Here is a 144,179-nt window from a genome sequence, read left to right on the forward strand (position 1 = left end):
TATGTAATTTTAGTTGCCACAAGTATTTTTTTTTAATTTTGAAATATTTTTTAGTAAATTTTTAATTTATAATTACTACCTACTTATTAGCTAAACAATTTATATAATATATATTTATATTGTGTGTCATATTTTTTCTTTCAAACTATTTTTATTAAATTTATTTTCTTTATTATTTTTGTTTTTTCCTCATTGTTGTTAACAAATAAATTTTAATATATGTATGAATATAATTTTTTTTTATTTATATTTCTTTATATTATAACTTTGATTTTCTTATATACTTTTGGTCGTTATATTTGATTCTATAATCAAAGTTGCGGCAAAAAAATTAACTTAAGAATAAAAAAATCCTCTTTATCAAAAAAAAAATTATGCACTGAAAATACAAAAAATAATTATACTGCGAAATTTTAATTTTAATATTTGAAATTTTTAAGCAACAATACTAAACGACGACGTTTAATATTAGTTGGATGAAAATTTACAAAATTGTAACCAATTATTGCTAGCTACATATATATAAAGTATGCACAATAAGATTAAAATTTTCCAAAATAAATTTGTCAAATTGATTATCAAAAAAAATTTATACTGGATTATACAATTCAAATCATTCAAATCATACTTTATTCCAAAATTCATATTATATATGACATTTTTATAACTGTGTATATATAATATATACATACATAATTTATATGTATTTAATTACAAAATTTCATTAAAATAAAATAAAATCAAAATATTTTACTAATAAAAAATATAAAGTCGAACACGCTCATTTGCAACATTCATATAGGAAAAAAAATTTTATTAATATAAAATTAAATAGGATATGACTAACTGCTGCACAATAGGGATATACGCACAAAAAATTCTGCTCGGAAGAGCGTCCATATAAGTGCGTTCGACTGTAGTTATTATAAATGTCATGTCAATTGTTAAATTTTTAATATAATTTGTATAAAAAAAAGTTATTATTGCATTGGTTTATTTATATTGCTTTAATTTTATCTTATTTAGCATACAATAAGAAATTTCAAAAGAAATATAATGCTATAAATTCAAATTTTATTTATTATAATTAATACCTTATAAATTCAATTGATTAATAAGAATTCTTTGTACTTCAGTTTCCTCTTGTTTTTAACTGTCAAGTCTTTAAAGTTAAATTTTATTTTTTTCTAATAAAATATAAAAAATAAAAAAAAAAATAAAATTTTTAATTTTATCTTGGTGTTTCCATAAACCACATTTCCATTTGAATTTATAAAAATGAGAATACAATATATGTATATGTATGTAAGTTTTGAAACCATGTTAAGCTAAAAAAAAAACATTAAGATTAAATTTTTCTCCCTCTTCTTTCTTCCTCTCTATCAAGAAGATACTATCAAGTGGAACTATGACTAGAAGTAATTCTCAACCGAATCAGTTGATGCATATGAATTTGTTGCGAAAATCAATTGCGGTTATACTGGCCCAAAGGAAAAACAATTCGTTCATCACTTATTTTTTTTTTGAAAAAGCAATTAATTTAAACAAGCTATTTGTATCCAATAAAAAGCGTGACATAATATTCTTTTGAAATTTTTCAAAAAAAAAAATTTTTAAAACAAATCATATAAAAAAATATGTGCGTTTCCAATCAAAACATGTTGATATAAAAGTTCTTTCTGTACGTACACTGCAGTTTACAAAAACATAAGTAATTGTTATTGGTTTTTAAAAATCATTGTTTGAATTTATATTTTTTTTTTTGACAGCCAACGTTTCGAGAACGTGGTGGTTGTAAATCGAGATTAAAGTGTTCATACTTATATCAAAAGTTTAACATGATGCAAAAACCATTTCCTATTATGACGAACATGTTAATCACGTCATTCGCTTGATTTTGCTTGATAACAATTATACAATTCGCATTTAACATTTTCAAAATTATTTCAATAAAGTGGAAAATTAAAGATTTCTTCGTCATTCGTTTTGTCACATATAAAAATTACTTATGCCATTAAAGCAATGCATCAAAAAACTAAAATAATCAACTAAAATAATCTGCGTTGGCAACGTATATTGGAATTTATGATGCATACGTCATGTCGCATAATTGAAATTCATTCTTAACATCATTTGCACGAATTTAACATAATGAGAAACGACCAAGAAGATGTTTATTTATTAAAAAAACAGAACAAAAAAACTTATGCACAATATCTCTGACTTTAGACATGTCAATATTGAATAGAAATCTGCGTACACGCAATATAAGTTTTAAAATCACTTTTATAAATTTATTCAAGCTCCAATAAAAATATTTTTTAAAAATGAATTTTTGTTTCTCAAATTATTTGGAAAATTATGTTTTCAAAATAATGATTAGAACAGTTTACACTATTAATTATACATTTTTTAAGTATGTATTGTGAAATTCTTAGCATTTTCGCAGAAATGTGTTTATTATACATTAAATGACAATCGAAACAATTTTTGAATGATGCAATATTGTTAAAGAAGTAAAAATTTGCAAAATTTTTTAACGTATAAATAATTTGTTTTTTTTTTTTTTGATTTTCCTATTATAAAGCTAAATAACATTAACTTTTTTTTAAGTAACATAAACATCAATTTATATTTATAGCAAAATATTTACTTTTTTTGTTCTAATTTATTTTAAAATCAATTACATTTCATATCTTTGTTTGAATATCAATTTAATTTTGTTTTTTTTTTTAAATAAATCTACGTAAATATCCAATTGTTTTAAATTTTTTTTATTAATTCAAATCGTAAGTGTGTATGTATGTATGTCCTTACTAATTATATTCATTATAAACGTCATCTAATTTACCCCAAAAAAAAAAATGTTTTTCCTAAAGTTTTTCCTAATAATTTTTCGCTTTTAGTTGGGACTTACATATATTTTCTTTCGCTTATTATGCTATAAATATGCAATCTTTTTAACTAATTATTTTCTTAATACTTTTGAATAAATTATATTTAAATAAATATATGTATGTATGTATGTTCTTTATAAATATTTAAACTACAAATTAAAAAAAAATTTGAATTATGAAAATAATGTTTTTAAAAATAAATTTAATTAATCGACTACCAATTTTGGACAAAATATAAAAAATCTTATTCTCAGTTGCTTCTTTTTGAATAGTTTAAAACTCAATTTGTGACGCAAATTCAAATGAAAATCTTTTCATATTAGATGTTTTCACTTATTGATGTACTAATGTAAAAAGAATAGGAACAAAAAAAATTTTTCTCCAACTAGTGAACGACTGAATCAAATTTTCAATGTAAAATTGTAAAAATTTACAGTATGATATTTATTTTGTGATTCGGAAGTCTTTAATAAAATTAATTTTTTTAATGACAAATTGAAATTAATAAACTACACAACAAACTTTAATTTTTTGAAATAAAATAACATTTTTTTATATGTGATTTTTTGAAATTAAGCTCGAAAATAACACTAATGTGTACTACAGTGAAGAAATTGTTTTTCATATAAATTCTTGTTGTAGCAGTGGAAAGTTTTGTTTCGATACATCAATGAATCGATACATGACATTTTGCACTAAACAATGAAAAATTCACATTGAATTGATTTTTATTTAAAATGAGAAAGAAAAGAAATTTTTATATCAAATAAAATAAAATAAATATCATTTTATGTTTGTATATAAGAAATATATAACTTTATGCTACTTTTATTGGCAATCAAATTATTTTTAATAATGATTCCGAATTTTTTCCATATAAAATTACAATGCACGTTATGGCAACTATTGCAACTATTTTTGACAGTTCATGTTTTAATGATTTCACGAAGATAGGTTCAATAAAATGAGAGTGATAAAAATAATGATAACAGGCATCAATTAATTTCTATAAATATTTTTGTATATTGTATGTACATATAGTTAAATTTACATCTTCCTTTACACCTCCAGTACATATTGAAAAATATTTTCATAATTCAAAAAAATAAAATTATCAAAGCTATATAAATATTATTAAATTATTGATGGCTATAATTGCATTTAAAACTTACTTATTATAAGAATAATATAATAATTTTTTTTAAATTTTTTCTGATTCTAATATTTTTAATAAAATTCAAATTAAAATTAACTTTTTATAAACCACGCACTTTTTATTTTTTTCTTAAAGTTTAAAATTAAATATTTTTATTTATTCCCAATAAATATTAATTTTTTTTTATTATTTTAATTAATTCTTTAATTTAAATTTTCTTTTATATTTTGAAACTATGAAACGTTTAATGTTAAAAATATCTGAAAAATTTTCGATCATATCTTGTTTAACTATTATATAGTAATTTCCAATTTCTCACCAATAAAATTATGATAAATTAATTAATAACCAATTTTTTTCCATTTTTTTTTTTATTTTGTTTTATTCAATTAATTTTTTTTTTAAATTTACATTATTTTATTTTTTTAATATAATTCTATTAATAATTTTAATGAGGTAATTTTTACTGAATTGTTTTTTTTTCTTTTTTTTTTTTTTTTTTGGAATATATTATCAATTTAATTTCATATTATAATATTTAAATTTTAAAACATTTTAACTTCGTCTAAATTTATTCCATACAAAGCTGCATACAATAGAATACGAGTAGTAACAATATTTACTGGCTTAATATTTAGCGCATAATTAAAATTTAAAAGCTAAAAGTTTGGCCGAACTCAGTTGTTTTTTTGTGTCTTTTCCTTCAGCAAATAAATTTTCAATAAAATCTCTAAAATTTTAAAATTCAACGAAAGAAGTAATTTGGCAGAAAATTTCGATTCAAATTAAAAGAGATGTTCATAAAGGCAATACTGCAAAACAATACTGCAAAAATATGCAATATATTTTTTAACTATTCTATAAAATCTATTAGAATGAGTTACATCATAATTGATTTAACTCATAATAATTTCGCTATATTGCGAAGAATTGATCGTGTTTATGAGCAAATTAAGTTTACAACATTATGTTTATGCGTTTATGAAAAGCCCTAGCATATTAAAAGAAAATTATAAATAATGTATTTTTACAAAAAAAAATTTAATGAGGAAATTAATATACATATTTTTAAATTTTTTGCTCAGAAAAAGATAAAATATTTTTAATTATTGCTTTAATCAATCTTTAAGATTTTAGTTTAAAAGTTGAAAATTTATTTGTGTATTCTAGTAAATAATTTTAATTATTTATATACATATGTATATATAAATATATGAAGTTGAATATTAATATAACAAATATCATTAACCTATCTAAATTTAGGTCGTATTCAAACGAAAAGAAAACTATGCTTCATAGAGTACATTGAGTACTATCAAGCACTATATAAGTATTGTTATTTAAAAAGCTACTGCGAAAATCACAGTAAGGTTTATAAATTAATGAGTCAAAATAGCAAAGTACAATATTTGTCCAATTTAGTGAACAAAAACAAACATATACATATCAATCTATTGAACGAATTAAACTAATATTAAGTTTATTACATGACGTAATGCAGGTTGCAATTCTTCTCCGAGTCAATGTACCATTAAAAAAAATATTCTATAAAATGCTTTTGCGTTTTGTTGCAGCTTTGCCGTCTAATATTTTATTTATTCTTTTTTATTTTGTTGAAAAAATCCTATTCTTTTAAACTTTTCAAAATTATACTTTAATACTATTTTGTTGTATATCGATGAAATTATTTAATTTTAAAAAATTTTCATATTTCAATTCGCTGTTTTCAAATCACATTCAAATTTATATTTAGACAATGTTTTATGTTTTATGTGTTATGTTTATATTTTTTAAGAATAAGAAGTATAATGGTGTATGATGTTAATATTTATCCATAATAAGAAATTAAAAAAAAAAAGAAAAGAACTATTTTAGAGAACAAAATGATTTAATTGGTGGGAATCCTTTTTTTTTCTGAATTATCTTTTAGAAAATAATATTTTTTTTATTACTTTAATAAATGTGGATCATGCGAGTCCATTAAATACGGATTTCATTTAGAAAATTTAGTCATCTAGTATAATTTACAGTCTATTTGAATTAGGTTTTCTTTTATTTTTTTTTTAAATATATCTTATGAAATATAATATATTAATATATTCTATTATAAATTCGCGTAACTTTTATGATACACTGAAAAAAAAACTAAAATAAAAATTATAACAGAAAAAGTAACTTTGTAAAAAATTTTATAAAAATTTAAATAGAAGACATAGCGAAAAAATTATTTTTTCTGTATAAATAAAAAAATAAACTTTCAAAGAATAAAAATTTTGCTTAAAAAACAAAAAACAACCATAAGTTTTATTTCATACACCCTTAATTTTTGAAAATATTAAAAATGTATTAAATCTTTTCCTTAGCATTTAATTCAAAGAATAAAAACACACCAACGCATAAACTAAGAAAAAGTTTCTGTTCTTATGATAATTGAATTAAATACAAATTTTAGGTAAAAGAAATTGTTGTATTTCCATTTATATTAATAATTACTTGCGTTACTTTGATTTCCGGCAGAATTTATGAAATTTTCTTTTCATATAGAAAAATAATAGGAAGTAGCAATTATTCCAATTTACTTTACTTTTAATGCAAATTTTATTTTACTTTTATTAGAAATTGTTGAGGTTTTGCTTAAATTCACGGAAGCTATAATATTAGTAATTTCTCCGGACATATATTTATTTTTTCTTCTTGACACACATATTTATAACACTGAATTATAGTCGCAACTCTTTAATTATTTAGAAGAAGCATTTGAAATATGTATAGAAAAATTCCTGTACATTAGATTGGCAAACAATTTATATAAAATTTAAAAAAAATTTCAACTCTAAACTTCGATTAGAGTTGAACACGGCTATTTGTAACTGTAATATGTATTCCCTTAAATGGATGTATAAAATAAAATCAATTCAATGTCCGAGACCAATATTGATTAAAGAAAATAAGGAGTAAACAGAAAATTGGAATAAAATAAAATAAAACAAAAATAAATATTAATTTTTTTTGTATAATTAAATCTTCACATTTATTTAGAAAAAAAAAATATTTAAAAATTAAATTAATTAAATTGATTTTTGTTTTGAATTTTATATTGTTTTGTTATTTGTTTTTCAATAAACAATTTGAATTTTTTTATAAAAACAAAAAGTTTGTTTATAATTTCTTTGTTTTAATTTTTTTTTTTTTTTTGAATATATTATGTATATAATGTAGAATTTATTAAAGCAATTAAATTTATTGTTTATTTATTTATTTACTTTTTTGCATTTATTTCATATAATATGTATGTTTGTGTACATGTTATTTATTAAGGATACATCAATTAATTTATTGTAATATCTTGAAATAATTAGTCATTTCTTGTAAGGATAATAACAAAGAACTTTAAATTTATTTTTACAGTTAAAAGAAAGGCCGTAATTATAAAAACCTCATACTATTTCCTTAAATTTAAGATTCATAAAAAATTTTTTAAAATAATAAAAATTTGCAAATTATATCGGTTTATACAATTCAATTTTGGAACAATTACTCTTATTTTTAATTAGAAAACAATGATTCAAAAGTTTTTGAAATAAATAACAAAAATTAAAAGGTAGCTCAAAGCACATAAATGAAAATATTTCGTAAATTTTGATTTTTGTGTAAAAATAAATTTATAATTCTTAATTATTTTTTACAATTGTCAATAATAAATTTTTTTTTTCTGGTATACTTCGATATTACTATGTTGTTATTACATAATATCCCATATACTTACATATAAATATTATGTATATTATATAAATATAACACTTTTATAATTACAATATACATTTATATTTTATTTTAATTATTATTAAAATTTGTTATTATTATAGGTTTCTTGTTTTAAATCATAATTTCTATTTGAGATTAATGGGATATTTTGTTTTGATGCACTTTTAACGAATTTCATATCCTTTTTCTTTATGTTTGAATAATATTGAATAAAAGATGATTTATTAATTAAAATATAATTTGTTATTCTACCTAGCCTATCCTACAATTATAATATATATGTAGATATTTTTTATTTTTTTTCTTTTTCAATAATATATCAAGAATATATATTTTGTAAATTTTTTTGTATTTTAAGAAAAATTTAATAATTTCTTACTTTTTTATTTATTTCATTACTTATATATTTATTTGTTATATAGTATAATAGTATATAATTATTTATTGAATAAAATTTTAAATTATATTTTATTGTTTCTAATTTTTCTTTTGTATATAAAACGGCCGTGTGTAATACCAAGTCCGGGGATAAAAATGAATTGGAAAAATTAAAAAAATTTTCTATTTGTTTTTGCTCGAACACTGGAAATTATAACAGATTTACTTCTAAAAAAATTTTTTTTTTGTTATTTATCGATTAATTTTTAAATTTACTTTAACATTTGAATTATGCTTCTTTTTTAGAAATATTATCATTCCCCAGATCGATTTAATTATTGCATAGAAAAAATGGAGATTAAGAAATAAATAGGAAATAGTATTGAAATATTTGTTCATGTAAAAGCAGTATAATAGCAGCATAGGTTTTTTGATATTAAAAAAAATAACAAAAGACTTATTATGTAAAAAAATCAATTTATAAAAATTGAATAAAGAAAATGTATTGTAATAAAGGAAAATTTAATTTAATATATACATAAAATATTTAAATTTAATGTATATAAAATTTTTAAATGCATTTCTTTGTAGTTTTAAAAAAACATTTTAAAGTCAATGTTCTTTTAAAACCTGTTAAATAAAATCACTTTGGTTAAACATATTAGTATAGTGAAAATAAATTATTATAAAAAATTAAGCTAATTTTTTTTAAAGAAAATGGAAAATTTTTTTAACTTCAAACTTATTACTTTACTTTAATTTTATAAAAAAAATTTCGAAAAAAAAAAATAATACAATTATTTGATTAAATCTCTTCGAATGACGGTGTAATACCTTAACTTTCAAAATTTTAACTTGCATATGAAAAAATTATACATATCCAAAAAAAAAATGATATTTGCGTGAAACAATCATAAAAAGGCAATTTCCTTAATTTAAACTTTTCTACACGTTATTTAAATTTGAGTGTTTCTTATAAATATGGAAAGATATTTGCTATTTTCCATCAAAATTTAATTCCTGAGAAAAAGTATAATTTTGTATTTATAACCATTATAATTTTTTTTTTGCTAATTAAAAACATTTAAAATTAATATGTTTGCATTTATTGTATTATTTTAAAATTTCCATATTTTTCTTTTAAGCAAAGCAAGATTGATTGTTATTGCAAAGTGAAATTTTTTTTGAAAATGAATATTTTATATATCAATTTATGTATAACTCGGAAATAGTAAAGAACTTAATTAATGTGTGAAAAAATATGTGGATATCGGTAAAAAAAATTGTAATAAATATGCAAGTATGTTTAAGAGTTTATTGAAACATAAATTTTGTTAAAATTATTTATTTTAAGAAAATTGAGATATTAAAAATGAATCAGTAAAATATTTAATACAATTTGTTTCAAATAACCATAAATTAAAAAATGCATTTAACATTAAATTTTTTTGTAGTAAAACATTGATATCTAAACCGTTCAGAAGAAACTATTTTAAAACCTTTATCGGCAAAATTATAAAAAAAAATGTGATAGTACTTAAATCACTATTAATATTTTCTTATATTTATCTACTATTACGATTCTTTGTATTTGTTTTTATTCTTCTTTCATGATGTTTATTTTTGTTTTAAATATTGCAAATATTTAATAAGATATATAATATTCAGTAGATTCAGTAGATATAAAAACAAGGAAAGTGTAATTTTTAAGATAATTTATTTTTACATAATTTGTAACTACAAATGAATCTCATTCTTATTTTTATATCAATATTTTTATTCTTGCGTACTTTATTCATGAAATTATAAAATTAAAAAAATTTGAAAATCCTAACTAAAAATTAATAAAAATTTCAAAAAAAAAAAAAAAAAAAAAAATCAAATAATTTTGTAAATAATTAGTAAAGGACTACTTAAGTTAGAAAATAAATTTTTTAATTTTTTAATTTAAATACATATAATTAATTAAGAAAAAAATTCTTAATAGCATAGAAAATTCTAATTAACTCTAATGACGTTTTAATCATTTTCTTTCGTGTCACATAAATAATTGCATGTAAATTTACAAAATATTTGATAATTTTCTTTTTTCTGTTTAAATAATTTTTTTTTGTTTTATATGAATAGTAAAATAATAATGAAAACTAGTATATATTTTTATAAAAGTAAATTAATAGGGTATTTAAAGATAGATATCCATATGTAAAATTTTTTATATTCGCTTCCGTAAAAATGAACAATATATTTAAAAAAAAAAAAAAATACTATTGCAATTTTTTTTACGTACATAATATTATTAGACAAATTCAATAATTTGTCTTGCAATTTCATAAAATATAAAATTTTCCTTTGATTCATTTTGCAATTATTATGATATTTATAATACTATACTACATAAGTTAATTTATTAACATTGCTACTTGGAAAATAGTTAATGAAAGAGAATATTATCTATTTTACATATGAATGGTTTTTGCTATGCAGAGAAAAAGTATTTAGTATAATATAAATATGTCTAAATTTTCATTATTTTATTTTAATATAAATTGTTATTTATATGAAAACAATTACTTTTGTCCTAAATGTGTTTACTTTTTGTCTGTTTTTTTTTTCTTTTTTGTTATTGTTAATATTATATTTAGTTTTGAATAATTTTATACAATTTGAAAGATTCCTAAGTTTTACATTCCTATATAAACAGCGAATTAAATACTGAAATATTTCACAAAAAAAAAAGTGTGTTTTTCAAACAAAAAAAAAATTTTCATAAGTAGATATTTATATATTAAATTTTATATAAATATTATTATAGAATTTATGTGTATAATTTTATTATATTTAAAAATAAAATAATATTTAAAATTTTTTTTAAAGTTTCTAAACATTCTGTAAAGCTAAAATCACATCCAACCATTAACATAAAATTTTTCTATTTCAAAAATATTGTTATAACATCTAGAAAACCTTACTCTATAATATAAACATTATGTAATTGATAGTAAATTAATTATAGGCAGCCTTCTTTACAACAATATATAAAAATACGTTGAATGATTATTTTATACATGAATGAAACTTAAAATGAACAAAAAAAATTAATGCAAATTATCACTATTACTATGTGATGTGGAACATATAGATATACAAAATATGTACCATCTAGAGTTAAAAAAAAAAAAAAATTAAATTAATTAACAATCAATTACATAAAGATGACGCTGTTAAAAGTTCAATCATACAAAATTTTTATCCTGAAAAATGCACAATCAAATCTATTATTTAATATATTTAATTTTATCGTACAAATATCTATTGAATAACGAATGCACGAGAACTACCTTCAGTCTGAAATAAGTTATATTAAATTAAAGATCTGATCATATTTTTTCGGTGTTAATTTTATGTAAGGCTTTCTAATTTTTATTTTTGTTTTTTAATTTGCGAATGGCTTGGTTTCAAAATGTTTTTCATTTCGCTGTTTAATTAAATATTAAACAATAAAATACTTTTTTGAGTTACTCCTTTTTTTCTCGTTTTTTTTTTAATTAATAGATTTTGTAAGAACCCTAGTTTTTAATAATGATTTCTCGGTAGTGTAATCTTAGCTTTTTAAAATATTAATTACTTTGTTTCCTTTATTAATTATTCTAAATATCATATACATATATAGAATTTGCTTTTGAAACAAACATTTATTTCTGTTTAAAAGAAACAGAATTCTGTTCTGTATGAAATCTCACTTTCATGCCCAAGTTTCTTTTCCAAACTTTTTCGATTATCATTTTAACAAACAAATTTTGATTATTATTTTGGTTTGTTTTTAATTTTGTTTTTTTTTTTTAAAGAACAGAACACAAAAAACCTAAAAGCATTCCTGATTTCATATTATCATTTTCATAAATTATTTAAAATATAAAATTTCATTTCAAAATATTCACAAAGTATTTTTATTAAAAAAATACATGTGTAATCAAACTGATATGAAAGTACAAATAAAAATTTAAATGTTAAAAAAAAATGTTTCTTTTTTTCTATTTGCTACAATTAATTGTTTTCAATTTTTTTGTTCTAAGATCAAATAGTTTAACTTTTTTTGTAATATGCATTAATAATTTAAATTAAAAAACTTTTCTTGCTTTATGAAATAATTTCGATTAAATATCTTTTGCATTTTGTTCAATATTTAAGCTGTTGTCGTAACTTGCATTTGGCAATATGGGCATTCTGTTACTGTCAGTGCACATGTTTCACATAAAACATAGTGATTACATGGGTCTAATGTTACTGAACGATTTTTTTCTTCACATTTCATACATTTTGTTGCTGTTTCTGAATATAATACTTTTTCAACTTCTTCTAAGTCTGTACGTAATTTTGTCTAAAAGAACATAGAAAGTGAATTAGTAAATAATTTTTTACAAGCATTTAAATTAAGTTTATTTTACTAAAAAAAAAATTTTTGGAAATTAAGTTATATCTAAATTATATTTATAAGAAAACTAACTGGATGTGGTTAAGTGATACCAAATGTAGATTATTATTTTTTTTTTCGAATTTATGACAATAAATTTGTACACATTAAAAAAAATTGAGGTTTTTCGCTTCGGAAAACTATGACATTTTAGTAACTTTTATAAAAGTCTAACTTCAATTAAACCCCAACGCAGTCAACTGTCGAAAACAATCACATGATTATCATTTAGGAAATAGATGAATACGAAATTCTCAAAAACTACTTCCTTAAAGTGATGGAATATTACTTTTACTATGCATACTTTTAATATGCTCAATACTTATAACATAGTTTATATAATAATATTATATTTAATATTATACTTCAATATAGTGTATATTATCAATGCAAAAATCGTTTATCTTGAAAGCTACGAATTATATGTAAATTTTTCCAACACTTTAAGTGATGAATCTTAAAGAATATTGGTGAAAGTTTCCAGTTTAACAATAAAATTGCAAAATAACAGAAATTTAATTAAAAAATGCCTCTTCAGATTCTAAATTTACACAAATTAACAATTTTTACAGAATCTTAACGAATTAAATACATAATTTTTAACATGTTATTATGTATTTTGAGAAAACACTCACCTGCAATAATTTTAATTTATGTATTGATAAATTGCGTAAATCTCTAGTCATATTTAACTGAGCTTGAGCTGAGTCATAACGCTCTTTCCATTCTTGAGCTTCTTTTGAAGCTTTATCCCTTGCCATTTCAGCTAAAGTTGCCTGAAAAGAACAATTCGATATTTGAGGTAATTTTTGAAAAGATTTGAAACTTTGTACAACATTCAATTATACATTTAATTACATTCTATATATCATTTTCTATTACCTTTCTATTACATTCGTCTACGTCTAATTTCCAAGATGATGATAGTTTTATAATTTGTGCATTTTTGTTATTCAATTCTTCTTTCAGTCGATTTATTTCCGATGATAATGGATTAGAATTGATAGATTGCAATGCAAATTGTTTACTTTGTAGACTATTTTCAAATAAATTATTACCAACAGTGCTATTTGTTAGATCGTCTCTCATATTCAAATCAGATATTCTACAATAACATAACAAGATAAAAATTTAAAATTCAATATTACTTAAATTAATATTTTTAGATCTACCTTAATGATGGGCTAATTGATAATGGATCACCGAAGCCAGGTGATATTATATGTGATTGGAAAAATAAACTATCAGCTTGATTTGACAATGAGTTACTTAATTTTGACGCAGAATTTCCACCACTAATTGAATTTTGTATTCCACCACTAAAAACTTCAGCTACTGAAAATAAATTCGAATGATTTGTTGGACTATAATTTCCTAATGAGCCATGACCAGGAATGTTAACTGCAAAAAAAGGAAAGAAGAATTATAATTTATTTTTTTGTCGTTCAATGATTCCTAAAATATGATTTTTTTAACAAGTTTCAAAAGCAAAATATCAAATAATAACTAAAGAAAAAAGTAGTTATATTAACAAAAACATTAAAAATAAAACAGATATAGAATATTTTAGAGGTAAATTTTAAATTTACCTGATATTGAATTAGTTAATGGTGAATTAGGAATGTTAATTGGTGCTGATGAGCGTTGCAATAGTCCTGATGCCAGCCCAGCAGAGAGTGGATTATCCCTTTGATTTGGTACGATTTCGTCTATAGAACATGATGCTTTTTTACGCAATTTTATTTTTAAAATTAAAATTTTTTAATAAATAACTGTGTATTTTTGTTTTGCAAAGTTAAATTTAAAAAAAAGAGCTTAGTCAAATAGAAACCCAAGCTAACCCTTATTGAATGCGTTAACAGAAATGAAAACAAAATTTACGCCAACAAAAAAAAAGAAAACAAATTCTATCATTTATAAACCTACACAAAACTTATGGTAATTTAAATATTTATCCGTTAGTAACTGAAACTAAATTTAATATTTTGTGTAAAACAGAAATACCACATTAATATATGTGTTTGTAAGAATGTCCAAACAAATATTAAATCAGAATTTACGAATAACCAATGTTAGTTTTATGAGATAAAAATTAATATACTTGAACGTTAATTTTACGTATTTCTTGTGGACTATATTCCCTCCGAAAATCAACACAGCATCCGAAAATTAAAAACAATAATGCTTTGAAAGACTTAAATAATGCTATGTTAATCAATTTTCAAAACAGCCCAATTTAATCATATTCAGCAATCGTAAAAAAGGTATACAGAAAACGATTAATATTCCACTATGACTGGTTTTATTTTAAATTATAAAATGCATCAAGACTTGTGCAACAAACTTAATACAAAAGTTTTTTTACATAAAAAATTTTAAAACATCATTTTAAAATTTAGTTATTTGGTTAGTGTATTGAATTGTAGCAAAAAAAATTTATGAATAAAATATTAACGAATGTACATACATATATTTATATTTAACAAAAAACACATTATTTAATTCAATAGAGAATAAAACAATTAAAAAAAACAGAAAATTCACATCGTATTTTAAATCTAATCCATTATACACTTTTATATCGGGTCTTCATTGCAAAAGTTCTGAAACACTACACAAGTCTAAAATTTCTTTTTCAGTTAAAATTAGAAATTAATAAAACTTAATTCACGAAAATTATGTCAAATATAAAAATTTAAGTTTCAAAATTATGTGGCACAATCAATTAAAATTATTGAAAACGCATTTTCTGGATATATTTAGAAAAATAGTAATAAATTGAAAAAAAAATAATGAGCATATATGTATGTTTTACTTAAATTGTTACAAAAACTCAAGTTCTCTTAATAATAAAGAATCAAAATTCAATTTATTAACGAATTTTATCCATTAAAACACTTGAGCTAATTATATTAAAGTATTTTATGTAAATTAGAGATCACAAAGTTTTGAAAAATTTTTAAAAGGACATTTTATTTAAATTATTTCTGTAATACAGATTTGGTTAAAGTAAAAAGTGTGCTTACTATTTCTCGTGTTTTCAACATACATATATCAAAAAGAATATTTAGTTCAAGTGTATAATAGACCCTAAACAACAGATAAATAGATAGAATCGAACAATTTAATCTTGATAGATACGTTTTAACTTAATTGACTTACATATTCTTTCTAATGGTAGTCCAAAGTTTAAAAATTTTGTTTGATTTTTTTCTATCGAATTCATAATGTTGTCATTTTCCATGGCCATAAGCTTAAATATAAAAAAAAAAAAACAATTAATATGATAAAAAGAAGTGAACCTAATCAATTTGTATTTAAGCACCTGTTTCGCCATGTCAAAATCTGGAAATTGTGGTATTGAGTTACAATTATTAATTTGTGATGGATTCGTATTATTGCAAGTACCATTTGTATTACTATTGCTTGAAAATATTGAATTTTGTTGTTGTTGCTGCTGTTGTTGCTGTTGTTGTTGTTGTTTTTGATGTTGTAATTGTGCACCTGGTGCTTTACTATGTGAATGATTAGAGCCTATAGATGATGTACTAGCGGATTCACAACTTTCACCATTACCATTTTGTAATGCATGAGCCTAGTTAAAAAATTTTAAATCAAAGATAATAATATGCCAAGGATTAATTTTTTTATTAATAAATGATGATATGAAATTTGAATTTGAGATTAATTTTTATAAAAACTTACATTTTCACTATTTACTTTTGTCGTCTCTTTTTTATTAATTTCTGGTAATGCACTAGAAATAATATCGCTCAATGCTAAATTTGTTGAAGGTCCATCCAACTCGCGTGGCTTTTCTTCTGTTAAAATATATGCTTTGGTTTTTCGAATTTCGTTTCATAAATTTTTTATTCATTGTTATTTTTTTTTAATGATATTTTTTTTTTGTTTTTCGTATTGTTGTTTTATATTTGTTTTATATATAAAATAATTTTTTTCGTTCGTTTTGTTGTTTGTTTTCGTTTATATTCATGTATATATATATATATATTTTAAAAATTTTGCAAAATTCAAATTGTCCACCAAAATACCAGGGAAGAATTAGTATATTTTGTGTATTGTTTGTGTTATTTGGTTGGTTTTAATTTTCAAAATTTTCATTTTTTGTGGTTAAAATATCAAAAAATTTTGATTCGATTAAGAAAGTAGAACATGTTAAACCGAGAGCAAAATAGAAGAAAAAAAATACAATTTTTTGGTTAATACAATTGTCTTATATATTTATTATATAGCATGTGTTTTTTGGTGAGAATTTTTTTTTTCATATAAATCAAATTTATGAATGTTAAAGAAAAACAAAAACTATTGCAAATGTTATTAAAAATTATTTTTAAAAAACGAAGAAAACAATCTACTATAGAAACTAAGAGTTGAAATTCAATTTATAGCATCACATATTGGTTAAGTAATTTAAATTAGTTAAGTACAAAAAATACATTTATACATACATATGTATTAATTAATTATTAATTAATTATACATTATATATAAATGTACATATATATATATATATATTAAAGCACAAAAAATTAGCAATATAGGTTGAATAAACAAAAATAATTAGAATATAATAAAAAGAATGCAACAAAATATTAATAAAATATTAAGAAGCTTTAAAATTCCGAAAATGATCAACAAAATGATAGTGGGATAATGCAATAGAACAATGCAATCGTACATTATTATTAATAATATATGTGAATATTTATTAATAAAAAAAATGCATAACTTTCAGTCCTAATTCAAGACCAATCTATTGATGATTATTTTTAAGTTTTAATATTGATATGACACTGAACCTTGAATTTCAACTGAACTAAGAAAAGTGCAAAAAAAACTTGATTTCTTTATTTTTTTAATCATTTCATACATATATATTCATATGTATATGTATATGAAAAATTAAATTAAAATTCATAAACAATTTGAATTTTTCAAAATAAATAATTTTTATATATGATTTTAATAAAATTATAGAAAAACAAAGTCACAAAAATTCAAATAAGAAAAAGCTTAGTATAGCAAAATAAAAATTACAGAACAATTGATTTTAAAAATTTGAATGAAAAATGTTAGCTTATTGAAAATTTACTAAAAAAATTAGTTTTCGAAAAACTGACTTTTTTACAAAAATGATTTCGTTAAACAAAAAATTTTGTTTTGAATTTCATTACTAGTAAATTTGTAATTTCTTTGAAATGTTTCAATTACTAGTAAAATTCATTCAAATTTGGATATTTAATGGATAATTAATTTCAAAATTTCGATTGATCTTTTTTTGCCAATTAATATGTTATAAGTTGACAGAATAGAAAAAAGAGTAATTTCAAATTTTAAAGATGTTTTGGTGTAATATGATATGTAGGAAGTTTATACTCAACCGAATTTCTCAATCATGCATTTTTCAAAAGGAAAACATCTTAAGTTAATGAAAAATTTTGTAAACAAACTATGAAAAAAGAAAATATGAAGCAATTGTACAACACGTCTTTTTTTCCAATTAGCTAACAAAAATTGAAATGAATTAAAATGAAAAATGTATTCATAATAAAATACTGCTAATTAAATAACATATCGCAAAGTTTCAACAAAAATTTATGATTGTTTTTGATTTTTCTTGCTAATTGTATTATTACTCTTTCTTTTATTAAATCAAATACTTACGTTCAACATGCGCAAATGCACAAAACACACTACGTGGACAATATCCAGCTTGTTGAACATCATTACATTTAGTAGATTTATAAATTTCTGGATGAAATTGTTGTTCTGTTCTAGTATGACAATATTGACAATTATCCCCAGCTTCACAATTAGCTGGTTCACCCCATTCCTCACCATGTTTAACATTTGGACATGGCGTTGATCTAAAATGCAGAGAAAATGATTTATAATTAACTATTAAAAAGAATATTTTAAATATAAAATTTTTTACCTATATTTTAGTTTACGTGGACTACGTCGCTTATCTTTACTATTATGATATTGAGGACATGCATAACCTTGCCGGCATAATCTTGGTGGTCTTTTACACGGTTCAGTTTTATAATTTGCTAATACATAGGTTGTATCCTGCCATTTTGGATCTTCATTCATTAAATTACGCTCTTTATCTAAAGCATTTTGTGCAGTAACAACACCACCAACACCTCCAGTTCCAGCAGTGCCTGTGCCGTCACCAGCATTTTCACTATTTTGTAATGCTTCTAATTCTTTGATATCATATACAGGTGGTCTTTGATCGTGTACACCATGTGCAAATGCACAATGGTGACCATTTTTAACACAATAACCTCTAGCGTCAGTATCATGTACGCACATACATGTCTTATAATATCTTAAGTGATAACGGCGTTCTGTATCACCAGCTGTTCGATGTAAGAATGGACAACTAAAAATAAAAGAGAATAATATACAAATAAAACAATAATATTAATGAACATAGATAAAAATATTCAGGACATTATGAAATCTAACGTCATTTCATAGTCAAATTAAAATATCGTCCAATTTATCAATTCATAAAATATTTAACCATACAAGTCAAAAATGCACATGTATGACTTCTTGGGTTTTGCTTAAAGAAACTAAAACTGACAGAATAAGAAAAATGGCATAAGTAAATATTATTCAAAAAGAATTATTATTATTTATTTACAGTTTATACTGCAATATTGAACGTGTATTTAACAAGTATCATTGAAAAGACATTTAAATAAACTTAAGAAAAAGCATGTTGTTAATAAAAATAATTCTGTTTTTATTCAACATAGGTACTTAAATACTAAGTAGGTACCTGTTGAATAAAAACAGGACAATTAATTAACTCGGTGAACATATGTACATATGTACATATGTATGTACGTTTTTAAGGGTTAAGATAAGCTATTTTTCACATTCAAATAAAATACACATAGTATGTACATATACACAAATTTAAATTTTTTAATTTTGTGGCATAATTCGTTATTTTTAATGAAACAATTGTGAAAGTATGTATATACTTACATATGTACAATATACACACTAAAAAAAAAAAGTGATAAAAAAAAATAACAAAAGCAATGAACCCACAAAATTTTTCCTTCAGTTGACATTGAAAATTTATTGAAATTTAAATAATTCGTGAGTATGCACATACATACATATATATGTTGTATATATGCATGAAATTTATGTAAAAGTTTTTATAAATTAATAATGTACCTACGTATGTATACATTTATCTATTTATGTACTCTCCTAATATTATGTTAAATAATATGGAGACGCAATCGTATGTAAAAGAAAACATAAATCGCAAAAATAGAAGAAACGCACCAGAATAAATATACATGCATATATATATACATATGTACATATTTATGTACATATGCCAAAAGCTACCAGAGTCTACAAATAATTGAACCTATTAAAAATGACCTACGAGTAAAGTGATTTAAATGATTTTTATTTTCAATATAGTATGTATGTATGTATGTATAAATGTAAACACAAATAAGGCCATTATTACTCTTACAAATTCTTACAAAATAAAAAACAGTGTACATACAACATACAGTAGAGTCGCGATATAGTGACCAATTAAATGTTCAGGGTGGTCATTGTTACGAGGAGTCTACTATTCCGAGACTAGTGTTTTTTTTTCTTCAATCAATATTATAATTTATTCTTCATCAGTAAAGGTTACATTTGTTTCAGAAAAATAATTTTAAAACTCTTATTTTTAATAAAGTACGCATATTTAATTTTATTTAAAAATAAAAATTATAAAATAAAAGTAATAACATCCATTCAGTTCAAAACAAATACATAAAACAAAACTAAAAATTAACAAAGAATCTGAAAATATAAGTTAGGAATTTAAATAACTTTTTACATTTATTTGAAAGAGTTCTGGTTTTGACGCATTCATTTGAAAAAATCTGTAATCTTGCATTCTTTAAATGTTTGCTTACTTTGCTCCAAAACAGCTCTTTCTCGAATATTTTTCAAAACGGAAATTTCTTCGTTTGTTGCACGATTTTCTAATGCGTATTTCAAACAGTCGTTGATGGCTTTGATTCCATCAGAATGACTCATTTTAGTTTGAACTTCTACTACCTCTTCAGATACGTCAGTATCATCAGATTCAATTTCAACAGCAGGAGTTTCATCATCTAAGTTTACATCTTCATTCCACGTATAAATATCTTTTGATGATAAGTTGGCATTTGGACAAATCTTCTGAAATAATGATTTTGTAATGTTCATTTCCTGATCTGAAAACATTTGGGATTTTAAATTTATTAATGGGATTTCATCTTCAGAATCATATTCATTATCGAAAGAAGTAGAAAGAATTTTTTTCCAACACTTAGCTATCATTACAGGTTCTAAACTTTCCCAAACTTTCGATAAGTTTGTAACAGCATTACGAAGGTTAAATTTTTTCAATATAAATTCTAAATCTTCAGCCTTATTTGCGATTATGTGGGACAGAAGTAGATTTCTGTATTTCAATTTTGTGATTCTAATACAGTTTTGGTCCATAGGTTGGATTAGGGCAGTAACATTAGGCGGCATAAACATTGTAATGATTTGACCATCATCACTTATGAGTTCATTTTCAGGTGGATGACTTGGAGCATTGTCAAGCAAAAGAAGAGCTGTTTTACGAAGACCTTTTTGTTCAAGGTAGCATCTCACTTGAGGAATAAATTTTGTGTCGAACCATGTTTTGAAAATTGAGCAAGTCATCCAAGCTGATTTTGAAGAATCATAATCTACAGGAATGTGTTTATTTTTCAGGCAACGTGGATTTTTTGACTTTCCAATAACAAGAGGTCTTATTTTATGATCACCAGACGCATTCGTGCACGCTAAAAATGTCAAACGTTGTTTACAAACTTTTCGGCCAGGCGCATTTTTTTCTTTGTTTGAAACGTAAGTTTTATCCGGAATCAGTTTCCAATATAAGCCTGTTTCATCCGCGTTGTAGATTTGATCCGGCGCTGGATTAAGCTGCTTTATTTTTTCTGCTAATTTGATTAAAAAAGGATCTACAAGTTCTTTTTGAGAAGACAACTTTTCACCACAAATTTTTATAAATCGAATTCCGTGTCTTTTTTTGAATTTTTGGAGCCAACCAGAACTAGCAGAAAAGTCATCTTTTTTATATATTTTTTTGTAAAAGTATTTAGCTTTGTTCTTTAAAATGGTACCATCAATCGGTATATTTTTTTTTCTGCCTTCTAAAAACCATTCATACAACATTTTTTCTAGCTTAAAGAATTCACCAGTGCGCATTGTTTTTCGTTTACCTATACAGGTAAAAAAGTCATTTTTACACAGAAATATACACTAATTATAAATTAATGTATGTTTTTCTACTTACCTAGGCCACCAAATGAATTAGCATTAGTAGAACTAAGTTTTTGACTCTGTTTTTTTATAGAGAAAATTGTAGACTTTGCAATACCATACTTCTTTGCTAAAACTGAACTGCAGACTCCTTTTTTTAATTCATCTAGAATTTCTAATTTTTCTTTTAGAGTTAAAAATTTTCTAATATTTCCAGTCATTTTTACTTATTAGGAAATTGAAAGACTACGATATTATTGTTTTAACACTTCCAAATTACTGACAAAAAATGTAAAGCAATGTACAGAAATGCAAATATAGAAAGCAAAACAAAAAAAAAACAACTCCAATTGTAACGGTTTTACAATAAGGAAAAAAACATGTGGTTGATTTACAAAAAATATTTTTTAGGGTCACTATTTAGAGTTACAAAATTGTTTTGGGTCACTATTTAGAATACGCAAAATTCAAATGGTTGGGTCACTATATTGGGAGGTCACTTTACTGGATGGTCACTATATCGCGACTCCCCTGTATATACATAATGTACATAAATACGTACATATCTACATGACTTAAAGTAAACTGCCACAAAAAATATTTTGTCAATGGAATTTTAAGGAATTTCCTACTAGACACCAGAAATAAGTTTCGAATTTAAATAACAAGATATATACAAGATACATAGGTTTTGCTCAAAAATAATTAAAATTATTTGAAATATCCTCAACTTTAATAATTAATTGGGCTAGAAATACATACATATGTATATATGCGCGTACATATGAATGGGGGTACAAATAAATCTATGTATGTATGTATAAATGTTGGAAAAACTTTTAATTTTAAAATACATAAACAAATAAATTAAATGATTAATTAAGACACTTAAGAGCAGGGGGGCTGGAGATAGTCAAAGAAAATTAAGAAAAAGTATTTTAATAGTGGGCTTTGTTTTTCTTAATGTAACTTAATTACTTTATCTTTTGAAAATGTGAAATTAATATTTATTAGTCATTACTCATTACATTGAACTCCTCCAATTTAAACATAACAAATTCGTATTTATATTTACTAGTTACTACATAATACATGTAGCTTTCATCTATAAAATTATTTTTAATTTAAATATGTATGCATATAATGTACATATGTACTTAATATATTAAACACACACATACAAAACACTTTCCAATTGTCAACAACACCATGCTAGCCTTCCACATTTTACGCACTTGTAAATATTAAATAATTTATAAATTCTTCTTTGCATTTACATGTGTTTGAACATCATCGCTATCGCTTTTATTATTATTATTTTATTATATATGTACATAAGTATGCCTATATAATTAAATTATATAAATAAATTTTAATAAAAATAAAGTTTTTCAATTGTATCTTTCGTTATTTTACGTACATATGTTGTTTACACACAACCACATGCCCAATTAAATAAATTTTTATTATTGTAAAATTAAAATAGACAGGTTTCTTTTTTTTTGTTGTGAACTTGAGAAGTTACTTGGGAGAAAAAAAAATGGCGTTCTAAAGTTGAGAGAACAAACAATAAAACAAAAATTGCGCGAAAATGTAATTTAATTTTGTAAAAATATTAAATGAAAACTGTATAGGTAGATTTAATATTTATAATTATTATATATTTGTGTACATACATATATAAAATAAATTGCTTAAATATACATATGTATATACATATGTAAATGTTTTGGTAATTGCAGAAATAAATATGTAAATGAAATATGAAAACAAAATCAGTCAACAAATTTTACAATTCAGTGAACTCGAAAAACAAAAGAAAAATCTATAAAATATAAAAAGAAAAAAAAAAAGCAAACTTCACAGATCCTAAATATTTTCTTCATCTTTCTATGCATGTATGTATGTATGTATGTATACGAATGTAAAATTTTGCAAATGACGACAATCGGACATTAATTTTTCATTTTCTCTTCTAATTTTTTACTTTTGCAGTTGCAGGTAATATTATGCTCTACAATATTGTTAGCGAAAAATATTTTCCTTAAACTTCATGTGTTCATATGTATGTATGTAGATCTCATCTAAAATTTTTTAATTATTTTTGTTAAAGATTTTTATAATACGGATAGGACTTTAATTTGAAGTACAATAGTTTTCGCACTCAATTTGAAAGTTTGCAAATTTTTGGAATGGCATGATGTTATTTTGCTAATAAGTTATATATACATAGATATAACTTTAGCAAAATAACATCTAGATTACATATTATGTACAACCTGTAGGTAAGAACATGTTTAATACTGCTTGCAATTTACCGTAGTCCAAAACATTTACGGTTTAAAATCTCTTAACTTTAGGTGATTTTTACTTTATATTTGACACCCTCCGCATTTCCCAAGCAAAGTAATTTTTCTAAAGAAAATTTAGCTAATAAATTACCCTAAACAAATTCGTATTAAATTAATATTTTGTGTATCGTGACATTTACCTCTTTAACAAGTGCAAAATGTGTTTTTTACAAAAATATTTCAAATTATTGCATACACTTAGGATGAGATTTATAGATGAATTCGGGGATTAAATATGGAAGTTAAGGTAAAAAAAATATAGTTTTTATGACATCATAACATTTAGTCTATAGAAGAAACACAAAATCAAAAATTTAATGTTAGCCGCATAAAAAGCCGACAGAAAACGGTAACAGATGACCATCCATAACAAAATCACTTATTATTTTTGAAAAAGTTTTGGCAAAAAAGCGACATTGAACTTACATACATACATATGTATGTTTTTTTTTTTTAATTTTATAATGAATGAATTTATTAATTTCGTTCACTGTTATGTTTTGAAAATAAAATATTTTTTTCATTCAATACCGTTGAACAAAATGCTCCTTAAAACCAAATGTTTTGTTGCATTTGGTATCAAATTTGTTTTCAATTTTCTTACCCTCTAACGTTTTAAAAAAATTTTGAAAAAAGAACAGTCACAATTTCAGGATTAAAGAAAAGATTGAAATGAACTAAAAATGGCTAAATTTTTATCTCGAAATTTCTCGGAACAATTATACCGAAACGAAAAATAAAGATTCTTTTTTCTTTCAATATTTTTAAAGGATACGTTAAGTCAAATACATTGATTTTCTTTCAAAATATTCACTGATTCATTAAAGAAGAAAAAATCGGAAGTCACAAAAAGGATATAGCAGTGCAAAAAATTTCCTTAGTCTAAAGTCACATTTTGTGTAAGTTAAGTTATTTTTATTCACTTTCAAATCAAAATTTTAAATTTTTTCACTAAATATGTTATTCTCATTTTTGCAACATTAATTAACTCAATTTTTCAATTGAATTTTCGCGCTATTTCTAAAAATACCAACGGAACCTATCATTTTCGAAAGCAAAGTGAACGAATAATGACTAACTCTTATTCATATATTACTCGTAGAAAAATTGAGATATGCAATACAAAATTCTTCTCACTCGAAAATTACATAATACAAATATGATAGTCATTGACTTTCTTCTCACCTGACGAGTAAAATAATGTAATGTAAGATCGTGCCCCTTACTATTTGAAAAAAAAATTAATGCTTTTTACACTTCTATCGACTTTAGGACATTAATTGATGAATGTGCATGTGCGTATTAACCAAATTTTGGTAGAATATAAAAATTGGAATTTATTATTATGTACATATGTATGTAGGTACATGCATGCATAGTGATGTGATAAGAAAATCACTCAATTTATTTTTATTATTTCATAACATCATTGTAAGTAGATACTAAGTTTAAAATCTGAATTATAGCACAAATTAAGAATAAAAAAATCCATGATTACAAATTTCGTTAAGTTTATCTAAAGTGAAGAGCTTTTTTTATGTCTTTTTCTAGTTTATGGAGGAAAATTGTATGTATAGGTTTTGTTTGACATCATTCTTTTTTTTTTGACTTTACTAAAATGGTTGAAATTAGTGCTAATTAATATTCAAAAAATTTTTTCGTCTGATTTTACGCAATATTTTTTCATTATTGTATAACTAACTTATTTAGTTAAATTTATAACATGAACATAATATACATACATACATACTTATGTATACCGGCATATTGTAAACAAAATATGAATCGTGAAATTAATAATACTAATAATTACTGAATTATTTTAGAACTATGTTAATATCGAAATCCTAAAATAAATCCTTTCTTCAAAAGTAAAAAGCATTTCCGTCGACCTTATCCAAATGTAGTAAGGCGCAACAACTATGGCATTCTGTTTATAAAGAATTTATAATTTATTAAGACTAAATTTCTACTTAATTAGGGACAATTCTATATTATTAATACACGTAGAACATTTTCATCTACGGTGAGTGTATTTTCAGAAATACTCCAACCTCCTGAGTACATATTTCTCTACCTTCCCCTTTACTTATGTTGTTTTAAAATAAGTAGGAAATTTTGTGATACAAAATTGAACATCAATTCGGTACTTATCTAGTGTACATTAGTCTACTTTCACTAAATATTTTCTTTGAAGAGATTAGTTATTAATAAATTTTAAACCTCATAATCTTTAATATTAACAATAAAACTATATACATAAGTACCTATTAACCATCTGTTACTGATTTAGATGTACCTGCACAATAAATATTTTAAAAATTTAGCTCTAAATATTTATTAATTGTTTAGTTGTTTTAAGTGAGTTTAAGTGTTAATTGCATCTTCTTCTTCATACAAATTTTTCTAGTTTTGGGCAGTCATAACTGGAGAGGGGATGAAGGTAAAAAAAAAATTTCTTCCAATTCAATAAACTTTATATTCATAAGTATCTTAAAGAAACTAAAAATACAGGCCTCTACAACTTATTGGCTAGAGGCTAGAATAAGAGCGACATCAAAAATTAAAAAAAAAAAAAAAGGTCACGATAACAGTTAATTTCAACTGCCATTTGGTCTTTTTCATTCTTAACTACGCTATAACGCGATGGAAAAAGCCAGCCGCTTTTCTGCGTTTGCAGAGTTAAAGAAATTTTCTTAGTTTCGTTACAATAAAAAAACAAAAAATGCCATTTTTAGGATTTTGTGGGTTTAGAACTTTTACATGAGTTAATATGTAAAAATTTTCTTCTTCGAAGTAATTTTCAAGTAAGGATCTATTTATGTATGTGTAATATTTCCGCTGTTTAAAAAGGTATAGAAGTTTTGTAAACCGGTCTACGAATGGACATCAGTTAGAGTAAAACCAATAAGCCAATTTTTTTTTTGGGAAAAGGGTTTTCGGTACTTTTTGTAAGCAACGAAATACGAAACGAAACCTAATCTAACATTTCTTCAACTGAAAAACTTTATTTTCTGCAAGTTGCAATTATGAGTTTTTTTGCAGTAGATATTTTTGCATCTCTCAAATTTATTAAGTTCTAAGTTTGAGATGCAAACGCCACTGCATATCAAAAAGACTCAACATTAGATACCATTGTGCATATCACATACTTATTTATATGAATTTATTTTTCGTAAGAGATTATAAAATTCATATTATACATATAAATGTTAAATTTGTTTTAATATACACACAAACAGAAGATTAACAGGTTATGTTTATTACAAAAACAAATATGTAGAAAAGTGGATGCCTATTTCAAATTATGTATGTATATATGTATGGACATATTTCAAAAATTGAATAAATATATATGCACATATGTATGTAGTAACATTTGTAAATAATAATATTAAGAGCTTTGACTTATCCACCTACAGATCATTATAAATATTTGACGACACACAATATATGCTTAATAAATTAAAATTTCAAAAAAAAGAATTTGATTATAAAAGCATATCCGGTTTATGCATCAATTCTTTTAAGGGTTATTAATTTGCCACCTAAATTTGAAAATGTTTGAAGACATAGTGTGTACATAGATAATTAAGTATCCATAATCAAAGCAAAAAATTGCCAATCAAAATATCGGCAATTAAAATTGTATTAAAAACAAAAAACATAAATAAAGCATATCAATTTAATAAAAATAAAAAATATTACGCTTCCTTCTAATTATCAAATAATGAAAATATCAAGAATTTCGGTAACAGTCCAGAACACTAAAAACTCACACTATTACATCTTCTGACACAATACAACAGCAATTTCTCAATCAACACTTAACCATTTGCAAATGCCGCGATAAACAAAACATATACATATACTACTTTATACACTAGTGCGTATATATTTAGTCACACAAACACATTCTTTTCTATTAAAATCTATTATTTCAATGTTTTTATTTTCTATTTACGTGCACTTGTATGCGCAACAGCAAAACGAAAAATAAGAAAATAATGAAAGAAAAAAAAAGAACGTAGATTTAGAACGAGAAGGAGATATTGTATAAGTAAAAAAAAATGCTTTACAAATTGGAATCCCTTAAACAATTTTTTCTTTTTTTTTTTTGCTTTTTTTTATCTTCTATTTAACTTTGTAGCCTTTGTGACTATTTTGAAATAATTTCTTATAAAAATTATATGAACTTACTCATCTCCATCTGGGCATATTCCCGTAGTTTCATCATATTTCGTACAATAATTATCAGCACTATAATTAAATGTTCCATCGCGTTTTCGCACAGGACGACGACGTCTCTGATTCATAAAATGCCAATTAAAACAAATGAACGGACGATGCTGATTGCATTTGTGCTGCAAAAATGATTGACACTGTTCCACTCGAAATTCTTTTAAATAACTACATTAAATCCATATAATTTATATATGAAACGAAAGGAAATTTTTTAAATTACTTAATTTTTATCGATTTTATTAGAAATAATTTGATACTTACGTATAATGATTCGGTTTTTCTGGTTGTGTCGCCAACAAAATTTTTTGCTCATTCGCCATTTTGCGTCTATCAATACTAGCGCCAAAAAATTATACGGTGGCGTCAATGAAAATAAAATTTTGTATACAAATCAAATTTGACGTTATGCATGTGGTATGTATCATTTTAGATAAGAAAATTTATATGGAAGAACCATATGATATGACTATTAGTATAAAACATAATTTCAAATCTTCATTACATTTAATAGGAAAATTTCATATTTCATTAATCATTTTAGCACGCTAGTTAATCAATATTATGATCATATAAATATCGAGAATAAGAATAGTATAATTACAAAAATTTATTTGAAAGATTTATAAAAATAAAATATATTGTAAATTATTATAATACCGTGATTATGAAATAATTTAATTTAACATACTTAATTTCGTTCGATTCTAATATGCAGCATTTTCTTTACAGCAAAATGTTAAAAACACCATTAAATGTACAAAACACAATATTAAGTTATGTTGATATTATTCTTTACATTACTAGTTTAGCAGTAAGAAATTAAACTTTCTACGGGTCTCCTTAATCTTGTTTGATTTTGCTTACTAGTAGAAGTGATGAAATTCCACTTATTATTCCACACACTTAAAACGTTAAAAACAAATTTAGAAATTTATGTTTTAAAAAAATGGTAAAAGACTTTAATCAAATTTTCATTTGCTACAAACAAAATAGGAGTACGCACTAAATTTTTTTTTTGGAATGCACCTTCATGGCCGTATATTTAGTGTTAACATCTGGCACAATAATATTTGTTAGCACCTAAGTCAACGGTCAGGCTGACAACCATTATAATTTTAATAATGTCATTTGCTGTCATCTCACATTGACATACCATACATTAGCCAGAAGTATAATTATTTCCCGATCTTGCTGACATTTTTCGTAAGTTAGAAAAAAAGTTACATAATTGTGAATATTAAAATAAAATTTCATTTAATAGAAAAGCAGTAACAAATTACATATAAAAATGTCTGACGCTCCTGTTGGTCGCCCTATGAAATTCCCTTACACTTTTTCTGCCAAGATAGCGCAATTTCCAATTAAACATTACATTAATAATCAATGGATCTGGAAATATTATTTCATCTCAGTTGTGGCTTGTCTACCAATTTTCTATAAAATTCACAAGCTAGGTAAAAAATCTTAAAGTCTTAAAACATTTTAAAATAACATTTTTTTTGTTTACAGCAAATTCACCAGCAAATGTTAGAAACTGGGCTGAGTCAAAACGTAAGGAAGAGGCCGAACATCATCATTAAAATATATAGTTTGATATATGTATTTATGGCTACAAAATTAGATCATTAAATTGTTCCCACTTAAATAAATGTAATTTTAGTGGTATAAACTGAAAATCTTTTAATTAAAAAAAAGTAAATTTCATCTTATATCTTTTTTGAAAAAGAATGTGCTAGCGTATATGCAAGTACATCCAAGTTTTTAAGCATGTAATGCGAATCTCTAAAACTATGATATAACGCGACTTATAAAATTATATCTTACTATGTTCAGTTTATTTCTTCAAGAAAGTTTCTAAAGAATTATATAGAAAGCAACTTTTACTTTCTAGTTTGAAATGTATATGTATGTACATGTAACTAGGTATTCCAAGTTTAAATGTAAATTTGGTGTACTATCAATCGTATCATCGTACATCACCATTTTAATGCACACTTCAAACCACATGATCGGCAGGTAAAAAAACAAATGCGATTGAAAATTTAAAACAATTATATTCAAATTATTTTTAAGAATAAACAGATTTTAAAACAAATAGTAATAATTAAACTGCTTGAAAATGATCGGCATCAATTGTAGTGTATATGTGACCTTCGTTGATCATAAAATCCAGCATCGATCTGAAATCAATATATTTTATATAAAAAGTCGAAAAATTTGTAATGTTCTGTATTATCAGAAATTTTTAAAATTCTTACGTTATTTCATTCTTATTGACATGCCTAAATCTCTTTTCAAGCTCATTTCTACTAATACCATCTGCATCTGTGTAGTTTCTAATTACATCAAGTACTGCTGAATGTTTGCTATCTAATCCGTTATTTGCTTCACTACCAAATGCATTTGCATTGTTTAGCGCTCCTCCATTGAATTCATTAGTGTTATCATTGTACCCTTTCTAAATAAAAGGACAAAAAATTTCGTATTGATTATTTGATCTTATTGAAAAAAGAATAACAAAACCTTTGAAAATTCTTCTGTTTTATATCGAGCATTTAGAACTTCAAGCATGTGGTTTGTTAATTCGTTTATGTCGTTTACGGTTACTAATTTGAAAACCATGAGAGTTTTTGTTCCGCTATGCTGTCTAATTGATGCAAAGACTCTGGCGTAATTATTCACCATGACATCTGGTGATTTGATGGTGTCACCGTCTTCTAGCCAGTAGTGGGCATCAATCCTACCACTGTGATCCTCTAAGGTATAAGTAATTTTTGTAGAAGAGGTTTCAATGTTTCTAACGATTGCTACTGTTGTTACCATTGCAAAAGCCATTCCGAACATTTCAAAATTACCTTCCCCGGCTTGAAGAATTTGTTTTATAAAAACAGGGCATACCCCCTTAAAAGAGTATTCAAAATTTTATCCACGCTTAACAAGTAAAAATCATACCTTACCTCAGCTTTCTTTTCAGATGTTGCTTCGGCGCTGGGACCAGCGGTGGAATTAAAATTATCCCCTCCGACTTGGTTGTGAAATTAGGTATATAATAAATATAAATTTAAGTCAGCATAAAAAAAAATTATACTTACAAGTATCATCCATTTTTAAAGGTGTTAAAATCAATTAGAATAAATTGATAACTATATCACAAATTAAAGAAAAACAATTTAACAAATAACGCCGCCAAAATTTTGCAAGTTTTTGTTTTGAATTCCTCCTGATGGAGATTAAAATATTGAAATATCGAAATATCGATATATATTATGAGCTTTTGACGATATTTAAAATTCTGATGTGCAAGTCGATTTTTATCGATTTATTTTCATAAATTTTTCACTGCAGTTATTACAGCATTCTAAATGGCAAGTTCCACACTTAAGTTAAAAACAAAAGTGATTTTCAGCGTCAAAATTTACACAGAATGAACATACTATAATGGGATTACCCAAAATCAAGCGAAATTATCTTAGCGAATTCAACTGCCAGCGGTAAAATACTCGAAATTCCTATTTCATTGGTGATTTTTAACGGTGGATGATTTCCATTATCAAGCTAGAACAAGCTTAATGGAAACCGCAACAGTACAGTATTTTGCATATAATGTCACACATTCATTGAAAGAAATAATGTCAAAAAACCTGGCAGCGGTAAATTAGGATTTTGGGTTTTTTTTATCGCCGTCGGTTAAAAGCGCAGCGATAATTTCGGTAATATTACAGTATGTTATTAAAAAAAAATTACTGTAATAACGCAGTAACTAATAATGACGATTAGAGTTCTAAGTTACTGTTCACATATACGATAAAATTCAAGATTTAAACTGAGTCAGATGAAAGTCGTATATATACAACCTTACAGTGCGTTCCAAAATAATTTTTACAGTAAAATCAATGCTTCAACTACATACCAAAAAAACAATCGATTTACTCTTATGTACCGAAGGACTGACATTTGATATCTAAATCAAATAAATGAAAGTTTTAAATCAATTCATAAATAAATAAAAAATAACTTAACGAAGTATGTAGTAAGTACCTAACATATGTGAGTTTCGGGTTCAGCCTTCATCCACATTTTTAGGTTAAAATTTTTTTTCATCCAGTCTTTAAAGTTAATTTTTGTTTAATTTAGAAAAGTGGATGAACTTACTGTAAAGTCGTTTCAGTTTTGCAATTTGATAATAAAATGAAGCATCTTGATTGCTTAGAAATATTATCCAAACGTCCGGACACTGAGCACCTTTATTTGAAAAATAACAGAACTTACTCTATTCTCATCAGATTTTCTATCACATTTAAAAAAGAAAAATGACGATAATTAATTTTTTGTGGTAATTTGGATTTGCTCATTTTTATTTTGACTATTTTTTTCGTAGTCACAAAAATACCATTCAGCCCATTAAAATTAAATGGCTGAGTGCTATTTTTGTGGAAAGCTATCGTCAATCGGGTTGATGGGCACTTCCCACAAAAATACCATTCAGCGCCTAATATAATTAATGGCTCAGTGCTATTTTTGTGAGAAGTCACCGTCAATCGAAATTTCGAAAAATATGAGAGAAATTCGAAAAGGAAAGACAAAACTATCATTAAATAATGTTTTCTTATTTTACCTATGCAAATATGTTATAGTTTTTTAATTTATATTTTAATTTGTAATTATAACAACCAATAAGTGTTCTTATTCTTATAGCTCGGTTCCTTTACGGAAGTTGTGATAATTAGATCGACGGTCAATTCCCACAAAAATACCATTCAGTCCATTAAAATTAAATGGCTGAGTGCTATTCTTGTGGGAAGTCACCGTCAATGTTAAAAACAAAAGAATAGTCCAACATACGCAATTACTAAAATTTCCATAACGGAACGGAGCTATAAGAATTAAAGTACTTATTTTATTGGTTACTGTAATTTCATATTAAAAAATAAATTAAAAAACTATGTTATATTTGCATATGTAAATAAAATGAAAAAAAAATATTTAAGGATAGCTTCGCCTTTGCTTATCGAAATTTCAAACTCTTTTCATATTTCTTCTTTTAAAAATAAAATTCAATTTTGGGAGTTGTTGAATGATGACGGATCTAATACCATATTGCTGTATAACTGCATGACATTAAGATCATACAATTTCGAAATAATGCAAATTAGATTAACGATAGCAACTCAAATTTTGTATTCCAATTTGTCAAAGCCAAACGACAGCTAATAAAGTCAAAAAAAAAAAAAGACTCAAAAGACGAGTGGCGGTCTATTTTTCAAGTTTTAGTTTTTCTTTTTAATAAAATAATGAAAAACAATTTAATCAAAACAAATAAAAATATTTTTAAATAGTAAATACTTCTACAGAAAATATAAAAAAAACATTTTTCCTCAGTTGGAAACTCTGTGAAAAGAATAAAAATCATATTTTAAAGCTTTGGCCTGGTTTTTTTTTAAGTGTTTGTTCCCTCCAAAAAATTATTGAACTTGTATTATAAATTCAGCTTTGTAAAGTTAAATAATCAAATTTATAAGCATCAGTAACGCTTTATATGATAAATATAAAATTTAGAAAATTTATTTGTAAATTAAATTAAAAAAAAAATAATTTAAAAACCAAAAAATGCCAATTTGTACGCGAGAAGGTTTTGAAACCTCACCAAAAAATCCAAATGAAATATTTAATGACAATGAATTGGTATTCTATTGCGAAACCACCAAACAAATTTTTAGAGAATATGAGTAAGTTTTTTTTTTTTTTTTATAAAACACAAAACTAATATTAATAATATAAATACAAAATGTGTTCAAGATTTAAAAAAAAAAAAAAAAATTGTGGAAGAATGTTAAAGTCGATGAATTTTCCATGGGGATAGAGAAAAAAAAATGTATGAGGCATATTACAAGAAAAGTATTTAAACGCGCAACATTTAATAGCACCCCATGTAACAGTTAGGACAAGGCACAATACGGCTGTTTTATATTTTTCAATGAGAATTATGTTTCTTCTACCTTGATTTTTTGTTATTTTTATTTTTTCTCTTATTGAACAAAATGTGTTTTTGGAGTATTGCGAACTGTACAGTCAAATAAAAGGAAAATAAAGCTAGTTATTAAGGAATCATTAAATGTCTAATTAAGAATTTTGATTTTTGTAAATTTTGCTCAACATAATTAATTTTCTTTACCTTTTCTACTTTGATGGTATAAATATATTTAAAATTACTATTACATATCATTGTTACACAAAAGTTATTTCAAGAAATTTTAATTTATATCAATTAAAACAAAAAATAATTACAAAAATCACAAATTTTACTACACAAAATTCTTGCTTGAATTATAATTTAAAAACATTAAGCTTTCATATTTTTACTTTATTATAGGTTAGCTTTAGTAACCTTTCCTAGCATTTTGTAAAAAATATAATTAGGCAGCAAGGTTTTCAAATATCGTGAAATTAATACTGACTAAAAAAAACATATACGATAATTAAGTACCTTCTTATTCTTAAGAAATATTTGTTACTTATTCAGTTTTTTTGCAAGAATTTATCGTTAATTATAATATATTTAAAGATTTTGAACTTTATTCTAAATTATTTTTCTTCTCAAATTTTAAATAGAATTTTAAAGTTTTTAAAAAAATTTCAAGTATGTAAAGTTTCAAAAACTTATTCTTTCAATAATTTTAGGGATTACTTTCGTCATGTAATGCTTATAAACTCTACAATATGGCAATGTGAAGAAACCGGTAAGGAAAATTTAACATACGCTGAAGCCCTTTATAGCGAAAAAAAAGCACGTAAAAAAATTGAGACTTTTAAAGATATACTACGTGCCCCAACATTAATTGCAATTGCACGAGCTTCACAATCTAGTTTTAAGGAAATCAACAATATTGTTTATAACCTTTTACGAGATCGATTTTTCCGTGGGGAACTTATTCAAGCAAGTATATCGACTTCAGCGAACACGTATCATGAATGTCGAGTTATTGATATAATTAAACCAAATGATGCTCAGGATAATCAAGTAATAGACCCTAACAAAGTTACATATAAGTTACAAAAAACAACTGGTACACAATTGGATGCTATATTTGCAGTACCACCACAGAATATTCGCCGTAATCGTAGTGATTTTTCTCAAGGAAATTTACAATTGTTCATTAAAGATAGTGTACATCGTGTTCAAGGAATTATTAAACCAAAACCTGAGCATTTTAAAAAATATGTTACAGATAAAAATGTTAACTGGTCCAAATTATTTGTTGGTAGCTTACCAGAATGGATACCAGCAAAACCCAAAAAAGAACCGTCGATAAAAAAAAGTGAAAAGTTAAAGAAAGATGATGAAAATGGGTTAAAAGATAAAAAGCAATCCTCAATTTCAAAATATGTTGTTAAATCAGATGAAATTGATCCAGAAGAAAAGCTTAAAAAAGAGCAATCTTTAAAGGAACAAATGGAAAGACTTCGTAAGGAGAAGGAAGAAAAAGCAGCTGAAATCGAACGTAAACGAATGGAATTGTTAGCTAAAGTTGAATCGGAGGTCAACAGGTTTGTAAAGTAAAATTACTTTTAATTTTATATATTGAATTAATTCCATTATTGAAGGATTATGGTACGCGGAGACGACTTGGAGCGCGAAGATCAAAAATTGATGCCAAAATATCGTCCAATACACTCCCTAGTACCTATAAAGTATTTTGGTGATTTATTATATTGTAAGGAATTTTTGCATTCTTACGTAGGAATACTAACATTAACAGAGGCTTTTAAACCGCATATAACATTTCATGAAATTACAAGAGCATTTACATGCAGGGAAGTGGCTGGACCACTTTCTGATATACTTATTTGTTTACTTGGTTCAATTTTTTCACTTCAAGGTGAAGAAGAAGAAGAACAAAGTGTAGAATATCAAAAACCGAAAAATAATTTAGAGAATGAGCCATTTATTTCTATACGAAATGCTACAGAAACCCATTTTTATGTGAAAAAAGCATTTCAGCAAAAACTAAATGATTTACCTGTAGATTCGCAAACTTTGAGTGAAGTTCTTCGTTTACATTTACTAGCAAGTGGAGCTGGTATTGACGAAAAAGCAGAACGGTGGCGTTTTATGTATAGGAATGGCTACAGCATTATGGAAGATCCTGGTTTAGACCTACGAATGTCTCAACCACATATATTGAGAGCTTTGAGATATTATACAGTTTATCAATTGCCAATATCTGATATATTGAAAATTGTCAATTGTTTAATCTCTCAAATTATGACGTATTCAAGCACATTAAATGTTATTGATGAGAGAATGGAAAATATTGTTAAAGCACGTTCTAAAATTCGTTTGTTATTGGCAAACGAAAACAAGCGGTTAAGCAATATAACATCTGAAAAAAAGAAACTACAGCAGCAATTTCAATTAGAATGCTTTGAACAAAAGGATAATCTTGAATTTCAAGCTCAAAAGCAGACCAAACAAGAAGAGCTACACAAACAAATTGAATCAATTGACGCTAAAGCCTTAAAGGAAAAGCAAAAATTTGACATTGAGCTATCCAATGAATACAGTAGTATTTTTAATTTTATGGTATATTTAGGTAAAAATATTATTTCCAATAAGTTATAGGCTTTTACTTAACATTATGCAACTCATTTTAGGTTCAGATAGAGCATACCGCAAATATTATGTTCTGGAATCAATAGCCGGAATATTTATTGAGCATCCTACAGAATGTAACGACCACTGTTTAAAGAATCCGCCGAAAAATTCACATTTACTTCTTAATGCACCGAAAAATAAAAAAGATTTACGTACTTTCCTTACTCAGCATTACAATAAAATTGAAAAAGAACAGAATTTAAAGACATGTATCGCGAAAAGTGTAAAAAAGGAAGTAAACGATCTAGAGGCAGATAAAGAGAACTTGGAAAATCTACCAAACGGTAAAATAAATGGCTTGCCTAATGGCGAAGTAAAATTAGGGTTAACAAGTGAACCAACTACCGGATCCACTACGCAGTTAACTAATGGGGATATAAAGCTCGAAAATGAGGAACAAAAGGAACCTACACAGTATGAATTATATATGTGCACTGGAAATTCAAAACATTGTATTGTTCATGACGAAAAAAATCCAGACCGAGTACGGTGGTCATACTTGTATACTGAAGAAGAATTTGATGCTCTTGTAGATTGTTTAAATTCTTTAGCAGATAGAGAGTCATATTTAAAAGATCAATTGATAACCTATAAACCATTTTTAATAAAACACATTAAAAAATGTCCTATAGATTATTTGAATTTAGAAGAAGACTCTACACGCTTAGCACGTTTTAAAACACAAATGATTAATGAAACAAATAGAAAGTACGCAAACTCCAATTTTGGAATGCCAGTCAACAGCGACCTCAATGAAGTAATGTACAATGCATTAGTAGAAAAAATTATGCAATTGGAAGTGGACATAACAACTGGGTGTTTGGGTAAAATGAAAGTGAATAATATATCGAAATGGCGTGAAGACTTAGCAGATAAAAAATATGAACCTCAAGTAGAATTAATTTGGGGTCCAGATGACTCTCTCTGTAAAAAGGCTGGAGATCCAGGTGATAGTTTAGGTGATACTATGGAAATTGAGTCTGAAGATAGTAGTGATGAAAGTATTTGCAATTACGAATCTCCAGAGCTTAAAAATTTAGTTACAAATTTAGCGTCCGCTTTACTGCAAATCGGTCAAAGTATAGAACAAAAGTTCTTTAAAGCTCCATTTGGTCTTCAAAAAGAAATAAGAGATAAAGAAGAACGAAAAATTCAGTTAGATAAAGCCACCCTAAAGCTTAAACATTGGGAGAGATCTTTAATGAATGCAGCGAGTTACTCCTCAGTATTCTTACATTTAAACGTATTGCATGACTCAATAAGATGGAATAGATCTACAAATCGTTCAAATTGTATAATTTGCCGTAGGCGTGGTGACGCTGAAAAATTGCTTCTGTGCGATGAATGTAATGCCGGAACACATATGTTCTGCTTGAAACCCAAATTAAAAGTATGTTGTTGTAAATCTTTCAAATGTTTATATTATTTTAAATTTGAAATATTTCCAATTTTAGAAAATTCCTGAAGGTAACTGGTATTGCAAAAGATGTGTTACAACATATGGATTTAAAAATGTGTTTGATGAAGAAACAAAAAAACGGGGCAGAAAGCGAAAGCAGTTTATGCCCCAAGTTAATGATTATGAAGATGATGACAGTAAAAGTAATTCATCACGGGGCTCCAAAAAGATTAGCAAAAGCAAACGTAACTACGATAGTGAAGATGATGAAGATTTCATACCAGAGAAGGACAGAAAACAAAAAAAAATTGATGATTTATTTAAAAAGAATAAGAGAGGAGTCCAATATGTTTCAGAAAATGAAGAGAACGAAGAAGAAGTTGATAATTCTACAGATGAAGTTGAAAACGAAAATGAAACTGATGATGAAAATAGGGATATTGAGGAAAATACTAAAGATCTCGAAGAAGACTCAGAAGAATCAGATGACGATGTAGAAAGTGAAGAAAATGAAGAAAACCAAGAAGAGTATGAAATCATTGTTTATATGAAAAATGTGTTAAAATTTTGTTTAATTTAAAACAGAGATGAAGAAGAGGCTTGTCATATTTGTTCGTATGATGGAATAGAGATCACTTGTGGTGGATGTTCCAAACAATTTCATTTGGACTGTATTGGATTGAAAAGGAATCCGCGAGGACAATGGAAGTGCACGAAATGCAAAGAAAAAGATGATAAAAAGAAAAAAATACAAGAGGAAGTTTATGGTAAGTAGGCCCAATTGAAAAATGCGAATTACAATTTTAAATTTATTTCAGAATCTGATTCGGTGGAGAGTTCAAGTGACGATGAACCTTTAGTTAAACGTCAAAAAAGAAATACAACAGAAAAAAATAAGAAAAGCCAAAATAACACTAACAACATTTTGAGAAGTTCCACTAGAAATTCAGGGAAAGTGAATAAAGACGAGGATACAAAGCAAACGAGGAGAGGGAGAAGAACTGGTGAAAATTTACCATTAAACAGTGTTGTGTTATACGATCTCTTAGATGACATATCCAAAAATGAAAATTCATGGCCTTTCCTACGACCCGTATTACAATCAGAAGTACCTGATTATTATGAAATAATAAAAAGACCAATGGATTTTGCTAAAATAAAATCAAAATTAAATATGGGACACTATCGCATCAACGAAGAAGTTTTAAATGATATTCAACTAGTTTTCAAAAATTGTGATGCCTATAACACGGAAGGAAATGAAATCTATGTGTAAATATAACAATATTTTTATTATTTTCAATTTAGTTAATATAAGTAACTCTGTAGTACGATTTGTTTTTTGAATACTAATAATTTTCTTGTCGAATTTCTCAAACTAATTGAAAAAAAAGTAAAACGCTTAATTTTTATGAAAAACATTTTTAAATTTGGAATTTGCAAAAAAACAATTTTAAAAGACCTCTCTAACTAACATACATAGATAAATAATATGTACATACGATTATATTTGCAAAATTTTTATATATTAAATCACAAAAAAAAATTAAATAATTTATTTTTAGCGCTGGAGCAACATTAGAACGTTTTATAATGGCAAGATGTAAAGACTTAAACCTACCATTTAAACCGAGCGATATGAATACATTATGAATTCAACAACTATAATTTGAAAATTTCTTCTACAATAATAAATTATGAAACCTAAGTATATGATAAACATAAAATAAGTTAAAATCTTGAATAAACTTAAGTAGATCTAATAACTAATTCCTCCATAAATACATAGATTTTGATATAACGCCATCAATGCGAAACACAGTTACAAAGAATTAAAGGAGGATATTAATTTTTGCAGGAAAAAACATAACATAAATATTTTAAAAAAATCAAACTAAATAAAAAAATCAAACTGTAATATTAAAATTATGGAAATAATTAAAAAAAAATAAGTATATAATTTTAGTTGCTATAAAATACATTATTTTTTAAGATAATAGTACATAAATGTTTTGATTCGTAAGGTTAATATAATTTTCTTTTATTTATTATGTCAGCCACAACAGATTTGGTTTACATTTACATTGATTGAATCTTGAATGCAAATGTACTATTAAAATATGTATAAAAAAAATTAACCAGTTAAGTTATTTTACAAAAACTTTCTTTTCATTTATACGAATTTGTGAAAGGATTTTCCAATATATCTCTACAATAATTTATTTTTAAAGTAAGAGTGGTCATTTACATTCAGTTAATAAAATATAAATGTTTACATTTTTTTATATTATTTATGAAATTATATGAGATATTAAATTATTAAAAGTAAACGTAGGTTTGAATGTATAATATTAAATGTAGATATAATAAACCTGGACTACCTTCATATAAATGTAATACATCCAATTTGAACGGGCGAACGAAAAAAAGCAATATTTGTTTTTTTTTATATATATATTGTGGTACTGAATAATTGTTATATATACATGAATAAAAACAAAAAAATCTAAATATAACAAGATTGTAGAAACTTCAAGATTCAATACTCAATTAAAAATTCAGAAATCATAATATGTTCGAAATGGTTTAATATGCTTTAGAATATTGCTGTAATGTGAATTTGAAATCTTTCGTCAAATAATGAAAATTAGTTAAAAAATTTTTCATTTATTTTTTTTTTACACAAATAATTTTTAAGTAATCCGTAATATTAAATGATGATAAGTCAGTAAAAGGAATAATAAATACGTTGTACACTATTTTTTTTTTTAATTTAATGAAAAAAAATATTCAAAGATGAAACATCGAAGAATTCACAAAAGTTTTGAAAAGCTTTGCAACATTTGAAATCGTTATCACAAAAACTTAAAGAAAAAATAGTTGGTAAGACATACATATCGTTGAAAACGCCTCGAAAAGTTTACATGTTTTATTCATAAATTAATGTTTATGCAGGATTTTCTTATTCGCCCAATTTGAGTGAAGGCAATTTGTTTTTGTTCTAACGTCAATATCACGATTTCATTTATGTTTTAAGTGACTATGATCGTGCATACAGATAAATTCAATACTTAAATAGAAAAGACGTATATAAAAGTATGCACCTATATATTACATAATTTTCTTTTAATTGATAGTTCTGTATGTAACACCTGCATACATAAAAACTCGTCATGCACATAACATAACACAGCAAATAAATTTGCTTTCAAATTGGATTTCCTTTAGCAAAATTCTAGTTATATAACGGGTCTTTATAGTTTATAAAGCTTGAAAAATCTTTGAAAAGAGAAACAATGACGTAATCCGCAAAGGGGAAAAATTTCTCATTTAGAAAAAAAATAAAGTAGGCGGAAAAGTTGAAAAAAACTTTATGTTTGTTTGGGATAAAACTTGAAAGAACTTGAAGCATTGAGAAAATGAGAACGTCATCATTTTCTCTCACTTTTCTCCAGAAAGTATTATCCCCCGATGCTTTGCATGCAGAAACTCTTTAAAGTTTTTTCAAGTTTTATAAACTTTCTCATACCAGACAGACCTAATGTGTATGTACATATGTGTTTTTACACTTGCAAATATGCAACTAACATAAAGGATAGAAAAAAACATATTTTGCGTTCACAGCATTATACAATTAATGTTCCATTTAGCTGTCATCTTCAACTATCATTTTGATCATTTATTTTTGCATCTAAAAAAAAAATTTATACAAACGTATTTTGAGCACAAATTTTGAATAAGTTTTTTAAATATCCACAATCTATGTAAAATTTTTAAATAGATCTCGAACGAGTCTATCGACTTCATCTCAACTGGCCATCTTAGAAATGTAGCAAAAAAGCAAAATTAAAAATTGCTACATGCGTTTTGTTTCCAAGTTTGCCTATAGGGATAGTCAACAGAAAATGTACATTGGCAACATTTTCTACATCAGATTAATACTAACTTCATATAGTACTTTAAATAAACAACAGATGGTGCGGCAGAATGTAAACAAATCGCTTCAGCTGATTTTATTTATAAGTTGGTAGGATTAAAAGCATTGTATATACATACAAACATATGATATATAAATGTATATGCACAAGAAAACTTTTTTATTTTACACTATTGCTGACATGAATGTGTTTGTAATTTTTTCTAGATATGCCAGAGATATACCACAAACATCTTCATATACATTATAGGAGTTTATGGATATACCCACATAATATGTACACAAATTTAAGTAAGCCGTATTCATGTATTAAAAAGAGAAACAGAAAAATATTAAATAATACGAAAAAATAATGAGTATATACAATATGTGTATTTCAATTTGATTTATTAATGATAAAAGTTTCGTATGCACATATGTATGTATGTAGTTTAAAATCTCATGAAAAATGTTGATTCCAAAATATTTATTTTAAAAAGAAATCTAATCTTATGATTCAGTCTTATAAATACTTAAATAGCCTATGTATTTAACACTTTTATATATTTGTTTTGTACATACAACATAAGACCGTTTTATCTGTATATGGAATAACGAGGTACAGGGTGAGGTATATAAGTAATGGAAAGATCATTTTATCGATTTATTTTTTCTACGTTTTGTTAGATTTATGTACATATATTACAAAAGTAAATGTATAAATATGGGTAAATGGTAAATTCAAATATATATATGTATGTATATATGCATGAACATATTTATGACTTTTTCATCAATTCTGGATAAATTGCATATAAATGTGAATATATATACATATGTACACGGTATGCAAAAATATTTAAATTACGAATCGTAAAACATAATTATGTATATAATATTTATATACATATGCATAAAAAATATACTTTACATATTATATAAATAAAAGTAAATAAAACGTACAAAAGTATATTAAAATGATATATGCATTTACATAATGCAATTAAACTAATTCAGTTTTTAAAATAAATTTCGTTGCTTACACGTTGTAGCTTTGCATTTATTTTACACTTTACCCGTAAATTTGTGTGCGGATTGAATATGTAAATACATATATACTTTTACATAAATTAATGTGTAAAAATATAGTATTCAAATATTTATTATTCCTTCATAGTTCAATTTGAAGTATAAAGAAATGCTTTATTTTTACGAAACTGCAATTTTCACTAAACAAAAAATGAAAAAATTGGACTTAAACAAATGACAATGTTAAAAAATGCATATGTATTAATTTAAATTAACTGTAAGCAAAGTAAAGTGAATAAAATAAAATTAGTACTTATTGGAAAAAATAAGTACTAATTTGAAACATCACAATACATACTCTTGGGTGTAAATTCAATATTTTAAAATTATTTTCTCCTATTTCTGTCGTATTTATTGAATACTATTTAAATTTTAATCAACCAAACAAATAATATCGGCTTTCAATATAACTCACTCTGACAGTCAGTTATACTGACAATAACTTAAATTTTCAAATTTTTATCGAGGTTTGTGTCAGAGTATCTTGTCAAATTTAGAGCTAATTAATGTTATTTCATGATTTTTCTAATCTGTAATTTTTTTTTTTGGTCACGTAGGTGCTATAAAAAAAGAACAATATAAATACTTTGTTTTGACTATTCTGTGGTAAAAAAATGAGCGTGGATTTATTTTTGACAAATATAATTATGTTCCGTGGTTAAAAAAACAAAACAAAAACGTTCTATATTATACGAAAACTGCCATGTAGTAATTATTCTTATAATTATATTCATAATTCATTTAAAATATTGTTCGAAATATTATTTTTGACAATTCATGAAAACATATCATTGAAAAGTTTCACATTAGGTCCGTCCAAGAAAAGTAATTTATTATAATGCAATACACATAATGTATTATAATAAAAAGCGTTCAAGATGGAAATTTGACAGCACGAAATACGTAATGTGCCCGAAATCTTTTGAATTTATTTTATAATTTTTACAAATAAATATGTATCAAGTAAAAATTTATTGGTACAAGTTCAAAAGTCACTTAAAGAAATGCTTACGATTATGTGAAACAGTTGATAACGTTAAAAAAACAAATAAATTTTTTATATTTACTTTGTTATTTATTGAAGTTTTTTTTTGATTCATATTTTAAAAAAAAAAAATTGGATTTTTTGTGAACTTATTGACAAAATTACCCTAATTGATTATTACAAATTTTTACACACCCTATAGTTTAACAGTAAAAGTATCTAATAGAGTAGAAAGAATGCACAAACACATTTGCACTTATGTTGGTTGGTCGAAGAAAGAAGAAAAGGAAAATATAATACAAAATACAAAAAAGAAAAATAAAAAAATCGTGAATTTTGCAGTCATTTGTGTGAATCGGTAATTTGTCAGAAGAAATATTTTAAAATATAAAATTTTTTTTATTTCAAATTTCAAAAATTTACAAAAAATATAAAAAAAAACAAAACATTTAATAATTAATTATTTTGGATTTGTGATCTACCAATTCATATTATAAAAAACTATTTTAAAAAAAATTGTTTTAATGGAATTTTTGACAAATGAACAAGATGTCGTCGTCAAAACTGCGACTAAGAGGTGTAAAATAATAATGAAAATTTTTACCGTGAAGTAAATGTTGATTTACATCCATTTAAATAATAGAATATTTATAAGAAAATAAGTTTCTTAAAGAAAAAATATTTTTAGTGTATATAAGTTGTTAAAAATATGGTTTGAAATTCAATTCCTTTGGGGAAAACAATATGAATATACTACCTAGATAATTTGATTAGTGAGAGCTTTCATATGACTTGGAAAATCATCGAAATTCATCATTGTTATTAAATTTTTTTTTTTGTGGAACTTGCCAAATTATATTTTTACATACTTAGCTAATTTCGAAATTTAAAAATAATATTGTATAACTTATATTCGTTATATAAAAAAAAAAAACAAAATCATAAAAAATTTCGCAATAACTTTAAAAAATAAAAAATAAAAGTGATTTCTTAGGACATTATCATATTAAAAACTTTTCTCTTCTCTTTATATTCAAAATAAAGCCGACTCTATTTTAGTACGGGTACTAAGTGTTTCCTTTGTAGTAAAAAAAAAAAAATATAAAAATGTCTACATCACCAGGTCCAAATTTATTTAATCAATTAACTAGCCGTCAAATGAATTCCAGATTTGGTGGTATATTTCCATCAATGATATTTAGAGAACGTTTAAAAATTGGTAAGTAAATTTATTTTAAACATAATTGTATAAGTAGCTACTTACATACATACATACATACGTTTTTTATAATCTTTTGAAATTAATATCTTTCATGAGAATATTGAATCATAAAATGTAAGTATGTATATATGTTCATATATATTATGTACTTGACTTTTTTCCACTATGCATGCACTTACATACAATATACATAACTATAATGTACATATTATATACACTTAGAATATATATTTAGAATATATATTATATATACTTATATACATTATTACATATAAATAATATGTATATGTAAAATAAATTTAAGTCAAGGTGGCCAGATCAACATAATTAAAGAAAACGGTGTCTATATATTATGTACTGGTCAAAATCTCTTTCATGTACATACATACATATATTCGTGCACATATTATATATATATTTTTGGGATACCTGACTGACAGGGTATTAATCAAAATAAACTAACAAAATTTCCAATATGTTTATATACAAGGGTGTTGTTATACATTTAATTGGTAAATTATATATTGCAAAATGAAAATCATAAGATCTACAATTCATAAAAATGGGGCTACCTAGATTTAAGTTATAAACCCATATTTCATTTAACTAACCAATTATAATACATATTATGTACATTTTTGAATATATTACGTATGCAAGAGCTTCGAAATATAGACAATTCGAAACGTTTGCGTAATATGTTTATATATTCGTGTTCTACGTAGTTTATACGTATCTCAGGTCAGATAAAAAATAAATTTTTATTAGAATTCCCGAAAGAAATTTGAAAGCAACAAGTTTTTCTCTCATTCTTTCTCAAATTTTTACTCAGTTATGTTGCTAAAATATAATCAATTTTGTCTCACATGCTTTTTTTACCAACAGTTATTACTCGTATTTAATTTTTTGACATGTGGTAAGTATTAATTTTAACATATACTTGCCTACTTTGACGTTGTCAAAAAAAAAAAAAAAATTATATTTTAATCGAGTCATTTTAAAACTAGCCTCGAGTCGGCTAATTTTTTTTTGTTTCGTGAAGGGGCAACAAGTTTTACTTAAAAATTTAAAAATAAAACAAATTTTCCAAACACAAAAAAATAAGTGTAAGATTGTGTTTTTATGTTTCTTTTTAAATTGTAACTTTTTGAAATGTATACGTACATGTTTGTAAAATATTTTAAGAGTTAGTAAATGAAATTGTCACTACACTTTACATTTTAGGCATAATCATACAGCAACACGAATGAATTTTATATTTGCACGGTATTCGAGGTTTTAAAAAATTAAAGTTTGAAACAATAAGCTGTTCTATAAAATTTAATTTTAGTTTATTTTGTAACTTATCCATTTAAAGGTGAACTATGTAACTACTTAGATTCTGTAGATGTGTCTACTTATGTATATTATGTATAATAATGTTTAAACATACATAAGTATTACGGTCATTTTCTCATATTTTTTGCTTTATTTTAGTTGCAACAATTCATTTTTAAGGCAAAAATTCGATCAGTCCTAGCACCCTAATTTAGTCATGAAGTTTATGCATTGTGCACATAACTACATAATATGTATATATGTATATATAATATATATGTAAGGTATTTAATCACTTATGTATATATAGGAATGTAGCTTATAATATATATAAAACATAATATTATAATGATTGAGTGTGATTCAAATATATATATATATATATATATATATATACATGTATGGATGTATGTAATATGTAAGTTTTTACATATTTAGGTAAAATTTTTTCAGAAAAATACAAAATGGTTTTAAACGGGGTATAATTTTACGTATGCACATATTATAACGTACGATGGTTTGATTTATATACAGATGTAAATTTTTATATATATTTATACATATGTACGATTGCATAAATAATATATTTTTATGTGCAGATAATATCTTAGATACATATAAATATACAATATGTACATATGTACTTAGAGATATGTATGTACATATGTATATACTTCTAAGTGCATATTATAATATGTATATAAATGTAGTATATAATTGTACAATAGATAAATATATATTATATAAGTTACATACTATATATATAGATTGTATGTACACGGTCATACTTAATTATTATTTTTGCATTGTTGGATTCATAGAGCTAAATAGGTACCTATTGCTTACATTTTATACTAATAATAAGTTTATTGCATACATATATATAATATTCACGTACATATGTATGCATATATATATATTTATTAAATACATCTTAAATAATTTTTTTTTAATAAAAATAATACCCGTCTAATGCAATTAGTTATTTTAAATACCCATTAGATATGTATATATACATATGTATAATATATATATACATATAAGTATATAGTGTAAAATTGAAATTTTGCATACTTATCAAAAAAATGTAGGTACATTATGTGTATGTACTATGTACCTAATGTACATATTTTTTCTCTTCGATTACTTACTTTATATTATTTATGTTTGTTATGTTTGTGTTCAAACATAAAAGTATTTTAATATAAAATATGTACATATAAGTATATGTAGTTGTTGTTCTGGGAGAATTTTTAACCAGCGTTTTAATATTTGATCGAAAAATTTTTTCTAAATTAAGCGAAATACGTTGTTGCTTTATTCTAAATTTTAAGAATTGTCGGATCTGCCGTAATTTTTTTGTGAATCATCATTCATTTTTGATGTCATCATTAAAAAATGAACTGTCAACAATACTTGCAATTTTGTATTGTAATTTACTTTCATCATTTTTCTTTGGTATGGTAGTTTTTGTCTTTCACTTATTTTTCTTTTTTTGTGACAATGATAACAGGGGACAATGATGTACATAATTCAAAGGTGAATACAATAAAAAAGGCCTTTCTCACTTTATTTTATGAATAAATTAATATTCACATACAATATATATACATATCTATTTTGTTAAACTAAAAATAAGTTAAAAACAAATTAAAATACAATTATGGTTTAATCTTAAAATTAATAAGTAAGTGATATAAATTAACAAAACATTCGAATAAGTATTAATACTTTATTTTCTAATTTTAAAGCTGCTTTCTGTTTATAATTAAGTTTTATTTTTAAATATAAACCGTCAAAGTGAGTATAGCTGGGTGTAGTAAAAACTAACCTACATGTAAGTCATTTGGCTTTCATCTGTTCCTTTGTATATACATAGGTTGGTGTAGTTGGGAGTGATATCTGAAATTATTACACATTTAGATTATTGTATTACTGCCTGAAGTTTTAATATTAAACACGTTTGCATCACAACGCAATTCATTTAATGCCTTAATCATCATAAATTTTTTTCTATTTTAATATAAAAGTTTTTTTTTTGCCAAAATTTTTGAATGATTTTTAAATGGTGTTATGCCAAAAATGCAATTTCATTATTTATAAAAAACTCAACACAAAACTAAGATCCATTATTCTAAATTTGGTTTTAAAAATGCTAATATCCCAACACTTTGTTTAACCTCAGTGGGCTTTGAATAGCTTTTTAAACGATACGAGTACAACTGATTTCTTCACAATTCTTATTTTTAGCACTTTTCCAAAAAAATTTTGAAAAAAAGTGCTTATTAGTTTCACTCTGTCCGTCCGTCTGTCCGTGTGTCTGTTTACAAAACTTCTACACCCTTGAAGATAGAGAGCTGAAATTTTGTATGTACATAGATCTTTACTAGAAACTTATTTCCGTAGAACAAAATTTTTACCTATCTCCCCCCTTCTAGGAGTTGCACCCCCCCAAAACCCTAAAACTTGCCTTTTTTTAATATTTGTCGCAATGAAACCATAAGCAGCTTGCTCCCCTAGCGCGGTATACTATAGTTAAACTTTAGAAAAACAAAATGGCTGTTCAAATTTACCGTTATCTAAAGTCCCTTTTTTCCAAATTTTTGATGTTGTTTTTCTTCTAGACCCCAGCCTGTAGTAGCTTGAAATTTTAGGGGCTTTTAGACATTAACAAATAGTTCATTTCCTTGGAAGAAAATTTTTTTCTATCTCCTCCCCCACTCAAGTTATCGTCTCCTGAAATTTGTAAAATTTGAATTTTTGACACCTTATATTTCCGAAACCGCAAGCTTTTCCAAATTTCTTTAAACGCAAAAAGCTAACGGTAAATTCCATGACATTAAAAAATATAATTATTTTTCTTAACTCACCCAATTAAACCTTAAACTCGAGCATTATGTTAACCCCTCTTTATATTAATTTTTGCTTTATTTGAAAGACTGCATGTACGCATCATCATAAATATATGCAATCCTAGAAATCGCTTTGTATATGAATGAAAATAATTTTAATAGTGTGATAGGTATACATGGACTGTATTTAAAAGCAGAATTTTCACTTGCTGAAAGGAAAAGTGCTACTATACAAACCATTGGTTTGACCCAACTTTATTTTATTTTATTAACACATAAGTATACATACGTATATCTGATATTACATATTGAGATTTTAAAATTTGATTAGTTCCATGATGTACTTACTGTTTTCAACGCTTCCAATTTTACGTAAACGTTTTTCTGCATTTTTTTTATGTCAAATACTTAATCACATAATGTAATTCGATTTTTCAATAAGTAATCTAATGCTGTAATTGTCAATATACAAAATTAAATTATATCTATGCATATAAAATTTGATAAATTTTATCAAAATATTGGGTAATTGGGGACGGACAAGGTGGATATATTTGTAAAATCTCTGCATTGGGGTCTGCCCTTCCTCTCTGTTGCGCGAGTGTGAGGCTATAACCCTTTTAAGAATAGGTTGCTTCGGGAGGGTTCGTGACTTTTTCTTATGTATTATGACTTTCTAAGCGGGCGTAATACTGCGATTCATAAGACGTCTAAAAATAGTGTTCGTGCAAATGGACCGGGAATAGCAAAATCGACAAATATCCTATTTGTCGAGATGGGTTCATCAAGAAAAATAAAATTTAAACGTTTTGCCATGAATTTTCTTACTATTTGTTTTATACTATGAGAATAATTAATGATGGCCTAATGTATTTATTTCAATTAGGATATACAAAATTTCTGGTAAAATCTCGGTATTTATTTTGCTGTTGAAAAATGTTTTTCACTCTTATTGTTTTTTTGTGGTACTGTATTATTTTGTAGTAATTTGTTGGACTTCTTTTGCGACTAAGACTGTATGGTAGCCATAAAGTTATGGGAAGGTCTTTTCGAATGTTCAACTGTGAAGGTACAGCACTTTTTCTGAAGTTTGATTTTTACCTCCTTTGACTGTTTTGAGTTCATCTGAGTTCATTTAATCATTTTTCGTATCCTTTAAGGTGTCATCTTCTTTAATATCGGTAAAGGTTTGTGGGTTCAGGTAAAATAAAAAATTTTGTTTCATTATTTTTATAAATGGCTTTAGAGAGTTTGCTCATTTTTGTCAATTTGTCAACAAAAAAAAATTCGAATTTTGTCATTAATAATACTTTAATAGGTAGTAAAACAGTATTATTTTAAAATTAACTGACCTTGTACGTATACGACAATATTATTAAATATTATTTTCGAAATTAAGCCATTTAGAATTGCTAGGTTTTGAAATTTTCTATCAAAAAGCTCCTTAATTATCTCGGAAGTAATGAATAAAAATTAAATGACAAAGTCTTTTTTTTTCGGAAATTATTTCTCAACTTAAAATTTGATTTACTAAGTAAGTTTACTTTGTTCGTTTTAAGAAAATGAGTTCTATTGTAATATTTAAAATTTTGAGAATATTGTAATATTTAAAATATTTTATCCATGTATTTCCGAATAAATTTTGACCATTTAACCTTACTTGGCGAAGTTTCTTTTAAGAAATTTATTTCAAAATTTTTTCCTTTGAAGCATATGTAAATAAATAAATAAAACCTTCAAGAATTATTCTTATCTAATATAAGTATAAACTTTTATATATAATACTTTCTTAATAGATAAAATGATAAAATTTATTTATTTTCAGCAAAAAATCTTTACAAAACTGATTTAGTTGGGCATTATGGTTGTGTCAATGCAATTGAATTTAGTAACGGAGGTAAATATTTAGTTTCTGGTGGCGATGATAAACGGGTTTTGTTGTGGGATGTTGAAAAATCGCTAGCTGGATATGCTCCGCCAATATCAATGGACAAAGAACATCAAAGTAATATATTCTGCTTAGGATTTGATAAAACAAATTCAAAAATATTTTCTGGTGGTAATGATGAGCTTGTAATAGTACATGATTTTGAAACGTAATATTTCCAAATAAAATTCAAAGTTCTGTTATAAAGATTTTTAATTTTTTGTAGGAAAAAAGTAGTTGATGTTTTCATACATCAAAAACCGGTGTATGGATTGTCAGTTGATCCAACTTGTGATAGTATTTTAGCAACTGCAAGTGAAGACGGAAAGATTACAATATATGATCAACGTAAAAGTGCAGCAGTACAAATATTTGGGAAGTTCGGTGGAAGTCGTCAAGCATCATTCCATGCAGTACAATTTCATCCATATGATGGACATTTTTTAGTAACTGCAAATACAAGAAAGGGTGCTGCATTTTGGGACATAAGATCCACATCGAAGTATATTATCAAACTGATATTTTCACTAATTTTTGAAGACTATTTATTTAATTTTTTACGTAGGCCATTAATCCAATATGGAGGAGAAGAAAATCAAAAAAGTTGTATGAGTGTTCGTTTTAATTCAACTGGAACTTTAGTTTTAGCACTTAGACGTCGCTTGCCCCCTATATTGTATAATACAAGTTCTGATTCGCCAATATGCCAGTTCTATCATCCAGATTATTATAATTCATGCACAATGAAGAGTTGTTGTTTTGCTGGGGAAGATGATGAGTTTGTTCTTTCGGGTTCGGATGATTTTAATTTATATGTCTGGAGGGTTGGCGATGTTGACTGTAAGTGATCAAGTTTTTGTTTAAAGTTTTTTAATAATATTTTGTATTAATTAAAAAGTTTTTGTACCAATATGCTGTATTTTTTTAGTGGAACAAAGTCACCAGTGGATCGAAAAAACTCAAATGGTGTTATATGGGCACAGATCAATTGTAAATCAAGTCAGATATAATCCAGAAAAATGTATTTTAGCATCATCAGGTGTAGAGAAAATTGTAAAGGTATTTTCTAAAACAATAAATATGTATTTAAACGCTATAATTATTATAATGTATATTACAATATATTAATACACTATATATTTTTTAGATGTGGAGCCCCTTTGAGCAAAAGTCTTGGACAGGTAGTCTTGTAGACGAAGCTACCGGTTCAGATAATCCACGAGAAGTATTTACACACGATGCCTATCTTTCTCTAGCAAGTGCAAATATGTCACATGATTATAGCACTCAAAATACCCAAGAGGATTCGAGAATGATGGCTTTTTTTGATTCATTGATACAACAAGAAATAGAACAATGGAATACAACAAATTATTCCTCAGATTCATGCCAATTTAGTAATGATAGCTCTGAGGAAAGAAGTACACGGCATAGTTCTACTGATGATTCAGATGAAGACGAAAACATTAACAGTTTTTTTATGAGTTCAAGAAGTTACAAAGAATTTTTATAATTTTGACAATTTCATAACTTATTTTCTTGCAGGTCGGAATCGTCGGGGAAGTGGCACATCAGTTAAGCCTCAACGCAATAAATATACAAATCGAATAGCTTATTTAATAGCAACAAAACGTAATACTCTTAGGCGTTTGGCATTAAAAGGTGCGTCTAATTCTAGGCGTCGTCAAAATATAGTTAAAACCAAAAAAAAAATACATCATCGAAATCACGCCGGTCAGAATGTGAGAACAAGTAGAAGTGGAAATTCCCAAAAACGCACCGGTCGCTATATGCCCTCTATGTCATTTAGAAATCGTACTAATTCAAATAACAGTCACAACCCTGATAGCACAGATTTGAAAACAATGCGTCAGAAACGTTATGATGCGATTTTCAGAGCATTAAGAAGAAAACATCGAAGTAGAAGGCATATTGGTAATTACGCATGCTAGTGATAGAAATTTTTTATTATTATTGTACTTCGTGTCACATTAATTTTAGATCCATCAGACAGTTCATCAGATGACGACGATGACATAGATGTAAGTTTCAATTACGAGCCATCAAGAACCACAAATATTGCTATACCAAGTACCAGTACTGGAATCACTTCCAGTGGTCGAGGTAAAAGTAAACATTATTTAAAAAATTTTGTTCATATACATATTAAATTGATTTTAGATATAATAATTCGTTTGAGGCAACAGGAACAGCTTCTTGATTCAGAATACTACGACGATGATGATGATGAAGATGAAAATGTCAGTCACAGCTCTACAATTCAAACTGCCCAGAACAATGTTAACAATAATAATATCCATAATAATCATAATGTCATCCGGGACGTAGTCTTGAATGGACGCACAAATTATAATATTAACAACAATCACAGTAACAACAATAACTATAACAATAACCGCAGGAATACTAATAATTCTTACAGAATGTTGCCATCTGAAAGTGATAATAGTTCTTCTAATGTAGAAACTGAAGCAGAAAATCTTCCTACTAACAATTATAACACTGAACCTAGTGGAGCAAATAATACAATTGCACTTACAGGGAATTTGCATAACAATATTCTAGTTGCTGAAAATGTAGAAAACAATGCAACAAATTCAATTGCTAACAATAATATTAATAACGAAAACAGTATCACGAGTAGTAATAATAATAATCGATATATTGATTATAGTAACAATCACAATATTGATAATAATAATAACAACAACATTAACTATAATTACAGTAACAATAACAATAATAATAATAGCAATGGTGATATTGTTAACATTAATAGCCATGCCACAAATATAAACAACAGTTGCATTTCAAACAGCGTTAATATAAATGACGATATAGGAGGCTTAAGTAATGTTAGCGAAAATAATCAGGGTGATTGTCACAATATTGGATCTGCAAGAAGTGATACTGATGTTACTCTTTACAATATTATCCACAGCGAGTCGCCTAACTGTAGCAGTTATAAATGTGATAATAAAAATAATGATAACAACAATGCAAATAATAGCACTAATAGTAATAATAACAATAATATTAATAACAATAATAATAACAATAATAATAGTAATAACAAAAATAATGGCAGTAATAATAATGATAATAAAAGCAACAATAGTAATAATAATAATAGTAATTGTAATAATAGTAATAATAATAACGATAATAATAATAATATTAATAATAATAATAATAATAATAATAATAATAATAATAATAATAATAATCATAACAATAATAATAAAAATAATAATAACAATAATAATAATAATAATAATAATAATAATAATAATAATAATAATAATAATAATAATAATAATAATAATAATAATAATAATAATAATAATAATAATAATAACAATAATAATAATAATAACAGTAATAATAATAGTAACAATATTAAAAACGTTAGTATTGACACTGTTGGTGAAGATATTTCACTCACCCGTAACAGGAACAAAGCTTATATGAACTGTTCCAACAACGAAATAAATAATGGTAATGATAGAGTTGAAAATTGTAATGGTAATAGCAATAATAGCAATAATACAAGTAACAATAAAACTATTAACGATAATGACAACAATAATGGTAATAATAGTAATAATAATAACTCTGATAATAATGGTAATGATAATAATAATAATAAAAATATTAGGGGTGATAGCTATAGATGTAATATTGATAACAAAAATATTACTATTAGTGATAATGCAATGGAAGATGATACCCCTATGCACAATGTATATGGTAAAAACTATAACCAGAGTATTGTATGTGCAAATAGACTTTCTAGGAAACGTATAGCACCAGACATATCCGTTGTAGGTGAATCATCTAATAGCTCTAATTTTTCTGCAAATAATGCTTCAGAAAATTTCAATGGCAAAAAAATCAAAAATTCAATTAATCCAAGTTTGGATGTATATTCAAGTCATTCAAACTCAAGATTATCAAGCAGTGATTATTTAGACGATGTTTCGAATTCATTTAGTAATGAGAGTTCAGACTGTTTCATTGGTAGTAGCAATAGTAATAATAACCATACAACAACAATCGGATTCAAGAAACGTCGAATTTCGACATCCGAATCTAAAGATACTAGTCATTTACGGTTAAGAATTGGAAATAGTAATATTGGTAGCAAAAGCTCAGGTGAGGAGACTATTAATGAAAATAATAGAAATTCGGGAATTGAAGAAATTTTTTGCAATAAACCAAACGAGAATAGCTTTGAGGAATATAATGATGTTGCCAATAGTAAAAATTTTTGCAATATTTATAAAACTGATAACAAAAGTCAAACCAATAACGATCTTGAACAAAATGGTGGAACCAAAAATTATAACAAATTTAATGGTTTCTCAAGAACTTTTATACCAATCAAATCTAATAGTGGTATGAATATTCCTGGGTTTACATCATCTTTAGCTAGAAATACAGGACATAGTAGCGAAAATGGTAACAATATTAATAATAACAATAATAATATTAATAATAATAATAATAATAATAATAATAATAATAATGACTTAAATAACAATATAAATGAAAATAACGAGAATAATAATACTGTCAATGACATTAATGAAGGCAATAACAACCTTGACATTATTAATGGGAATAACAATGATAATAATAATAATAATAACAATAATGATAATAATAATAACAATAAAAACAATGATTATAATAATAGTAATAGTGATAAATTTTCTATAAAATTATTTCACCATAATACAGCAAGAATTCGTAGGAATTATAGAAAAAGATATGCTGATGATTCTGAAAGTGATTAAATAAAAAATTCTTAAAATGAAAAATATTTTCTTTACCCATTATTGTGAAATCCACTTCGTTTCAACTATTTTTGTTCTGTATTTTAAAAAATATTTAATATTATATTGAATTATATTTGTACTTTTTCTAAAAATATTCACATTTGTTTGAATTATTAAAAATAAACGGGTGCTATTACAGCATTCTGAAATTCATATTTATAAAAATAAAAAGAACAATTATGGTTGATAATCTAATATTATACACGTGCGACATACAATATTAGATTATTATTTGATGTTACGAGAACATTTCTAAATGCTACCTGTCGCACAGTATAAGGAAAATCTTAAATTTGAAACAAAAATTATTAAGAACAAAAATAAAAAGAAATTGAAGTTCCAGAATTGAAGAATTGAGCTTCTTTGTAGTTTGTATACAGAAATTTACGGCAATTTAATTATATTGAAAATATAAATATAAAAGAAGTATGTAATGGAAACTTCCTGTATATTTATATTAATAATCTAAAAATTGGTTGGAAGCAGTTGCAGTCTTGTTTTAGTTTGATTTTAATTTAAATAGTCTTAAATCATACTGCGTGTCAACTTATTTCCATTATTTTTATATTTTATTTTATAATTAACTTAATTTTGATATTTGCTTCAGAGCTTTATCAAATTTTCTTCTAGCAATAAAGAAGTTATATTGCCTTAAAAACGGCGCAATCAAGTTTGAGTAAAAAGAAAAAAAATACTTTACGCCTAAGTTTCAATAAAAAAAAATTAATGGTAATACCTCAGTTTAATACAGTTCAGTTAATTTGATCACTGGTCTACTTATTAAAGTAGCCAACGGTGTGATTACTAAATATTACCGTTTGAACGGGGTTTGCCAAACATAAAAGATATCGTATCAATTCTTATTTATTAGCATTGCATGAATTATTCAAAAAAAATTCGGCTATATTGAAAGGTACACATATTAATTAATTTGCTTCATTAGAACTTGCTGTGTATTTTAAATATGAATTCGCAAACATACACAATGTATAATAATAAACAATTGCTAATGTATTATCCAAAATATTTTTGAGGTATTTTTATATTATTTTATCTGTGGCTTTTTTTTAAAATAACTTCGAATTCCAACTAAAATAAAAAAATAAATATGTATGTGATTTAGAAAATAATTTAAAAAATAGTGTAAAAAACAAGAAAGCAAATCTTATCTCTTAAAAATTTAAAACCCAAATAATCTAAATTTAATATATAATTATAAAAATGAAAAAAATATGTAAATAATATTATTATTATCATTATTATTGTAATTCTGTACAGCATATTTATTTATATTACAGTCACTCAAATAACGATATTTACAACATATTTAAATGGTTTTCCTTTTTTCATAATTTATACCGATATCTAATTTGTAATTTCAATATTACCGTAAATTAAAGAAAAACTAATTCAACTGTACGATAAACAACTTATAATATTATAATGGTTAATCAGTTTTTGTATGCGCAAATTTTGATTCTTTAATTTGTGAATTCATAGAATGGTTGTCTAATTATTTATTTGAGATTAGCTGTTCAAGCAAAGTTAGAGCGATGTATATAATAAGGGCTTATTTCTCAATATCACATTAAATCGAGATGAGATATGCATATATACATATATATATTCTCGTATATTTATAAAAAAATTTATGAAGGACTAATTTTACTTATAATATGTATTACAATAATAATTTGAATATTATTTTGAAGTATTTAAGATTTTAAATTGAAAAAATTAGATAGTCCATAATAGGTGACTAAAAACATTTCAAGTTTCTAAAAAAAAACCATATTTTCTTAATAAAATTTTCAGAATAATTTGCATATTGTTCAACATAAAAATAACAAAATTTAAATAATTTTGTATATAAAAAAATATATATATTATAAAACTATAAACTTTGTTAAACTGTTCTTAAAATTAAAGTATAGTTCCGAAACAAAGTGCATATTCATAATTTTAAACTTAACAAATAATAAGTAAATAGATAATATATTTCATAAAAAATTAATTATGTATATGTATATATTTTTGTAAAAATTAATTTAATCTTTTTTGAAATTGAAAATAATTATTTTTTCTGTATTTGAATTCAATTAAAAAAATTTACTTTTGTTTTGATATCATATCGATTCAAATATAGAATACTGAGATTCTGTGATTAAAAAGTTTTTCTTTACTAAAAATTTTCATATTGTGAAAATTCATTAATAAAAGAAAATGGAAATCAAACATTTGTACGTTGTTAATGTCAATACTTTTGCTTAAACTTTGCTACAAAAATAGAAATTGAAAAAAAAAATTGATTTATGTTTAAGCCAATATTTAGAATAGATATGAAATTTAAATAATTACATATATAAAACATTGATTCAATAATTCTTTTTTATATTACTATATTATATGAATAAATTAAAATAAAAAACCTTTGAAGACAAAGTCATGCATTTTTATTTATGCATTATTATTTTATTCATGCATTGTTTAAAAACTAAATAGTGTTCACTTTGCGAGACGAGCTGATAAGAAGCTTTAATTAAACTGTCAAATATTATATTTTTCAAAAGGTAATGAACATCATTATTATTATTTTTCTTCCCATATGAAATATAGTTGAATCATATTTATTTTATGAATTTGACATTGAAGACATCGCATGAATAGATATTTTTTTGTTTTGTTAATCGTATGTTGATATTGATAGTTTACTGATTTATATTATGGAAAAGTGAAGGCACATGACTAGATAGACATTTCAATCACCTCATTGACGCGATCGACAAAATGTGGATGATAAACCATTATTAAATATTTGATTTATATTCAGATACTCATTGAATTATTTATTTATTTCCTAAACAATGCTGAAAGTATTTCCATAAAATAAATTTGGTATAAATAAACAGTTTAATTTGTAAAATAAATGGGTTTGACAATTACATGTAATACAATGTTAGTATAATACCACTTATTTTAAAAAATTTAATTAAATAAATACTCAAATTCAACATGGTTCAGATGAGATAAATATTTTTGTATAATTAATTAAACAAAATCCAATAATTGAACCAACAGCAGATCCGGCTTGTGATATTGCACCTATACAAACAATATATGTAGATAAAATAAATTATTTTCACTAATATAAGTTTTCAATTTTTTAAGTGTTAAAACTTATTTCTTAAAATATTTCATAAAATTTTACCTGTCCAGACTAACGATTTCCCAGCTTGTAATCTCATTATAGCTGTTATTGAAAGCTTAATATAACTAACTACACCCACGAATGAAGTCCATGCAACTATCTATAACAAAATTTAAACTAATCACATGCCTCAAAAGAAATTATTTGAATTCATTCGCTTACAATGATTATTCCTCCTCCTAATGTTTCAAATAGTGGTGGCTTTGGACTTAATATAGCTGTAATTAAGCAATAACTTGCAACAATAGTAACAATTCCAGACAATGTTAATATTAATTTGACAGAAGTATGTTTTAAAAAAATAGCCAAAAAACAAGACAGTGGGCTTGCAATATAAGTAAAAACTACTGTTAAATGGTAAATAATATTTCCATAGGGTAGACAAGAATATGATTGAACGCTTGGTATTATACCGTTACCAAACATACAAACAATAGCTAATATTAATAATAATAATTTGTGCTGCTTTGATGTAATATTTATTTTGGTATTCGTGGAAGTAACAATATTTTCATTGGATTTAGATTTTTTGACATTTTCTTCTAAAATATCTGAGGTATCATATTCATAGTGATTTCCGTGATTGATTTTAACAGCTGCATATTCTTTTTTACAAATACTTAAGTTATCAAGTAAAGTGAAACCAATACTGCAGCATAACATTAATGAAAACACAAAAATAAAAAAATCCGAAGTAGCTAAATTGTAAGAAAAAAAAATATATGTATTTAAATATATTATGTAGATAAATTGTATGATAAAGTTCTAAGTCGTACTTATACATTACATACATGAAGTACACAATATGTATATAAGTCGTTAAATAAGAACCAAATCAAATCTGAGTACTTACCAAATAATGGTGGTGGGGTATATTTTTCATATATTGTTGCACCATTTGTCGTATTCACTTCTATACACTTTGAATTACCACCAATTCCTTGAATTAATGCAACGATACTTAATAAAAAACCGCTTAAACCTTCTCCTATTAAATACATTATTAAGTAAACCGCACGAAATCTTCCCATATATGGCATAAATAGTACAGAACTTGTACAAGCGTTAAGTGCCAAGAAGAATACCAATATAAGTAGTGCTAAACTGTATTCCACTTCATTGATATTCACCGTTTTATTATACAGAAAAGCCGTAAGTAATATTGAAATAGATCCAATTATTAAAACAACGTAAATCATATATGCATCCTTTATTTTGTGGGGGTATATTTTATTTAGTAATGTATAAATTATTGGTCCAATATTACCAAGTTGAACTATAACCACAATATATGACGGCAAATTCCAGCCTTCAGGAGCTGTTTCAACAATAAGCGGTAATTGGACAAATATTGAATTAACCCCAAGCCATGCAGCTATTCCAAAAAATATTGATAATATATTTACAATAAAATTTTGATTTTCAAGTGATTTCTTAAAATTCACAAATTTTTCTCTCATATTTTGCTTAAGTAATGTTGAGTCCTCGTTGTCTTCTGAAGGAATTTTTATATTTTTGTAATTGCTCCTATAAATTAATATACATAGAATATATTAATATGTATATAAAGTAAAAAGATTTTAATTTATTAGTTTTCTCCAGTAAAATTTTTTGAAAATTGAAAAATGATTTTAGTACTTAAAGACTTACAATCGAACCGTAAAAATATGTAGATATATTGTGTGTATATACATACATATGTATTTCATAATTCACGAAATCATTTAAAAAAGGAAAAACTTATTGCTTAACTCAGTTTTTTATAAGATGATTTTAGGTTGTGTACAAGCACATGCAAAATATATTTTTGTAATTCTGAACTTAAAAATATTTTTAAATTCTTTAGGTTTTTAATCTTTCATACATACATTAAGAAAAATCTACCGTTCGGAACTTCAATTTAATAATAAAATTTTTAAAACTTAACTTTATATGGAATAAAAGCATTTTTTTAATCAACTCATTTCAAAAACATGTAATTATAATAGTAGTTTCATATTTAGTATTTTGTGGTATTGATAAATAAATAAGTAAATCAATTGATTAAATTAAATTTAAATAATAATTCAAATGAAAACTACAAAATAATAATGCTACATTTCAGCATATATAACATACATACTCGTATGTATATAAATACAAATATGAAATTAATAAAGTTAGACCAAAACCAATGGTTTGTAAAGTAGCAATTTTCCCTTCAAAAAGTGAAAATACTGCTGTTAAAAACAATTAATTAGATTGAGTAAATTACTTTTTTGCGTAACTAAAATGCTTCAAAGATTGCATACAATCAGGAGGGAATAAAAATTTGAAAAAAAAACGGGTTTTAGATTATTAATTATTAATAGATAGGTGAAAAATTTCTTCTATGGAAATATGTTTCTAGTAAACATCTATTTATGAAATTTCTGCTTTTTATCCTCAAGTGTGAAGAAGTTTTGTAAACATATTCAAAGACGGATGGACTGACGAATTCATACCTTTAGTACGCACGTCACATAAAATTATTGTTGCAAAAAGGGAGTAATTTTTTTGGTTAATTCTGATTCTTAGAATGAAAGGTCTGTTCGAAATAAAATTCTCCCGTATTTTTTTCTCCTGTAAAAAAAATATTAATAACATATGTATGTATGTATATTATTTCAATTTTATGTTGGCACATTATTATCTTGAACAGGTTCAATCCTCATTCTAATGAAGTATCGAATGATAGATTATAATGAATAATACATACATATGTATGTACATATCTATCTTGGACAGAACTAAAATCATTTTTTATTTTATATTAAAGCAGCTTTGAAATTTATAAAAAAAGAAATTTTAATATTTTTTTAATGTTTACAAATTTTAATCAAGATTATAAATACACACATACATACCCACAGTTTGTACATAAATAATTGTTATAAATGTACATATATACATATGTATTATAATTAAACACATATGTATTTACATATATGTATACACTTACTCCACGTGAAGTACGTTAGAGAGAACAGGAGACGACGATTCATCCATTGTGAAAAAAATAATTAAACGATAACTACAAACATATGCCGTGAGTGTTCAGCTAAAACTATTTTTTTCTTTAATAATATGCAAATATGCAATACAAATTTCAATGTTTTTATATTTTTGCCGTAAAGAAGATATAGTAAAAAAGTTTTTTATCATTTATTATACTAGGTATATCAGTATCAAGCGTGCCAGTATCAAACATATCAGTATCAAACCCATTACATGTACATTAAATAAAAGGTCATATACATGTGGAAAAGTTCATATACATGGACTGTGGTTCCACAATTTTAGGTAATTCTAAAAATTAGAAAAATTAAAAATTTACGTAAATTAACAGAATATTCAAAATTTAAAACTTTGGTTATTATTGATCGAAGTAAATTTTTACTAAGCTATTGCGAATTTCAAAATAAATAATGCACTTTTTGATGTTCTTATAATAATATGCCGCCAAATAATGACATCCTAATTTGGGTGAGAGACACAGTACCAACATAATTTTGAAATGAATATTTTAGAAAAGGCACACATATCTTTTATTTACATAATTAGGTATCTATGAACGGTATGATATTTGAGCTGTGATCATTTATAAATAAATAAATAAAAAAAAATTTTAAATAAATAGTAGATAAAATGTGAAATTGAAATGAACTATTTCTTATAACCATAACTACAATTTTACATTTTATCAAAATATACATAAATGAAATAAAATTTAACTTAATTGTTATGAGCAAATAACAATGAATGCTAAATTCTAAAATCAATAAACTTAATGCTATAATTTATAAACGAGTTTTTCAATTTTAAAAAAGATCAACAGATAATCTACTGGCTATAGATTAATTTTGCAAGTTTGAAAAATTAAAGATAAGAAAATTCTGCGTACATAAATATGTAAGTTATTTGTTAAATATAAATTTTTTCAATTTTGTTTATAGTTGGAAAACATTCATATTAAATTTGTATTGGAAAATCTTTTAGAGTTTTGATTTTAAATTATAAATTATTTTAATCTGGAAAAAGATATGTACATATGTATATTTTGACTTATGCCTTTTATAAAAATTATTTTCTTATATTGAATATTAATTATTATTAAATATATAAAATTAAGTAATAAACTAATTAAAATTGACTAATAAAGTAAAATCAGTTGAGTATTTGTAAAATTTATGGTTTGACTTTAAAAGGGGCTTTAAATCCATATGTATGTATGTTTATTATTATTTTCGGAAGGAAAACTGAAATAATCTGTTTAACTTACGAATTTTCTCAAAATTTTATTAGTGTACGTTTATTAACTAAATATTAGAATTTTTTTTATAGATTTCTGAAGAAATAAGTTTTTATATTTTAAGTATAGTTTTATTATAAAAAGTACATGCCAAATATTGTTGAAGAAGTCATCAAGAAGAAATGTATTTTCTAAAGTAACAACATTTCCGAACAGAAAATACAAAATGTTTTGCACTTAAATACATATATTAATATGATATGTATATATTTTTCTTGTTTCAGTTGTTCAGTACATACATACATTTATTTTTTGTTTATAAGCTTTGAAAACCTAGTGAGTCAAATACATATGCGATTACGGCTTTTAATTTCAATTTTTAAGATAATTTATTCAAAAAATTTTCACTGTAGTTTCGTAAACATTCTATTTGTAAAATAAGAAAAGTTCGGATGTGTTAGAATTTATAATTTCTTTTCTGTTAAATCCATATTTAGATATTTTATATCTGATTTAACTAGAACAAAATCCTATTGAATTTGCAGACTTAAAAATATTATATAATCTGCTTCAAACATATTATAGCATTCAACAATAATTTAATTGCAGTCTTATTAAAACATTTACCATAATTTATAGGTACTTATACGAAATAGTATGAATGTAATTTAATTATAAATTAAAAATATGTATGTATAAATTTCTTTAACTATTAATTGACTCCAAAAATTTTTTTTATTAATAAATTAAATTTAAATAATTAATAATAATTTACTGAGATTGGTGTTTGTTTGGAAAAAAATGTGCCACAAAAAAGTATACATACATATATAAATATTGTTATCTAAGTATCTAAGTAAAAAGTACTGTTATTGAAGGAAGTCTAGATAATATTTTAATTTACTAACAATATAAATTTGTTTTCAAATTTTCTGAAATTATATTCTCTTTTTTTAAACTCTAAAATTAATTTTGTTAAACTGCTCAAAGTGTCTCTTTTGCATACACAATTAAAATATCCTTTTTTTGCAAAACATTTCAATTTTTTTAACATTTACCGATCAAAAAATATTTTTATAGTAGCGTACATATAATGAAATTCACGTCTGATTCAAATAAATTGATTTTTCCAACTACAGTGTTTCACTAGACATTGGAAACATATGAGTCGCATTGTTTGATTTTCGTTATTTATTGCTATTTATCAATTTCATTCAGTTTTAAATAATTTTAATAAAGATGTACGTACATATATGTATAAGTGTATTTTATAATCTCAATGTTTAAGAGTTTTGTATCTTATCATAAATTTTATTTTAGAGTCCTCGTTAAGTTTAAAGAAGAAATGTGTATATATGATTAGTATATTTAATACTAAGCACCAAATTAGTGATAATTGTATTATATTTCAAATAAAAATTAAATATTTTTACTATTTGAATAACTTCCAAGGGAATAAATATACCATTTTTAATAAAAAGAATAATATAAAGTAAAAATTTCAAAAATCACGATTACAATTTAAGAGCATAGAAAAACAATTTTTCAATTATAACTTAAATCACATTTTAGTTTTTAAACTTTGTAATAAATCGCAAATTTTTTAATTTAAATAAGTTAAACTTTAAATAAAAACACTGAAATATTTTTAAGAAAATATGTTTTAAAACATGGTGCAAATAAATAGACGCGATTAGTATTATAATATAAAAAAAAATATAAAATAATATAAAAATTGTTATAAAGAAACCTTAAAATTTTAACTTTCAAATTCCAAATTTAAATTAAATACCATAAATAAATTTTCTTATTAAATATGTAAATTTAAATTATTCAATCTATCTATTTCTTAATTTCTTTTTATTGATAAAAACTAAATGTGTTAAGGTTGGTAGAAGTCATTTATTACAATTATATTTGAAATCAAAACTTGAAATTGATATTTTATGTAGGTTACACTAGAATTATTTTCAAATTTTATTCCAAAAAATACATACAAATATATTACATATGAACGTACAAACTTTACTTAAATATACACTTAGTAGGTACATACATACTTATTTTTGATCCTTATGAAGATCTTAGTTTCATTGATAAATAATTTCATTAAAATAAATAAAATAAAATAATATATTGTTTCTATTAACGTGTCAACTTTTTTTTATTTCTTTATTGAGAATCGAAGAAAAAAAAATGTAATATATAATCTTACTTAATTCAAAATAAAATATTTATTATTTAATATTTTATTTTCAATTAAAACATAACTAAATCTTGTTGTATAAACTATTTAAACCAATTTCTGTTAATGAAAATCGTATTTTATACAACTCTTTTTAACAAAAATTAAAAAAAAATACTTAATTTATTTATAAAAAAAACTTAAATATTAAAATTTCACTTGACCTAATTTGAGTATATTGTAAAAATTTGAAAACTATGTAAATAACAATAATGATTTTAAATTTTTATGTAAAAATTCATCTATATTAATTTAATAATTACATTATTTTTTTTAAATTAAAACTACATAACGAATAATAATCAATAAATTTGCTATAATATTTTTGAGAAAATAGAATTTTAGATTTTTTAATGGTTCCTATTTCCGCGAATGTTTTCGGTTGCGTACTCCATCACCTAATAAAGTAATTTCAAAGAACTTTTTTCTTTTTTTGTTTCGAAATTTTTCCAATCCCTTAAAGAAGTTGTTTTTTTTATATTTACTTAAAAAAATCTAAATTCTCATTATTTTATAACTTAACTTTTAAGGTTTTTATTCTAATTTTATTTGTCGTTTTTTATTTGGAATTGATCTTATGTGAATTCTCTTTTTCTGCTTACTTTGTTCTCGAATTTTGTGTATTCTTCAACACACTTAAAGTTTACTTTTACAATGATTATAATTAAAAAAGGTCTATTGAGTCCTATAATTTGGCTAATGAAAGTTTTTGTACATTTAGTAAAAACTTTACAAATGTTTTTGCAGATAAAATAACTTAAAACTTGATAAATCAACATTTTATCTATCATTTTATAATTATTAATTACATTTAATCACCATTTATCATTCATTTGCAAAATTTTTATTTTATAAAATAAAATAATTTAAAATTTACTAACTATTTTAATTTGTAATAGTTCCAGTTTTCTTATTGAATTTAAAAATTAACAGGGCTCATATGATACAAATATTTGTGTGTAGTTGATTAAAAAGAATATACAAATTGATCCAACAGCAGAACCAGCTTGAGATATTGCGCCTAAAAAAAATAGATACATACATATGTAAGATAAACTTCATAATTAGTATAACTTTTTTTAATGTATACCTGTCAATACTAAAGATTTTCCGGCTTGCAATCTCATTACAGCAGTTATTGACAGTTTGATATAACTAACGAGTCCCACGAGTATAGCCCATGCAATTACCTTAATAAAATTACGAATAAATTAAATTTAGAATTTGGTATAAAAATTGCATAAGATTTTTGTACTTACAATAATAATTCCACCACCCAGTGTATCAAATAAAGGGGGTTCTGGACTTAAAATTGCCGTTGATAAACAATAACTGGCAATGACACTTGCAATTCCACACAGAATTAATATTAATTTAACTGATGTATGTTGTAAGAAAACTGCCAAAAAACATGCTAATGGGTTAGCAATAGAAGTAAAAACTACTGTTAAATGGTAAATAATGTTCCCGTAGGGTAGACAAGAATATGACTGAACGCTTGGTATTATACCATTACCAAACATACATACAATAGCAATTAATAATAAGAGTAATTTGTATTCTTTTGGTGTTATGTTTTTTTTGCAATTTATTGATACATTATCGTTAGCCTTAGTTTCTTCAATAACATTTCCTTCTAAAACATCGGAGCTCTCATATTCATAGTGATTTCCGTGATTGATTTTAACAGCAGCATATTCTCTTTTACAAATGTTTAAATTATCAAGCAGTGTAAAACCAATACTGCTACATAACATTAATGAAAATACAAAAATGAAGAAATCCGAGGTTCCTAAATTAAATAAATAGCTATTTTTATATTTAAAAAATTTATGCAAATGATATTAATTTTAAAATTATTCTCTGTACTAAGTTGTTTTTGTATTATAAAATTTTGGTATGAATATAAAAAAAAATATTAAGATTTTGAGGAGCGTTGAAAATTAAATCACAAAAATATTAACTTACCAAATAATGGCGGTGGGGTATACTTTTCATATATTGTTGTACCATTTGTTGTATTCACTTCTATACATTTTGTGTTACCACCAACACCTTGAATTAATGCCACAATACTTGGTAAAAAGCCACTCATTCCTTCTCCAATTAAATATGTAATTAGATATATTGCACGAAATCTTCCCATATATGGCATAAATAAAACAGAACTTGTACAACCATTTAATGCCAAAAAGAATACCAATATAAATAATGCTATACTATATTCTTTATCATTGATATACATTGTTTTATTATAGAGAAATGATGTAAGTAATGCTGATATTGTACCAATTATTAATACAATATATATCATGTAAGCATCACGTATTTTTTGAGGATATATTTTATGTAATAATGTGTAAATGATTGGTCCAATATTACCAATTTGTACAATAACAACAACATATGATGGTAAACTCCAACTTTCGGGTGCATTTTCAACTAATAATGGTAATTGTACAAATACTGAATTAATACCAATCCAAGCTGCTATCCCAAAAAATATTGATAATATATCAACAATTATATTACGATTTCTAAATGCATTTTTTAGCTTTGTAAACTTTTCTCTCATATTTCGATTTAATAGTGACGTATTCTCGGTGAGCTCTAAATTTATATTACTTTGTCTAATGTTGTTTTTGCTATTGCTGTTAATTGAAAATGAAAAGAGAAAAAATTATATATGTATGTATTTATGTACATTGTGGTTATATTAATTTCTAATAAAATATAAATATTCTATGTAATCGTAACAGTGATAACTAAAAAATATTTAATTCCAAAAAATAAGCAAAAACACAAAATTTCAAAAACCAAAAATATTGTAACTAAAGATAATCCGACAATTTTGAATACGTTTCTACTAATGTGGGAAATTTTATAAATTGAAAACTAAATGTAAATTTTGAAATATGTTAGTATATTTAATACAAATAAAATTTTTTTCTTCGTCCCAAATTTTTAAAAAAGATTTATCAAAATTCAAATTGTTAAAAAATCTTAAATTAATAAATCAATTCCTTACCCTTTTAAATTTCTGAAAGCAACAAAGGAAAATATAAGCAATAAATATTAAATTCTAGCTTAATTGTACAGGACTTCAAATCAAATAAATATTTTGAGAGAAATTTATTAGTTGTAGTCATTTGTGCATTTAAATTTTTTAGAAATCCATTTGGAAAATATTTTTTTTTTTAATTTTATAATTTGCAATAAAAGGTGCTTTGATATACAAAACTTATTTTTTCTTTAAATCTATAGTAATGACAAATTTTGTGCTGCTTAATGAACTACTTAAATTAAATTAAAAAAAATAGAATGTTTTATAATATATATGTACATATGTAATTCTAAATCTTAATAATTTAGTGGCTAACAGCACTGCCATATATCGAACTCGGCTGAAGGGAATTAACTCAAAAAATGCTATTTTCAGGTTTCAAGCCTATATTAAAAACTTCAAATATACTGTAAGTGAATAATATTAAAGTTGGATTTAATTAGCCCCTTTATTATGCAAATTGATTTAAATTTTATATTCATGTACATATACATACATATATACGAGTACATGTACTTTAATTGACAGCAATTTTTTTTTCAATATTCCCGAAATCGTTCATTTTTTAAGTTAATTCACTTTTGTTGCAGGAACCAATAAATTTCATAAAAATTTAATTACAAAATTTTATTAGTGAAAGATAACTATTATGGCCCTACTAAGTACAATGTACATCAATAAATATTAATAAAAATGATAGAAGTTAGATTCATTATGACGTTTAGAAAATAAAGGTAAGCATAATATAATAATAAAAGTATGTGAATGTGCACTAAAAATATTAATAAAAAAATACAATTTATGTTTGAAATTATTGTATATAAAATGATGATGCATTTAATGATAAGAATTTATTCATATTCTTTTTTTTTTGAAACTAATATTATAATTAAAAAAAAATATTTACATGAGATTTAGAATTATATTTCTTAATTGGTTTATTTTAATCCATATAATATTATAATTAAAATATAATACAACAAAATATTGCAAATAATTATTTTATTAAAATTTATTAAACTTAATTTAAAACAGTTAGGCAAAAAAATTCGGGCAAGTAGAAATTTTCTGGAAATCCGTTAAAATATCTGTATCTCGGTAACCATTGAGATTTATAAGAGTTGAGATGTATTAAGTTAAACCTTTGATTAGTGAATCACCCTGTACAGATGAAATACTTGAATATTGATAAATTTTGGGTATTTTCGAATGTTTTTTTGTTTGTGTTTAAAAACGTATGCCATCTATCGATTCTTATGACAATTTATGGCAGTAATTTTGAATTAAATTGGAATTTGGATTTGGCTATTCGTTCTTTTATATATAACAACAGTATATTTATTGACATCTGCATATCAAGTTACTACCATTCCGGCTTTGCTATATTTATAATTTCGATGGAATTTTCTGAATTTATATCATCGTTCTTTATGGTGAAATAACGGAAATTGAAATATGTATTGCAATTGCAAGTTTAATAAATCTTATAAATAAATGAAAATTTTCCGACAATAAATGCACCATTATTGAAAGGACAGATACAAACTAAATTTCTAAAGAGATTCTAGAACTTAAATGAAAAAATCAAATAAAATATTTTGCATAAGTGATAGAGTTATATATCATTGTGAGCGTGTTAAATTTTCAATGGTCTCAATTTGAATTTTTTATGCTAAATTACTGCATTAGCTTATCAAATAACTAAAAAAAACTTTTAAGAATTACCTTATAATAAAATCCACGTCTGATTCGTATAAACTGTTTTGTCGAACTGAGCTATTTAAGTAGATATCAGAATCATGTTGGTCGTAATTGTTGTGTTTATTATCCATCATTTATTGTATATATTTTTTTTTATAAATAATATGGTTTTAATAATAATAATGTTATTCGCAGATATTGAGAAACACCGTTTATATATATAGTTACAGTAACATTTACTTATATCTATTTTTTATTTGTAATATTATCTTCTATTATTTTATTATAGAAAACCTTATCGTTAATTTAATGGTAGAATTCTCATCTATTAGTAAAAAAGAAAATTATTTTTATATAAATTTTATTAACGTTAGTATATTTATTAACGTTCGTTACAGTATTTATGAATTTTTAATTAAAATCTCAAACATTTTATGAATTAATATTAATGATGCAGTATCTATTACTGGTATTTATCTAATACATATTATATAAAATTTTAACCATTAAGTTATGGTAATTTCATGCAGAATTTAAAACGTAAGAAAACTGAACCACTTTTTTCCACAAGATATTTTCTTGCATTTTGCATGCTAACGAACAATAAATTGTAAAAATTATTATATTATAAGAAATAATAAAACTTCGAAAGGTTTCTTTTATTTATCTTTATATTTATTGTTTTAAATTTTTATGAAGATCAATAATATTGCATTTTTTTTCCTCATTAATTAAAAAGCAAATCACAGAATTAAGAAACGAGATATTTAAGAAGTATTCACCACGTTTTAAACAGAATTTGTGGGTGATAAAACTTTATTTTATATTGGTTAACCAAAATATTTAAAACTCATGCCTTGTACGTACTAAGATACTTTATAAAAAAAAAAACCAATATCAATGATTTCATTTAATATTTTCATACTGCAATCAGTTTCGCAATCAAATAACTATGACTTTTTTCTTCCGATATCGATTAGAATTTTAGTTAAATTATAGTTGCGCTGCAAAATAAAACTAAGTTTTTTTTTGGGATGATGGAAGAAGTTTTTGTACACTGGCACAAAATATAAATAAGGTTTAATTGATTTCAATCAAGAATATTACATATATGAAATAATATAGCTTAATTCGTATATGTTTATACGTTGATATTTTCTTTGTGTTCGTTTAAATGTAAGGTACGTTTGATTTTTTATTGACCTTTGGGAAATTTATGCCAAAATATGTACTGTTCTTTGTATAACCATATGCATAATTTAATTGATGCCCATATAAACTGAAAATTTTTATGTGAGTTATAAGAAGAACGATAGATACAATAAATGTGATCAAACGTAATAAAGGTTTAGACTCAATATTAGCGAACAAGCTTTTTCACTATAAAACAGTCAAAGTAACATTTGCAAACTTTCAATAGCTAAATTAAAAAACAGGTATGTGTACTTTTTTAATTTAAATAATTTTAATGCATGTATTTAAATAAATTTCACAAATCAGTTATTTTAAATTGAGTGCTTCAACTATTTTCTTAATTTTTTTTTTTCAAATTTTTTATTTTGATTCTTGTTGTTCGAATAAGGGATATTTTTCCATTATTTTATTCCAAGTTTCTTGTCCGTTGCATAGGTTGTTAAGATTTTCACCAATCTCTTCAATCGCAAGGCGCACTTGTTTCATCGAATCACGTTCTCGTAATGTAACTGTATTAGATTTGATGGTATCGAAATCTATAGTAATTCCATAAGGAATTGCTATTTCATCGGTACGTGCATACCTTCTGCCAATTGATCCACTAGAATCATCGACTTTATATGAAATTTGCAAACGTGAAAGAATGGTTGATAATTCTTTTACAAATGGATTGAATTCCGGATTGTTACTTAACGGCAAAATAGAGCACTTAATAGGTGCAATAATGGCTGGTAAGGTTAGATAACATCTTTGTTCATCATTTTCACGCATTTCAAAACTTTGTTCTAATAAAGAATACATTATACGACCAATACCGAAAGATGGTTCAATAACACTTGGAGTTATTTCTTCTACATGAACAGTACGTCTAGAGTTTTCAACAGAAATCATTTCATTGGTTAAAGTATATGACGGACCTTCTGTTGTTACGAGACTATACGAACTTTTCGAATGTAATTCACTTTTAATCTCATCTACTTGATTAAGTGAAAGCTTGGATAATAAATCTACAATATATTTCGAGTCTTTTTTAAATGCTTTTCCAATTGCAGCCTTGTTTGGTACAACTTTTATTTCGTCTATGGTTTTAGGTTCTGGAAGTTTTTTTTCAGCAGTTAACTTGACATTTGTAGCAGAGGTATGTTGCGTTAGGTCGTAAGCTGAACGATCGGCACACCCAACACATTCAATCCATCCGTAGCTCGTTAAGCATTCAGCATCCCAACAGTCACATGCATAATGAGCCATTTCATTGTTCATATGTTGGCGAAATCTTAAACGGTCTGATTTTATTCCAATTTTCAATAAAAATTCATGAATACGTGCTATATAATAGCCTAATGTTTCATTAGCGACAAGTTTTTTGTCAACGGCTTCTCCTATAGGAACAATTTCAGCACTTTTTCCATCCATTTGATTGCAAGCTGAATACAATAAAATTTTTCTGGAACGAACATCTACAAATTTCGGGTGATCCTTTTTATTCGGATCGCAAAAATGCTCAATTTCAGCCATCGTAAATTCTCGAACCCTAATCAAACCAGATCTTGGAGAGATTTCGTTTCTAAATGCATTGCCAATTTGTGCTGCTGCGAATGGTAATTTTCCTTGATTAAATTCAAGCAAGCGCTTAAAGTTAACAAATATTCCCTGAGCTGTTTCTGGTCTTAAAAAACCTTTTACTAATCCAGTCGGGCCAATTTGAGTTGAAAACATTAAATTAAATTCAATTGCATCAGACAGATCATTTCCAGTTATTGGTGATTTAATATCAAACTTTCTAAATACGTTATTTATTTCCTCTGGAGTCATACCATCTAGTTTTACAATAATATCTTCGTATTCATTTTTCGTTTCTTGTAATACATCTTTGCCCGACATCAATTTTTCTAAATGATTTTTAATTAAATGGTCAAGACGGAAACATTCACCATTCTTTAGGTCTTTAACCATCAAATCCGCAAAACGGTCCACATGTCCAGACGCTTTGAGTACTGGTTCTGGAGTTAAAATTGAGCAATCAACTTCTAACATTTGCTCTTCTAAAACAAAAAATTTTCTCCATAAATTTAAAATATTCGATTTTAATGCACATCCCATTGGACCGAAATCATATTGGCCAGTTACTCCACCATAAATAGCAAAACTTTGATCGTAGAAAAATCGTCGTTTTAGTAAATCTTCAAGTCTAGCACGATCAAAAGTGGCTGATTTAGGTGCAAGTTCTAATTCCTTATCTTCCAATACTTTTTTTCTTGCTTTCAGTTCCAATACTGCCTTTTTTACATCAATCTCTGGTGCACCACATTCTTTTAATTTGCGAACTAAATTACCTTGATCTTGAACTGAAATTCTCAACGGTTGTAAAACAATTTCAGCTTCTGGATTAGTCATTTTAAAAAGTTGTAATTTTATATTACGTTTGCTTTTTTTGGAACCCCAATTCGAATATGTTCTGCAATTATATGCGTTGTTAAGCGTGATATGCACACTATTATTACAGAGAACAGCTTTAAATTTGATGTATTTACTTAATTTTACAATTTTAGAAAATACTCCGGACATGTAAACTTTACGAATGAAAGTGTGAAAAATTATTTTTCAACCTTAACTATTAGCTAAGCAGAAGCACTAAAGGAAAGTTGTGATGTGATGACTGCACAAATGTCAATGATATTTTAGACGTTTCTTATATGAACAACACGTGTCAGTTCTCATTTATTACACTTAATTTCGCCTGCAAACACTAATGCACACAAATTTAATGTAAATATACCATTCTGCAATAATTAAATTTAATTTTTTCCACGTAAATAAAATTTTTAAAACTTTTTAGTATATCAATATAAATGTTTTATAATGTTGCTATTTATTTTTAATTTACGAAATTGTTTAAATAGTAAAATTTAAGTTTTAACTGGTTATGCAAGTTTTGTATTAACTCTTGTTTTTAATATTTAATTGAAAACTTCTTTTATAAGAAATCCGTCAAAGATGTAGTTACATATGTATTTTATGAAAAAATAATCTAGTTATTTTGAATCTATAAAACAAATTTGTTAAAGACTAATACAAGTACCTTACCTTTAATATTACTATCCGTTTAAAAATTATTGACATGGAATGAAACTCTTATTACTACTTTTGTAAGAAACTACTAACACTTTAAAAGAAAAAAAATAAATAAATTAAGTTTCGAGACCTTAAACAAATGATGATAATCTAAATTTATATTACAACAATTTGTTTTGTAATCATCATTCTAAATTATGCTTTGAAATATTGTAAAAACAGCTGTTAAATAGCAGCTTGCAGTTTCTGTAAGAGGACTATAGGGTTGTGAATTTTTGGTTCGATTCGATATTGTTTTCAAGTGTTTGATGGCCATCAACACCTAGTGGCCTTACCGCAAACTAAATTAAGAAATTTTATAAGTGTCGTATAGTATGCCATATAGTATACCACTCCATTTATTTAATATAAAATAAGTAATTTAAATTTGAAGAAACAAAATACCCTTGATAATAAAATATTATAATTCTAATAAGTAATAAAAATTATCTGGTAATAACATGTAAACAAAACCTGAACTCTATTCAAAGTTCTTTTAGAAATTATATTGCGACAGATAATAATTCAAATTTATGACGTTATATTTTAATCTTAAATTTATGTAAAAACATTAATGGAAATAATTATTCTTGAAATGAATATAAATGATGGAAGATACCAAAACTGTGTTGTAAGTTTTTTGTTAAATCGTCAACGTCAAAACGTTGTAAGTTTTTTGTTAAATATGATATTATATACAGAATTTTCTTCGAAGGCGGTAGCTCGATAACAACATGTGTCAATTTGGCAGTTAAATTAAAGCAGCAACTTTTTTGTATCTAAAAAAAATGTTCTTACATTGACAGTAGATTATTCTATTTTCTATTCTGTCATTTAATTGTCTGTTTTGAATTTTTGTATTTGCATTTTCAAAGTTTCAAATTCAAAATGTTTTATAATTTTATTTTTACAGTGCAAGAAATTTTAATTTGAAATTTAGTTTGTTTACTTTATCTCTAAATAAAAAAAATTTTTACAAAATATTTTTATCCAAAATGATGCAGCTTAGTGATTTTGAACGTGAAAACTTTATGGAAATATGCTTTAAAAACAAAGACAATGTATATGCTGAAGGGCCCGGGGCCGGATTAGAGAAAAATAAGAGTTTAATGATTTGTCTTAAAAATGTCCCGAAAGGTATGGATAATGAAGCTCTCAAAAATATTCTTTCTAATTATGGAGATATACTAAGAGTAACACAAATGAATGATGTTTTTAACCCATTACGATTTGCAGAATGTAAAGACGAAACGTAAGTTATGTAATATATGCATGTACGTATATAAATTTACATGAATATTTTAAAGCGGCTTCTAGTTAGTGGCGTTATCAGCTGCTTCTGGAAATGCTAAATTTAAATTTGTTTATAATTTTTTATTCTAACCTACACATTTTGAACCTTTATTTTTTAAGATCGTTAGAAGCAGTTCTAAGAGGCATGTCTACCAATGAATGGAATATTCAGGTTTCACAAAAAACAGAAAAAAAAGTTGAAGCTTCCATATCAGAAAAAAGTCTGGATTTTTGTAGTCATTCATCAAAAGGAATAAGTGAAGAGTTGCTTAAATCGGATATAAACAATCTAATTTACCCTTCCTTGACAATATTGAAGTATTTAGAGTACTCTAATCAGAGTAAGGAGTCTTCATTTTTTCAAAACAGACGCATTTCAGATCATGTTTATAATATTGGAAAATGTAGCACAAACTCGTAATATTAAAATTAAGTTGAATTTATATCAAATTCATAATCATATTACATTATATAGCATAAGGTGTGACTCGCGTTATCAGTTTAGCAATCTATTCGGTGAAAAATATCAAAATTTCCAGGGGGCGAGGAATTTGGAAATTTGTGTGTGTTTTGTTTGTCAAAAATATGCTGTGAGCTTTTGTGAACAATGCAAAGAGTTTTATTGCAGCAAAGAATGCCAGAACGCTGATTGGCCTACTCATAAGTTCACATGCACAGAAAAACTGTAAAAATTATTTTTAACTCAATCAGTATACTTATTAAGTTCTAATTTTCAGCCAGTTAATTCGATTACAACGTTCCAAAATGACTTGTGACCCCTACAAAAACTTGAGAATTGAAAATGAAATTGAAAACAAGATTCGTTGCGGAGCTAGTGTTGTGATAACACACGTTGAAAAATCGAATTGTGTTTTCATTCGCTCGATTGAGGAAAACGATCACGCAGATTATGTTAGAATCATAAATACTATTGCTTCTTTTGGAGCTGTTGCAAAAAATATTTCAAATTTGCCTGTTCCAGGAGACATTGTGCTAGCGCAATATAACTTCGAGTGGTTTCGTGCTGTAGTATTAAATTCAAATAGAGATAAAGAAATTTTATTAGCTTACCCAGATATCGGTTGTACAGTGCTGAAGGCAATGCCTGAGTTAAGGGAATTTCCCGCCGATTTAAAAAATTTAAAGAGATTAACATATTGTGTTTACTTAGAACAAGTGCAGAATGCTGTTTTAAATAAGAGAGCCGAAAAATTTTTGTATAGTATAATTGAAGACAATGTAACCCTAAAAATAGAGCAAGTATTTAAAAAAAATAATGATTTGTTTTCTGTGGAGCTAAAAGCAATTGATACAAACCAAAATATAAACAAAAAGCTTAACATCTTAATAAATCCTACTAAACCAAGCATACATGACATTCCAATATTTTTAAATGTAATTTATATTTTTGAAACCACCAAAAAAACTTATAAGAAATCGTCAAAGATGTAAATTGTGTTTTTCTATTTAAAGGATGTAGAAATAAGAAAATTCAAACCTTGCTGCGGTGCTAAAGTAATTGTCCTGGACAACTCTTTTATTGAATTGGGTTTCATAAGTTGTATACTTAACAATGATGCTGAGGAATTGGATAAAATAAACACCCAGATTGCAGCTTATGCTCAGTCAGATATTGATTTTTATACACCGAGGTGAACAATCAATTCAAAAATTTTACTAGTCTCTTTTTTTAATGATCTTACCTTACAAATATTTACATTTACAGAGAAGGTGAAATTTGTTTAGTGAAGGGTTCTGATACACCTAATACTTGGTACAGAGGTGTATGTGAAGTAGTTTCAGGTGATGGGAAGCCTATTTTAACTTTGTTGGATTTTGGAAGCATTTATAATATTTCAATTAATAATATTCGTAAATGTCCGCAGCAATTAAATTTACCATGTTTTACAAATCAGTGTTATATCAAAGGTAAGAACATAAAATTTTATGTACTCAATTTTTATATTTAAATTAATTTTTTTAAGGATTACAAACGATGGCAAAACAAAAAAAAATTAGTAATTTAGATAAAACTAAATTACAAGATATTATAAAATTGCATGCTTTACTTACCATCCCAGAAATCGAGGTTGTCGAGGGAGAAATTTTTATAACATTACCTGAAGAAATTGTCAATGCTATTAAGGATTATGGAATATTTGAATAGAAACACTCTCAAAAATTATTAAACAGGAAGAGGATGGCTTATAATTACAACATGCAATTAAATGAGTAATCATTTCTTTATCTATTTTTTAAGTGAATTAGTTTTTTGAATTGAACTTGTAAAACGTTCTTTCAAATTTCGTTTTTATAAATTCACACATTTCATTTTATTTTAATTTTATCAAAAAAAAATCATGAATTCAAAAAATGCACCAAAAAAACTAAAAACTTTTAAAAAAAGTAACAAAAAAAGTTCATACTATAAAATAAGAAACTACTAAATCGAAGTATGTAACGTACATACGTCATTTGTAATTACGACGACAAGAAACAAATTTCTATATACATACATACATATTTCTATATTTGTTAATTGAAAATTTTTCAAAGAATTTAGTTATTTATATTTCTACTTATAAGTTATTGCCGTATTGTGCATATGTATCTGTCAGGCCGCCAAGTTCAGACAGTTAGTCAAAAATTTGTATGAAAGTTGCAAGTATTGTTGGAAATTATTTGTGTAAAGGAAACCGAATAATATTTTCAACTACGCTGATATAAACTACACATTATTCGAATACTTAACGATAAGTTTTAAAGAATCGGTTTGTAAAATCGGTTTCGCTAGAAAAATGCATTTACAAAAAATTAATTGCAAAATTGAAGGGTGGGATACTGAATTACGCAGAAAAAATTTTAATTTGAAAAAAATTTAAGACATTAGGAATTGTTTTTTTGTGGCCTGATAGATATATATGTGTATGTACATGGATGACTTTATCAATTGTCATGGGTGTAAATGCGTAGTTTCTAAATGAAACATCCTTATTCGGTATATGAGTAAAGCATAACAATATTTTTTTAAGTAATTTAACGTCAAATTTGCATAGTATTTATGTTTTTAAAACATAAATTAAAAAATATAAGAAAGTTTTTAATTTTGAAAAAAAAAATATTTCAAATTTGAATTGAGAAAAGGATAATTTTTTTTAATTATTCAAATATCAATTTAAAAAAAATTTATTTCAAGTATCATAATTAATGCCAAAGCACTGTCTTGGGATCGCATCGCATAATAAAAAGCATCGCGTAGACTTGCTCCAAGTTTCATTTTTCTTTTATGGTTTTAAAAAAAATAAAAAATAAAAAAATTTCGTAAGTTGAATTCATAAATTCTAAGCATATTTTCTTTTTATTACAAAACTTTACTGAAAACATGTTTATATCCAAGAAAATATTGGGTATTTTCAATATTTCAGTGACTGTCCTGGTAAGTTTAAGAGGTACAGAGGCGAACTCTCATTTTCTTTTTATAGTTTTTAAAAAAATGTGTAGAGTTTGGATGAAAAAAAAATTATCACTATCCTTTTATGCTTTAAGTCATTTATATCTAAAAATATTTAAAAAGATTTTTATATAAATATTGAGCCTTATTCTAGTTGTCGAAGTAGAGCGGCAATTGTCGTTACGACTTGAATTTGATATTCTAAACGGCGATTATTATATTTTTGGAGTTTTATTTTGCTGTTTACAAAAAAAAATTCCCAAAAGAAGGCAGTTTGCATTCAAAATAAATTTTATTAAAAATATGTTTTCTAAAAGTTATAGAAAATCAAGCGATACGGACCTCGTTACCTTTTAAAAGGGTACTGAATTAAATTACGGAAATTAAATATAAAATTAAAGTTGAAAAATTTTCATAGGGTAAATTTACCAACTTCTGAGCATATTTTCCTTTTACAAAACAACTGAAAACATGCTTATTGGGTATTTCAAATAATCAGTGTTAACTTAGAATTAATACAAAAATATCTTTTACAAGTTAAAATTTTGAAATATGCCGAAATAGAATGTTTGATAAAAAAATGTATGTTCGAAAATCGTAGTACATGTAAACTTCTAAAACATTACTAAAATTTTGTTCATATGCTGCAAAACGACTCCAAGTTTGAAATCATAGCATAGATATAATGGTTTGTTGTTATTGGTTGCATTCATGTATGTACATATCACTACTATGATTAAACAAATAAATGTGCAAAAGAAAAATAATTTTAAGCTATAATTACGCTAAAATATATTTTCAAGATTTTAGTTAGAAGAACCTAAAATGCAGCAAATAAATGCCTTTAATTGGTCATTTCTCTTAAAATATACGAAAATAAAATAAATATTAAGCAAACGTATTGCAACTACTTTTTCAATAGGTTTTTTCAAAATAAAAAATAATTTCAATAGAAAATAAAGTGTGGAAACACACACGAATCATATAAAATTTGACCCGATTGAATTAGCTCGGAAAATTTTTTTAATGCGGTTGCCTTATACCAGGGCAGTGATTAAGTGCTAACTTTGAATTAATTAAATGTGCAAAAATAGTATGTAAAAAAATATGTTCGAAAATTGTCGCATATCAAAAGCTCTAAAGTTGTGGCATGTCAAATTATTAAAAATTTTTTTTTTATGCAACAAAAATATTAAAAATTCGAAAAAAATCAGCTTAGAAATAATAATTTGTTGTTAATGGTTTGTTTATGTCTATAAATATAACCAATATAATTTAACCAATAAACCTGCAGCAGCAAAATTTTTTGTTATTGAAGATCTGCAAGTATGCAAAAAAAAGGTTTTTAAGATTACAGTTAGAAGAACCTAAAAACGTGTAATTAAATGCTTTTAATTACATATTCCCTTATTATATACGAAAATAAAAAAATAAACAAACAAAGAGGACCTACTTCATCAATAGTTTTTTTCGAACTAAAAAATAATTTCAATAGAAAATAAATTGAGAAGAAATATACGAATTATACCGAAGTTGACCCGATTGAAGGAGTTTTTGAAAAATTTTTAATGCGGTGGCCTCATACTTACTAGGGCAGTGGCCAAAGTAATTCCAAAATTTTCCGACTACCGGGAGATCGTTGGAAAAGAAATCGGGAGATCAATTAAGGTGCTTTTCCTCACACTTTCCAAAAGTCCGAACAAATTATTGAGCCTTATTCTAGTTGTCGCGTCGCTTACGTGACATTTGTCGTTATCGCTGTCACATCATTTGAAATGTGATATACATATGTCGATTGAGTGCGAGAAATAATCGAAAATGAAACGTTTCAAGTGAAATTGATATATTTGAAAAAGAAATTTCGGCGAGTAAGGTTCAAACTAAAAAAAATTTTCAGTGTATATATTTATATTTTTAAATAATGAAAAATGCCATTTGCATTATGGTTTACGAAAAAAACAATTATGGATCGAAAGATTTAAGCGACAGCTCTAATCCATTGGATTTGCAAAATTTTTTCTAGTAAATTAGTTGCAAACATTTTATTTTATTCATAGATTTATAAACTATTACAGACTTCCAAAGGAGGCCTTTGTATATTTACTGAATATATTCGAGGGAAAAACGAGTACCCGTAAAAGGCGTTCTCTGTCATGAAATTTTCAATTCCTCAAATTTATAAATACTTTAACGCTAAAAACAAAAATTAAATTATATATTTTATGACGTGATTTATGTATAAAATTAATTTTTTTATGATGTTGTTAAATTGTTTTGTTTTAACTTGCATTTTTGGTGTCGACAAAAAACGCCGTTTCACTACGACATATCTCGCATCAGAACGACAACTGTAATAAGGCTGAAACACATTTTCCCGCTATTCCCCGACGATTGTCACTGCGATCGCCGCTAATATCAAATTCAAGTCGTAACGACAATTGTCGCTCTACTTCGGCATCTAGAATAAGGCTCAATTTTTACACTATAATACAATCTATTTACAATTACATACAAGAAAAATTTTCGATTTCTTCTTATTTACTGAAGGACTGATTTTAGATACATATGCATGACATTTAAATTAATTTGTTAATAAATATAATATAACTTAACTAAGTATGTTAACTGAAGGGTCTCGGATTCAAAGCCCGGTCAGGTCACTATAAAAATTATATTCAATATTTATAAAAAAAAATATTAATATTAAAAAATTACTACCACATTTTAAAAAATATCCGCTATTAAGAAATAGCAGCAAAATAAAAACAATAAAATACCAATAAACTTAAATATAACAATATTTCTCAAAAATTATGTGATGAAAAATAATAACATACATACATATACATATATCTCGTTCGAAACGAACTTTCAGAACTTGGGCTAAGCGCGAATACCCTGTACTTATTTTTAATTTTTATTCAGTTATAAAACACAATTTCGAATTTTGTTTATAATTATAAGTATAAAAAGTGTTTTAAAATTATTTTTGAACATTAAATGAAAAATAGATTTTGAAAAAAAAAAAGCTTGAAGATAATCTTATTTGCATTCATATTACGCTAGTAAAGAAAGTTTTATACAATTGTTAGATATTGTAAGTTCAATAAAATATTTTTATATTGTTTTAGTTATGTAAGTAAAATTTTTATAAAGTATGAATTAAATAATAAGCAAGAAAAAAAAAATAAAATTTTTATTCTTATGAAATGTATTATATTTTGTTTTTATGTTAAATTGTATAAACAATTAGTATGAGCACAACTGCGAAATCAAGTTTAACAAATTTTTTATGTATACTAGCACTGTCATATAAATTATTTATGTATGAAGAAATTTCGGTCTAATTATGTGGTCGATTTTTCTTATCGTATTTGGTACTTAAGTATTTTGGACAGTCCCTTTTCCGCAAGGGTCTGAAACTGAACTTTCATCATAGTAGTAGTTAGATCTGTCACATATAATTCTATTGGCATTTTGACGTATATTACGTTAACTATTCGTTTATTTTAAATGTTAATTTAACATTTTACTTAAGTTCTCCTTATACTTTTTGCTTAATGCTTTTTATTACATATTTATTTCTATTGTTTTTGTTTTTATTACTGTTTATTTTATTATTGTTATTTCGCCGAGGTCCACTTTAGGATATCTTAATTTTTTTCTAAGTAAAAAATGTACAATGTAGGATAATTTTTTTTTATTTCTTCATAAAAAAAAAATTCAATGCGGAGAGTGTAACACACAAAGGGAATATTATGTCGTTTGGTTTAAATGAAAATGTTTTCGTTCTGCGCGTATCCAAATATACATCTACATGTACAAGTAATAAAAGTGAATGCAGTTAGGTGCGAGTTTTTAGATAATAACATTTATTTACTTTCATTTTTTTATTTTGTATTATTAGAATGTACGTTGTTGTTTTTTTCCTTTTTGCTGATGTGTGTGTCATGTACTTGAGTGTGTTTTTAATTTTTTGTTAACAAAGAAGACAAAAAAAAAAAAACCGAAAAATAAATGAGAAGTGTTTGTCATCCTAGATAAAAGCTTCTCAAGTGATATGTGGTACAAAAAAAATACAATGTAAATAAACCAACATTTAAAGTAATTTTTATTGTAGTAACTTAAAACGTATCTACGTAAATACACGTAAATATGTACAAATATACATTATAGAAGAAATTTCAGAAAAAATATACTTTGCACATTTTACTATAAGATATTTTTCTAAATGAATCGCCTAGGTATTTGACTGGGGAAGAGTAAATAAAAGCTTGTATATTTTAATACCATATTATTAGGTAAGGTTAAGGCGCGATAATTGTAGTTGGTTTAAATTTCATTCATTAGCTAGTGTATTTGACTGTATCTATGTTATTTCACTATAGACACTCGGTCTGATTTTTTCATAGTTTCGCATCCGCCCACTTGTTCTACAATTCAGTTCTTGTGGCACTTTCGTTTTTGAACTTCTGCGGTTTTAGCTTGTGTTCTCTTCTGGTTTCTTACTGGAAATCAGTTTTCGCTATGGTGACGATCTAGCCATATTTCTTTCTGCTTTTATATGCCACTATTTGATTCATTTTGCCTTTTATCAAAAATTTTTTCTCCATTTCTGTTTCCACAAATTGGGAAAGGTTTAATAGTCTGGAAGTCGGTCGTTTAAATGTTGGTATTCATTGGTAGGAATGAGTTTATTATATTTTGGTTTCAGATCTCGTCTGGGGACGAATCACGAGTATTTTGGACCTTACTCCTGTTTTGCCTCTAAGCAATAATAATATCTACATATTATTATGATGGCTTTTTTTTATTATTACAAACAAATCAACAATATTGTATTCTATATAAACAGAAAAAAGTTTTATTGCTTTAAAAGGAAATCGGCACTCTTAAAACTCTTAACAACAAAATTATTTCTGTCACATATCACCACGATTTTTTAACATTTTATTATATAAAAGCTAAAATTAAAAGTATTAAATCATATCTGTTAAATATAATTTGGATATAACATCTTGTACAATAATTTTTTTTTGACATACATATGAGTATGTCAAAAACCTGTACATATTGGGTAAATATTGCCCATGTCATCTTCACAATGTTATATTTGCATATTCGCATTGCTCTATAATATACACACAATATTAACTAAAAATTGGACCTAGTTATTTAGTGAAAGGGAAAAAACCAGAAACAAGTGAATAGTATAAAAAGAAATTATGTTAAAAAATTCACTTTGTTTCCCAATCACGTATAAAATATTTCTTGGAATTTATATATTTTCTCGTTATCACCAGCGTTATACTAATCATACTGTCCATTTTGTTATTAAATGTTAAGAAAATGAATTGCCATATTGTATGCAGCTAGAAATATGTCTAATATTTTTTTAAGAAAAAATTATAGGTGTTAAATTTCTATTTTAAGATTAAAAATATTAGGTACAATCAGACAAATTGATACACACATAATGCACAATTACATAATGAAAGCTTTGATTTTAATAAATTAAAAATTGTTTTTTTTTTTTAATTTAAATGGTTTTTCATATCCCATAGATCGAAAAAACTGTGTCTATTTATTTAACGTTAGAACCTTTTTCTGCAAATTAATTTTTTGAACCAAGTTTTTTTTAATTAAGATTTTATTCTATATTCTTATTACTTTTACAATTTTTCATAATATTATTCTCAAGATATTTTTGTCTTTTTTTTTAGTTAATTTTATTTTCTTTTTATTTGTACTTAGTTTGAATTTCTTTCATAGGATAACTTAATAATCCCAATAGATTTGTAAATCAGCTTAAATTTTATTATTGAGAAAGTTAAAACAATATCAAAATTTTTAGAATTCAAACTGAGATGAAGAATGTTAAAAAAATATGAAATCAAAAAGAGAGTAAAAAATGGGAAAAAATTATTTTTACAGAACTAAAAATTGCATATCACACGGCGTATGATATTTTAGTATTGATTGTTTTCATTAAAGCATGATTACGGTTTTTCTACAATGTACAGTTCTCGCTACCGTAACGTACTACAGAAGTATTGTGACAGTAGCTTTTGTATTAAGTAATGTCAACGCATTTAAAGTACATAATAATTTAGTTTGTGCAAATTTTTGTACTGTTTCTTTGTATACTTTCTTTGTATACTTTCTTTCTGAGAATTTTGACATTTACACATTTCTTATTATAAATATAAGCTTTTTTCATTATTTTGATCCTGTATTTGTTCTGAACAAATAATGCTGCTTATGGGTACAACACTTTGATATGGAGGAAAAGTTTATACAAGAAATTAAAAAAAAATCGTTTTTATAGAGGAGAGTATACTGTAAAATTTTGGAAATATTACCCGAATTCTGATTTATTACTAAAATATTTTCGATACTTCTTTATCACAAAGTCAACTTGTTTGCATTTTATTACCGAATATGTGATTAATTCGAGACAAATTTTAGATTTTAACTACTTTCACATTTTGTTACGTGTAGCTACTAGAATTATCAATTGAGAAATATTAATGGAGAAAGCATTTTAAAATTCGTTACAGTGTGCATTTAAATTTTTATAAATTTTTCTAATTTTGTGAATTTGATTATAATTTAATCAAAGAATATTTACAATTTTAAATACGTATTTTAAATATATTATGCTGCCCATCCGCTATTAAACTTGGTCGCTTCACATGTTGAAAACATAGGAACTTTTTAACACATTGAATCATATTAGTGGACTAGTTGGACTTGGATGAAGAAAATATTAAAAAATTTTAATTTTTGCGGGCGTAACTTTGTATACTGTATAAAATTACGAGTATTTATAGTTTTGAAAAAATTGAAATGACATTGAAGTGTATGTTGATCACAGCGTTTTTTAATCTTTTCAAGTATCAAGTTGAATAGTGGATGGGTAGCATTAAAAATCTACCGAAAAGTAGTGTGTGTTCGACAAACATTCGAAGAAAAAAAAATAACTGAAGAAATGAACCTTTTTCAAAGTTTTTCTTAATTCTCTAATTCAAATTCCCTACTCATTATTTCATATAGCTAGCTTTACCAGAAAAATGAGAAATGCAAAAATTTTTTTTAAAAGTTTTACTACATAAAATGACAATCTCTTGATAGCTATCCAAAAAAAAATTTTTTTTTTTTTCTTTTTTTGGTAATAAAATTATCGTGATTCGTGAACTTTTTCAAGTATGTAATAACTTTAAGTAAAACGATTTTCATAGTGAGTGCAATAAAAATTTCAAAAGGAAAATTATATAGAAATATGGACGGGAGGGAAGAGATTTACGTTTGAATAAAATATTTAAATGTGTAGGATGAGAAAGATTTTTAGAATAAGAAAAGTATATAGAATTTTTAACGGAAGCCCAATGTAGAAGTGAGTGGGAAAGTGGAAAAACTTTTTTGTCTTTTTTTGTTTTTTTTTTTTTTGTTAATTTCTTTATTCCTTCAATGAAAATTATCATTGGAAGAAGATGGGAGTTTTGGACTTTTTGAATTAAAAAATCTGACTTATATATTATATTGTATATATACGTATATGATTAGGTAAAAAAAAATTTAGAAAGACATAATATAATATTCAGTTGAGGGAAGTTTGATGAAATTAGAGAAAAAGTTAAACACATAATATCATTTCTTTTTTTTTTTTTGTGCTATTTTACATTTAACTCATAAAAAGTATAGAATGAGATTTTGTTGGAATTTAAATGAAATGGAAATATAAAATGAGATTAATATTAAAAAGTTGTATATACGAGTATATATAGTAAAGTGGCATAAAAATAAAATTAAATTATAAAGGTTTTTATTTTATATATTTGTGAATTGTATATTATGTAGTTGCAGCGAAAATAGATGGATTTATGGATTAAAATGAAATTAGTTTTATAAAAATAATTAGAAAAGTATATGAACAGATTAAAATTTAATGACAAAATATTATTTTCTTTTGAACTTTTATGTAAAATAAAATTATTCAAATTTTATTATTATATTTTTATAATTTTTTATATTGTATATTAGAACTTAAGTATACTAAATTGTGTATAATATTAAAGTATTTTATACAAAATATTTTTAATTATAATAGTATATAAATTAAATGAGTGAAAAATTTTTAATAGGTTTTATATAATCATGTATAATATGAAAAATTTTGAATATTATTGTAACTTTAGTAAACTAATTATAAAGTAATAAATAATATAATGCAATTAAATGTATATATGTATAATATTTTAAGAAAATATCAAATTAAATATTAATTACTTTAGTAGGAATACCACAAAAGTATGTTTTATTAAAATATTGTAGAGAGATTTATCGAAATACATACTTAATATATTATTTTTTTAATTCTTAACCAAAATATTTAACAAAAAATAATAATTTTGTATTTTATTATAATATACTCGTATATACATATATAATTGTTTACGCTTTTAATATTAAAATATAATATTGTGTGTCATGCATATCAAATATTCTTTGCCTTCATTAAGGTATTGGCCTAATTGGTATTTTTCTATTTAATTTTGGTAACAGAAACAAATAAAATTTGTTCTTAGACAAATAAAGATTAAATAAGAGTAATCAAAATAATTTTATTAAAATTTAATAAATTAAGTTAATTAAATTGCAAGTAAATTATATGAAAATTAAATATTTTTCATTTCAACATAAAAAGGCCACTAGGTACAGTAAAATATAACTTTTCAAAATTAAAGAACAAACACTTTTTCATATAATATTTTACGTTTCTGCAGAAGACATAAATGTATGTACATAATTTACAGGAGTAATATAGTGCATACATTACATAGATTGCAACACATAAAATTTCTAATATTTATTAAAATTATCATGTTATTCGAAAAATTAAAAAAATCCAATGAAATTTTTGGGTTCAAAGAAAATCTATCGATATTGTAGTTGACAAATTAGTTGAATGAAATATTCATTTCGTTTCTATAGTTTATCTACCGTTTACCAAATAGTAGAGCAAATGTAGTAATTACTTGATCAGTATACTTTTATACTTGTTGATAAAATCATAATTTTTATTTTAGCCTAACCCCTCTCCTGTATTATAATTTTTATATGAGTGTTTTAAAATTCCCTTCAATCTCGTTTATATAAAATTATACCATTTAAATTACATGTCAATTTTTAATTGAGCTTTTCATTTCCAAATTTTATACACTTATAAATAATATTTGTTTTAATTTTAAATCATTTAACAAAATGCTTACTAATTAAATTTGTATTTATTAACAAGTTTTTGTAAACTTCTCCAAAAAAATTAAATATTATATTAATTGTAATGCAATTCTATAATAAATTCTTCTTTATAGTTATTTTAAATCTAAGTATAAATTTTGAAACGAACTAGCTATTCAAAAATTTAATTTACATAGGCAGTCTTATAGCATTTATATAAAAAGAATTCTTTGATATTTTAATATATACATACATACATATCTATATAATGTTAGTTAACAAGTAGAATTCTTTTTAAAAGCAAAAATATTTTTAGCTTTTTTATTATTGAAATTCTCTTTTTTTGAATTCATTATCCTTTTTGAATTTAAAAGTAGAAAATAATTTTAGTTTTCAGCTTCAACTAAATAAAAAATACATACATACAGTGGTACACAAGATTATGTTAAATAAAGCACACATTGAAAGACATTTAAAATTTATATTGCTTTTAATTATAAAATATTGGCGTTTTGTCATTAAAATTTTTTGAGTGTTTGAAAGTAAAGAACACAAATCCATATATATATTAAGCTGGTGAAATTCTTCGATTTTAATAACAAATTTTAATATTAAAAATATTTGTTCCTCCTGATTAGGTTACATAATAGTCAAATTTTCAAATACATACTGTGGATATATCACATCGAAAAATGCACAGAATTTAGTGACGTTCACCGAGTTATGAAAATAAATAAGATTCGTTCAGTATAACACTTTGTGAAAATGGAAAAGATTTTTTTAATTTTACATAATTATTTTGTGAAAATAAATTAAGTTAAAATAAATTTTACAATTAATTTTTAAATGCCCCTGAACTTTATTGTAATAAAAATTATGAAAGAAAAAATTTTAAATTGTATGAACTTTTTGAATCTACGAGTATAAATAACATAAATACAGTCAACCGTTAAAAATAATATATTGTCAAATTCAATGACAATATATCAAAGTTAAAATTACATGAAAAAAAAAAATGCAAATGGAATTTTGATGTTCCATGTTGAATAGATAAAATTATTGATTTATATTTCCGTAAAATTTTCGGTAAATTTAATTTTGAGTGGCGTACTTTAAACGAAATTAAATATTTTAAAAAACGACGATCGATGATTTTAATTGAGTTGTAACATTAGAAGGGTTGCCGTTATACAATTACAAATACATGTATATAACACTATATAGAAAATTATTGCGTCATGATGTTTAATCAGCGGGTAGCATACCTGAGATGATTTTACTCGGATTAAATTGCAATATAAAAATGATAAATAATTTACGATTTTTTTATAAATTAATTGTAATCAATAACGTAAATTCCTTTTTACGTTATTGAATTAGATGTTTCGATTTTATTAATTGTTCCCTCAATATTTATGCTCTTCACTGTATATACCGTAAGCAAATTTATTTTATATACATATCTAAAATTTATATTGTATTTAGAAAATTTTTCAATTTTTACGCTAAATTTCGGAAATTTCTAGGTTAGGTTTTCTATTTTTTTTGTCTATAATTTAGGTAACAAAAAATAAAAAAAATATAAAAATAATAAAATGTCAAAATGGAAATTATGGTTCACAGATTCTTTTGATACTATTGTAAATACAATAGTACATAGTTTTACATATACAAAATTTCTTTAAAAGAAAAAGTCTTAATTGAGGTGCTTCCTTAAAAAAAAAGTAAAATATTATAATAATATAAGATGAAAAACACAAAAACAAAAAAACAAAAAGCATCAGAATGGGAAATTTCCTTTTCTTTTTATCCTTATTTTCAGAAAATTGGTTAATTTGTTGGAAATCCTTAGAATAACTTTGAATGAATGTAGTATGTAAGTAGATTTGAAAAAAAAAAAATGAAAGGAGTAAAATTTTATAAAAGTATTTTTAAGAAAATTTCTAATTTATGTTAGCGGTCCATGTGGATTCTATATAATAATACATACATGCAAACATATATAGAATACTATATAATTCGTATAAAGCCTACTATGTGTTATTGTATTTGCATACGTATAGAAAATTTTTCAATAGAAAATTTAGAAACTAGCTATTTGATTTTTATATTTCATATTCAATTTAAGAATAGAACTAGAAACAAAAAGAAAAGAAAAATAAAATAATTTAAAGAATTTTCCATTTCTTCACATTGTTAAGTTAAAATAATTTTGTGAGAACTAAATTAATTGTGAATGGATTCATTTTTATTCTTACATATTATATTTGACAATTTTTTAAGAAAGCACTTATATACATAAATAAATGCTATATATGTATGTATGTATTTTGTTTCATAATATATTTTTAAAAACAAGTGTTAAATAAAATATTTATCTTGATTTTTGAAAAAGTTCTTAAAAATTTTATTTTGAAATTATTGTACAATTACTGTTCCATGAAATTATTACAATTTCGTAAAATATTTAGTGAAATCATAAATAAATATAACAGTTTTTAACATAATATATTATTTTACTATTATAATGTGTCAGAAAATATAATATTATATATGTAAATACATACTGTACATACCTAAAATTTAGTTCGAATTTATATTAATATTTGTATTTGCTATTGTAATTGTTGTATACGTAGCAAATGTACCCTAATTTCAAATTTACTGCTGAGTTCATATGTTATACTGATTGTGTTAATAGCTTACTAAATTTTAAATTTTTATTTTATTTACATTTTTAAATAATTTCTTTTGTAATTTTTTAATAAGTTTATAGATAAACTGTTGAGAATGTTGATCTACTGTAAATATAAATATAAGTAACACTGAAACGACATCTATTTTTAAATTGTTTAATATTTTTCTATATCATTTTTTTATGATTATATACAAAAACTATTCCTGGCTATTAAATATTGAATTAAAAAATGCATGTTGCTATATAGAATTAACTCTGCTTGTTAATTATTTTATTTTTTTATTAAAAAGTCCATATTAAACAGGCTATGGAAAATTAAAACTATGGTATATATAGTAAAAAGTATTTACGTAAAATTCAAACAGTTTTTTTATACCAGTGCGAGCGTATGTTCGAAGGGTATACTAAATTAGCCTTACCGTTTGTAACGCTAAGAAATAATGCTCTGAGATATAGACTCAAGTGTATGTTTTTGATCAGCATCGAATTCTGAGTTGATTTAGCTTTGCCTGTCCGTCGCCTGCCCGTCCCAGCGATAACTCAAAAACTAATTAAGCTAAGTTCACTAAATTTTCACAAATGATTTATTGTAGTAAGTGCCAGAACACTATTTAAATTGGACACGGTCGAGAAACTGGTTCGGGTAGCTGCCATACAACAAAATTTATTTACAGGCCCTATAAAAGCTGTGGTATTGAAATTTCACACAAAGGAATATATTAGTAGGGCCAATGTATCTGATAAAAGTTGTTAAAATTACTTGCCTCCTTCTGGTACCTGCCATACAACTTCAAATGTTATTTGGCTACATCTCAGAAACTATAAAAGCTATGGTATTGAAATTTCACACAAGCGAATATATTAGTACGGCCAATGTGCCTGAAAAAAGTCGTTGAAATTACTTGCCTCCTTCTGGTACCTGCCATACAGCTTCAAAAGTTATTTGGCTACATCTCAGAGACTATAAAAGCTATGGTATTGAAATTTCACACAAGCAAATATATTAGTAGGGTCGAAGTGTTTGATAAAATTCGCTAAAATTACTCGGCTCTTTCTGCTAGCTGCCATACAACTTTAATAGTAGTTTGGCGATATCATAGAAAATATTAAAAACACAGTACTGAAATTTTGCATAAATTAATATGGTTATACTGTAACTTAAAGTCATAGTCTGTCCCATAGTCAGTTATGGCATATTTATTCGCACATAGGGTAACAAATTCGTACGGGTATCACAGAGTTGACAAGGTCAACTCTATTTTTTCTCGTTTTATTTTATATTTCCTGAAATATAAAATCCGAGAAATATCGGATTTATTCGTTTTTCGATTGCGAAAATTATGCAAAAAATATTTTCATAAGAGAAAATTCTTCATATCCAGACATTACCCGTACATATACCAATAATAAATCCACTTATTTGAGACATCAGTTTGCTCTCGTATTTTAGCAGAATAATTGATTACAACTTATATTTAATATCAAATATCAGTTTTTTGCGACAATATATAAAAAATTTTGGATTGACTTGGTATTTATTTGACATTATACTATGTAAAATATTATATATAGAATAATATGCCCATTATAATAATTATTCTGCTCAAATGCATTTTTTTTATATATATTATAATATTATGATTATTAATTATATTTAATAATTTTGTTTTTACTTCTATAATCCTATTCTCATGCTGATGAATTAATTACAGTTGGTAATTCAGTTGGTATACAATATATGTATAAGTTGAAAATTGTTTTTTAATTTGAGAATAAGTTTATTAAAAGCATTCGATGATTATATATTGAATTTTAATTACCATAATTCATGTTCATTTAAGTATATTAATTATAATGGATAATTCAATTATATATGAAAAATAAATGTGGTAAAATAAAAAAAAACTACAATAATAAATTATATTAAAAAAATATGTATAGGTTTGTCTCTATTTTATTAAAGTATGTATATAGAAATTATATTTCATTTGTTTTAACGACAGCAACAAAAAAAATACTGATAGTAACAAAATTGATATTTCGTTTTGAATTTTATTTGTTTTTACCCAAATTAATCCTGAATTTATGCAATGTTATAAAAGTTGATAGCACAAACGTGTAAATCTTAATTATTTTATATAATATATTTATTTGATAGTGATACTAAACTGAAATTTACAATACACATTTTGTATATTATCAGACGAATTGCTTAGGCCAAGCATCAATTATCATTCAAATTAATATTCGATTGTCAAGCAAAAATTTAATAAGGAGGGAAAAGAAAATGGTGTAAAGTTAGTAAGAATTAGTGTTTATTAGTTTGAGAGACACACAAATTTTTGGATTAATTTCTGTTAAATTTTGGTATCCATTACTACTGTTATATAATCCATAGTAAAACGTTATTTAGATTATCAGGGAACCCCTATACAAACACCAAGATCAAAATAACCAGAATTAGAATTGGCAGTACGCAACATCCTAATCATCAGTTCTTCACAATAATCCATTTTGTAATGACGAATATTGAAACTGGATTTAAACTTTATTTTAGTATAATTTTCTAATCTAAAAGCAATGGGATTGAGTTTGGTCAATAATCTAAGACATGGGTACAGTGTGAAGTTGTAACAAAGTATAATCTCTCAGAAAAGTGCTGCGCAAATAAATATTTAACCCCAAAAATCCCTTCTGAAAATTTTTAGTTTCGGCAAAAACTGTATCAACTTAAATGGCTATAACTTGCATAATTATTATCCGGCTTAAAAAAGTAATATGGAATGGAAAGCTGTATTAATTTCTTTTAAAACTTATTAAAATTCATTATTATACTTATAGCAGATACAAACAGATTATCTTCGATTTAGTTTATTTAGCTTATGTAGTTTTTGCCTAGAGTAAAATAACGATTTTTTCTGGGAACCGTTCAGTTTACAACCGAACTGTGATTGTTACACAAGTTACTTATCTTATGATTTACAGATACAACTATCATTTTCAAGTTTCTTTTTTTCTTTTATTTTAATTTGTTAACATCATAATTAACTTGAAAATTTAATTGTTAATAATTATAGAAGCAAAAATGTACCATTACAATTTTTAAATTTATATGCTGGTAGTTTTTTATTTTTCTAATTAAAAATTAAAAATTTTATAATATTTGTCACCTTATTTGAATATTGAAAATTAAACAAAACTGCTTTGTTTTTTTTAAATTTATATGTGTACATTTGTATGTATCATATATAATTTTGGTATATGAAAACTTTTTAATTAGTAATTAAAAATTTATTTCAACTGTATACTTTCCATATAATATTTTATGTTATAATTAATTAATTTGCTAAAACTTCTGATTTTTAATTAATATTATGGTATATTTTTCTTTCGGTAAAATTTTATATATAATTGTGCAATAATTTTAATTATAATAATTCAAATAATGAAATTTTTTTTTATAAACGTGTTGACAAATTTAACAAAATTTAACATTGGATCTATTGATTTTTAACGCTTGAGCTGTACGTATATGTTTATGTGTACAAATATGCGATCCAAATCCAAGTTTTTACCTTAAATTCTACTTTAGGCTTGGGTAGTGTTAAACCTTAAATAGAATTCACAACACTTACATACGTCAAATTTAAATAAATTTCTACCACTGATGTATTTTATGTTTCCTTTGATGTTTTTGCTCCGAAAAGTACTTGAACGATTTGAAAAATTGTGGCTTTGTATAAGAATTTCAAATCGCTCAAGTACTTCCCAAATTCTACTTTTCAGTGCCACTACAACAGAATTCCAATCAACTAATACTGAAATCATGCATTTTTAGCGAAGAAACTTTTTTGCTTAATTTTTAAAGCGACGAATGGCAATGAACGACGAATGGGCGATTTCTGTTGTTACCTAAGGGTCAGCGGAAAACAAAATCAACTGTTTAGAAATTTATGCTGTTTTACCGCCGGATAAGTTCCTTTTAAATATGTGTCAGCTGTCGCTCTTGTTCTGTTTTCAACTTAATTTTAGGTGTAAATGAGAATAGGAAAAACGAAGTGACTTTCTAATTAATATTAATTAGAAATTTTTAGGTTATAAATTAAAAATTCGTGTTCTGAAATTGTTAAAAAAAAATATATAAAAAATTAACTTTCCTTTAGTTTTTCTTTAATTAGAATAAAGAGTTTTGTTCGAAAAAACATATAAACTAAAATAATTTGTAAGTTTACACATTTGCTAATTGAAAATTACATAAATTTTATGTCTTCTAAAGTAAATGTAAACTACAACCTTAATGAGTGCAATAAGGTTTTCTTTATACAATAATTAATTTTTTTTTTTACTTCAAATTTTTACACAGAACCTATTATTTCATTTACTGTTGTAACAGTTGATTCAACAAAATTTATGATGACATAATTATATTTATTGTAAATGTATATGTAGTAATGTATATACGTGTGTTTCTATAGTAAAAAAGTAAGAGCAAAAAATAGTGCAATATAAAATTTTGCAGATCATTTCAACATTTAAAATTTAACTTGATTTTATCGTCCTTTAAATGTATATATATATACATGTATGTGTTGGGTTTTTACATATATATATATATATATATATATATGTATGTGTTGGGTTTTTACATATTCATGTTCCAACATACATAAATGATGGAAGTATGTAAAAAGAAATGAAGTCATTCGTTATAAATTCAATATTCTATAGAAGGCCGAATTACATGAAATAGGACGATACAATATGTAAAAAGTTGTAAAGAAAAAACAAATTGTTTTCCAATAAAAAAATAAGCAAATTTATAAAAAAAAACTAATTAATATTGAAATTAAGTTACCTCATAACCTCATTTCCTAAATATTTTGTTTAAGTAAATTTAAACAAGTAATGGAAATACTATTTTCATGCTAAAACTGATATTTAATTAGTAAGCATTAATTATTCAATGGCTGTATGTGTTCTACACTACTAGAGAAATTTTAGCATCGAAATAAGTGAAGTTCCCACTCAAAATAAGAATAAGAGCAGGTAGAGTTTTGTTTTAAAAAAATTGACAAATAATTTTTTTAAGGAAAATGTTCTAAAATTTTAGACAAAAAAAAAATTGGAGAAACTAAAATATGTTTTTTCAACGTGTTTATTTGCAATACGGTTTGATGAAGTTGAAAGGACGAAATGAAATTTTTTAGAATAAAGAACATATAGGTGGCACTGTTTAACGTCACCTGTTTTGTGACATAAAATAACAAGTTTTCATTAATAACATAAAAAAAATTTTTACAGCTAACGAGAATTTATTCCGATCGTGATAAGTGATTTAAATGCCTAAAAAGTGCAAAAAACATGGAATTACTCGTATAACATTTTATTGAATAAAAATAATAAAAACAATTGAAAAACCTGTCATTTTCTGAAAAATAAAAAGGTATTTGCATTTGTCAATATGTGGCATTAAAAGCCTTTGATTATTGCTTATTTCACCGGTTTTAGACAAAAAAAAAATAATTTTGTCATATAAAATACTGTTATACTGTGGCCGTTGGTTTTTGATTAAAACATTAAAGCATTTTCTAATTTCAAACTTAGACAAATCTTTATTACAGATACTTGCATATTAAAATTCAATGACGTTTTGTCTATTAATTTTCATTTATTCAGTGGGCCAGTGTAAAATTCAACTAACATGCTTATTTATATAATACACAATATTTGTTACATATGTATATATGTACGTAGATCAACTAATTTTTATTACAGTTCAATATGCAATGATAACATTAAATCATTTCATCCTTAACTTATTTTTTGGTCATTCATCTTTACTAAGGGCATGAATTGAATTGCTGTAATAAGTACAATACATAGCAGAGGACATCCTTTACACACAAATTAGACAAAAGTGAAAGAATGTGTTCGTTGTCTGTTTAGAAAACTTTATAAATGTTTTTCTTGTCTTCTTTCAAAATCATTTCTGATCTAAATTCAATATTAACATACCCATTGTGAATGTATTGAATTTCATAGTTGTGCCCATAAATCTTAAATGTCTAAAAAATAGGAAAAATATAGGCAAAAACTTTAAGAAGAATTCTTTCACGTGAATCTGATGATCTCCTACTACTAGAACAGATATTCATTAACTGCGTCATTATGTTAAAAAATTTCTGCAGTTAATTATTAAATAAGTTCTAGGAATAAGTTCATGATACAATTAGATAGGTTAATAATTTATTCATTCGAAGTACGAATTTAAAAATGTTAACTATAAATAATCAAATTGAAAATTTTTAAGTGCTTTGGTAAATTTGATTACATACTTTTAATCATTATAATATAATACTCGGGATTTTCATATTTTAAATGTTCTTCTTCAAAGAACAAAAGGGATAACCTTTAACCCACATATTACGCAATTTAAAATTTAAAAATTTTAAAAATTTTAATGATTAAAATTGAAACGATTCATTATACCCACATATTTATTAAAAGTTTCATAGTGAGTTTCATTTCTCAATTTCTATAGGTTGTATTGTTTTATATTTTAATATCAAGAACAAAAGGTCTTCAACAATTATATGTAATTCCCTTTAAAAATATGTGGAATATAAAAATTTTTGATTTCTTTTTCTTTTGCCATAAATTTTTTATTTTTGTAAATTTTGAATTTTAATTAATTCGTTGTGGCTAAAATATTCTATTTTTCCTTCAACGGTGAAATGATATTTTAATATTATTTTAATTTTAGGACGCGTTTAATTTAACTATTAAGGCAGGGTTACTTTTTACAAAAGATGTTCCAAAAATTTCATTTCTTATAATTTTTTTCCCAATATATCGTACATTAATTCTTGTTGCAAAAATATTTTGTACTTTAAATTGCTTTTGTGCTAAAACAATACAAGTTTACGATGATTTTTTCAATCAAAATTTATTTTTTTTAATGTGCTTTGACATTAATTGCTCAATTGATTAAGTTACTCAATTGATAGGCTAGAATCATAAAGAAGTGCGTTTGTTGGTCTTTGTTAAGACAGACTTTACAGGCGTTATCGTATTTTAGCTCAAAGGTTGTATCTGGTCATATTCAGAGTTGTGAGAGCACGGTCTTACTAAATATCTGAGAGCTGTGGAAAAAAAAATACCTGAACCTTCTTTGATGTAAACAATGAAAACGTCTAATAAAAGGATTAGCTGTGAGAAGAAATGTCATGTTGTGCTCATCTTTTGATATTCATGTTCAGTACATTCAGGAAAATAATGAACAGTCTAATTTTGACTAATTGCCAACCGTGTTTATCAATTGGTCTATGTGGTTTGAGCCAATTTGTAGCCGTATTGTTCCAACTTCATCTACAAAAATTATGCTAGCGCTTTGGATGCTTTAGTGTTCTGTGGATATTTCTGTGAATGAAATGTTTTGTAGATAAAGGTGGAACTGGGCTGGCCGATTCCTTGAGAACTTAATTGCGTTATCTATAAGAAATCGTTTCATAATAATTAAATGTCCAGAACGCAGTTCGCGAGGAGTAGTAGCGTTAGCCTTGCACGCGTATTTGTTTTCAATGACGATGACATTTTTAAGTTTGCTTTCAAAAAGTTCTAATTTCAAATTGCAATTCGTTTTTCATAACACAAGAATTATAATATTTTCAAAGTTTTCTAATAAATTAGGAAATGATTGTTTGGTCCGTTTAAATTAAAAAAAGGGTCTAAAACAAGGTTTTAAATGCCACATGCTTTTATTTTACTTTTTTGCATTTTATTTATTTTTGTTTTCCTTTAATATTAACATTATTTTTTTCCCCTTAAGAAGCAAAAAGGGGAAATTGCCTCTTTTTTCTTCGCTATTTTTAAATAAGGTTATTTTAATAAATTTTCATATTTTCTTGGCAATTAAATTTTAAGTACGAAATAAATGAAAAATTTTTAAAATGTAAGCCGTCCTTTTAGATTTTTTTCTTTTTTATTTTTTCGTTCACTTTGTGTTTTATTACCTAATTTGGAAGTCGTAATTATTAAATATTTGAAATTAAGAGTTTTTTTCTTCAAACGTTTAATTTAATTTTACAAATGTTTCCTGTGGAGAATAAGATAAAGTGAGAGAATTGTAAAACCCACCATAGGTTATAAAATGGACTTTTGGTGCTGTTAAGCGAACTTTTTCTTGAAGTATTTTAAAAATTTTTTTTTGTTAACATGTTTTTGTTCTTCAGTGTTAATGATCTTGACAAATACCAGTTTTAATTTTTTGTACGCTAAAATAAAGTTTTCAAATTGAATTAAACATAAATACAATAATTTTTATTAAATTTTGGCAATAAAAATACTTACGTTATAATTTAAATTTTATTATTTAAGGAAACAAGTTACATTGCGGGAAATTGCTCAATAATATTGTAGCTCAAAGATTGTAGCTCTTTTAAAAGAGATGTTGGATTTAGTTGCCACAATAACTGGTTGATCAAAATAAATTTAAGTTCATATATATTATGTATACATATAAATATATGCAGTAAAATAACATTATGTGTTATGTAATAAACAGCATCTGGAGTTGTTAACTTGGTGCATCAATGTAAATATACCAAAATATTGACATCCATACTCCATTTATAATAAAAATTTTGATTGCGTTTTTGAATTTTTCCTATTTTAAAATTATTAAAATTTTATTTTACTAAGATTTTCATTTTTTATTTACTCATTTATTTATTTATTGTTTAATGTCAGACAATTCATATATAATTGTGTACAAGAAATTTAGACAAAAATTAGTCTTATACAAACTAATTTTTCCAAAAACCATATTGCTTTTTTAATATCTAAATTTTTTTCCAAAATTTATCATTCATATTAAAAACTATAAAATAAAGAAGAAGGTTAAATTTTCAACCAAATGTTTTATAAGACGATCTATAGGCATTGAATAAGAAAATTTACAAAATTTTAATTTTATAAATATGGCTGGGGATCGGATAAAACCCTGCTTTCATATACCATTAATATTCTTTTTAATATTAACATAATTCTTATTTAACTTTAAATGAATTCATAGAGACTTGTTAAGTGCATGCAAAATTAAAAAAAAAATAATTTAACAGAATAGAATTTTAGTTAAAAATTTTCATTTTTAAAATAAGTATTTATTCAATTTGTAAATTGCAAAATAAAATGTTTGTAATTATTTGTTGATTCTTTCTTCAAATGATAAATAATATTCTTTTTACATTGTGGTGGGGTGGAGGAGCTTTATTGCCGAAAATTAAGTCTTGTTTTGTATTCAATTCAAATGTTTTTTTTTTTTAATTTAATAATTACATAAAAACAAAAAAGTACTAATTTTAAAAGTATCCTTGACTTATCTTACGCTCGTAATTAGTGTTGTCTTAAAAAAAGAGTGAGGGAGCGAGGTCTATTATATAACAATAATAATAATAAAAAAAAATATTGAAGTACTTATAGAAATATATTTTCTTTTCCACAACAAATCATAATTATTTTCTTTTATATAGATATTAAAATTTATGAATAAAAGATAAAAACAAAACAGAAAGAATATAATAAAATAAAAGAAAATATAATATATTTATTAAATATAATAAATAATTTATAAAAGTTAAAGTTTATAGAAAAATTAATAAAGAAAAATTTTATGTGCAAAAATCAAGGAATAAAAAAAATAGAAGAAATAAATAGAAAATTGGAAAAGAATTTAAAAATTATATTTTTTTCTACATTTTATATAATCTTTTTTTTTATGAAATTTTGTGAATGAAACTAGGTCAAAATATGCTTTATGTATGTACATATATACGGTTCCTTTTAGATATTGAAATAAAAACCTTAAATATTGTAAAGGAATATTTAGGGAAACTAAAAAATTTATTTGTATTAACATCAAAAATGAAAAATGATAGAAAAATATCAACTTTATGAATATATGAACCCAATAAAATTCTTAATTTTAGAATTTATTTTCAAAAATAAATAATATACAATATTTCTAATGAAAATTATGATACATAATGTATATGTTTATATATGAATATATATATATATATATATATATACAGGAATAAATAAAAATTATGTTAAATTTCTTTTAGAATTTTTCTTTGATTCGATTCTTTCCTTTGTAAATACAAAATTATATACGTATGTTTGAAGGGTATACTAAATTTGTCTTACCGTTTGTAACGCTAAGAAATAATGCTCTGAAATATAAACTCAAGTGTATGTTTTTGATCAGTGTCGAATTCTGAGTTGATTTAGCTTTGTCTGTCCATCCGTCCGTCCCAGCGATAACTCAAAAACTAATTGAGCTAAGTTCAACAAGTTTTCACAAATGATTTATTGTAGTAAGTACCAGAACCCTATTTAAATTGGACATGATTGGCGTACTGGTTGGGGTAGCTGCCATACAACTTCAAAATTTATTTGGCTATATCTCAGAAACTATTAAAGCTGTGGTATTGAAATTTCACACAAACGAATATGTTAATAGAACCAAAGTCTCTGATAAACATCGTTGAAATTGCTTGGCTTCTTCTGGTATCTGCCGTGCAACTTCAAAAGTTATTTGGCTATATCTCAGAAACTATAAAAGCTGTATTATTGATATTTCACACAAGCCGTATTAGTAGGGCTGAGTATATTAGTAGGGCCGATGTGTTTTATAAAATTCGTTAAAATTGCTTGGCTTTTTCTGGTAGCTACCTTACAACTTCAATATAGCTTGGCACACTAAGTATTTTGAAAAACACAGTACTGAAGTTTTGCATAAATTAATATGGTAATATGGCAACTTAAAGTCATAGTCTGTCCCATAGTCCATTATGGCAAATTTATTTGCACATATAGGAAAACAAATTCGTGCGGGTATCACAGAGTTGACAAGATCAACTTTATTTTTTCTCGTCTTAAATAATTTTGTTAAATTATAAACATTTACAATTACACATATTTATGTACATATAAATAAAGTTCGATTATAATTGATTATTTTATATAAAAGAAAATTTCTTTTGAAATTTAATTTCAATTATTTTAAATAAGCACTTGTATGATATTTCTAAATTTAAATGAATTTTTTTTCCTTCGTGTGTTAAATGCAAAAATTAATTTGACAAATTTTAAATTCTTAAGAATTTAAAAAAAAAAATATTGTTATTTATATTTTGAGGGATGTACCTAAACGGGTGCGTAGCGCTTAGTGTGTAGAATACGCAGGTACTCATAGAACTAATCTCATACGCAGGTACTCATTCTAACCGAATTAAAAACGCCACATAGTCTGACATTTATTGTGAAAATTTTAAAATTATTTGTTTGATTTAGCTATGTAACTTTATGTGAGTATAAAATTTTTTGCTATTAATAACACTTTTAATTTTTAAATTTCTAAAATTCAAAATAATTTTCCAAAAAAAATTTATAGTGTTGAATTTTAAGTTCGCGCTTTATATATGTGAATTGACAACAAGCAGATCATCTTAATATTAGCAACAAAAAAAACAAATAATAAAAACAGAAGAAACATGTACTCATGCATTGCCAAAATCAAAAATTCCAATACGTTACGAAGGCGCTCAGGCGGTATGAGAATAGTTGAATACAAGTACTAAGCGCTATGTGTCCATTTAGATTGCTTCCTAGAAAATACAACACAACATGACAAAAATATCCCAATAGAATTATTGATTAATTGTGGAAATCCTGGACACCTTGTGTATATTAGGTGAAATAATTTTGACATTAATTAATTAAAATGTTTTTAATGTTAAAATTATTTTAATTTTAAGCGTTCTAACTTAATGCGTTAAAATGAATTAAGTTAGTTTTTTAATTAGTTACATATTTTTTCAAATCAAGTGTTAGGAATTTTGACTATACACTTAACAAGAGATCGTGTGAAACAGTATGGGTATCACCATTAAAAACATGACAGTAATATCATCCATTCGTATGGGTATCATAAATTTGACACGGTTAACTTTACCTATACTTGTTAATCCTACATTTATTAAAAGCGGAGGCTGTACAAACTGTATAGCATTTAATTGTAAAAAAAAATTAAATGGTTGGAATTTAAAAAAATTCAGTTAATTCAGAAAAAATTAATATGATTCAAAGAAATCGAAAAATATTCCTTAATAAAGATGTAAAAAGAGTTTAAAACGGTTGATAATTATTCGGAATAATCGATTGTTTATCTCTACTCATAAATAAATGCATATAAATAAATTCTCAAATGTATTATGAGTAAATTTTTTTTTTGAAAATAATTTACTTAAATTGCCTTATAAATTATTACAATTTTATTGCTTTCTTTCCACTTTTATTGTTATTTATCTGTTTGTGACCACAAATAAAAAGTGTTATATACCAATGGAAAAAATCAAAGTATGCTTTTACAATTTTTCATTTTAACAATAAATTTTTGTAAAACTATTATATTTTATTTTATAATTCTATAAACAATCACCGTCATCATATGGATAATGGAATAAGTATAATAGCATGCATTTTATTTTTCTTTCAATAAATATTTTGTGTTAGTATTTGTATTAGACAGACTCATATTATATTTGAGGAAATCAAGGGTATAGTGGCGTAACCAAAAATTTGATTTTTATTGTAGAAAAAACACTTTAAGAATTTCGAAATTTTAAATTGCTAATCAATTTCATTAGAACAATGTGGTTAACGCTCTTCTGCTTCTGCGAGTAATTCATATTATTTTTTGGTTAAATAGTTTTAATCAAATGATAAAAATTAAGTGCGATTTTGAATATTATTTTAAATTTAAATTGTTAATTTTAGTTGATCTAAAAGTTAGTTGATCTTTTCATAAGGATTTTTATAACATTTTGTAATAATTTACATATTGTCGAAAAGTTTTAATTAAAAGTTTTCGAAAGTTTAAGTTCAAAATTTTAGAATTTTATGTTAATTAGCGTGGAAAGTTTAATAGGTAGCTTCTTAATATTTTTTTCCAAAGCTGTAATTAAGGCCGAATAGTCCATATAAACGACGTCAACAATTAATATATGAAAGTTCCGGACACGGAAACAATTTAAGTTTCTTGGCATAAATCCTCCAATTTATTTGTCCACTTCTGCTTCAATGAAATATTTTTTTTTTGTATACTTTTATAGCCTTCAATTTGCTTTCTTCAATACACAGAAAATTTCTTTGAACAAAAATATTAGGATGAATTGCAGTCCTAAATTTTTTAGTCAACACACAATTATGTACAAACATATATAAAGTTTTTTATAACATTTTTGTGTTATTATTTTAAATTTTTATTTATATATAAATAAAATTTTTTGTAGGTTAAGGTATTGAATCAAAAGCAAAAAAGAACCATTTATAAAATGGAAAGAAGATAGAATGGATAAAGATCCTTTTATATTATTGATATAATAAAAGATACTCTTTGTGTATTGAATTTATACCGCCTCAATACAATTTGTAGAAATGATAATAGAAAAATATATGTGGATGTGTATAATATTTGTTATAAAACAAACTCCAATAAAAAAAAATTAGGAAACTCTATAATAAAGTGGAAAAAGTATGAATAAAAGAAGATTAGAAACATACGGCAAGGATTTTATATGATTTTCCCGATTGCTTCATATAATTAAAATTATTTTTTAAAAGGATAATTTAAGGCCGGGCTGAGAAAAATACTAATGTTATTGGCAAAATGAAAAAAATATATTCTAAAATTTTAACAACTTAATTAAAAATAATTGCATATTTCTAGGGTAAAATAGCAAATGCTTAAATGACTATTTAAAATCATTTTAATTTTTAATAATGACTATTTAAAGTCATTTATCTTAGTAATAGTAGATATTTGACATTCATGAAAATTTAATTAATAATCGAATAAATGAACCCGAAAAATACATTGCTATTTTCTTTGTATTTTGCATGTAGTTTTTCTCTATAGTGCGTTAAATTATTCCCTATGTACTCTTCCTGAGTATTGCCGGAAACTAAAAATTTAAATGAAAATTGTAAAGTCTATATATATTTACACAATACATATATATGCATGTACCTATACACATACTTAGGTATTTTTCGATTAATTTCCCACTAGGAATTCTATTGAAAATCTAAAATATTTTGATATTTTACAAAAACAGCATAATACAACAAAATAATAATGATATTTTTAAAAAATGAAAAAGAATAAGAAAAGGAATGGAATAGTTTTCAATTTCTAGATGATAAACATGAGCATTCCTTTGTTATTTTATTTTTTTTTGTAGTTCTTATTTTACCATTCCTCAATAATATTAAAAGAAAAATTAGATTTTGTTCCAACCAATACCAGATAAATTTTTACCTTTTATTTTAACTTAGTAAATAATATTGTGTTTTTATATCTTAAAGCTAAAATATGTTCAATAAAGAGAGTTACCAGCGCATAAGAGTTAAAAAATAAATTGTAAATTTTCTAAATATTAATTATTTCCAGTAATTGTAATTAAACAATTAAGAAATTTGATGTTTTCGTCTACGAAATATTTTAGAAATGTAAAAACTCTGCATTTGACTTTATTATATAAAATTTAAACTCCGTACAATATTTAATTTGTCGAAGAATTGGGGACTTAGATCGTTTAAAATAATTTTAACTTAAATATGAATTTTTACCTGAGGTAGGTCGGGAATGTAAAATTGTTGTTATTATACAATGAAATGTGAAAAAACTATTTTATTATAGGTTTTTGTTTAGAGAATACAGTTCTATATATAGCACATTTTCGAGAACAATGACGTAAGTCAAAATGCAGAGTCGCAAACTTGCTTTTATTACTATTATATTTTAATATATAGAGCGTTTCTGTAACAACATAATCCAAAAAAAATACAAAAAATTTGTTCATTTACTTGAAGAATAGTTCTATACCAACGTTTTTTTTGCCTACGATAGTAATTGACGCTCGGCTATAAATACTTTAAATCCTGGAGTTGTGTCGTTATTCTTCCTTATCTGCGATATGCCTGTCTATGGCATCGATTCTGTAGCACAATTAACATTCTAACTAAAATTATATTTTCAAATATATTATATTACTTAAACATTTCAACATTTTATAATATTTTAATTATAGAAAAAATTAAAACATAAATTTTAAGCGAATTAGTAGTTAGCATGTTAGTCAAATCATTGACATACTGGCAAACGGCCTAGGTATATGTTATAGTCTATTTGAAACTATGTTGCGACACGATCTCACAAAAAATATGGCATATCTGTCTATAAATAATATTGTGTTATGATAAGACTGTAATTGAAAACAAACTAGAACAAAAACAATGTTGACATTATTTTACATAAATACAAATCATAAATTTATCTACATACATATATACATATTTATATACATTATAACATAGTATAAAAAATAAATATTTAAAATGCTTGCAAATGGTTAAATGTACATTGTTTTTGTTTTAATATAGTTTTTCATTGCGGTTATAGAAAATATGATGCATTTTTATTATTTTCCGTTGATATTTTGTTTATATTTGTTTTTCCTCTTTATTCTCTTTATATATAGCATCTTCAATATTTCTTAAAAAGGATCAAAAGGATCAAAATATAAATTATTATTTTTTTTTATAGAAGTAATGCACATATTTTATGTACACTTCATATATTCGAAGAAGATAAAGAAAGAAATAATAGAATAAAGAAAAAAAAATCAAGTGAATATCATGGGAGAAAAAAAGAAGATGATTGAAGAGGAAAAAGGAAAAGAAAATGACTAAAATAATGATGAAAAGTGATACAATTACTTTTAGTGTAACTTTCTTCTTTTCTTCTCTTCAGGACATTTTTTTATTGTTTTGCTTTGCTTTGCTTTAGGTTGAATGATCGTATTATACAAAGATAGAGTTTAAAAAACCCAAGGATAGATAAAAAGCATTTTATTTTTAATATTATAATTTTTATTAGCGAATGGAAATGTTATTATTAGATTTTAAATTTTGGAAGCAGAAACGCAATTTTTTCGTCAGATTTTTGACTAAAATAAAATTTAAATAAGGAAAACTTCCATCAAAAGAAAAACCAGAAGAAAAGCAGTCTTGGAATTACATAAGCGAATTTTTATAAACGCCAATAAAGGGTTTTTTTTTTCTTATTAAAAATTAAAGGAAATTATTATTATTAGATCCGATTCTGACATGTTCCTCGCCCTATTTAGTTCAAAATTGTGCAAAATGCTTACAATTCTTATATGGTAGATCCGGTGCTGATTTTTATTTTAAAGTATTTAACCTATTCGGACAAGTATTGCTATATTTGATAAATATAATTGTAAGAGCAAATAACAATATAAACTATAAATTCACTATTTTAAACCTCTTGCACGCAACAGAATATTTCATTTGTTTTATTTTCATTTTCATAAGAAATTAGTGTTGCGCAAAGCAAAATTTTGTAAACATGCGCAAATGAGTTGCTGTAGAAATTCCAATATGTTCTTAAATCAACTGTTGTAACATTTTCTCACTATTTATTAATCTGAACTTAACAATTGTACTAATCGTAAATCGTACTAAGATTATTTAAATATACTACTTTATCTTAAACATGACGATTGGACTGAGATTTTAACAATAGTTTAATAGTACTTTATTGCGTTACACAAAGAAAAAAAAAATTTGTTTATAAATAAATAATAAAAGTTTCATTTTTTCTCTTTTGTATGCACCATATACAGCATTAAATTATTTTTCCGCAATTTTTCGATTTGATATTACAAAAAAACGAAAAAATCTACAAAACTTCTTATAAGGAATATTATAAAAAATTGCAAAACTCTATATATTTAAATGAAATTGAAAATTCAAAAAAAAAAAGGAAAGGAAAAGGAATATTTTCACATTATTAAAATAAATTTGAAAATATTTTCTTTTTCTTTATTTTTAAAAAAAGCATTAAAAAATTTATTTAAGAAACAAAATCAGGAATTTATTTTGCAAAATTTCACAAAATATGAAAGCTTTTAAAGGATGTAGGTTGATATGTGTGTTAAAGTATGGGATGTATAAAGTATAAAATGTTTATTTAAGGGATTTTAATGATTAAGAAGATTATACATTTTGTAAACCATACCATATTCTAAACACATTATAATTTTAACAATGTTAAAGAGAAAAATAAGATTGAGTATTTTTTTCTGATAAATTTCAATAAAGTTTGCAATAATTTAATTATAGAAAATTACATGCTAAAATCAGATATATCTTTTTATTTTTTTAAGCAATTAACATTTGTGCTATATGTACGTCAACATGTCAATTATAATTATCAGATGAATTGCTTAGACTAAGAACAAAAAGCAAAACAATTTAAACGAAACGCAGAATCTTCGGCTACCGCATTGCAATACTGTCATCTTTTAATGAGAAATGAAAAGGAAAATGGTGAAAAAGTTAGTAAGGATCAGAACTTATTATTATGGTGGACACAGAAGAACTTATTATTATGGTGGCATTTACTTATTATTTTTCTCTTTTTTAAAGAAGAGTCAAGTAACAATCTTGACTACTGCTATACAATCTATAGCTAAAGAAGGTAAAGTAAATGCACCCTTACTCACACCAAGATTAAAGTAAACAGAATTTGAATTGGTAGTGTATCACCGCTTATTTATCGGATCATTCCTACCATAATCCGTATTGTGTTGACGAATATTGAAAATCTGTACTAATTTCAAATTGTTCAAATTTTTCCTATAAGATAACTATTCCAACCAAAAGAGCGAAACAACATTCCCCGAAACAAGTTTATGAATAGAAATTGTTGATCGTAGGTCATAATTTTCTTCTGCCCTTACTGCCTAATTATGACCTACGAGCAGCAATTTATACTGTTAAATTCGTTGCTGTCGCTGTTAAAACAGTTGCACTTAAAAGAAAAGCCAATGTTTAACCTAGTAAACATTTTATTTTCGCTCTTAATGATCGCACCATTGATTTTAAATTTTTCTTTTAAAAAATAACAAAAAAAAAAAACAAAATTAATTTTTTTGGTTTGGATAAATTGAATTTCTTAAAATATTACACCCCTGATTTACATGTTATATACATATATAACAAACGTTTGTGTTGAAATAAAAATATTTTAATAAAAATTCCTAAATAATAATTTAATCCATATTTTTCAATTAAACTAATATAAAATTTAAAGTTTCAAATAAAAAAAAATGACATTTTTTTTTTAATTTTTTATTTATTTTTTTTTCAATAATTTCGAAATAAAATTGAATTTTCTCATGTGACCTCTTTTATTTAAACTAAAATAAATTTTTAAAAAACTTTTAAATTTTTGCAATGAATTAAAAATCCATGAAAATTATTAAATGTGTCCTAGTTGAAAATTGTAATTGTAAAAAATCAATTGAACAAATTTTCAAAAAAAAAAAAGAAAAAAAAAATTGAACCTGAGATTTCTAAGGGATTTGAATAATTGCCGGAATCAAAATAATTTAATTAATACCTGTAATTTTCGTATAAAATTTTTACTTTCAATTCTTGTCAATTTATGGCTTTTATATATAAAATTTTTCATGTTCTACAATGTAATTCTATCTTAAATATTTTTTTATTTTTGTATTTGAATGTATCTACATGTTGGTTGTAGTTTTTTATATTTATTCTGCCAGAAAATGTAAACAGGCCCTTAAATAGAAAACTAATTTAGCATTGATTGATGAAAGAGCTCTATGTAATAAACAATTGTTGCAGGAATAACAAGAGATCAGTACCGGTGTGAAGTTTAGATTAACTTCGATTTCAATTCATTATATACATTTTGAATAGCTCTTGCAAAATAAATTGATCTTAATTTTTGTTGCATTATAGGTGCTTCAAAAATCTATATTAGAAATGGAATTAGTTTGAAAATATTAATAAATTAAGCAGTATTTAAATTTTTGTGGCAACTGAAGAATAAAATAATGCTTTTTTTAGCAAAATTTGAACCGAAATTTGATTAATTGTCAATTGATTGGTTCGATATTTTAATTCTACTTATAAAACAGGAATAGTGTTAAAATATTTTAAGTGTACTTATAGGTACTAAAACATTTAAAGTGTATAGTGAGAAAAAAATTTTTCTTAAATTTGACTTCAACTGAAATGTGCTTGTTTTGTCATATTTTCTATGTATATTCTAAGGCAACTTTTCTTGATTTATGTTGTAAAAGATTTTATGATTTCGTTTTGTATTTCATATAGAAAGTGTTAATGTGCGTAAGATTTAAAAAGTATAGTGTTAACAATACAAAAAATAGTATGTAATATAAACAAATGTTTGTATGTAATATGAAATTTTATATATGTAAATGTCCTGAAATATGAATTTATATTTAAAAATTAAAATGAAATATGTTTTAATTTGCAAAAGGAAAAAAATATTTTTTTCCGGAATATCAACTATTTTTGCCACAAAATATAGAAAATATATAGAAAAGATATTTTATTAAATTATTGAAAATAAATATACAATAATTTTCAAAATTTCATTATCTTAATATAATATTCTTCAAATCACAAAAATTGACATTAGAAAAATTAGAAAAATTAAGAAGTAAATGAAAATGTTTTTGCTGTGTAGAAACTATTTTGAATATTTCTTTTGAAATAAACTAACAATTGGAACTTCCAACAAAATTTTATTATTTTTCTTGAATTTTAATAAGACACGTAACTCTTTTCAAAGACTTTAAAATTTATTTAAATGGAATAAATTTACCCTTAAATTTTTTAGTTGTCAGAAATTAATTCGCAATATGTATTGTATGTATTCCATTATTTCCAATTACGATAAGTATGTTACCTTATTTAATGAAAAATATGAGTTTGATTAGAGTACATCTTAAATATGTTGGGCTAAACCTATGAAAAATAAGTTTTGCTGCATTAGCTAACTAAATGCTGTATATATTTGCTGATATTTTTAATTTTTACTTTAATTTTAATAAATTTAAGGATACACATAGGTTGTAAATTGTTATACAACCAATCTTGTATGAAAATTTATTTTAAGAATTTCGTAAAAGTGTCACCTACGATAGATTTTTTTTATAATCTGAATTTCAGTTTTCAAAAGAATTAGTAGTACAACTTCGTTGAATTTTTGTACTAAAACTTAACCTATGAATATACGTAAGTGTTACGAGTAAAAGTAGGTATGTTGAGATCTTTCTCACAAAAGGTTCTACACTCCTGACTTGATTTTTAAATTATTGAAAAACACTTTCTTGAATATTATCATACTCTCTTAAACTTGGCTTAATTATGTATATTTAAATTACCTACATAATGATTCACTTACACATTAGTAATTCAGTTTAATTTCGAAAAATGAATTAACTGTAAAATTCATTTTTCTCTCATTATAATATGTATAAATAATTTGAAATTCTATACTTATATCCCTACTCGATAAATGGTCACAGTGCAGATAAGTTGATTTAAAATAAAAATTATTGTTTTAATAAAAATAATTATAAGTGTTTTAACTTATTAAACTTATTTAATTTTAAGGAACATTAAAAATAAATTTAATAATAATGATAATAATAATTATAAATAAATTAATAATTAAAATAAGTGAAATGTAATAATAATAAAGAACATTACAACTTAAAATAAAATCATTGCAATTTTTAATAAAATAAAAATAAAAATATAAAATGGTCTTCTTGCCAAAATATAGCAGGAAGCCATATTGGTGACCCCGGACTAAAAACACGTGAAAAAAGATTAAAGTTAAAAATTTATGTTTTAAATATAAAAACTTTTATATATTTTAAAATAAGTTATAATAAAAATCTAACTAATAAAGCAGGACATTACTAAATAATTAAAAGTTTAATGCAAAATTTATAAATATAATATTGCAATATAAAAAAAGGATAACTAAATAAATTTAAATTATAACTTTTACAACAATAATTAAAAATTAAAAATTTTAAAATAAAATATATAGTCGTTAAATAAAAACTTTTGGTTCAAATTTCTACATGCAGTTAATATTCTTATATATATAATTAATAATACATGCAAAAAGTTTTACATGCAGTCAATATTCATCATCATCAGTTAAAATTTTTATCATCATCACAATCATACAAAATCATCCAATCATATATAATTTCAACTTATACACTTGCATCATATATTCACAATTTCAACTTCAATCAAACAATTGCACATTCAACCATTCAACTATTCAATTGCGTTCAACTAATCATTCATCAACATTTTCAAGCGGAATCAACATCATCAATACTCATCCATCACTTCATCAACCAGAAAGCATCATCTATATTAAGATAAGTTCTTAATTTCCTTATTTCTTACATTTCTTATTTAAATAAAAAAAAAAAAGAATAATTAAAATACATTTTTTAAAAAAAAAGTTTTTGTGTTTCAAAAATTAAGATTAAAAAGTAAAATTTCAAATAATTACATAGTAACATAAGTAAACTTAATAATTCACTAATTAACCAACCGAAATCATTACATTTTTTCTCTTTAATTAAACTTAAACTTAAATTAATTCAAAAATTTTTTTACTATATTAGATAATAAACTAAAATATTTTTTTTAAAAAAAGCATGCATACATAAATACATAGCGCAAGGTATATCGTATGTATATAATATATTAAATTTTAATATGATTTTAATATAATTTTAAAATCAAATTATGTATATTACATCTAATTATTTCATTTAAAATTTTGCAATATTTAGAATATATTAAAAATATATTATTTTATTTAACATTTGTATGTATGTTTATTTTAAAAAAAATTTTTTTTTTTTTCTCGAAAATACACCTAGGTCAAAAAGACGTTTACCTAGCTTCATAAAGACATACAATCATAATTTTTCAATTATAATTTTCGGTTTGTTAATTAATTTTTTTAATTAGTGATACAAATATTATTTTATTTAATTAATTAAATTTTAAAATAACATATACATTATAATTTTAAATTCTAAAAATTTTAAAATTTTTAATATTAATTTTCTAACAATATCTAAGAAAATAAAAATACATTATTAAATATAAATAACATCTTTAAAAATTTTTTTTACATATTCCCATGTAAGTACATACTTACATACGCATATATAGGAATTGTATTTAATGAATTTTAAATTTTTTTTTAATATCGATATATTCAAACTTAATTTTTCAAATTTAACACGCATATATGTACATTGGGGTATGCACATATATATTGTAAAATTTAAGTGCATTGTGACCTTTCATATTGATATATTTTTTTTTTTTTTTTTTCTTACCTGAAGTGATCATACATTTATTTGATTTTAATTTTTGGTAAATACAGTAAAACCATTTTTTATTGAACGTTAATTTAATTAATGAATATTAAGTTAAAATATTATTATATTAAACAAGTGATCATACATTTATTTTTTATTTTTTTTTTTCATTTTTCGGTGAATACAGTAAAACCATTTTTTATTGAACGCTAATTTAATTAATGAATTTTAAATGAAAATAGTTTTAAATTAAACCAAGTTTTTCTTACCATTTTAAAAAATTTTTTTAAGTTTATGATTCGAAGATTCATATATTTTTATGAAATTATTTTGAGGAGATTCTTGAATTTGCAATAGCTATTTTTGCATCGATACTATTAGATTTTTATGATTTAACTATTTTACCATTTTATACACTTACCGACTTATTAAGTGTATACTGAGCCCTGTTAATACAATTCTTTTATTTTTAGAAGTATTAAAAATATTTATTTAATATCAAGGTTCAATTGAAAATTCTTCAATTTTTTTCTTTTTTAACCTTTTCGTAGTTTAGATAACCGTTCCGAAATTTTTTTTTTCTCCATTTAAACATTTTATTTTAATTTGATACAAATTTTCCTTTGTTTTAAATTTTGTATTTCATAAAATCAATTTAAATATGTCGAATGACGAAAAAATACCTATCAAACAGACCCATTCTACAAATCCTTTGATGCCTCCCGCTTCCGACCTTTTTCGGGCGAATCCTAGTGCTTTGGAGGAAGAAACAAATGCCGACTCAAACCCTTTCAGTCCTGCGACCGAGATAAAACACGAAGTAGATTCTGTGCGCGTTCGTTTACCCCCATTTTGGTCTGCCAACCCGGCGACGTGGTTCATTCAAGCGGAAGCGCAATTTTCGGTTTATAGAATAACAAGTAGTGATACCAAATACTGTCTAACTGTGTCTGCATTACCTCCAGATACACTAGATTCCGTGATCGATATTTTAAATAATCCACCAAGTTCGCAGCCGTATGAAACTCTAAAAGGGGCTCTCGTGGAAAGACATTCGCTTTCCGAAAATAAAAAATTGGAATCTCTCCTGGATCGAGAAGATATCGGTGATCGTAAGCCATCCGAACTCTTTAGGTCCATGCGGATGCTAGCGGGTAGCTCATTTAATGAAAGTATTATCAGAAACTTGTGGCTTCGTCGTTTACCGCGCAACATTTACATCACCTTACTGGCCGTGTGTGATAAGCCTATGAATGAGCTCACTTCTTTAGCAGATAAAATATACGAGGTTTCTCAATCCGCGCTTTTAAATGCAGTTTCGAAAACAAACAACGCGAATATATGCGCTAGCTCTCCAGTTTCGGGTCAACTCACCGACACTTCGTCTAATTTTGAAAATCGTTTGTCGAGGATTGAAGAAATGTTAGCAAAACTCAATACGGGATCAACTTTTCGAAGCCGTTCTAGAAGTCGGAATTCCAGTCGAAATAGGTCCGCCTCTGGACAACCCTTGTGTTGGTACCACAAAAAATTCGGGCGCGACGCGCTGAAATGTGTAGGACGATGTAGATTTTCCGCATCCTTTCATAGGGCGAACGCTACTTCCACAAAAACGAACTCCCCAAACTAAAGCGCCCCGTTATTGTTGCGGCTAATAACGGGAATTACTCTTCACGCCGCTTATTCGTAAGAGACGTTAACAACGACATTTTATTTCTTGTCGACACGGGCGCTGACGTCTCTGTTATACCAAATCGGGGAAACATTGGATGTAAAAATCGGCCTTCGGACTTCTTGCTTTCTGCTGCAAACGGCACTCCTATACAAACTTACGGTACTAAACTACTTCAACTAAACATCGGATTGCGCAGGCAATTTTCACACGCTTTTATCATCGCGTCAGTAGGTAGACCTATAATAGGGGCAGATTTTTTGGAACGTTTCGGGCTATTGGTCGATCTTAAGAACAGGAGATTGGTAGATCCAAGCACAAATATGTCGGTTGAGGTTTCGCAAGCTAAGGTTGACGTTGTTACACCTTTGCATTACGTCGTGGAAAGTGAATACGGCGAAATTCTTAAAAATTATCCAACCCTTACTCAGGATTCAGATTATTCCGCACCTGTTAAACATTCGGTCGTTCATCACATCGTAACCAAGGGACAACTTCCTTTTTCCTCTCCACGTAGACTTGATTCAGTGCGTCATAAAACGGCTAAAACAGAATTCGAATATATGGTCAGCATTGGGATATGTAGACCTTCTTCGTCATCCGTTTCGTCGCCACTCCATATGGTTAAGAAGAAAAATAACGTCGATTGGCGGCCGTGCGGCGATTACCGGCGTCTGAACGCTGTCACGGTGCCAGATCGTTACCCTATTCCTCACATTCAAAACTTTTCCATGAATTTATTTGGCAAGCGTATCTTTTCAAAAATCGATCTTGTTAGGGCATATCATTTGATCCCTGTTTCCCAAGACGACATGCATAAAACGGCAATAACTACTCCTTTCGGCATGTTCGAATTTAGTCGTATGCCTTTCGGACTTCGAAATGCCGCTCAAACCTTCCAACGATTTATGGACGAGGTCACTCGCGGCCTCGATTTCCTATTTGTATATATCGACGACATTTTGGTCGCCAGTTCTACTCCATCTGAGCATAAGCAACACCTGCAAATCCTTTTTAAGCGTCTGTCCGAATATGATATTAAGATTAACAGTTCTAAGTGTGTCTTCGGTGTTTCGGAATTGGATTTCTTGAGTCACAAGATTTCTAGTGCTGGTATATTTCCTTCACAGGATCGCGTAGAGGCGATAGTTAACTTCCCGGTACCTAATTCAGTCCGCCAAATACAACGGTTTATAGGTATGGTTAACTATTACCATCGGTTCGTACCCGATCTTGCTAAATTACTTTCTCCTATTTACACTCATCTCTCTGAGTTACTTAAGAGGCCAAAAACTGCCAAAAACTTTAGTTGGCCTGAAAGTCTCAATGACGCGTTTACGGCAGTTAAGAACGCTCTTGCCAAGATCACTCTTTTGGCACACCCACTTTCGAATGGAACATTTAGTATCGCTACGGATGCTTCTGATATTGCCGTCGGCGCTGTTTTGCAGCAACAGCGTGATGACAACTGGGAACCACTCTCGTTCTTTTCGAGAAAACTCACCCCCGCCGAGCAAAAATATTCAGCTTTCGATCGCGAGCTACTTGCTATTTATTTAGCTATAAAACATTTTCGGTATTTCGTAGAAGGACGTGAATTTTCAATACTTACCGACCACAAACCTTTAGTAACGGCTCTTTTCACCAAAACCGAGCGAAGCCCGCGGCAAGCCAGGCACTTAGATTATATTTCGCAGTTCACGACTGATATACGTCACATTCGTGGTAGTGATAACGTTGTCGCTGATGGTTTATCGCGAATAGATAGTTTGGATTCTTCTTCCGGCAAATTCATTGTCGATCTTGGAAAGGTTTCCAAAGCTCAGGAGACTGACGAGGAGTTAAAAACCCTTCTCTCTGACTCGTCAGCGAGTTTCAAACTTCAAAAAATTTCGCTTCCTGGTTTGGACGTGTATTGCGAGGTCTCTACCTCGCGATATCGCCCTTACATTCCAAGCCCTTTACGTCGCAGTATTTTCGAACACTTACATAGTTTTTCTCACCCGGGAATTCGTGCTTCGCGTAAGCTTGCAACGGATAAGTATTTTTGGCCGAGGATGAATGTTGACGTCGCGAAATGGACTAGAGCTTGTTTGGCTTGCCAAAGATCAAAAATTCAACGACATACGAAATCACAATTCGGGAAATTTGAACTACCTTCGGGCCGATTCGAGCATATCCATATGGATCTAGTAGGCCCTTTACCGATTTCCGCTGGAAATTCATATATCTTAACAATTGTCGATCGTTTTTCGCGATGGCCTGAGGCTTACCCTATCAGGGACATGACCGCGTCGACAGTCGCGCGCACTTTCGCTGATAATTATATTCCGCGATTCGGAACCCCATCTAGAATAACCACGGACCAGGGTTCACAATTTGAATCTAATGTATTTGCAGAACTAACGAGTTTATTCGGTATTCAAAAGATCCACACGACCCCTTACCATCCTCAGTCGAACGGAATGGTAGAACGGTTTCACCGACAACTTAAATCCGCATTACGTGCCCGTGGTAACACGGTTCATTGGAGTTCCGAGCTCCCAATCGTGCTTTTAGGATTTCGGGCCGCAATTAAGGAAGATTTGGGATGCTCCCCGGCAGAAATGGTATACGGACAAAATCTCCGTTTACCTGGTGAGATTTTTGTCGACGAAAAACCAAATGTTAACGACTGCGACACTGTCATAACGCGACTTCGCGAAACTATGCGTAAGATTCATTCCAAAGGATTTACATAATTGTCAACACGTTTTCGTTCGGGTTGATAAAGTAAAAACGGGATTAACACCTCCTTATGACGGACCATTCAAGGTCATTAGAAGATTTAGAAAACATTTTGTGATAGATATTAACGGACGAAATTCTTCTATTTCAATTGACCGTTTGAAGCCTGCATTTAGCATTTTGGCGTCGGAATCAAATAGTCACAGGAACCCACGTCACGTTGAGTTTAAATAATTCTTGGAGATAAATAAATTTTTCTTACCTTTATCATTTTTTTACTTTTAATTTTCATATTTCATACTACAAATTTTAATTTGAATCATATTAAAATTTTTTTTATCTCATTTTAAATACGTTAAATCTCGGGGGAGGGTGATGTTGAGATCTTTCTCACAAAAGGTTCTACACTCCTGACTTGATTTTTAAATTATTGAAAAACACTTTCTTGAATATTATCATACTCTCTTAAACTTGGCTTAATTATGTATATTTAAATTACCTACATAATGATTCACTTACACATTAGTAATTCAGTTTAATTTCGAAAAATGAATTAACTGTAAAATTCATTTTTCTCTCATTATAATATGTATAAATAATTTGAAATTCTATACTTATATCCCTACTCGATAAATGGTCACAGTGCAGATAAGTTGATTTAAAATAAAAATTATTGTTTTAATAAAAATAATTATAAGTGTTTTAACTTATTAAACTTATTTAATTTTAAGGAACATTAAAAATAAATTTAATAATAATGATAATAATAATTATAAATAAATTAATAATTAAAATAAGTGAAATGTAATAATAATAAAGAACATTACAACTTAAAATAAAATCATTGCAATTTTTAATAAAATAAAAATAAAAATATAAAATGGTCTTCTTGCCAAAATATAGCAGGAAGCCATAGGTACTTATCCACAAAACTGATTATTGCAATGACAATACCAACAGGAATGAATAACATTTTTGAAGTACATATTTACATACACATGTAACATATAATATCTAAGAAGTCCATTTCTGTAAGTGTTGCAAAGGATGTGCTAAATTTTTAATATCTCCCGAACGTTTGCTCGTATTGAGCTATAAAAGAAAAAAATTATAATATGAATATTCAAAATCATTTGAATATCTATGTAAATGCTCACTAAATTATTGTGCTGTGAATCATTGCCTTGGCCGTTGTTGAATCCTTTTACTAAAAAAGTTGAATCGTTTTACGAAAATCATTTGCGATTATTAATAAAATAGACACTTTGCCATCGAATGGAGCAATTTTCAATTAACCAATCAAATAATTTGTATAAAAATATATATTTATCTCAATAAAATAAATAAATAGTAAAATTATGAGTATATAGATACAAGACTATGTGTAGTAAAGAATATTTCAATATTTTTTATATCATCAAAATCAAAAAACTTGATTTATTTTCAATATTCTGCATTGCGAATTTTTATAAAATGCTTATTAAATAATATTATTTCCTCTTTAAATTTATTTCTGCACTATATTACTGCATAATACCTATGATGAAGGTATAGTTAAATATAATAAAAAAACAGTGCTTGAACTCTGTAGTACCTACAACTATATAGTTTTAATAAAAAAAAATATGTATATAAAAATTTGAAAAAATTATAATTTATGGAATTTTTCTAATGCAAATAAACTTATAGTTATGAATTTTGTTTGAAGAGTATGCCATATTATATAAGAGATAAAAAAAATTGAGGTATGCAATAATAACTTAAAAATATTTCAGATATTTTATTAAAAGCAAACTTAATTTTTTTATTATTTCAGAAATATTTAATAAAAATTTGATGGCTAGTTTAAAAGGAGTCAAAAATGAAAATTTTTTACATTTTTTCTAGATGACACGGTAAAAGTTTTTTTAGCCTTTTAATTTTGTGGAAATATTTCTTTACTTTTAAAATTATAACGCCCTTTATAATTGATTTTGAAAATTATGTATAAACCATAATGGAATTGGACGATTATTTGTGATTGAGAATTTTTTCTGTTATTATAAATTTTGCAAAATGCCAAAATGCTTATTTCAGTTCAAAAATTTACATTATGCAGCAAAATAACCCAATGAATTTCCATATTTTAATGTAAATTTGCTCAGTATGAATTCTAAAGAGTTCGAAAATTAAATATTCACTTGGTCTTTATTAGGTCTTTAAAAGTTAATAACAAATAGATTTTAATTATGTGAAATTTTCATTATTAAACTTTACTAGTACAATAAATATACCTGGGTACATCCTTTTAAGTGTAATATTATTGTATACACCCAAAATTTGTTTACTTAAACTAAATCCGAAAAGTTTATTTTCCTATTTATAGTAATTTAAAATTTCATTAAATTTTCTTAAATAATTTATTTAAATATTTTTTACATTTTATATATTTGTAAATCTAAATTCGAGTTTATTCAAGTGTCTAATTACCTCATTAATCTAAGTAAACAAAGGATCTAAGTAAAAAGGAAATACAGGGTGAAATAGAAATATATGCAACAATATATATCATTAGTTAAAAAATCAAAAGGGTATAAATTTTCCGTTTTAGAATGAGTGCCAAATCTTAACAGTTCCTTTCCTAAGTGGTATTGGTTATATCTTCCATTCCGAGCAAACTATTATTATTCCTCATTTGATTATTTTTGCTTATTTTAAATTAGTAAATTTAATTTTAAAAAATCAATGGTTGACACGCTTTTAGTCAAAAGCTTTAACGGCAATGGAAATAAGGTTTACCGGCAAATATACACATGTCGATTATTGATGGAAAAGTCGCTGTTTACAGCTATTGACCAACACTTTAATTAAACATTATAAATTATTCAATTTACGAAATTAAGAAAATGTATTAAAAAGCGGGATCTATTTCCCCCTCGATTTTGTGACTAGCTGATAGCTTCTTTTTTAAAAAAATGTTAGCATTTTCAAGAAACAAAAAGTTTTCTGAAATTTTTTAAAACTCCTGTATATTGAAAATCGTTGAGATTTTGCACCGGAACAAAATTTGTTGCGTACTTTTGTTAATCACCGTGTTTACTAGATATTATTTTATTAAGTATTTTTGTGCAAATATACCTATTATGTAACATACTTAACTGTAAAAAATTATCGCTTATATAATCGTATATTAGGAACTTCTAGTTTAGAAGCGACTAAAAATTATTAAAATTAATTTGTTAGTTTTTTCAGGCTTTTGAATTAAGTTCATCATTTGACAAAAATTAATGAATATTTTGTTTTTGAATTTGTAAGAAAATTTTGAGGGACTGGATGTGATGTCAAGTATGGAGATATCGTATATATATATATATACATATATATATATATAGATATATAGGTATATATATATATATAGATATAGATATATGTATATATGTATGTTTTTTGAATTTTAATTTTTGAAATTCAAAAACGAGAAATTTGACCGACAATTTGATTAGTATTTAACGTATTTCCATTCACCACTTACCCGTGTTATTAATCAGACCATAATTCTCATATTTTTTTGAAAATCTCTACAAATTTACATACAACTACATACAACTGGGTTTACATTACAATTCTGTTTCAAAATAATCGATGGCAACTTGGTTTCATTTAACTGGCATATTGTATAATACATAATATCGATTGAGTGTCACATTTCATTTTGATTTTTTTTTTTGGTTTCTTTTCCGATTTTACGTTTGATGCTTTTCAACTTCCCATATTTCAGCATACTTTTTGCTTTTCTTTATTTTTTTTTGAAATTTTAAATTTAATACAATGTGATCTGATGGATATCTGCATTTAACATCGCTTAAAGTCACTCATTTTATATTAATAAAAAATAAAAAAAATAAAATAAAAAAAAAAAAATCAAAAAAAAAAATTTGCATGTTTTTTTGCATTTTTTGTTTCTTCTATAAAATTTTCGATTTGCATAAAAAGATTTGGTTGTTGTATAGTGCATAATGAAAAAAAAAAGTGTATTAAACCAGGAACTTGAAAAAAGGACATTTTTATATCGATTCCTTTTTTCCTTTAATTTTTTTATTATATTTTGTGCTTTTACTTCTTCTTCTTCTTCTGCCACTATATTATGTGGATCCGAACTATTTGGTATATTTACCGACCGTATTGTGTATACAATAGGTAGGTTATGTGATGGCAACAAATTTTGCATATCGAGTTTTCGGTGGGAACGCACTTCTCCATAGTAGGGAAGTGTAAATAAACTATTTTTAGCAACCTGTCGGTCTGTCGGTCTGTGTGTGCACGCGTGTATCTCAAGTTCTACTGAACCGATTTTTATGAAATTTTATATGTAAGTTTATTTCCATCATGGCACGGATTGATCAACTTTTGGGATATATCAGGCTTCGGGAACTGCACTTTTTAGCTGGCCTGTTTTACATTTTTGACCATTTTGAAGAAAGTATTCAACCGATTTGCTTGAAATTTCATATATAAGCTTCGCTCGACCGGCCGCAAAACCTCCTAACTTTTGGAAGAAATCAGGCGTCAGCAACTAGACGTTTACTAGGGGCCAAATATACATTTTTGCGTATATAAAGAGAAATAATCAACCGATTTCATTGAAATTTAATATATGAATTGATCGTATTAAAACAATCAACATATAAATTTTTTGGAAATATCAGGGCTCGAAAACTGATCTGCAGGCCGATTTTACATTTTTCACCATATCCACAGAACAAATTGATGGAATTTCTTGAAATTTGATATTTGAGTTCTGGTTGTTCCCAAAACTAACTGATGAGCATTTCAGGGAATTCGGGTGGCACAAAACGAAACTCTACTAAGAGCCAAATTTACATTTTTCTAGGTATGTTAACTATAAGCTTACTAATGTCCTAAAAATTGGAAAGAGGTAATTAACAGGCATTTTTATAATATTCTGTAACACTTTCACTTAACTAGACAATGCACAATGCGGTCGGTTATGTGCTGACCACATCAGATTTTTTTTTTTATGTTCTCATTTGTGTTTTTTTTTTTTAATAAAACTCTTTTATATATTTATATATATAATTTTTTTTTGGTATACATTAGGTAAGCTGGTTAAATAGCCTCAAGTACTCGTATATGCATATAATAACTATATGAGTATATAGCGCAGGATGTCTATATATACATACAATGTATGTATTTGCATATGGACATGTAAATTCGTAATGAACGGAGATAACAGAACGTTAAAAAAAGCAAAAAATTTGTCCTTCAGTAGGTCGGTCGGAATCAGTCAGTATATAACTATATATTATATTATATAGAATAAATATGTTATACATATACCATCATCGTATATTATATTCGTGTAATTTAAATATTCTTTTCTTTCGGTCGAAAAATTTTTAGGTCAGCGAAATGAAGTGAAATTTTTGTAATATTGTAAATATATATACATACAGTACGTGCACCATTATACATATAAATAAATATTAATAAATATATATATATTTACATAAATTCATGTAGCAAATTTCATACAAATAATCTACATAATAATATTATTTATGTAATATGTACGTATAAATGTGTAAGTTGCATAAAAGTTGAGTTAAAAAAAAAATCCATAAAAAACGTGTTGTGATAGAAAATTAATTGAATTTCTGGATGGATGAAATACTGAATAAAATTTTTTAAATTTAAAAAAAAAAAAAATATGGGTAAAATTTTATGTGGTTTAAATAAAATTAAAGTTGTAAAATAGAAATGATGGAGAAAATAAGCGGTATGTAAATTTTATTCAGAATCAATGTTGGCGAAATATTTACATTATTAAATACCATATTAACGTGAATAGTTCCAATAAAAAATTTGTAAATATTTTATACAATATTGAAAATTAAAATAATTTTTTAATGTTCAAATCAATTATTTGAAAAAAAGAATTTTTTCAATTTTACGTATTCGTTAAATTTTATGTTTTCGTTTTTCTAAACCTGAAAATTAATTTTCCAATATTAATTTGAATAAATAGGTACTTACGAATGTAGATACAAAAGGTAAAATTTTCATTATAACATAAAAAAGAATTTGGGTTAAAGTTCCTAAGTTTTGAAATAAAAGCGAATGATTTTGAAAATTAACAAATAAAAAAATTTTAGTAGATCTAAACGGACTAAATTATACCATACACCTTGACAATCTGAGTATAAAAGCTTGTTTTTTGACATATTTAAAATTAGCTTTCATGGCTGTATGACAGTTACTTCAACCTGTCTAATAGAAACTTCAAATATATATCTGGGCTATAATTGGAAACGTGACTGTCAAGTTTCATTAATCTAATTTCATAATATTTTCGAATATTTTATATTTGCTTTTATGGTTGTATGGCAGCTAACCAAACCTATATAGCCATTTAATTGTTAAAATTTTCAGATTATATGTAAAAAATTGGTGCAAATAATTGGTTGTATTAAAATAATTAAAATAATTTAAAATCAAAGTTGTATGGCAGCTACTTGAATTCGTTGTCAGAATTGATTCAATTACAATAGCAACCGTACTTGGTAGAAGAAAAAAATTTGCGAACGTTTGGTAATTTTTGCATCATTCGTTTTTGAGCTACAGTGCGATTGAACAGACGGATTTTAGATTCTGCATTGATTTAGACGAACATGTCTAAATCAATGCAGAATTTTACGCTAAGCACTAGCATATACATGTTCTTACCTCGGATGACCCCTTAAACTTAGTTAATTATGTGATTAGTGTGTAGTTTCACTAAAAACAAATCTGTACATCTTCCTTCATATATTAAATGAACTTTCAACTATGTTTAATTAGCATAGACTTAGCATACAATATATCAGTTTCTGTTTTAATTTGTTTTTATAAAAAGAGATTTTATATATAACATTGGAATTCATTCCATGTAGGCATTGCTCGAGAACTTTCCTTAACTTTCTAAAATTGGTATAAGTAACTAATGATTAATGAACAGAAAGACATCTCGATTATATTAAATTCTATATAAAATAATTCTGTTTTTAATAATAATTATATGCAAATGAAAAATATTATAAGAGTGATACGCGCTCTACGAAGAAATTGTTAAACGCTATCCGTGCAACTTAGAATCGTAAAGATTTCAGTACATTAAGAGAAAACAAAAATTTCATTTATGAAATACCTTTTTTGAAATAAAAAAACAAAATATAAATAAATTGAAATGTATGAGGGTGAAGTCATACTGGACATAACTTTTCATTATAATACGGAGGAAAACGCAAAAATATGCATGTATTATAGAAATTCTGGTGGAAAATTTATATTAAATTTATTTTTTGTACACGCATATACGTGATATGCATTTAATTTTAAATAAATGGAATTATTTTAGAAATTTATTGTTGATATTATGATGACATTTATTGCATTCTTGTGATAATTTGCTCTAGTATTTTGAGTAAAAAAAAAAAAGCAAAAGAAAAAAATGAAATTTAAAAAATTATTTTCACTTTTATTTTCCTTAACATTTTCATTTACATCAAATGGAATTTATTCAATTATAAAAAAATTAAGGGTCAATAATGCTGATGACATTTTTATCAAAGAATTTTCGAGGGTACACTCTGGTCACGTGAAATGAATTTTAAAAAATTATAATAGTTTATATATGAAATATGTATTTTTTAAGGTATGACGTCAAAAAGCCAAAATGGGGAATATTTGAAAGCATGTACGTAAAAGTAGTGAGGATATAATAATTTTTTTCTTTTATAAGAAAAATGTCATAAATTTTAATTTTTGGGAAATAAAATCAAAATTTTAAATTAATTTTTGTAATGTCAAAATTCTTATTAAGTATTTTGAATTTTCCAACTAGGTTTGAATAACAGGTACGTAAAAGTTTGAAATTGCCCACTATACATTTAAATCTTAGTTATTCACCATTCCTATTTCATACATACATTATTACAAGATAGCATATCATTTACAAAAGAACACTATTCCAACGATTTTATTAAAAAAAACTTATTTTGAATATGTCGTATAAGCCAAAATAATAATAGTCGTATAAGCCAAAGCTTAGTATAAAGATATGCTTGGTATAACGATACCGCATTAAAAAATTCCCGAATTACTTCAATCGAGCAAACTTCGTGTACTCGTAATTCATTTGTTTTTTGTCAATTTGATTTCTATTTAACGAACATTCTATATTTGTAGATACCAAAGTTTTGTCTTGTCGAACATATTTTGTATAAGTTTTAAGTTAGAACTGAATTTTTAAAAATATTTAATTTTTTCTTCAATATATAAGGTGGTTTTCAATAAAGTTTTGTATCAAAAGGAAAATATGCTTAGGCCTTGATGAATTTACCCTTTGAAAATTTTTCAATTTTAATTTTGTATTGAATTTTTTTTTTCGTTTTAAGTACCCTTTTAAATGGCAATAAGGTGTGTATCGATTGAATTTCTATAAATTTTAGAAAACATGTTTTTAAAAAAATTTAACGTGAATGAAAAATTCCCTCTTTTCGCTATTTTTTTTGCAAATAACAAAATGAAACTCCAAAATTTATTTTTATACAAAGTTTTTTATAAGTTTTTTAGGTATTTTTAAATGCAAATGACTACAAACATAAAAGAATGATAAACATTTTTTTTCTTTCACCTAAACTCTATAGATTTTTCAAAACCATTTTTCTTTTCTAAGAGTTGCTTTCTCTACACGGTGGCCTTATATTAATCACGGCGGTGGCTAAAGAATATGTTATGCAAGTTACCTCAGATTTGTGGAAGATAGCTAATTCTAGCTATAATTTAGAACAACGTAAGTTTTAATAAAAAATAGTTTACCATTTTTCAGGAGTTTTTCATAGTTCAGTAACAAGAAGGTTTTTAAAATTCAATATAAGCGATTTTAAACATTTTATTTCCACATAATTTCAAAAATACTACGGTGAAAGCTCAATACAAGTACAATAATATTTACAGTTGCATAATTCTGCATATCTCATTTTCTTGTACTTATGTACATTCTTGAAATTAATTGCATAATTAATATTTAAAATATTAAAAAGATATTAAAATAAGTTCATTCAATTAATAACATTGAAATCATACTAATTCTTATATTGTGTGCATACAAAATGTATGGAGCAAATGTTTTATGTCATGAACATCCTAATATCGTAAGATCTGTATACATGTACTTACTTACATATAATGAAAATAAATGGGTACAATTTGTTTCCATAATTTTGGAAACTTTTATACATAACATATATACATACATATATCAGTTTCCCTTCAAAATTGTATTTGAAGGTTAAAAATATTATTTATCATAATTATTCGATGTAATAAAAGTAGTTTTTTTGGCAGAAACAAATTCTCAACTTCAGTTATAACAAAAAAGAGTTGCTTAGATATTTATTAATTTTTTTTGTTCATAATTATTACTATAAACTTCTTTAATATGTATGCAAAATTATTATTTCTTGAGTGATTTCATTCTTTCTGAATCTTCAATATTTCATTTCTTTAAATTTCAAAATTTCTTTTTTAGTTTTTTTTTTTGGATTCATGTATACATTATTGCATTCCTTGAATTTTTTTATTTTCAACTCACTTGACTGTTTCATACTTTGATATTCATCAAAATGTAGAAAAAAGAAAGCAATTTATATTTTACTTACTTTTTTATGATCTTTTATGACGAAATAACTTATAATACATGCAACAATAACATCAATAACATCAGTAAGAGTAGCGAAGACTAATCATAAAAAAAACACACAAAAATGAAAAATGTATAACAAGTTCTTTTGCTAATTTTGCAACAAAATCTAATTTCGCAAGAAAAAAAAAATGAATTTTTTATGAGTTTAAACAGCGACTTTTAAATTTTTTTTTAAGGGTTAACATTTGTAAAACCCCTTTTTCTCTTATTGAGCGATATGAATATAAGGGCATGCTGAGAATTGGATGTGGGGTTGCTGCAAAATTTGATGTTATTATTTGATTAATAAAATAATCTCGGCAATCAAATTATTTTAAGAAAATAACGAAAACTGATCGTTGACTTTGTTTCCGCTTAATTTTTTTTTTTACTTATAATAGCTGAATATTTCTGCTATATTGCGAAGTTATTTATATTGCATTTCTGCAATATAATATTCTGAATTATGACGGAGTTATTATTAATACTTTGTAAATAGAACGTTCTTGTATGGAAATCCTTGATTGTTATGTGTAACAGGTGCAAAAGTTTACCTTTAAATTAATTCAAGGTTTGAGATTTAAGTGAAGCATCTATCCAATTGAATTTGCGAATAATAATTATCCCCCTCAAGCGTTCTTTAGCATATGGACTTATGTAATAGAAACCATCTATCCGATTGAATGTGGGAGCAATAATTATCCTCTCAACCGCTCTTTAGCATATTGACTTGAGTAATAGAAACCGTTTTATACACTAAGCGCTTTACTCGTTTGGAGTGCGTGAATGTGAATTGGACGCCATAATTATGCCAACAACGAAAAAAGCGTATGTATATTAATTTAATATGTATTGAGTAAAATTCTTTGTTTTGTATGCTGTAAGAATTTTTTTGATAGATCTAACTTTTTTCTAAGTTATTCTTCTTTTGAAATAATGTTGTGCCATTGGAGTTTGACTATATGAATATCAGTATACTGAATTTAGCAATTGAAACTGATAAGCTATTTACTGTAATTCTAATTTCACGGTTTTGGCAATGTTAAAAACTAAATTAAAAGCTTATAAAAAATTATATAAAAAATAATATAGAGAAAATGTTTGGAATAATTGTGATTTAACTATTCATATAACATTATTCCTATACAATTTGAGAATATATACGATATGCAAAAAAAAACCTATAAGCATTCGTAATATGAATCAAAGAACTGATATTGAATTTTTAAAATATATTTTACAAGCAACATTTAGGAATGACTGAAAATCAAATATTTTTTTTTCAAATTTTCTATTCTTTTCATTCTATTAAATAAAATTATGACATAAATCATAACAATATTAGAATTTATTATATTGTAGACATGTATAATGTATGTAAGTTAACAAACGAGATTCATATTAGAAACAAAAAGAATAAAAAGAAGAAAAAGAAGAAAAAAATTAGGATAAGAGAAAGAAAAACCCATAAAAAAATTCTTTTTATTTGAAACATTACCTTTGCAGAAAGTACTTTCATCACGCATACATTACGAGTCATTTAAATATTAGCAAATAATTTTAGAAGCTTTGTTAACATCAAATGTAAAAAAAAGGCAATCATCAAGAAAAATTGTTCTAGAATTTTAAATAAAGAAATTAATAAAAAAAAATCTGATAATGTTAATGAAATATTGACGGCGCTCATTTTGATTTTGCATGAGCTATGGTAATTCAGTTTCAAGATTTGAACTATAAAGGATGTTTTTTTTTTTTATATAAAAACCACTATAATCAAATTTTACAAATTATTTGTAAATTTTACAAATAACTAAAAATAATCTGTAGATGATGTGATGAGTAATTCATCCTTAATATCTGAAAAAAGAAATCAGCACATTTCAGTGGGCTTTTTCCTAATTTTTCTAAAGGTCGACATTAAAATTTCAAGCAGTTTCAAGTAAACAGAATCGATAGTAGTCAAGTTAGTGAATGTTATATTCTGAATTCTCTAAAGTATTAACCTTTGCAAGAATTCTGGTTTTAACCGAAAAATTTAGAGATTCTTCTTACTGATTTCTAATTGGTAACCGTTTTTTATAATAATAATTTCATTTGTTCCTAAAACTGCCACTTTTTTAATTCATGATTTAGTTGTTTCTTACCATTAATGCTGTTGATAATTCATTAATTTATGGGTGATTTTTCTGGTATTTCAAATCTGAGAAGCGAATGTGATCATTAATTTATTTTCTAATTACGTGACTGATCCTGAAGAAAAAAAAAACTTTTTTTTTGTGACTGTTCTGTATACAAAAATTGAAATTTTTGTGTTTTGAATGAAAATCTAATTGGAAAACTTCCATAAATTTCTTTTTTAATTTTTCACAGCCTTTTTTCTCATTTTGTTGTTTATTCTTAAATTTTCACATATACAAAAAAAAAAAAAATTGCAACAATCATAAGTTTTAAATCAGCAAGATGTGAAATTGGAAAATGGAAAAACTTTGACATTTTCCTTCTTTCATTTAAAAACTATTTCTTTTCATATTTCAAAACACATAAGTATACATACACATATATGGCCGGAAATAAAATAACTAAGACCAAAAAAGTTCATGCAGAAGCATAGTTGAACAGTTAAACTATATGGAGTTAAAAAATACAAGGCCAAAAATTTGACTGTGATTGAAATTTAGTACTTGGGAAATAGATCAAGAATTTTTTTACGACATTGTTGGGAGAATAATTATACTGCATTTTTTTGATCTTGTGGAATTATTTTGAATTCGATTGTAGTTTTAGAAAAACTAATTTTGATGCAAAATGTAACATTTGAATTTGATGTGATAAGACTGTGAAATTGTGGTCCTTTTTCTATAAACTAGATTCACAAAATGTAATTGCTTTGAAGCGAAAGATTTAATTGTAAAACGTTTAGTAGCTTTGTAAATAAAAAGATGACCAATCATATAACGAAAGTTTTGCTCCGTGTCTAAAAAACCCTTCTTCTGGCATTCGGTGTAGGATGTTGAGGTGCATAGCACTAGCAGAACTTGCGCAACAACACCTAAATTACAACAGAAATTATTTAATTGGTTAGTCAAGATAAAACGGCAGCTGTGGCAGAATCCAGAATGTGGGTGAAGTAGTTTTCGATCTATTTTACAGCTGTTGCAAACTCCAATCATATCTTCAATTATATCTAAAATAAAATAGAGTTCGGAAGATGAATAGCCTAAGTATATAAAAGGGTATCCAGCACTTCCAGAATTCTTTTCAGCATTTGTATTACTGAACATTATAACTGGAATTATAAATAGTATTATAAATGGAAATATAGTAACATGTTTTCATTTCGTAAAAGTTGTGATAGTTTGGGTTACAAGTGAATAGTTTACCTTTAAAAAACAAAACTTTTTTCAAATAACAAAAAGTCAGTGGAAACAAATATTCTAACATGACCATAAATTCTGCTAAAAAACAAAAAGAATAAAAATAACATTTCAGAAAAGAATAATGATGCATCGCGGAAAATCAAGATTTTTTTGTTTAATACAAAAATACAAAATCATGCACAAGGATATGCATATGAAATTTCCAACTAACAAATCTTCTTTTTTTTCTCAGAATCTTAGTGTATTGTATATTACTCTTGTGATATTATTTTGTCTTATAATGAGTTTATGAAAATTATGAAGAAAAAAAAAGTTGAAAAATAGATGCCATTCTATACTTATTATTAAAAGACAGCACATCTCATAATTACAACTCTCCTCACCTTAATTTATGCAACTACTATATTCAGTTGCTATGAAGTAATCTAAACCGTACTTGCTTTCTTAGAAGAAAAGAGTTTCACTATATATTTCAGGTGTTCTCTAGGAATTTCAGTTGAACTACATTTCATTTTCAATATTTCATCTTAATCTTCTTAACTAAATTTGTTTCGTAATTATCTAGTTGTATGTTAAGATTTTTTTCTGAAAGAAAACGGGATGTTTTATGCACTATAGTGTTATACAGATATTTATAACACCAAAGGAACATTGTTGATTTCTTAAGGGACTCTAAGAATATTTTTGAAATCGAACAGTAAGGTACTGTATACCATATACGAGAAGATCTAAGATTTATAATCTAAGTCTGATTAAAGTTGCTATATGTAAATCCTGTTTAACATCAGACTTTGTCTGACGGCAAATAATAGGAATTACTCTATTCTCATGAGATTTACTGTCATCTAAGTACTATTTTTTTGAGTACTTTTAGATGAAAATGTCTTAAAACATAAAAGCACAGTGAAGATTTAATATTCTTCGCATGAAATCTATACTTATAAAATATAAAAGGGAAATAAAATTTGCTGTCCGTACGCGAAGGCTTCATATTAACTAGGGCTGTGATTAATCATACAAAAACATTCTTTTATTTTTTTAATAATATTTAATATTTTTATATATTCGGTACAATTTTATATTTTCCAATATATTATCTGCTTTGTACTTAACAGTGCAGTATAACAGTGTATAACAGTGTATAACAGTGTATAACAGTATATAACAGTAGAGTGTTTATAATTAATAATTATGAATTTAAAATTAAAAAAATTTTGAAACATCGATAAATATTTAAAGTGGATCATGTTTACTTATTACTTTTACATTTAAAAGAACACTCCATTGAATGTTGTTCAGAAACTAAAATGTTTTGCAAATTTAACTATTTCAATATTTATTTTAGCTGTGCCAGAATACGAGATGTAAAAAATAAAATTTGAAATTGGAAATCACTAAATTTACATGAAATATTCTCATTGAATATTTATACGTATACTTTAGAAAAACTACATGAAAATGACAATATATATACATATATAATATATACATATACATGTATCTATGTATCTATATATATGTATCTATCATATACATATGATAGAAATAAAAAACTCAACAAGCTAATAAGTAAAATTGAAATAAATACCGTTAATTAGTAGATAGTTGAAAAAAAATAAAAATAAAATAAGTTTAGATGTTAAAGAAAACTGAAAACTTATATTGAAACGGAATGGGATAATTAAAGAAATTGAGGATAATTAAAGGATTCAAGAATATAAAATCAATGAATAATTATCCAAAAATAAAGAACTTATAAGCAAACAGAAAACTTTTTTAAGAATTACATTAAGATCACGAATTAATAGTTCGAATTTGTTTCGATTAATTCTTCTACTACATTATTACAAATAGAAAATTCTATATATTTTAAAATGTATGTCTATATATGTGAACAGATGTATACAAGAAGCGTTATACAAGAATAGAAATTATACGAACTGCTATAAGAATGTGCTGTCTTTGCCATCACTTAGTAAATTATAAGCTATTAATAAAGATTAATAGATCCTTATTGTGCTTATAACACAAGAGCTAAACATTTATTGTGCTTATATGTTAGAGCTAAACATTTGAGAGTTCGTTTTTTTGAGTTGCTCTAATTGAGTAAATTTTATTGAAATCTCGAAATATTTGTCATTTTAAAATAACTTGCATTGAAATTTAGAAGTATGGTAACAATAAAAAATTAAAATTTAATCTGTTGCGTTCCCATAAATCTAAAAGATAAATGAATAACCACATTCAAAAGAATCTGAGGAAAATAGCTTAATAAAGCTAGTAACTACATATATCAATAGCAATAGTATTGGCTACTAGTAATTCTTTAATTACTTGTAGCTAATACTATCGCAGATTACTTGAAAAGTTTTCATAGGAATACGATAATAAAATTAAAATACTTAAAAAAATCTTAATTTAAAATTTTATGTAAATATTTTGATTAAGAAAAATAAATATGTACGAAATAGGTAAATTATAATTTTTAGCAAAGTTCTGTAAGTTTTATTTATCTAAAGAATTTACAATTGAATATAACAGTTTGAATATTTTAGAACAAATATTATGGTATTTAGAGAACATTTACATTGGCAATTTTTAGTTAAGTGACGTTAGTGCATTTTTTCATAAAATTATTTTATATACTTTTAATGATTGTTTATTTAAAGGCATTTATGCAAATTTGCATAATTTCAACGAAACTGTTTAGGAATTCAAGATGAGTGTACTAGATGTGTATAACAAATTATTTACTATTAAGAGAATATTGATATTTCTGTATGATTATTCTTTTTGGGATTTTATAATTTTAAGAATAATTAAATCCTAAGTTTAGGAGTTTGTTATAGATACTCATAAATTTTTTTCTTTGCCAATATTCACTATTTTTAAAACCATTGGAAAGGCATTTGTTCCGTCTATGGGTTGCTGTTGAGGAAAAAGAAAGCAGTTGTAAACGAAGTTCGGAGACCAACATCAAGTTAAACTTACATCCTGTTTTTGGTTAATAATTTTGTAATTGTGGATATTTCCATGTTTTTCATAATTAATACTATTTATTTGTTGGATTGAATTAGTTATGGAACTATTACGAACTGGCTCTGTTAGATGCTTCTGGATTAGTTCGTTGTGCGTTTCCTAACCTATATAATTCAGAGGTCTTAAAAATAATGTGCTTTTAAATCTGAATTTCTAATAATTTGATAATAATATCTTCATTTTTAAACGTAATTTTTTGTTTAATGAATTTGAAAATTAATTAAAATTATAATTATATTTTTCTGCAAATTTTTTGAAAATTATGTTATTTCTTTTAATAATGGTACATACCAGTTAATATCAAATTATTTATGAGAATATGAATGAAATGGAAAATTAATGAATTTTCATTTTTTCAAATAATTTCATTCTATTCATGTTTATTGTTCGTTTTGTTTTTTATGTTTTTATAACACCCATGATTTTTTTCTATAATAGTGCTGAATTAGAGAAAAACAAGTACATGGAAACACTATATCAAAAATTTTGCTTTTTTATTTTATGGAAAAAAAGGAAATTACTAATAATTATGGAAATAGAATTGTTAATTATAGAAAAATATTTTAATTTCCATATAAGGATATTATGAATCTAATCAGTAAACTAGATTTTTAATATTAAATCGGAAATTTTCATTTTTAATTAAATTGTGTTAAATTATGAATTTTTAATTTCATAATGTTGAGGACCATATTATAATTTAAGAGAACTGGAAATTTTATATTTTTTAAATAACCTACATTCGTACATTTATATTCAATTCTGTTTATTTATGTATAATACTCGTATAAGAATTATTTTCTAATTTGTATTTATATGGAGAGCTATAAGAATTTTGTAAAAGATTTTGTTAAAAAAAATAATTTTTAGGCACTTGAAATGTAAATTTAGCAAGATGAACTAAATTATTTGTCAAGGTTCCGAGTTACATTTTGAATGTAAGTAAAGCCTTGGGACGGTTGCAACATCGTGGTACTGGATGGGGACGACATGCCCAAACAGCATGTCTGCGTCACCTACGTGCCAAAAAACAACCGTCATTCTCTCCAGGGACAAATTCCTAAGTAGGGCAAGGAAGCAAAACCCCAGCCTCAAGATGAGTTCCTGGAGGGTGCTGAGGATGGATAAGGAAAAGGACGGGGCCTGCTCCAATACCGTTTCCGTGGATGATTCCGGATTGGAAGATCTACGCAAAGCGGAGTTCCGACTTTTCCTGAACTTCTTCCGTGTTACCGTTCGGGTTAAGGGAAGAAAATCCTCCCAAGGTGCTGGCGGCAAGGCAGGACAAAATAAAAAACCAACGTCCGCCGCGACAACAACGTGCACTTCAGGTCAACCAAAAGAGCCAAAACTCATTGGAAAGTCTGAAGTCGCTCCGAAAACGGCGGAAACGGAAAGACCATCGACCAGCGCGTCGGATACAAGCGTCCCGGGTGAGCCAAAAGGGCCCAAGCCCATTGGGAAGCCCGGTACTGCTTCGGTATTTGCTGTTGGAGGGGCTAGTGTGGCACCAAGGACGGAAAAAGAAGCTGCGGCAGGGCAGGCGCCCACGAAGATGCGTGAAAAGGCGGCAATGAGAAGCAAGGCTCATGTAAAGCCTTTGTCTAAAGGGCCAAAGCCCATAGCCAAGAGTCGGAGGAAATGATATGGCTGTGAGGTGCATCCAAATAAATCTACAGCAGGCTAGGTTCTAGTTCATAGATTTATGAAGGATCACCTCGATATCGCCCTTATCCAAGAGCCTTACATAGTGAAAGATCAGATTAAGGGCCTAACAGGTGAACTATTGTATGATAATACAATTGGGGGCAGGCCTAGGGCTTGCATTTTGTTTAGTAAAAGGCTAACGTTTTTTCCCATTCCAGATTACTGTTATAAGGATCAGGTAGCTGCGTTGGTGAAGGTGAAGTCTTCCGGGGGTTGGACAGAGTTTATTGTGTGCTCATCCTACCTCCCGGGAGACTGTGCCCACCCAGACGAACAACTGAAAGATCTAATGGACTTTTGTGGAAGGAGGAACTTCCAACTAATAATGGGAAGTGATGCCAATGCCCCCCACACCATCTGGGGAAGCAGTAATATAAACAAAAGAGGTGAGTGCCTACTTGAATTTATATATAGCAATAAATTAATGGTTATGAATGAGGGATCGGACATGGATGTCTCAACTGAGACATCCATGTCCAATCATAGGTAGATTAGGTTTGATATCATGGTCTCCGGGGACCTGGCAGAAGAAATGTATCGACGATCCAATCCGACGAAATGTATCCAATTCACAGATTGGAGTCATTTCGAAACATTCCTCATGGATGGGATTTGATACAATCTTCTTCTGTCAGAAAGGTGATGGATATCGAACTGGCCAGCGAGGCTCTGACGGCGGCTATTACTAGTGCGTACCATGGGAGCTGCCGCACTAAGCGGAGGCGGAGCAATATGTATCAAGGCCAAGGCGTCGGGTTCGTAAGAAGAGTATAAAAACTCACTCACGAAATACAATACTAAATACTCACGAGGGCGTTCTGCAAGGGCATGGATGAACTCTTCAGCAGTGCGCGTCTTCACAGGGTGCTTTCCAAAAAGTATGCTAGCGGGTTGGGCCTAATGGAACGGCCTGATGGCTCCATGACTGAGAACGGAAAGCAGACGTTGGGGCTTATGGCGAACGCACTTTCCTGACTCGGAGATCCTTCGGAATCACTCAAATACGGTCATTGAACCGAGGCCCAGGAGGGATGACTGGCAATGATCCCGTCTGGTCTTCACGATGGGCAGGATTAGATGGACTGTTTTCTCTTTCAGGCCCTTCAAATCTCCAAGTGATGACGGGATATATCCTGCATTTTTGCAGAGAGGCTTCCAACATATCGCCAGAGCACTGGGGGTTACATCCCTCAGGCATGGAGGGTGGCTAAAGTGACGTATATTGCGAAGGCAGGTAAGCGTCCAATCAGCCTTACTTCTTTTCTATTGAAAGCAATGAAAAAAGTGAAAGCAATGGACTCGCTCTGTAGAGTCTGGTACGGGTCCTTGAAAACTCACTGGATGTGCGGGAGGTGGCAGTTGGCTGCTTCCTTGATGTAGAGGGAAAATTTGAGAGCACTATTTCTGATCTTCTACAGCAAAATTTACGTGTTGTGGAGAGGTGGTGCGAAGGCGTTGGGTTAAATATAAATCCAAGCTAGAGCACTTTGCTCGCCTTCACCAGACGCAGAAGCAGGGATAGATTAACGAGCCCAATTTTGTTTGGTGAACGTATTAGTTACTCTAGGGAGGTGAAGTATCTGGGGGTTACCCTGGATGATCGTCTCTCCTGGAATACCTATATAGATAGAGTCATCGAGAGGGCTACGGCGGCCTTGTGGACGTGTAGGAGCTTCATCGGGGACCTGGGGAATCAGTCCTAGGATAGTACTGTGGCTATATATGGCCCTTGCTTGGTCCATCGTTACCTTCGCGTCGACTGTATGGTGCCGCAAGGCTCAGCAGGCGGATGTGCGGGCCAAGCTGGAAAAGCTACAGAGGCTGGCCTGCCTGGGATTGACCGGGGCAATGCGGGCGGCTTCTACCGCTGCATTAGAGGTGATGATCAGGTTGCCGCCACTGCAACTCCATATATTGAAGGAAGCTCGGCTAGTGACTTACCGACTTCTCTCTGGCGAGGACGGGGGGGGGGGCTCAAGTTGGCCGATAGGACTCACAGAGACTTCATTGAGAGCGATCCGATTCTAAGAATAACCATGTCGGATACCTGTCTGCCGCGGTACAACTTCGACCACAAGTACACGGTTCTGTTTCCCGATCGATGAATGTGGGATCGGGGTGGTCCGGCACTTGAGTCGGCTTCGAGCGTGTGGTATGCGGACGGGTCCAAAACGGATTTGGGTGTGGGTTCGGGTGTATACGGTATCCGCCCGGACACGCGTGTATATGCAACCCTTGACCCGTATTGAACGGCGTTCCAGGCCGAAATACATGCAATAGACATCTGTCTAAGAATCAATTTAGAAAGGGGGTATAGAAACCGCACCATCTATGTGTTTTCGGACAATAGGGCTGCACTGCTGGCGCTTCGTTCAGCTCAGGTTACATCCAAGCTGGTCTGGGGCTGCCTTGCTGCACTTATGGAATTGGCATCGGAGAACACAGTCACGCTCATTTGGGTGCCGGGCCATAGTGGCCATGCGGGCAACGAAATTGCCGATGGGCTGGCGCGGAGGGGATCGGGGGCTGACTTTGTGCAGCCGCTGCCTTTCTGCGGCCTGCCTTCTTCTGCCGTGGGGGCCAGGCTTGCCTGCCTGCTCGCGGCGGAGTGCGGCCGTCACTGGTGGGACATGAAAGGGTGCCGTCATGCGAAGGTGTTTCTTTCGGCGTACTCCAGCGGATTCACCGCAGGTTCCTGGGAATAAGCAGGAGCCGGGTTCGCACTATTGCGAATTTCTTCACGGAGCACTGCCCAGTGAAATACCACCTGCATAGGCTGGGGAAGTCGGGCTCCCCCCTGTGCCGATTCTGTGTGGTTGGCGATGAGACCACCGTGCACATTCTCTGCGACTGTCCGGCACCCTTAGGGATATCTTCGGCTTTGTGGTTGGGTAGGGGATATTATAGGCGGGAGCGTGGGGAGGCTACAATAAGTCAAGAATGGCTGCGGTGGCTTGGGGGGTTACTCCTGTCCCACCCGGTTCCCTTAAAATCTACATCTACATCTACATATTGAATGTATTATTGTTCTAATCTTCAAAAGTGCTCCTTTAGGTAAGTGTAATTAATACTCATATATAATTTAAATGTTAAGGTGCTGCTTTCTGTAGTTAAAATTCTAAGATTTGTTTGCTCTTGTACACTTCAATATTATTAAAAAAAGAATTTGTTAATATTGTCAACACTATTGTCCAAAGGTTTGTAACCATTTGTAGGAGTCGTCCCCGGTATGGACGTGTTCTTTATATCAGCGTGTGGACATGTTCTTGGTCAGTTATGTCCAATTAAATTTTGCACATGTTCTGAATATTTTTATTGAATGACTGCACTGATTCTGCCGGTTGCCATACAACTCCAAATGCTAATTACATATATTCGGAAAAATAACAAAGTTAGGTTTATGAAACTTGACAGTTGTGTGTCTAGTTATAGTTTAAACATATCCATGCAGTTTCTGTAGAGTGGTTTGACAGGTTCGAGTATTTGCTATACAAGACCAAAAGCTAATTCTTGATATTTTAAAAACAAATTTTTAAATTCAGATTGTCTAAGAGCCGGGTATAATTCGGTCTATTTACACCTATTGAAACGTTTTTACTTGTTTATTCTTAGAATATTTGAAATAGAATTCAATACTTTTCAGGGACAAAAATTTTTATTTCAACATTTTAAAATATAAATGTATTAGGAAAGAATTATTTTAAAGAGGCCACTTTAAGTGACTTTTTTAAGATTAATACTCTTTTTGAACTTTAAACAAAGGGATATAGGAAAGGATTTCTTTTATTCTTAAATATGTAAATACATATGCAAGTTTTATAATTAGTAGTGCGAAAAGCTATGTTATACTTTCCCGTTTCCCGATTAATATTCTCTCTCTTTTGAAGAACACTCAGTTTCCTCAGATATGTCGACAGTAGTATGTGTCATGAAATTACATTATTATATTCAACTTATTGGTATCAATATAATTCTTTTAAAAATATAAAAATTATCAATATAATTCTTTTGATGCAATTCGAAGTTACTTGGAAAACTTATATACTGGGTAATATACTGGGTATTAATTGGCGATAGATTAATATTATTGTACTTATTGACGACAAAAACACAAAATTTATAATACCATAATTAAAATATTAAAGTTTTTTACCACAATCAATTTAAAAATTGTATTTTATCATAAAAAGCATAATGTATTCAAACAAAATGAACGTAATATCAAAGAGAAATGATTTTAAATTTAATTTTGAAATTTATTTCAATTATAAGTTTTTTTATTTTTATTATTCTTTGTTTTTATACATTTTATTTATTACTCATGAAAAATGTCTATATTATATAAATTTCTGAAATATTAACATTTTGCTTTTAAAAATTTTAGCAATTTTTTTATTTATTTACGAAATAATTAAAATAATTGAAATAACAGAGATGATTACCTGCATTACTTCAATTTCTAATAAAAGTGGATGGCATTTTTAATAAAACATTTTATAAAACGGGTATTTTTTTTTTTGATACATGCATACATACATAATATTTTTATTATTTGCATATAAAAATATTATTAAAATTATAGTTAAAGAGTCATTATATGTAGGTACACATAGAAAATCTAATCAAATACAATAAAAATAAAAATTAAAAAGAATTTCTAAATTTTTTCTTTGTTTTTTAATATGTCAAATAGGATTATGTAATTAAAAACGGTAGTATAAAAAGGATAATTCTGCGGAATGTATAAAATTTCACTAAAAGTGTTTTTTTTTTATTTTAATATATTGTATGTCATATCAATAACCTTTATCACACCAACAAAGTTTTCGTAATATTTTAACTTTGCCGAAATTTTTTTTACCAGAAATTAGTCAGTTTTTCACAATGGCTAGCAGAATCAGCATAGTAAATTGTTGTATTTGTAATGAAGAAATTTTACTAAATCTTAAAAGATTTTACAATAACTATATTATAAGAAATAAAATTTATATTTATTTTTTTTTATTTTATAAAATACATAACAGGTGAATATGCAAAAATAAATGTGCCATGTCTGATTAAATATGAGAAATGGGGTTGAGCTACCAACCCAGATCTTGGTAACAGTATTTTAAAAAATAATCTGATATATTCCAAAATAATATTTTATTATGTATATTTAGATGCAATGGAAAAACTCAAACAATGTCCAGCTTTCTATGATAAGCAGAGGAAAATTTGAGACAAAGAATAAAACCGAATTTGTCTCTCAAATGAAACCATTAAACGAGAAAGTAACAGTTACCTTTAAAAATTTCTAAAAATTTTGAAAAAAATTTGGACAAAAAGGTTCTTTTTGTCTATTTAAAAAACTCATAGGCGCAAAAGCATTTTGCCATATTGTAGATTATCACGTCTCAGAATCGTCAAAAATTAATCTATTTTCGAGGAAAACATGTTTTTGAAAGCAATCTTATTATGAGGTTTCGGTAAATATTACAAATATTATATGATCGCTGGTAAATTGATCGCCAATGGTTTGATTAATATTTAAATCAATAGTCAGTAAATTGATTGCGAAAGGCCAAAAAATATACAAATACTTTTTAAGATTTCGAGCCCAGAAAGCAAAGAACTTTATCCGTTCTGATTGTTTGGGCCTATTAAAAATGCAATAAGATTTTTATCTAAACATTTTATTTACGGTTGAAACAAATTTTATTCGTTTTTTTTTTTTGTTTTATTCAATAGGCTCCTATAATATTTATTTGTAAATTGGAAATTTTTGAAAAAAAAAAAAAATTGAATTATTGGAATTAAAAGGATAATAGGATGAATAGGATAAAATGGCATACAAGTCCTGATTATATTTATTTTTAGATTTTTATTTTCTAAATTCCGTTATTGTCTTATATTTTCATTACTCGCAATACCATATACACGCTATAACAACATTACATATAATTGTATTATATAATAGAAATTGTCAACCGCTTTTTAACTACCTACTATATATGTACACAACTGAAAATGCATCATATTGAACAAAAATGTCATATGCATTTGATAAGTTCATTCTGTTTTTGTTTCTCTTGTCTTTTTTTTTTTGTTTTTATAATTATTATCTATGATTGCTTTTTATTTTATTTTTGATGGTGTATTTGAATTTGCATAAATTTTAATGTCATTAATTTGAACATGTGTTATGGTATTTATTGCTATGTGGTAATAAATACAATAATATATATTTATATATAAATATATATACGAGTACAATACAATAATATGGAATACATTTCTCTATAAATTTCAATTGTAAAACTTATCTTGATATAACAATATTTTTTTTTGTACAAATATTATGTACGAAATGTACATACATACCTACATATATGTACATATAAAATTTATACACTTGGTGAGTATTTTAAATGTGGTTTTATATTATTGTCGTAATTCCGTAATATACGATGATATTGGCTAACCTATGAAACCATATTCAAAATTCTGACGTCATTAAAATATTTTCATTTTAATATGGTTTATTGTTTTATTTATTATTTTTTTTTTTCGTGTTATGTAGATTTTGAGGAAAGGATTGTTTTTTTTAATAAAAATTTTTGAAATTGTATTTTTCACACACATACGTATGTGAACACACATGTACTTGTATGTACCTTCAATATTGAAATTTTATTGCAAAAAGTTGAAAAGAAGGAACAATTTATTTTTATTTTCCGAAATTTATTATTTTATTTGAAATTTTTGTATTAGTGTGTTTTCTAAATCGTTGAGAACAATCTGTATTCTTTTACTTCTCTGATGTCTAATTGGCTCTATTCAATTAAATTTATTGTTAAAATGTTTCTGTAAAAGTGTAAAATCGAAGGGATGAGGTGCAACTGATAGAAAAAATAAATGATGTTGTCTGCAATTAAAAATTGCTTTTTATCGAAAATTCATAACTCTTCATAACTCTTAAAGATATTAATACTAATGGTTTGTGTCTATAATAAAATTTTTAAAATATTTTATTCAGATTATTGTTTTACCACTTGGTGATTTGCTCCAATATTTTTAACTTTTGAATAAATGCAAATTTTCACAAGTTCAATCAGAGTTCGCTTTGAGTTTTTGTTTTGTAGAAATTGAAAATAATGAATATTTAAAAGTTGTAATGACGAAAAATTCTGAAATAATTTTCCCATTAGATACGGAACATATTTAAAATTTTTGGTAACTCTCTGCTTGCAGATCAAAATTTTTTTTAATT

At 25.7% G+C, this 144,179-nt stretch overlaps 9 protein-coding genes across 15 annotated transcripts; 4 read left to right on the forward strand and 5 right to left on the reverse strand.

Moving 5' to 3' along the window:
- Positions 1–10,921: 10,921 nt before the first annotated feature.
- Positions 10,922–28,956, reverse strand: LOC129608791 (RING finger protein unkempt). 4 transcript variants are annotated; one of them, XM_055520519.1, is made up of 12 exons: positions 28,888–28,956; positions 28,582–28,791; positions 18,624–19,079; positions 18,353–18,555; positions 16,373–16,488; positions 15,993–16,262; positions 15,830–15,920; positions 14,257–14,391; positions 13,840–14,068; positions 13,550–13,772; positions 13,303–13,443; positions 10,922–12,574 (listed from the first exon to the last, which is right to left on the reverse strand). In XM_055520519.1, the coding sequence occupies exons 1-12, from the start codon at positions 28,944–28,946 to the stop codon at positions 12,380–12,382; spliced, it is 2,328 nt and encodes a 775-aa protein (XP_055376494.1). In that variant the 5' UTR covers positions 28,947–28,956; the 3' UTR covers positions 10,922–12,379. The 4 variants fall into 4 exon arrangements, with proteins under 4 accessions (XP_055376494.1, XP_055376495.1, XP_055376493.1 ...); XM_055520520.1 differs by having other exon boundaries at positions 14,257–14,376; positions 16,373–16,503; XM_055520518.1 differs by having other exon boundaries at positions 16,373–16,503.
- A 752-nt stretch (positions 28,957–29,708) lies between these two features.
- On the forward strand, positions 29,709–30,295 carry LOC129608821 (uncharacterized). The gene is made up of 3 exons (XM_055520559.1): positions 29,709–29,829; positions 29,888–30,080; positions 30,136–30,295. Exons 2-3 carry the CDS (start codon positions 29,915–29,917, stop codon positions 30,204–30,206), a joined length of 237 nt encoding a protein of 78 aa, XP_055376534.1. The 5' UTR covers positions 29,709–29,829; positions 29,888–29,914; the 3' UTR covers positions 30,207–30,295.
- Positions 30,296–30,660: 365 nt separating this feature from the next.
- LOC129608824 (replication protein A 32 kDa subunit) lies at positions 30,661–31,966 on the reverse strand. Its single transcript, XM_055520560.1, has 5 exons — positions 31,719–31,966; positions 31,584–31,651; positions 31,150–31,527; positions 30,885–31,084; positions 30,661–30,806 (listed from the first exon to the last, which is right to left on the reverse strand). Exons 1-5 carry the CDS (start codon positions 31,729–31,731, stop codon positions 30,731–30,733), a joined length of 735 nt encoding a protein of 244 aa, XP_055376535.1. The 5' UTR covers positions 31,732–31,966; the 3' UTR covers positions 30,661–30,730.
- Positions 31,967–33,867: 1,901 nt separating this feature from the next.
- On the forward strand, positions 33,868–41,406 carry LOC129608806 (bromodomain adjacent to zinc finger domain protein 1A). The gene is made up of 8 exons (XM_055520539.1): positions 33,868–34,352; positions 35,305–36,171; positions 36,229–37,217; positions 37,279–38,669; positions 38,734–39,206; positions 39,264–39,445; positions 39,497–39,950; positions 40,244–41,406. The coding sequence occupies exons 1-8, from the start codon at positions 34,234–34,236 to the stop codon at positions 40,329–40,331; spliced, it is 4,563 nt and encodes a 1,520-aa protein (XP_055376514.1). The 5' UTR covers positions 33,868–34,233; the 3' UTR covers positions 40,332–41,406.
- A 3,612-nt stretch (positions 41,407–45,018) lies between these two features.
- On the forward strand, positions 45,019–58,663 carry LOC129608795 (GATA zinc finger domain-containing protein 14). The gene is made up of 9 exons (XM_055520527.1): positions 45,019–45,887; positions 51,885–52,155; positions 52,213–52,488; positions 52,552–52,826; positions 52,915–53,045; positions 53,134–53,479; positions 53,532–53,921; positions 53,988–54,110; positions 54,168–58,663. The coding sequence occupies exons 1-9, from the start codon at positions 45,776–45,778 to the stop codon at positions 56,804–56,806; spliced, it is 4,563 nt and encodes a 1,520-aa protein (XP_055376502.1). The 5' UTR covers positions 45,019–45,775; the 3' UTR covers positions 56,807–58,663.
- A 716-nt stretch (positions 58,664–59,379) lies between these two features.
- LOC129608790 (solute carrier family 52, riboflavin transporter, member 3-like) lies at positions 59,380–65,616 on the reverse strand. 2 transcript variants are annotated; one of them, XM_055520516.1, is made up of 6 exons: positions 65,333–65,361; positions 63,037–63,141; positions 60,910–61,583; positions 60,219–60,754; positions 60,057–60,156; positions 59,380–59,950 (listed from the first exon to the last, which is right to left on the reverse strand). In XM_055520516.1, exons 2-6 carry the CDS (start codon positions 63,081–63,083, stop codon positions 59,856–59,858), a joined length of 1,452 nt encoding a protein of 483 aa, XP_055376491.1. In that variant the 5' UTR covers positions 63,084–63,141; positions 65,333–65,361; the 3' UTR covers positions 59,380–59,855. The 2 variants fall into 2 exon arrangements, with proteins under 2 accessions (XP_055376491.1, XP_055376492.1); XM_055520517.1 differs by lacking the exon at positions 63,037–63,141 and having other exon boundaries at positions 65,333–65,616.
- A 1,038-nt stretch (positions 65,617–66,654) lies between these two features.
- On the reverse strand, positions 66,655–75,739 carry LOC129608789 (solute carrier family 52, riboflavin transporter, member 3-A). Of its 3 annotated transcripts, none has more exons than XM_055520513.1 (6): positions 75,615–75,728; positions 71,361–71,661; positions 68,540–69,222; positions 67,831–68,363; positions 67,662–67,761; positions 66,655–67,592 (listed from the first exon to the last, which is right to left on the reverse strand). In XM_055520513.1, the coding sequence occupies exons 2-6, from the start codon at positions 71,468–71,470 to the stop codon at positions 67,498–67,500; spliced, it is 1,521 nt and encodes a 506-aa protein (XP_055376488.1). In that variant the 5' UTR covers positions 71,471–71,661; positions 75,615–75,728; the 3' UTR covers positions 66,655–67,497. The 3 variants fall into 3 exon arrangements, with proteins under 3 accessions (XP_055376488.1, XP_055376489.1, XP_055376490.1); XM_055520514.1 differs by lacking the exon at positions 75,615–75,728 and adding an exon at positions 72,204–72,231; XM_055520515.1 differs by lacking the exon at positions 71,361–71,661 and having other exon boundaries at positions 75,615–75,739.
- Positions 72,780–75,261, reverse strand: LOC129608788 (glycine--tRNA ligase). The gene has a single exon (XM_055520512.1). The coding sequence runs from the start codon at positions 75,093–75,095 to the stop codon at positions 72,891–72,893; it is 2,205 nt and encodes a 734-aa protein (XP_055376487.1). The 5' UTR covers positions 75,096–75,261; the 3' UTR covers positions 72,780–72,890.
- An 807-nt stretch (positions 75,740–76,546) lies between the features above and the next one.
- LOC129608812 (protein vreteno-like) lies at positions 76,547–82,333 on the forward strand. The gene is made up of 7 exons (XM_055520549.1): positions 76,547–76,893; positions 77,055–77,351; positions 77,410–77,619; positions 77,672–78,329; positions 78,408–78,586; positions 78,661–78,863; positions 78,920–82,333. Exons 1-7 carry the CDS (start codon positions 76,637–76,639, stop codon positions 79,099–79,101), a joined length of 1,986 nt encoding a protein of 661 aa, XP_055376524.1. The 5' UTR covers positions 76,547–76,636; the 3' UTR covers positions 79,102–82,333.
- Positions 82,334–144,179: the final 61,846 nt, after the last annotated feature.

The sequence above is a fragment of the Condylostylus longicornis genome, unplaced genomic scaffold (assembly GCF_029603195.1).
Source record: "Condylostylus longicornis isolate FDR11 unplaced genomic scaffold, ASM2960319v2 ptg000036l, whole genome shotgun sequence".
NCBI classification, from domain to species: Eukaryota; Metazoa; Arthropoda; class Insecta; order Diptera; family Dolichopodidae; genus Condylostylus; species Condylostylus longicornis.

What these genes read in the sequence shown, in the direction of transcription:
- LOC129608788 (XM_055520512.1), bottom strand. Translation starts at nt 75,095, where the DNA reads ATGTCCGGAGTATTTTCTAAAATTGTAAAATTAAGTAAATACATCAAA.
- LOC129608790 (XM_055520516.1), bottom strand. Translation starts at nt 63,083, where the DNA reads ATGGATGAATCGTCGTCTCCTGTTCTCTCTAACGTACTTCACGTGGA. An exon ending in TCTAACGTACTTCACGTGGA is followed by an intron (nt 61,584 to 63,036) that starts GTAAGTGTATAC and finishes ATTAATTTATAG; the next exon opens with GAGCAATTACAAAAATATAA. An exon ending in GAAATCGTTAGTCTGGACAG is followed by an intron (nt 59,951 to 60,056) that starts GTAAAATTTTAT and finishes TTGTTTGTATAG; the next exon opens with GTGCAATATCACAAGCCGGA.
- LOC129608812 (XM_055520549.1), top strand. Translation starts at nt 76,637, where the DNA reads ATGATGCAGCTTAGTGATTTTGAACGTGAAAACTTTATGGAAATATGC. An exon ending in GGAAAATGTAGCACAAACTC is followed by an intron (nt 77,352 to 77,409) that starts GTAATATTAAAA and finishes TACATTATATAG; the next exon opens with CATAAGGTGTGACTCGCGTT. An exon ending in ACATTCCAATATTTTTAAAT is followed by an intron (nt 78,330 to 78,407) that starts GTAATTTATATT and finishes TTCTATTTAAAG; the next exon opens with GATGTAGAAATAAGAAAATT.
- LOC129608791 (XM_055520518.1), bottom strand. Translation starts at nt 28,946, where the DNA reads ATGGCGAATGAGCAAAAAATTTTGTTGGCGACACAACCAGAAAAACCG. An exon ending in GAAAAACCGAATCATTATAC is followed by an intron (nt 28,792 to 28,887) that starts GTAAGTATCAAA and finishes GATTTAATGTAG; the next exon opens with TTATTTAAAAGAATTTCGAG. An exon ending in TGCATTTGCGCATGTTGAAC is followed by an intron (nt 16,504 to 18,352) that starts GTAAGTATTTGA and finishes GAAAAACCAAAG; the next exon opens with CATATATTTTAACAGAAGAA.
- LOC129608824 (XM_055520560.1), bottom strand. An exon ending in CATCTGAAAAGAAAGCTGAG is followed by an intron (nt 31,528 to 31,583) that starts GTAAGGTATGAT and finishes TACTCTTTTAAG; the next exon opens with GGGGTATGCCCTGTTTTTAT. An exon ending in AAACAGAAGAATTTTCAAAG is followed by an intron (nt 31,085 to 31,149) that starts GTTTTGTTATTC and finishes CCTTTTATTTAG; the next exon opens with AAAGGGTACAATGATAACAC.
- LOC129608821 (XM_055520559.1), top strand. Translation starts at nt 29,915, where the DNA reads ATGTCTGACGCTCCTGTTGGTCGCCCTATGAAATTCCCTTACACTTTT. An exon ending in CTATAAAATTCACAAGCTAG is followed by an intron (nt 30,081 to 30,135) that starts GTAAAAAATCTT and finishes TTTTGTTTACAG; the next exon opens with CAAATTCACCAGCAAATGTT.
- LOC129608795 (XM_055520527.1), top strand. Translation starts at nt 45,776, where the DNA reads ATGTCTACATCACCAGGTCCAAATTTATTTAATCAATTAACTAGCCGT. An exon ending in TAGAGAACGTTTAAAAATTG is followed by an intron (nt 45,888 to 51,884) that starts GTAAGTAAATTT and finishes ATTTATTTTCAG; the next exon opens with CAAAAAATCTTTACAAAACT. An exon ending in TCGAAGTAGAAGGCATATTG is followed by an intron (nt 53,922 to 53,987) that starts GTAATTACGCAT and finishes CATTAATTTTAG; the next exon opens with ATCCATCAGACAGTTCATCA.
- LOC129608806 (XM_055520539.1), top strand. Translation starts at nt 34,234, where the DNA reads ATGCCAATTTGTACGCGAGAAGGTTTTGAAACCTCACCAAAAAATCCA. An exon ending in TAATTTTATGGTATATTTAG is followed by an intron (nt 37,218 to 37,278) that starts GTAAAAATATTA and finishes AACTCATTTTAG; the next exon opens with GTTCAGATAGAGCATACCGC. An exon ending in AATACAAGAGGAAGTTTATG is followed by an intron (nt 39,446 to 39,496) that starts GTAAGTAGGCCC and finishes AATTTATTTCAG; the next exon opens with AATCTGATTCGGTGGAGAGT.
- LOC129608789 (XM_055520513.1), bottom strand. Translation starts at nt 71,470, where the DNA reads ATGATGGATAATAAACACAACAATTACGACCAACATGATTCTGATATC. An exon ending in GACGTGGATTTTATTATAAG is followed by an intron (nt 69,223 to 71,360) that starts GTAATTCTTAAA and finishes TTCAATTAACAG; the next exon opens with CAATAGCAAAAACAACATTA. An exon ending in TACCCCACCGCCATTATTTG is followed by an intron (nt 68,364 to 68,539) that starts GTAAGTTAATAT and finishes TATTTAATTTAG; the next exon opens with GAACCTCGGATTTCTTCATT.